The following is a 137,945-nucleotide window of genomic DNA, read 5'->3' on the forward strand; positions in this document are numbered from 1 at the left end:
CGAATTCACCTGCATTTTCATTTTGACTTACTAGGATTAAATTTGAAACTTATGATTAATCAATCTATCAAGATATCTTCGTGGATATAAATTAATGTAAACTCGAATTTTGTAATCGTTTAATATAATGCATAAAAAAATTTATTTCATAGATTAGTTATGACTTCACAAGTACATAACTTTTATAGGGTGACGAATATTATATGATGATGGGAATTTAAAAGAGCTAGCACATTTTTTTTCTTATTATCTTGGAGTATTGCTTTTGAATTTGTGTCCTTGACATTTCTTTTGAAATCTATAACGATGAAGTGTAATTTTTGCCAGCTTTTCGTTTACGAAATAATTAAATAGTAAATATAATTCTCATTTTATGTCCCTTCCAATTTATAAATATTAGATCGTGATCCATGATTCTTTTTTAACAAATTAATTAGATATCCTACTAAGTGAAATAATTAGTATATCACAATTATGAAAAGTTTTAAGAAATACTCACTAATTGCAATATATTACTTTTTTAAAAAAATAGTATATATAATGTTGGTTTTTGGTTTAATTTTTGTTGGACGTTTTTAGTTAAAATTAAACCAAATCAATTATGATGGTCTTTTCTTTCAACTCCAAATTGAATAAAATCAAATAATAAGTAGGTCTTTTTTCTGCTTTAACACTGCTTTGTTAGTTTTGTACTTTGGTATGATTGATTGATTTTCTTTGAACAACTCCTAACTTACACTACAATTTAAATATAAGGACAATATCTATGTGACGTTAAAAAAAAGATAACATTTCCTTAAATGAGACAATGATAAAAGTTTAATTTCAAGGAATTATGCATCACGATATTTAATGAATCATCAAAGAATATGGTGTAATGAATAAGATTGTTATTTTTTTAATTATAGGTTTAGAACTCGAGCTTGAGTATCAGAAAATCTTCGTTAAGAAGCGTTTTTATGCAAATAAGATATAAACATACAATACGAATCAATTAAATTTAAATACGAATATCGAATACGAATAAAAAAAAAAATTCAAACGTGTTGCTAAGTCATTGTCGATGGGCCATAAGAAAGACTCTAAGTTGTAAAAGAAATATTCAAAACTCTTTTAGCTTTGAGATTAAAAAAAAAAAGGTGCCGTCAATTTTAATAAAGAATTCACCAATGTTTCCTCAAGGATGTGGCAAGCAACTTTATAAGCTTATTTTCCTTTTTGTATATATAATTCATATCCACCCCCACCAATTGAGAAATGAAAATTATAAAGAAAAAAGCCCAAAGAAATTAACCAATATGAAAGTGCTTAAGATAATATTTTCATTTTTATAAGAAGAAAATGCAATATTTATTTTTTCATTTATTACATTTTTAGTGTATTTATTTAAATTTTCTTCATAAATATATTTGTTCTTTATTTTAGTTAAAAGGTTTTAAATTATCTTTGTATTTAATATTTATAAGTTAAACTAATGATAAATGCATAGAAAAGAAGCTGTACATGTCTGTCAAGACTCAAGAGAGAAAGGTACGAGATCTGAATCAAATGAAGTGCATCAAAGACGCAGAAAGCAAAGTGTTGATAAAAAAAATACTCACTAGAAAAGACGATAACTATAATTTTATAAATTCTTGAACCACACTTATTATACTCAATCAGCCAATATATGTTTCTATTAGTATTCAAGGAATGAAATTGTTTTAATGATCTTGTCATAAAAAATTATGAATGATTAACACTTCAATTTCTTTTATAAGTTTGAAATTTCTTAGATCTCAACATTGCAAATTCAATTGTTGATAACATTGAAAATTTTAGGCACGATCGGATTGATTCGGGTTATTCAAGTATCAAACAAAATTGTTTGTATAAAAATTTTAAATTTAAAAATCAAATCAAACTAAAAAAATTTGGATTTTTTGGGTTTTTCCAACCTTGGGTTGGTTCGGATTTTTCAAATACCAAACCAAATCATTATGTTGAATTTTTTAATTATAAATCAACCCAAACTAATAAACCTTAGATTTTTTTTTTCAGATTTTTGGATTTTTTTCGTTAAAGTTTGCATACAAACATATAATTAACTTGTGCTCCAAATATTTCTTTAGTACAACCAAAATACAATTATCTAAGGTGTTTCATAAAAAAAATAAAAAAAATATGAGATGAGTACTAATAATAAAACAATGTTCATAATAATGAAATCGTCATATAAAATAAATATTGTAAAGTCATAATGAAAAATGATCATAATTTAAAATTACTAAATCATGCTAAAATAAGTTTAGTAAGTATTAGTTACATTACTAAATATTTAAGAAAAATTAAAATTAGATTATGTATTTTAATTGTCTAAACCAATGTAAAACTAAAGAATAAATATTCAATATTATTGTCATTCTTAGTGTTGAATTTATTTTCTTCTTGCGTTAGTATTAATTTGATTTTGATTTAAGTTTTATTATGATTATCAACATTTATGAACTATAATCTGTATTGGACCATTCCGAATTCTAAGTTTTAAAATTGAAATAATATATTAAAATATAAAAACTATGAAATAGTATAAGGAATATTTTAAAATTACATCAAAGAAAATATTTTTATGCATAAAATAAAATTTTAAAATTACATGTATAACGTCGGGTTGATTTGATCTCGGATTGGTCATTTTTAGTTAAAACCAAACCAACCCAAATATAATCAGGTTTTTTTCCAATACCAAACCAATTCAAATCAAATCACTAATCAAGTTTTTATTCGATTTTCAGTTAGATTTTAAGGAATTTTTTCAAAAACAACAATATTTTAGCATTTAATAGGATCCTTAGCAATACTTTCAATATTTATTAAAAATGACAATATTTAGTTTGTTATGGGTTGATTTATGTATCTTTTTCTTTATTTAATTTAACATAATATAATATAAAAATAACAAATTAGAGAAAATTAAGGGGATATTTCAAATAAGATTAAGTTGTGAAAATCTTCATTACTTTCCTTACAAAAGATTATGAGACCTTTGAAATTAATATAAATAGGAACAAATAGAAAATTCATAAATTATGCAACGTGAGATTTTGAACAAATAAAAATATTAATAGCATACTACTTTGAATACGAATTGAGAAATGATACATATTTCTGAAGAAAAAAAAACTATAAAAACAAACTAATAGAAATTGTTCTTCTTATAAATTAAGAGTTAATTTTTCAAAAGGTCATTGAACTTTTAAAAATTATCTAATAAAGTCACTAAATTTTGTTTTGTATTAATAAAATCACTCAACTTAGATTTTTATATCAATAAAATTATCCAACTAAATTTATTATTAAAATAAATTTAACATGACAAAATTATCTTTTTATCTCATGCTAATTTCACTTTTAAAAAGCAAATTAAGCACTTGCCCGTTTCATTTCAAAACGTAAAATCAGTCATAATTCAACTTACTGTTACAAACTATTATTACAAGAAATCCATCCAACAAATTACAGTAGTTTAACTACTGTTGCAGATCATTACAGAAAGTCCGCACATTGATTGAATATTTTTTAGTAATTTAACTACTCCTAATTTTTCCTTCTAAATAATATCTTAAAAATCATGTAGTTATTTACATAGATAATAGATATTCTTTGCATAAATAAATTCATTTAGATTAATTATAATGAAGTGTTAATTTTGAGACATTTGCTTATTATTATTTATTAATAATGAACATGACGTAAGAAAATGTTTTAATTATAAATTTAGTTGGATGATTTAATTGATACGAAATATTAATTTGAGTGATTTTATTGATACAAAGTTTAATAATTTTGTAAAATAATTTTTCAAAGTTGAGTGATCTTTTTGGGTATTAATTCACAAATAAAATACATAACTAGTTCGTATACCTTTACGATCAATACAAATTAAGAAAAAAATACAGATTTATGGACTATGCAACATGAGATTTTGAATAAATAAAAATATTAAAAGCATACATAATAGTTTAAACGGAAAAGGACCTAAAATACCCTTAAAGTATTGAAAATGGTACAAAATTATCCTCCATCCACCTATTGGCTCCAAAATGCCCTTTTCATCCACCTATTGGCTACAAAATACCCTTGTCATCCACCTTTGGGTTCAAAATTGACCACTTTTTAGTTGTTTTAAAATGAAACTCTTTAAATATTTTTTAAAATACTTGACATTCAACTATTGATTATAATTTTAATTTATTAATATAATTTATAAACCAACTCACTACCCACTCATTACTAACTAAACCTCACTCAATTAATAATCCAATTTTAATATCAAAATCGTCATAAACACTACTAAAACACGATGAAATTATAGATTCCTAAAAATGACATCCAAAATTATTTGAGTCCGAATTTAAGCTCCAATTAAATTTAGGTTGAGCCGCTTATTTAGGATGAGACTTTCAATATGATTCTCTTTCAAGATTGAATTAGAAATTTATGATTAAAGGTAAAGAAGTAATACATCCCAAATTAATTCATTCATTTTTTTAAAATATAATTTTTGAAATATTTATGATTTGTTTTAAAACCTTTAATATATTATTTTGAAAAAAAGTTACCTATGGAGTAACATCACATAATAGAGACGTAAGAATAATTAAGATGAACATAGTCAGACTTTTAAGTTTATCGGTAATTTTTATTTAGCCACTTGAATATATGATAATTTACTTCTATAATTTTTAAAAACACTCAATTGGTAGTAGCTTGCATTAATAATGTGACAGATTTATTAGGAGGAATTTAATTAGTAATGGGTGGGTAATGGATTGATTTATAAATTATACTAATAAGTTAAATTATAACGAATAGTTGAGCACCACGTATTTTAAAAAATATTTAAATAGTTTAAATATAAAAACCATTAAATAAGTAGTCAATTTTGAACCAAAAGGTGGATGACAAGGGTATTTTGGACCCAATAGGTGGGTGAGAAGGGTATTTTGGAGCCAATAGGTGGATGGAGGGTAATTTTGTACCATTTTCAATACTTTGAGGGTATTTTAGGCCCTTTTTCGTAGTTTAAATACAATTGAGAAATAATACAAAATTCTAAAATAAATTACATACAAAACAAACTAATAGGAAATTGCTCTTCACCTTGGTCTTCGATCGTCATGTTTTTCGAATTCTTCTGCACCCAATTCTTTAATTATTTATTAATACTTCTTTACACTGACATTGCTATCTTGTACTTAGAATCATGAAGAAACTTAGATCCCTTTTCTTGATCCAACATTTTTGGATTAAAAATCTTCAAAAAAGTTGACTGAAAATGTAAACAAACTTGCATAAAAATTGAAAATAATGACGGAAAATTCGTAATATGAACAATGCAAAATATAAACGATGACATTGAAAACATATCAAAAGAAATTAAAAACCTAATCGAAATTACCTTTATTAGATTCAAAATTTGATGAATTAATATATATAAATGATTATTTATCAACCAAGAAAATCTTTGAATCAATGCATAAATTTTGTTGAAGAATCAAATTTTGAATAACTTTTGTTTAAAAAATGAAGAAAATCTAGAAACTTAAAAGGTGGGAATTTTTTTTAGAGAATAATCTAAAAGGGAGAAAGTGCAAAATGAGGAGAGAATATGTATTTATTTTTTATTTTAAATTTGTTATTGGTTAGAGTTTGGTCCAAAATAAAAGGAAATTCCAAAAATAATAAAATGTGAATACAAAATATTTTTAAAAATATATCATTATAATGTTTTAAATAAATATTTTAAAATGTTATAATTTTAACTAAATATATTATTATATATATTATGACTATGTAGCTAATTTTTCCTAAGATTTTATACACCCCATCCAATGGTTAGACAAAATGTGATAAAGTTTGTATTGAAAATTAGAGTGGGCTTCAGATGCTTCTATTGGTGCCCATACCCAAAAGTAGCCTAACAATGTAAGGGTCCGTTTGGATGGACTTAATAAAAGTAGTTTTAAAAAAGTACTTTTGAAAGTGCTGAAACTTATTTTTAAAATAAGCAGTTATGCGTTTGGATAAAAGTGCTAAAGTTGTTATGCCAAACGTGAAAAGGGAAAAATGGAAAAAAGAGATGTTAGGGTTATATGGGTAATTTGGAGATTGTATAAAAATATTAAGGGCAAAAAGATAAAAATGTGGTCAACTTAAAATAGCTTATAACCTAAAAAAAAAAAAAGCACACCCCTACCCCAGCTTTTAACTTTTGGCTTAAAATAAGTTTTTTTTTTAACTTAAAATAAGTTATTTTGACTATTGCCAAACAGTTAAATAAGTTAAAAACCAGCTTTTAAGTCAGTTTGACCAGCTTTTAAGCTGAGCCAAACAGGCTCTAAGTAACCTTAGTTTTCTTCCGTTGCTGGGCTTTTAATGTAGATGTCTGGAATCTGGTTCATCCCTTTGTCCTTTATTTCGTAAAGCGATCGATTGGTAGGGTGTATTTAATAAAAAATAATAATGAATATATTAGTAATATCTTATTTGATATACTTTTTTATGTTATGTAATAGTTACTCACTCTAGTGTGTATTACTAATATCATGAATTTTTAGGTAATTGTAATATCAGGATTTAATACATATACCAGCATAGTTAAATACTCAATTATACCTCGAAATTCTTTCTACTTCTTTTTCACTATAATTATAGAGGACATTTCTATAAATAAATATTTGTTAATCAGATTTTGTTTTTTTTTTGTTTTATTGTACTTATCTATTATTTTAAAAAGAAAAAAGAACAAATATACTCCCGAACTATCTTAAATGGTATGCACATATCCTTCGTCATACTTTTGAGACATTGGTGCCCCTGTCATCCATAAACTAGAGCATATATGCCCTTCACTCTAACGGAATACTAAATAGCGACACGTGACACAATCTCATTCGTCGATAAATGTCGAATCAACGGATAAGATTATGATACTTGTATCACTACAACAAAAAACAACTTTTATCGCCATAAAATATTAACACTTATAAAAAGTGCTACAGTCTTTACCGGCATTAGTTAAGTGCCATTAGAACCAATGTCGCTAGAGGTTTGAGGGACATATACAAAGAGTGACAATTACCGCTAAAAATACATATTTAATGATAATTAAGAATTAAATGCCGTTAATGATCATTTTTGTTGTAGTATGTCCGTTAGTATAAAGGGTATATATGCTCTTATTAATAGACGATAGAGGTATCAATGTCCCAAAAGTATGACGAAAATAATAACATACCATTTTCACTTTTCAATATATATATATATATATATATATATATATATATATATATATATATATATATATATATATATATATATATATATATATATATATATATATATATATATATATTAGTAATTGTTTCCCCTGTTTTATCTTCAAACATTAATGACTTATTTTACAAATCAATTTCCAAGACCTAAATTATCCATCAACTATAAGAATATTATAGTTAAATACAATATACAACTCAAATTAACTTACATTTCTTCGAGAAATCCTTTTATATATATTTATGAACTTGACTACAACTTTTTAGAAAAAAAAGTTTTAAAATAGATGTGTTTGTTTAATTTAAAACTTTTAACTGTATAAAAAAAATTACACAAACAATATCAAAATAAAATGTATCTATTCAACTTTTTTTTTTTTTTTTTTTTTTTTTTTTGTTTACAAAAAAAATCTTTTTCAAAAATATTTTTTTATAAGTAATGACAATTTTGAAAAATGTTAATAGATCAATTCATCTGTAAAAGTTGGATTTTTTCCCTTTTCCGTCCTCCTTCATTTTCTCTTCCTCTACCTTTTTTTTTTTAAAAAAAATAAAAAAATACAATATCCAATTCAGGATAAGTAAAAGGAATTTAGAACACAATAATTTTAAAAAAGATTCATTATTTTATTTACTTAAAAAGTGGCTTTGTGAACGAACCCACTAATACGAAAAGAGTGAAGCACACTATTTACTTTTTTAATCTTATTTATATTCTAAGGTATGATCTCTGATAATTTAATGTCTACTTCATATTTGTGCCATCTCTTTCGAATTGAGATGTTTATTCAATTTTGATTTGCATCCTTTTACTATTAAGGGCTAGAATAGAAAAATAATTTATAAATTTTTTAAATGATAAATAGTTTAAAATAGTTATTTTTAAAAATCATGTTACATCATTTGAGACTAAGGAAATATATCCGTACGGACATTGACTTTTGAGTGGGAGAAGGTTTGAAAACACTTACAAATTATTAATTTTAGGCCAAAGTCATATGCGGCCACTCAAACTTGTCCCGATTATTCATTTGGACACCTGAACTAGGACTTATACCTATTGAACACCTAAATTATCAAGAAATGTGCCTATTAAACACAAAACGCTGATGTGGCAAAGTAAGTGTATCTCACTGCTGCTGAGCGCGTGAATGCATTTTTTTATTTTTTTTTAAATATTTATACCTACTTTGTTGACACTTGGCATGCATTGACTAAATATATATAAAAAAATTAATTTAATTAAGCATAAATCTTTTAAATCATAAAAAAAAAAAAAAACAAAAAAAACCCACACTCATCTTCCTTCAACCCACCATTTTAAAAACTCAAATTTCTCTGCTTTTGTTATGATTTTTTTTTTCATTTTTTGTAAACAAAACGTCTGCTGCATTTTCAAGAAGAAGAAAAACTGAAACATTTGGAGTTAAAAATTGACCAATATCTGTACTTTTTTATTTTCAATAACTCCAATTGAGCAACTATCACCATTCATAAACTTATTAGAAATGCTATAAAATATTTGATATAATTTTAATTTCTCTTTGTTGTCGATTTTAAAATAATTTATCAAGGTCGATTATATTTATAAAATCGGAATAGTCGTCAAAGGAATAACATATAATGAAGAAAATGAAAAAGAAAAACATTTGGTGGATGAATTCGAAATGAGATGGGGTTAGGCATTTTTTTTTGTTATGAAGAGGAATGGTGATTATGGAACAAGAGAGAAGAAGAAGAGAAGAAGAAGAGAATAAGATGAAGAAAAAAGGGCAGTAAGTTAGAAGGGATGGGGTTAGGTGGGGGTGAGGGAGAGGGTGAGGGGAAAGATTTTTTTAATTAATTTAATTTTTTATATATTATTAAAGGAAGGAAAATATTCTTTATTTTTTAAAATTAAATTAATGGGCCCATGTGCCACGTGTCGTAGTTCTATTCGTACTTTATGTCAAGATAAAGAGTGTGCATTACACGCACAATATTTGTAAAGATAGTTGTTATTTTATGTTCAATAGATAAATATTTATTAATATTAAAGTGTCTAATAGGTAAGAGTCTCAGTTGAGGTGTCTAAATGAATTATGCGGATAACTTTAAGGGGCTATCGATGACTTAGGCCTTAAATTTATTTATTATTAAAAATCTTATTAAAAGGTTCATGCTTCTATAAAAGTTCGAGACCATTTACTACTACTTCATATGATGGATTGAACTTCTAAGTATATCTAAATTTAATTAATTAAATAAATAAATATTTTTAATAATTTAAAAACGAAACTAATAATCATTCCTCAAATTTTTAAAACATTATTCTCTTTTTGACTTTTTTATAAACAAAGTAGTGGCAACAGACAACTTATTTAATAATAATATATTATACTCTTAATAAAGAAGTTCAGTTAGAACACGAAAATTAAACTACTCTCAATTATGGCGTCGAATTCTGCATCAGCGACAGCAGGAAAGCCCATTAGATGCAAAGGTTTGCTCTTTTTCTAACATTAATTTCTTGTATGTTTTTTTTTTTCGTCGTATTAATTACATGTGAATCACGCTTGAATGTTATCCGAATGGTTTGTTGTTGGATTAAACAGCTGCAGTGTGCAGAAAAGCAGGGGAACATCTGATTATTGAAGAAATTGAGGTTGCTCCTCCTACTTCTTGGGAAGTTCGGATTAAGATTCTTTGTACTTCCTTATGTCATAGTGATGTTACCTTTGGAAATTATCAGACGTAAGTTTATCTTTAATACTTTAAATTAGACTAATTAATCTTCATAATTTACTGCTAAATTGTAGTAATTAATTTCCTCAGGGACCAGTTTCAGCGTTCCCCAGAATTCTCGGTCATGAAGCAGCTGGGTAATTAATTAGCTTAATTTCTTTATTAAAAAAATACTAATTTTGCTTTCTTTTTTAATCGAATTTTCATTTATATATATATATATATATATATATATATATATATATATATATGTATATATATACACACACACTGCTCCTCTCATTTTTATATATTATTTAAGGCTTTAAGTCATAACATACGTTACGTCGATGAATTTTAATTCAATTTCAAAAACTGACTCATAAAAGGAGTATTATTATAGTACGGTGGCTGGAAAAAAAAGCATATATTATTTTTGGTGTTTGTGGGAGCAATTTGAGTATATCGTTAATTATTTTTTACAGATAAAATATTCAATGAGTAGAAATAAGTAATTATATATTATGAATGGGCCTCGACAAATATTAGCAAATAAGTCCATTCAATACCAAATTATGTGGCTATGGTTGATAAATCGAAGTCTTTAAAGAAAAAATATGTTATCAGAAAAGCGTGACTTACATGAGAATTTTTTTGGAAATTAGTATAAAAATTTGCAGGAAAATAAGATAAGGTCTATTCCTATGCTTGTTTTATGTTTTATTATTAATAAAACACCGCTAAACACATTCTAATGGTATAAATTCACTAATATGAGTTTTTTTTTTTGTTGGTATAGTGTGGTGGAGAGTGTAGGAGAAAATGTAGAGGAAGTGAAAGAAGGTGACATAGTAATACCAGTATTTCAAAGAAACTGTGGAGAATGTAGAGATTGCAAGTGTCCAAAGGGAAATATCTGTTCAAAATTCCCTGAGGATTTTCTGTGTGGAATGCCTAGAGATGGAAGCAGTAGGTTCAAGGACAAAAATGGAGAAAAATTGTACCATACATTATGGGTTTCCAGCTTCACTGAGTATACTGTTGTTGATGTAACACATGTGGTGAAGATGAATCCTCATTTTCCAATTGATAAGGCTTCTTTACTTTCTTGTGGGGTTTCTACAGGTTTAATTTCTATCCATATTTGCTTCTAAACAAATATATCTTTTTTTTTAATACAAACACATTTACACGTGTGGCCTTTTGATCAATAAAAAGTTATGTTATATTTAAATCTTTTTTAGTAGTTTAAGCCACACTTTTTAAACGCATTATTATAAATCAAATGTATTAATCAATTTATTTTTTTTATTTTTGTAGGATTGGGAGCTGCATGGAGAGTTGCAGATATTGAAGAAGGTTCTATTGTAGCTGTATTTGGACTAGGAGCCGTGGGACTAGCGGTAACTCCATTTATATCTTGAGTCTTCACAATAAAGTTCAAAAAATAGTTATGCTTTTTCTACGTGAATTTTATTTCACTAGGAAAAAAAAATTAACGATAGATAATTTTTATATCTAAATAATATACTAATTCTATTTAAAAATAAGTTTGCAATTAATGATAAAAAAATATGTTAGCTAGTGACGGCAGTGGCGGACTCAGGATTTACATTTAGCTAGGGGGTTTGGAAAAAAAAAGTGATGTTTAAGATTTGAGGTTTGAACACTTCAAGCACTAAATCAACCTCTAATCTTATATTCAGGAGGTTTAAAATCAATACATAAACGTAAATATTCTTAATAATACCTTAAATATACAACGTAATTTTTCGCCGATGAACCGCCTCAGACTCTAGGTCCGCCAATAGCTACGGACGATACAACGACATATTAACAACGAGTAGCTAATGGTTATTTTGGGTGCATTGTTTGTTTTTAAGTATATTATAAGTAAAATTTGAGTCAAGAAGTAATCATAACTGGGATCCGTAAGGATAAAATTTTGTAAATCATAAATCAGGCATGACTCATTTTAATTGAATTGACTATCCGTTACATACATGATACATTTTATCTTGATTGTGACTGAATCTTCATTTATTTGTTTGATTTGTGTTATATCCACCAAAAGAAAAAAAAAACTAAACACCCGAGTAATTTGTTCACCTTAGCTTATTATAACATTTTAAAGTTTAGTAAATTATTGTTTTGTACGTAATAAACAATTTAATAGGTCGTACAAGGAGCTAAGTTACGTGGAGCTTCAAAAATAATAGGTGTTGATTTAAATCCAGAAAAATTTGAAATTGGTACGTATTATTACTTAAGCTTTTAAAAACATTCTTCATTTTACTTATACAAAAACTAAAATAAAAGAAGAGGATATTAATTGTTTTTGAAAATGTATTTAAATGTCTAGGGAAGAAGTTTGGACTAACAGATTTTATTAACCCTACAACATGTGGTGAGAAATCGACTAGCCAGGTTTGTTTTTTCATTGTTTAATTTGTGCTAGATAAAACAATAATTACCAATTAATTTGTGTTATTAAATTATTAATTAAGTTTAGTGATAACAGATAATAAAAGAGATGAGTGATGGTGGAGCTGACTATTGCTTTGAATGTATTGGATTGGCCTCCTTAATGCAAGAGGCTTTTACAAGTTCTCGAAAGGTTTACTTGATCCCTTCTTATTTTTAAGGGCTTAATTGATTTTATTTTATATTTGCCTTAAAAATCTATTAAATATTTATAGATTATTAATTTATAGTTCAGTAAATATACATTAAAACTCAAAACTCATAAATTTTAAAAATCATAACTCTAATTCTAAACGTCCTGATTTGAAACAGTTGATTCATGATATATATAAATTTCCACTAGTCATGTTTCTTTTCGTCAGGCTTATTTCAAGTTACAATGTTATACAAATATGTTAAAGAATGATAGATGGATGGATTCCTTGTAAGACTTGAGCAATGCTCCTTCCTTTTGAATGTGAATTAAATCTAAAATCTGATTTTATAAAATATAAATAAATGAACATACTTTTTATTAAGATGAACGAAAGAATCGAAACATTGATGTTGATTTATAATGGTAGGGTATTGGAAAGACTGTAATACTTGGAATAGAGATGCACGGCACACCGTTAAGTATTAACCCTTATGAATTGGCGGCCGGAAAAACTATTACAGGATCCATGTTTGGTGGTGTCAAAGCTAAACTTGACATTCCCATTTTTGCTAATCAATATTTAAATAATGTAAGTTTCCTTGTACTTCTTGTTATTTTATTACACCTTTTCAATTCAATAATTCTAGATTTAATTTATTGTTGTGAATATTATATACTAAAAAGGTTTAACGAACCTAGCTACCACATATATAATTCCAAAAGGATCGTGGCACTTTTAGTCACTCGATTATTATTTAATTTTTCTCATGACATTTAATCGATTAAGAATATTTTACCTTTTTGAATTAATTGAATGTGCATTTTATCTGCTTGCCGTTTGTGAGTATTCACAATTCAGAGGTGGAATCAGAATTTTCGATAAGAGGGTTTAAAATCTAAAAAAATAGATATACGAAATAGCCGAAGGCAGTGGCGGAGTCAGAAATTTCTTAAAGGGTGTCCAGAAATAACAACTTGTTATGTTAAGGGTGTCCAAAATAAGTTATTTAATCATTTCGTATATCATTTTACTTGTATATGTGTTAATTTTTTTCCGACTAATGGAGTCCAATTGGACACCATTGACATTACGTGGCTATGACACTGATCGTAGGGGGTTCGACATCTACTATTTATACCTAAAAAATTATTTTAACCATATAAAAACAATATAATTTTCCGTCGAAGGGAGTTCACGTGTGGCTCAGCCATAATGAAATAGGGATTACTTGATAATGTAAAGTTAGTTAAGGGTAGTTAAGGAATTTTAGGCAAAGTGGTTAAGTCGGTTAGAGATGAACAGTGTATATATATCACTGTTCCATTGCATTCTGTTAGCAAGCATTTTTCTCATTGTATTGAAATAAAGATTCTTCTTCTTCCTCTTCTTCTCAAGGTGCTCATCAATGGAGTTTTAGATTGAGCAATTATTCTGAATTTAACATGGTATCAGAGCCTTACACCTACAATTGTGAGGTTTATTGAAGTTGATTGTATGAACTCAAGCTTCGTCTAGCTTCATCAATGGCGACGACAAAGTTCGATCATAATCACGCACTGTTTTTGCACCCTTCCGACACCACTGGTGTTTCTATCATTCCAATGCAGCTAACAGGATCCGATAATTACTCTGTATGGAGCAGGGCTATGAAAATTCAATTGCTTGGGAAAAACAAGCTAGGAATTGTTGATGGCAGCTGGAAAAAGGAGGATTTCGGGGCTGAGTTAGGGCATCAATGGGATCGATGTAATGCAGTTGTTCAAGGATGGATTATGAGTTCTGTAACTAGGAACTACACACAGGCATTGTCTATGCAACTAGTGCAAGAGCAGTTTGGGAGGATCTCAGGGATCGTTTTGACAAGGTAAATGCATCTCGAATTTATCAACTGCATAAAGCTATAGCTATGACTGTACAAGGTAACGATTGTATTTCTACATATTTTTCTAAGCTAAGGAATTTATGGGATGAGTTTGCAAGCATTATACCACCTTCTTGTCAATGCTCTAATTCAAAGGAATTTTCTATGCATTTGGAAAGACAAAAACTAATGCAGTTCTTAATGGGTTTAAATGAGAACTATGATCAATCGCGCAGTCAGATCTTAATGATTGAATCCACTCCTAACATAAACAAGGCATATGCCATGCTTGTTGAACGAGAGAGTCAGAGGTCTATGGCATCTTCATCTTTAAATGGTGAAGGAATAGATGTGGCAGCTCTCATGGCAGGGAAGGGGTCATTTCATAAATACAACAGGGGAACAGTTCCACAAAATTACAACAAGGATTCTACATCACAGCCTACATACTATAATAAGGGGAAGAAAAATTGGGATCTGAAGTGTGATTACTGCAATATGCAAGGTCATGTGGAGAGTAATTGTTTCAGACTTCATGGATATCCACCTGATTGGAAATTCAAAAAGAAGGGAACTGAAAATACTAATAATGCCTACAATGTTCAAACTGAAGGTGCTAGTGCTAGAGGTAAGAGCATGGATTCTTCAGTTAATGAAAATCTGCAAAGAGCACCTCAATTGACTACAGATCAGCATGGACATATCATGAAGATGCTAGATGGAAATGTTTCTACTGCTAACATGGCAGGTATGGTCCAAAATCTTATGTCTACAACTACAGGTTTGAAATGGATCATAGATAGTGGAGCAACAAATCACATGATCTCTAATCTGGATTTATTACATAATGTGCATACTATTAAGACAAATCAGAATAGCAAAGTACATTTACCAAATGGAGGTGTGACTTTGGTAACTCATACTGGAGCTTGCAAAATCACAGAAGCAGAAGAGTTACATGATGTTTTGTTTGTGCCAGAGTTTCATTATAATCTTATGTCTATATCAAAGGTTACAAAAGAACTCAACTGTTTTGTGTCATTCTATCCTGGATTCTGTTTATTCCACGATCTTACAACTGGGAAACTGAAGGGGATTGGTAAAGAGAAGGATGGCCTTTATTTTCTGGTTCAACAACAAGGTTTTTCTAACTCTGGAGTTCATGACACTATTAAAAGCTTTGCTGCGCATGATGACAAGGAAAACATAATGTTGTGGCATAAAAGACTTGCACATGCTTCTATAGGATCTATAAAGAATTTGCGAGGATATACATTTGATGATTGTAAAACAGTTTTGAGTGATTGTGAAGTATGTCATCTTGCAAAACATACTAGACTTCCTTTTAATAATAGTAGTAATAGATCTACTGAGAGGTTTACTTTGCTGCATTTGGATGGATGGGGTCCCTATAATACTCCAACCTTTGATGGAAATAAGTTTTTCCTTACTATTGTTGATGATTTCTCCAGAATTGTATGGGTATTTCTATTGAAGTTCAAGAGTGATGTATTGCAGACTCTTAGACATTTCTTTAAAATGGTTGATACTCAATTCCATACATCTATTAAAGGTGTGAGGACAGATAATGGAGGGGAGTTTATTAATAATGCTCTGCAAGATCTGTTTAAAGAGTTGGGGATTATTCATTACAAGATATGTGCTCACACACCTCAACAAAATGGGGTTGCTGAGAGGAAGCACAGGCACATTCTTGAGGTTGCTCGAGCATTGAGGTTTCAAGGACATATTCCTATTCAATTTTGGGGTCATTGTATCCTTACTGCAGCTTATATAATCAACAGATTGCCTTCAACTAATCTGGAAGGAAAGTCACCTTATGAATTGTTTTTTGGGAAACAGCCTTGCATTACTCATTTACGAGCCTTTGGTTGTCTTTGTTTTGCTAGTGTACTACCTCGAGCTGATAAATTTGCCCCAAGAGCAATCAAGGCAGTGTTTATGGGTTACTCCAATGTTACCAAGGGTTATATTTGTTATGATATGCAACAATAGAGGTTTTTCATTAATAGAGATGTGGTGTTTCATGAGGACCAATTCCCATTCCAACAATTTCCACAAATATCTGATCCTTCTTCTCATATATTTTCCCATTATCCTGCAGCATCATTACATGATGAATATTTTACTGATGTTTCAATCCACTCTCCTGATTTACCTCCTAATTCTTCTCCAAGCTTACTTCATATTACTCCTGCTCCATCTCCTATAGATACTAATGCTCCAGTTTCAGTTCCTTCTGTTTCTCAACCTCTCAGAAAGTCTTCTAGACTCTCCAAACAACCACTTTGGCTGACAGACTATGTCTCCAATCATTCTGCTGGAAATGCTTTATATCCTCTTGCTGCATCTATTTCCTATGATCATCTATCTCCAACTTATCAAACATATTTACAGGCTTTTTCTGCAGTTGTTGAGCCGACCTCTTACAAGGAGGCTATTCTTGACAATAGATGGTTGGAAGCCATGCAAGCTGAACTGCAGGCTCTCCATGATAATCACACTTGGGATTTGGTACCTCTTCCCAAGGGTAAAATTCCTATTGGATGTAAGTGGATATATAAAGTCAAGCTAAAGACTAATGGTGATGTTGAGAGGTTTAAAGCTAGATTGGTTGCAAAAGGATATACTCAAAAGGAGGGGCTTGATTTTCATGAAACTTTTTCTCCAGTGGTTAAAATAGCTACTGTTCGAACTGTTCTTTCTTTGGCTGCACAATGCAATTGGTCCGTCCATCAGTTGGATGTTTATAATGCCTTCTTGCAAGGTGATCTTCATGATGAAGTATACATGCAATTGCCAGAGGGTTTTGACAGTCAGCGGGAGTCTGGACTTGTATGCAGACTTGTCAAATCCCTCTATGGACTTAAACAAGCAAGTAGACAGTGGAACTTGAAGCTAAGTGAAGCATTGTTAGAATCTGGTTTTATTCAAAGCAGTTTAGATCATTCATTATTCATTAAAAGGACAAGTTCAGACATAGTGGTGATCCTAGTGTATGTTGATGATATGTTAGTAACATGAAGCAGTCTGAGTCTCATAGAACATACAAAAGTTGTTTTGCACAAGGCATTCAAGATCAAGGATCTTGGTGAATTAAATTTTTTTCTTGGAATGGAATTCAGCAGATCAGCAAAAGGCATATTGATGAATCAGAGAAAGTATGCTTTGGAGATCATTTCAGATTTAGGATTAGGAGGAGCTAAACCAGCTTGGACTCCTCTTGAAGCCAATGTGAAACTGACAACTCAAGAATTAGATTGTGTCACAGGAGAGCAAAATGATGAACCTTTTGAAGATAGAGAATTGTATCAAAGGTTGGTGGGAAAGATGTTATATTTGACAATGACAAGGCTGGATATTGCTTATTCAGTTCAAACACTCAGCCAATTCTTACAAAATCCAAAGAAGTCACATTGGGAAGCAGCTTTGAGAGTGATGAGATACATTAAAAGAGAACCAGGACTTGGAATTTTATTGAGTAGCAAAAGCTCAAACAAACTAAGTGTGTATTGTGATGCAGACTGGGCATCATGTCCAAATACAAGAAGATCAGTATCAGGATTCATAGTTAAACATGGTGAGACATTGTTATCATGGAAATCAAAGAAGCAAAATGTAGTTTCTAGAAGCTCAGCAGAGGCTGAATATAGAAGTATGGCAAATGCAGTTTCAGAACTAGTATGGATAATTGCTTTATTAAAGGAACTGGGAAAGGAGATGGAACAACCAGCTATGGTGTATAGTGACAGTAAAGCAGCATTGCAAATAGCAGCCAACCCAGTGTTCCATGAAAGAACAAAACATATTGAAATCGATTGCCATTTTATAAGACAAAAAATTCAAGAAGGTGTTATGAAGACAGAACATGTGGGTTCTAAGGAACAACTTGCAGATATTCTAACTAAGGGACTGCCTAGATTACAACATGAATGTTTAGTAAGCAAGCTTGGTGTGCTGAATGTATTTACACCCACCAGCTTGAGGGGGAGTAATGAAATAGGGATTACTTGATAATGTAAAGTTAGTTAAGGGTAGTTAAGGAATTTTAGGCAAAGTGGTTAAGTCGGTTAGAGATGAACAGTGTATATATATCACTGTTCCATTGCATTCTGTTAGCAAGCATTTTTCTCATTGTATTGAAATAAAGATTCTTCTTCTTCCTCTTCTTCTCAAGGTGCTCATCAATGGAGTTTTAGATTGAGCAATTATTCTGAATTTAACACCACTGATTCACATAAGTTTATTTTAATTAATTACCAATTGTTTCATGGATTAAGTTTCAAATGTGTTATATATGTTACGATGGTTTTGTAGTCGTCGTGTATCAGAAGGATCAAATTTAGAATTTACTAACGAGGGACCAGAAGTATTATTATTATTATTATTATTATTATTATTATTATTATTATTCCCATGCCAAATTAATTTATAAGTAGTTGATGCTTTGTGTTTGCAATATTGGGTAGGAGTTGAACTTGGATGGATTCATAACACACGAAGTTATCTTTGAAGATATTAACAAAGCATTTGACTTACTTGAAGCTGGCAAAACGTTGCGTTGTATCATTTGGATGGGCAAATAATCCTGTTAATTTAAGCTTTCTATCTATTTGTGCTTTGGGATTTTTTTTTAAATCGATGTTCTACAAATCGCTATTATTTAATTTACTAAAAAGGAGTTAAATATTTTTGTATTTATCTCGTTTTATTTATGAGATTTGAATCTCAAAAATAGTACCTTTAATTATATTCTAGTTCTATGAATGAGACTTATGCTTGTTTGGATGGTTTTTACCTTTTTCAAATATATTTACTAAGTTCAACAACAATGTATACTTTTCTTTTTCTAAAAATATATATAAATAAATTAGGATAGATGAAGGGAAAATGAAAGAGGGAACTGTAAGGCCTGAATTGAAGTATCACTAATAAGATGAAGTTCAAATATTCAATCAACTCATTTATTATGATCCTTAACAATAATATACTTGAGATCATTAGATATAACAAACAATAATAATTTAAATATGAATGAATATATTATCACGTGCATAATTAAGAATATTATTTAGTCTTGAATTACTATTCATCTCACTATTTATATTATAATATATAATAATAATAATGAGATAAATTATTTTATATACGATGAGTTATAGTACTTTTTCTCTCTTTTAAAAACATGAAATTCACTTAACATATTAGGTGCACTTTATTTTATCAGGCCAATCACATGATCCTTCCCTAATTTAAAGTTGCCTCACACGCAGCTGTTGAATTTTCTATATATTCTACCGAGATTCCATCTTTTTTTTTTTTTTTATAAAAAAATAAAATTCCCACTATCAAACCTCATTTCATTTTCTATATAAATTTTAATTATTTAATTAGTTCAATTTTAATTTTAAAAATTAAGTGACTTTTGAGAAATGGAATAAGACAACTAATTTAAAATATTTTACCAGTTGTCTTATTTATTGAAGATGTTAGATTAGAGAATATCACAATAAAGTCATGGGCTCAAATTTTGCAGGAAAACCCATAAAATGCAAAGGTTTTCTCTTTCTCAACATTAATTTCTTAATTACATCCAATTTGGTACGTAATTAATATAGTCTAACTGTATGTTTCTTTAATTAAACAGCTGCAGTATGCAGAAAAGCAGGGGAACCTTTGATCATTGAAGAAATTGAGGTTGCTCCTCCCAGTTCTTGGGAGGTTAGGATTAAGATTCTATGCACATCCCTCTGTCAGTCTGATCTTAGTTTCTGGAAATTATCAACTGTAAGTCAACTTTTAAAAAAGCAAATTATTTTTAATTACACTAATTAATCTCTATGTTCTTCATAATTTCTTGTTAATTAATTTCCTCAGGGACCATCTTCTGCTTTCCCCAGAATTCTTGGTCATGAAGCAGCTGGGTAATTTATTTTCTCTATCTAACAAATGACTCCAAACTTTCAATTATAGTCAAACTTGTCAAATCGTGTCATTTGTTTTGATATTTTTGTTACTATAGTAAAATATTGTTATTAAAAATATATGATTTAATCAACGTAAATCCACTCAAAACAAGTCTAACAATCTCTATTAGTAAGTGAATGAATTATAAATTTGAACATATATGCATTGGCTCGTTGTAAACCTCTGATGCGGACTATTTATAAAGTTTGGGCAATCCTTCTCCATTTGAACTAATTTTTGGGGTGTGAGTTAGACCTAAGAATTAATTTAACAGGGTATCGTAGCATGACTTGTCTCACCTGATATTGGAGAACCAAAATCAAAATTGTTTACGCACCAAATGATAAGCACTGGACGTGAATGAAATGTTAAAGAATGACAAAAGTCTCACATCGATGATTTATAAGGTGGATGAACTCCTTATAAAGTTTGAACAATCCTTGAATTAAGCCTAAGACTTAATTTAACAAAAATTTTACCCCAAGTCTAAAAGTAATCCGGTAGAAAAGCGAATAGAAAAGATAGGCTATGAAAACTAATTAACCCCACCCAAGAGAGGAACGTGCCATATGAAATTAATTTATTTATTTTTTCTTCTATGGTTTAGGGTGGTGGAAAGTGTAGGGGAAAATGTAGAGGAAGTGAAAACAGGGGACATAGTGGTGCCAGTATTTAAAAGGAACTGTGGAGAATGCAGAGATTGCAAGTCTCAAAAAGGGAATGGTTGCTCTAAATTTTCAGTTGAATATCGTTGTGGGATGCCAAAGGATGGAAGCAGCAGATTCAAAGATAAAAATGGAGAAAATTTGTACCATACATTATGGGTTTCCAGCTTTACTGAGTATACTGTTGTCGATGTAACACATGTAGTGAAGATGACCCATGATTTTCCCATTGATAAGGCTTCTTTACTTTCTTGTGGGGTTTCTACAGGTTCGTTTCACTCCGTTTATTTTAAATTGAAAAAAACTGCGATTTCATAAATAAAAATTATCCTTCATAATTTGTTAATTGCAGGACTGGGAGCGGCATGGAAGGTTGCACAAGTTGAACAAGGTTCAACTGTGGCAATATTTGGTCTTGGAGCTGTGGGACTAGCGGTAACTATAGCAGAAAACTTTAATACACATCTCGAGCCATTCAAAGTTTCAATCAAACACTTCAACTCGACTAACACACATTTGTTATAATGTGTAACAGGTTGCCGAAGGAGCAAGGTTACGTGGAGCTTCAAAAATTATAGGTGTTGATTTAAATCCTGAAAAGTTTGAAATTGGTACGTATTTACTTGCTTAATAATATATACTTCATAGATCCCACCTATAAAAGACTAAAATAAAAGAAATGCTATTAATTGTTACTGAAAAATGGATTTCAAATAATGACCAGGGAAGAAGTTTGGACTAACAGATTTTATTAACCCTACAACTTGTGGTGAGAAATCTACTAGCCAGGTTTGTTTAGTTATGTATTTATTTATAGAGAACTTTCATATATAGTCATTTAAAAATAATTAATTACTCTTCATAACTATAGTATGATAATTACAATTTGTACCTACATGTTATATGGAGGAGAAAGGCGAGCGAGACTGTGGGAGAGAGGGGGGAAAAGAGTCTGAGTGACTGTGAATTGTATATGTATATTGGTCAGATAATTGTATATTATACATATGTATTTGTATATATAGCAAGAGAGATTGGGAGAGGGAGGAGAGAGGCGACCGAGACTGGGAGATAGAGGAGAGAGGTGAGCGATATCGAGAGACGGGGGAGAGAGTCGAGCGAGAGGGGCAGAGAGTGGAAGAGAGGTGAATTATATATGTATATAATTGTATATTATACATATACATTTGTATAAATGGCAAGTGAGATTGGGAGAGCAAGGAGAGAGGCGAGCGAGATTGAGAGAGGGGGAAGAGACGCGAGCGAGAGAGAGAAGAGAGTGGGAGAGGGGTGAATTGTATATGTATATAAGTTAAAAAATTGTATATCCTAGCGAATTATACATATACAAACATGACTAATTATACAAATTCGAAGTCAGGCCACGTAATTAATGTATAATGTTAATCGCGAGTGATAATTGTAGAAAATTATAGCTATGATGAGTAATTAAATAGTATAACTTTGCTTAGCAGCGTAATTTTTCCTTTATTTATTTATTTATTTATTTATTTATTCTATAAGTAATTAATTAATTTGTACTATTCAATAATTAATTGATTTAATTGTGACAGGTAATAAAAGAGCTGACTGATAATGGAGCTGACTATTGCTTTGAGTGTATTGGATTGACCCCCTTAATGCAAGATGCTTTTACCAGTTCTCGCAAGGTTCAATTTTCTTGGCGTCGCTTCAAATTATTTATTGTGTTTTTTAAATATAATTATCTCAAATGATTTATCATTTTAGAAGTTTAAGCAAAAGTCATCATTCTTTTTCTCATTATTCATCAATTAAGAGAAGACGATACATAGATAAGGTAAATATCAAATGAAGAGAGATTATATGACATAAATAAGGATAATAAAGTTGAAATCCTTCTTAACTACATAAAATATTATGTGATTTACTTACCTATAATAAATACTTGAGAACATAAACAAGCTTTTTCAAATTATAAGTGAAAAGTGTCTAATATAAACACTTTATTATGTATTCAGGTTAGAATAGACCGTACTTCAAGCATTTAACTGAAATATGTATGTTTAAAATATTGTAGGATACTGGAAAAACTATATTACTTGGGATTGAGATGCATGGTGCACCATTAAGCATTAGCCCTCTTGAGCTGGTGTTGGCTGGAAAAACCATCACAGGATCCATGTTTGGAGGTGTCAAAGCTAAAGTTGACATTCCCATATTTGCTAATCAATATTTGAATAATGTAAGTTTCCTTAATTATGGCACTTCTTTTATTATCAAAAAACTATCATATATATATATATATGTGATATCTCAATCAATATTGGATATCACTTATGAAACTTGTTTTTATACTTTACCATGAAATAATTTTCTTGATTTCTAAGAAACTTATTTTCTTAAAAAAGATATTTGCTGAAATATTCTAATTAATAAAATTTACATGGAAAATTGAAAAATATTAGTAGTATAAGGTAATATTTAATTCCATACTAGATATACATTATGACATGTGATGGTTTTGTTTTCGATATGTTGGGCAGGAATTGAACTTGGATGGATTCATCACGCATGAAGTGAACTTTGAGGATATTAACAAAGCATTTGACTTACTTGAAGCAAGGAAATCACTGCGTTGTATAATTTGGATGGACAAATGATATATATCATCCTGTTTTTATATATATAAAAATAAAACTCTTCATATACTGCAAGGGAAAATTAATAATGTATTCATGGGATATTCTACCGTACAATTACTGCATTTTTGTACAAAAATGCATTTTCCGATTTATGAAGGTTCAATACTTGCAATTTCTTATGTCATTGGGTGAATTTCCTTTTTTGAACACAATTGACGCAGGAACCCAGTTTAACCCACACCTACTGCAACCTCTGTCCTTTAGGTGAGCACTTTGTGTGCACGGCCTGCAAATTAAAAGGGATGTAAACCGCACTAGGCAAGTGCTATGTGACAAGCTCAACTCAGAAAGCATTAAGGCAGAATGCACTAGGCAAGCTCTATGCGATAGGCTCAACTCAGAAGGTATTGAATCAGAGCACTTTGTGCGCAGGAGGTAATGCAATAGGCTCAACTCAGAAGGTATTGAGGCAAAACACCTTATGCGCACCGGGTAAACCCCCACCGTATAGTGGCCTACAAACTAACAAGGATATATACGTAAATCATCACTGTGTAATAGCCTGCAAACTAAAAGGGATGTAAACCGCACTAGGAAAGTCTTATGTGATAAGCTCAACTCAGAGGGATGTAAACCAGGAGGCATTAAGGGGGGATCAATCCCGAGTCATTCGTGTATATAATCACCCTCCAAACTAATTGATCCACCCAAGGACAATATTTTTTATTTTAAAAAGTTGTTTAAATATAGTATTTGAAAAATAACCTTTTTAGACAACATTAGACTAGAATATTGAATAATATTTTCTCATATATTATTCACTTTTACAGTAACAATATCAATAGATTACTGTTCAACGGTTGCAATAATTTATTTTTTCATAATTATTTTTGTAATAATTCGTGATTTTAAAAAAAAAGCAAATGACAGAAATCACATACTTTCGAGGTAAAATTACCATTTGTCCCTTATAAATTTATAATTACAGAAATTCTTTAAAATAATATTATAATATAAGCGCTGATACATTAATCTGATGCACGAGATACATTAATTGTTAAATAAGATACATATATTTTATACATAATATTAATATAATGTATATTTTATATATGATACACTAATATGATGCGCGAGATATATTAATTTAATGCGCTGATACATTAATCTGATGCATGAAAATGAAGAATTTTAAAAAATTTATAAAACAAATAAAAAATAATGATAATAGGAGAATTTAAAGGTAAAATTTTTGTTATTTTTCCTCGGCAATTCATAAATTACTAGGGTGAGAGAGAAAAGGTCATCTAATAACCAGATTTCCATGTCAAATGAGACAAATTAGGCTGATTTGCTTTGCCCACTCATTGGGTCATACAGCCCAATAACTACAGAGACTTCAAGGCCCATGGGCTTCACCTCGAGATGTGAGCCTTTTCAAACGGCAGATCAGATGCTTCTCCATTTTCTCTCCCTATCGCTCCCATAGACTCAATACTGACGAACTGAACATTCTACCAGAAAACCTACTTTAGCTATTGTCTTGGTCTAAGTTTGGCCCATCGGCCGCCGTCGCAGCTGAATTCAGCCATGGCCGCAGTCGATACCTCTAATGTCGCATCCTTATCTGAGGTAAATACCAACTACTACTACAATTTTCATCTTTCTATTTGGTTTGCCTTTTCTTATTATAATTCATGATCTATTTTATGCTTTCTTTGTCCATAATTATTTTTTTAAAAAAAAATACTTGTGATGTTTTGAATCTGGCAATAAAGAGGATCGCACGAGCTCGATCTTCAATTTGTTTTTTTAGTTCTGTGTGAATGAAGATTTATTTATTTATTATTGAATAAAGGTGTTAGTTTTGGAGAATGAATATAAGAGCATATAAAAAAAAGATGTTATTCTCCAGTGTTGTGATTTCACTAGGAATAGTTCTGATTTAGAAGAATTTCATTTTGTTGTGAATTGCTTGAGTCGCTTTTCATCTGTTAATGGGATTTTGATTTATACGATCCGTTGATGGAATTTGAAAGGTTTAAGGAGTTAAAAATCTGTGTTAAACCAATATGTTTGAGCATATTGTCAGTTAAATTTCTATGATATGGTTGTTAATTGTTTACTTTTGCTTTGAATTTCTTCACAAAAACAAAATTTTGATCAGAAGCGATTGAATTACTATTGAAGTCAAATCTTGAACTAAAGCTTTAGTGAATACATAGGATTGTGCTTAAACTAAGTGAAGTACAACCTTATCAGCTTGTGTTCCCTGCTGCGGGGCGTCTAGCATGTTCTGGTTGTGTATAGAGGTACACATTGCTTGGTAATGTGGAATCCTCAACTGCCAGAATGCTGGACCTTCAAAAAGGACAACAAGGTGAAGTGAAACATTCTAGAGAAGAGTCCTAGTAACAAATAGCAAAAGAACCCATCTTTTATTCCCATCTTTTATCCATTTTTTCTCTCTTCTCCATCTTTTAATTTAGATTCGTAAAATGTGATTCTTCTCGCATGGTTCACTTAATGGCTCTCCCTACTAAATGCACACCTTCTTGAATTGCTTGCCCCTCGCAAGCAGCGCTTTGCATTGATCATCAGGTAGAGAAATGTGTTCTAACATCTTTTTTTCACCTATTGGGAGCTTGTATCTTCCATATTGACATGAGGATTTAATGCTACAATCACATTGTTGACTTTCTTATCTAAAATTTCTGGGCTTTATACTAGTTTTTGGATTACCATTTGCATTGAGATTTTCTTTGCCTTTGATAGAGTTTTTTCCTGCAAATGACAAATTTTGTCCTATCCATGGAATTGCAGCAATACTTACTGAAAGACCAAGAAGAGAAATCCCCAATGACCGCAAAACCGGTTGAAGAAACTGAGGTTAAGACCCCTTCAGCTGCTCCAGCTGAAGAAGTTCTTTCCAAAACTGAGGAGGCTCCAGTGGTTGAGAGCATCAAAACGGCCCCTGCACCTGAGGAAAGCAGTGAAGCTGTAACTGAATCAGCTGAAGCCTCTCCTCCTGTGGAGGCTTCCAGTGATGAAAGCAGCGAAAGTACTGAAGATGAGACCTCAGGAGATCAGGAGTCTGCTGTTGAAACCCCTGAGATTAAGGTTAGATTTAGTTAACCCTCAATCTTGACTCCATCTTACTAGCCAATAGCATATGCATTGACTGTCTTCTGTTGTTTATATCATGATTGGCAATCAGCTTGAGACAGCACCTGCTGACTTTCGCTTTCCTACTACAAATCAGTCGAGGCACTGCTTTACAAGATATGTTGAGTATCATCGGTCAGTTTTCACAGTTATTTACAATCTATTTCTCTTTTGTGTTTCTTTCTGTTTGAGTTATTTTAATCAAATAATAAAATCTCACTTATGTATCATTGGTTTGTCTTTCAGGTGCACAGCTGCAAAAGGTGAAGGTGCACCTGAGTGTGACAAGTTTGCTAAGTACTACCGATCCCTTTGCCCTGGTGAATGGGTATGTTTGTTTTAAAATTTTAGACCATATTTATATATTTTTGCTAGTATGCTAAGTAATCTTGATTTCCATGTTTTACTAAGATTTGGCAAATGTGGGATATATTACGTTGTGGACATCCACTAATGAGACTTTATTCCTGTTTAGTATTGGATGGAGTAGATTCAAAGAATAATATGGGATTGAGGGATTGAGACTGTGAATTTGAAAATGATAGAAATTATCATCACTGGGGTCATTTGGCTAATGAACAAGTAATATTGGAATTGTAATGCAGAGGATCATATGACTTTTTAGTGGAAAATGCATTATTTTTAAATGCTCAGTTCATTGTATTAAAATTAGATATATAGTGTATAAGTAGAAGTGTGTTTAGTTTTAAACTGATTAAAATTGTTTACAGCCATATCCTTGGCCTTCTTAGTAGTTTGTGTAGCAAATAATGTTACAAGAACCAGTCAGATATACTCACCTAACATGAGTACAAATTTAAATTTCAAAATAAAAAAAATATCGAAAAGGATAACGTTTACAGAAGATTGAGCAGAAAAAGGCTGCACTCTCTATCTCTTTTTTGATGCAATAAATTTTAGAAAAGGAATGACATCAGTGTAAGCTGAAGTTCTGTGAATTAACGGCAGAGCCACTGCAAACATGCAAAACCAAAGCAATACCCTAGTTAATGCAAAGCGGCCATGGTAAAGTTGATTGATGCTGTTGGTAGGGAGGGAGTTTACAAAACAAGGAAGAACACGAGAGATAATTTACTTGCGCTAAAATTGAGCAAAAGAGATGTCTTTTGTGAATTAGAGGCAACAAAACAAGTGAATTTATGGAATAAAGGATGGCATGATGTTGGCAAAATCCAAATTGGGAGCGGGCCCGCAAGGAAGGGGGAAGGAGTTGTATATCTGCTCACGTTATCTCTTTGTAAAGAGGAAAATGGATACTCTTCTGTTTTTTATATCAAAGGGAGCCAACCTGTGCCAATATCTGGGTGCATGATTGGAGATGACACTCTTGGAGATTATTTCATATAGCATGAAATGGGAACCCTACATCCGTTGGCATTTGAGTTCACTCTTACAATCTTTTTTTTAAAACTGTAGGAAAAGACTTGGGCTTGTGGATTTGAAATCCCTATGGCTATCCAAAGAGGCCCAATATGTCATCCTAGTTAAAAATTTTAGGAGGCAGTCAGGTAATATGCCAGCAAAATGACATCCACACATTCCACAATGTGGATTTATAGATTTTACCTGAAGAAGATGCTTTTGTCATATACATTCTGGAAGCTAGTGGTGAAGAGTGGGAATTAAATGATGTTAGCAGTGGTTTCTGGTGTTTGCTGTGTCTGGGGCATTGTCGTCAGCAGTTGATAGTCATGAAATTACTAGTAGAATTTGATCTGTCTTTGTTGCTGTTGTTCAGATCTAGACACAATGAAGCAGTATTTTGGTTGGTTGTTTCCACATCTTTTTCACAAAGGAAGCATCTACTACATAATGATAATCATCCCCTCTTCTGTATACTATCTTGTGGTAAACAAGCACCTTTAGTTGCCACTTGTTAGTGAAGTTAGCAATTTGTGTATCCTCCGGGGTAGTGATTGTGGTGGACATGGCTGAAATGTGCAGTATTGAAAAGCTTACAGCTATGATCTAAAGTACAAATCAAATCAGAGCCAGGATCAAATGTTTGAGTGTGGACTTCTTTTGGGTGGAGCAGAGCAAATATTTAGTGAGGCTGATACATTACTAAACTAACACATTGCCTAGTAAGGACTAGCCAAAAGAAAAACCAGCTGTGTGTATGCGTGTTTTCCAGGATACCAAATCAGTTCTTAATAGACTGTTTTAATGGCTAACATGTGATATCTTTGTAACTTGTTAACTTTCTGGTGGTGATTCTTTTTTTTATAATATTACATGCCGTTAACACTTTCATGTTGTCAGCTTCATGTGTTCTTCTTTGCTTTTTTTGCAGGTTGACAGATGGAATGAGCAGAGAGAGAATGGAACCTTCCCTGGACCATTATAAATTGCAGTACCCAAATTGTTCTCGTCCATGCTGCATCTGAATTCTCAAATGAATTGGGGGCTCCATTTTTGTTTTTAATAAAATTTGGCGTGCTTATTGGATCTAGCTCAAGCCTTCAATGAGTTTGCCGTTACAACAAAGTTATTTTGGATCATCACTTGAGTTATCCTCTTCCTAAATACAATTTATGAATCGATTTCCTGTAGTTTATCAGTGATGAATCATCTAGTGGAACCTGTTGACATTTTTATAAATGATGTGAACTGATCATTACACAAATAATTGCTTACCAAATATTTGCTCATCGAGTTTAATCATTGTCTTCCTCATTATACGAATAAGTTTATTGTTTTAACGATTGTCCAAAAATGAAAACCCGCATTTTTGAACGTGATATATGCTCGAATCAGCGTTAAGCTTTTTACAAATACTGCAGTTATCACCATTAGTACATGCACTCTGTGCTGCTCCCTTGTGACGTTAGAGAACTCTCTGAATCATTGCGTAAGTACCCTACGCGTGATTAGATTTAGTTTTTCTTTGGTACTTCCTTGACGTTTTGAGTAGGAGTAAAGAGGATAGATGTATACACCAAACGACGTAAACTTACAATAGTAAATTGATTAATGGGGTAAGTATGCATATCATATCAACTAGGTATTAGCACTGGGTCATGTAAGTTTTACTTGGGATGAAAATAACTGATCGCCCCTGAGCTTCGCCTTTATGGGCAGCAATCTTGGTTCATGCAAGGCGTTTGTTCGCCAAGTCTTCAGGCATTTGGGAATAGCAAGAACCAGAAAATTCTTGGGGTTATCCAAAATGATTAAGAATTACCAGGGTGTATCACCAGAGAGATATGTTTACATAGAGCGAAAAAACATGATGAAATTGGGGATACGGTCTGATGATACAGGTGAAAGTAAAATTTCTTAATTTGACTTGCACACGCAAACAGAATAGACAACCAAATTGGAGTGCAAACAGAAGGAACTCAAGATATAAGGACGGCAGGACTTATGAAGGCATTCCATTTCTTAATTTAAAAACCAACTAGAATCGGGGATAGCAATTGAAGCAACGAGGGCAGCTAGAAGTTTCTCACGAAGATTGTGCCACTCATTATTTTCAAATTTACTGAGGGAGAGGGAGAGAGACGACCATCATCTCTATCCAGGTATGATCATAGCTTCATTCGCTAAACCTTCAGAATCATCACTAGCATTGAGGTCTATTAAAACAAGCTCAATGTCATTTGCAAAGTTAAACCCTGACACATCCTTAATTTTACATCAATCTTCCTGAAGTGCTCTGTGAGTCCGATCTGTTGAACATGGACCATCCGTTATAGAACAGAAAGAGAGTGGTGTAGAGATCGACTAAGTATGCACATAACTAGAGTATATTGTGGGTTAAATCTATAAAATCCAAGAGATCTTCTAAAAGCCAACTCTAAGATAGTCTCCCATAACAGCCTGAATAAGATCTGATATGTTCCACTCCAGAGGTAATTCCTTAACTCTGAGTCGAAGCTACTCTGCACGTTTTTTGGCAGAAGCCATCAAATAACAGAGTTAACTCGGAGGAGCAGTTTGCACATCCAACCTAGCTGAAGAAGAGCTACTAAAGGAAAGGAAAATAAACAAGGAACCTTAGGCTATGTAACCCCAAACTCAATTCCACCAAATCCTTCCTTTTAAACTACAGGTCTCAGCAACATTCTAATGAACTCATAGTAGTGACAGATGAAGCAGAAATGCTAACCAATCTTATATAGCAAGATATTCAAAAGAAGAATCCAAAAATGACGATACAAATAAAATATCCAGTACCTAACATTCCAAGATCCACTTATCCATTTCCTCATCTCAGAAACAACAAAGATGAAAGAACTTCCTGGTTGCAGTTGCAGAATTCTTTCCATCAAGACTCAAGAGTGAAAAAGCAGGAAAACCCCTATCCCCTTAACTAGCCAAATGTACATCGGCTTTGTGCTGGCAGAGCTAGAATCCTAGAATTTCTTAAAAACAAACCAGTAAAATACAGTAGCATTTATCAAAAATCACTGTTTGCACTACGATGGCATTTAGACAACCTCCATTGCTCCGACACTTAATGTTACTGTTAAGTATCTTCACAGAAGTAAATTTTTACAGATTTCCTCCCTCAAGTAAAGGACACTATTTTCTAAGGAACTCTACTATTCTAGAAGCAGATTAAAATAAAGGTCTAACAAATTGATGTGAGGAGGAAAGAACTACATCCAACTCAAGTGTTGGTCGAGAGGCTGAGTAAATAGCTACATCCAACTGCTCTAACGGTGTCCTTTTCTGACATCCCTAGTCATACAAGGAAACCGATATGTTTGTGGCCAGATGCATGGAATTCAACCTTAATAAAACTTCTGTACATAAGCTGATCCAAGAAGGAAGTTCACTCAAAGCTAATTCATATATCCTTACATACCAACATAAATGACAGCATCAAACTAGAAGCCCTTAACACCAACTGTGATTCTGTTAACCCATGAATCACCAAACTTAACAGGCAAACATTTGAATGTGAAATAAGCAACTGTAAGATAAATATTGTTTATATCCAAATAGGAAATCACACATAACAAGATCCAAAATATTCTACTTGTAAAGACAATGAGCTGAAACTACACAAAATGAGCAATTAACAGAACTACAAGCAGAAATAAACCTAAAAAGGAAGTTTGCCTGAAAATAGTTTACTCTTTCTAGATATCAATCCCAGAAGCATTCATAGCTTCATCCATCAGCTTCCCTTGCTCAGCAATTAGATTCACCCTCCTCAAGCACAAGCGAGACTCAGCTTCCTTCAAAGATGTCGACTTTTTCTCAATCTCATTCAACTTCTCAATGCTAAGCAACCCAGAATACTCTTCAAGCCACTTCTCCAGAGCAGCAACACTTCCCCCACACGAAATCAAATTCAAATTAGGTGTAACCTCCACGGTCTTCTCCATCTTCGCACTCAGTTTCTCCTCCTTCACTACATCCAAAACCCCATCATCTTCACCTACACTGTTGTTTCGTCCCTTACTTGCAGTTTCATTCTCCACTTGAACAACTTCAACTGGAACTTTGTCAGTTTTCTCTTTACCCCAAACCTTTTGAGACAATTCATAGGCTTTTTGCTCGTGGGGCTTGGAGAAAGTCCTTTCCTTTCCCTTCTTCTCTTTCCCAGCATTGTTTTCATACTTCTTCTTCAATCTTCTTATCTTGTCTTGCAACTGGGCCTTAGACACATCTACGTGCAAAGACTTTTTGATGAAATCATGAAATGCACTCAAATCCGCAACTGGGTCGGCTTTTTTCTTCGACCTGTAATCAGTCATGCCCTTCAGGATAGCAATTTCGTCATCTTCACTCCACAATCTCTGAAACAGCTGCCTTTTAACGTCATCAGTGGGCGTTTTCGCCACTGGAGTTTCAATCTGTTTCTCTGATTTCTTCTTAGACCTCTTCGATTCCTTAGCTTCACCGTCATCCACCGGGCGTTTAGTTCCGACAACAGCAGTGGACTTCTTCGGAGAAGTGAGTTTTGAAGTAGCATCTGCTTTGGATTTAGGTTTCTTCTCAACGATAGGCGCAGCTTTTTTCGGCTCATCCATGGGTTTGGAAGCTATGGGTTTAACAACCGGGTTTGGTTTCTGTGTTTCAGGATCCGGTTCGGACTCGGAATCAGATTCCTCTTCGGTAGAAGAAGAGGAATCATCCTGAGGTTGTGGCTTCTTTGGAGCGGCAACTGGTGGTTTTTTCGGGGGTTGCTCTTGTTCAGGTTCCGATTCCGATTCTGATTCCGATCCCGATTCAGTATCAGCGTTTCCCGGCGAAGAAACTTCCATCTCCTCGCCGGATTCTTCTTCTTCTTCTTTCTCGGGACGACTCTTGGCCATTGTAGAGTGTAAGCGATTAGGGCAAAAGAGTGTAGCTGCTGCCTCCTCTTAAATAAAGTGGGGGAGGCTACTGAGAATTAAACACTTAAATTTTCAAGGTTATTCAAATTAAAATTAGTTCAAAATTTAAAAGAATACTATTCTTTCCATCCAAATCTTTTTTTATTTATTTGTTTTTTTTTTATGAATTTTCAGAACTATATTGACGAAGGAACAAGTCTATTATCCATATCTAAAAAGACAATCAAAATTAAAATTTAAAGAAATAGAAATAGAAGACATAACCCATTTCCTCTCCATAAACATATTCATTTGTTTAGGGATTTTTAATTCTCGTCATTATGGCTTTTATTATTGTTACCTAAACCCTAATCCTTAAACCCTAAACCCTTTATATGTGAACCTCTTATTTTCCAACTCTTTTATCATTTCTGCCCGACCTCTTGTTAATTTCATATTTGGTCTTCTAAATTTTATCAACATATACATGCTTATGGTAACACATTATGAATGACTCTTTATAGTGAAGTATTCTTCCCCTCATGCTTTATTTTGTTCCTTCTCTTCCATAGTTTCCATATTATAAAACTAGAAATAGCTCTATAGTATGGTTTCAAACGTTGTTTATTGTTTGTTCCCTACCAAAGCATTATAACTTTTACCAAAGGTAATAATGCGAATTTGAAATCCCTCGATCGAAACATCTTTTACAAGAGAGTATCCATTCCATTCATTTTGTTTGTCATATTTTTTTCACGATCCTTGAAATAGGGAAAACTAAGTCAATATCTTGTAAGAGTAAAATAATTACAAAATATATATTTCTTTATATTCATATCCCGCTAAATAATTACACTATATACTCTCTTACTAATTTCATTTAATTGATATCAAATCAGTATTATATATTGTATTGATATCATTAAGACTGATACTTTAGCTTAATTGGTACTAAATTAATATCATATAATGTATTGATATTATTAAGGATGATAATTTTACTTTATTAAAATAGTATATATTGTATTGGTATCATTAAGGATTTCTTGTTCAGAAATTTCTAATTAGTCAATGATACTCTTATAGTAGTGGGCAGTTTTTGAACAGGAAACCTTAATGATATCTAACATATATGTATAATCTTATAGTATCATTGATTAATGAGTAAATTCTGAACAAGAAATTTTAATGATACCACAACCATATACTTATACTCTTATAGTTACATTGACTAATGATTAATTTCTAAACAAGAAACTTCAATTATGTTAATACAATATATGATACTGATTTGTATCAAATAAGCAAAAATTATCAGCTTTAATGATACAAATACAATATATGTTACTGATTCTTATATCAGTTAAACAAAAATTATCAATCTTAATGAGTGAGGGGTGTGGACTATAGTTATTTATGAGAGAATGGATATTTCATGAGATTACTTTGAACTTGGGTATAACATTGTAATTATTATAAATTTTATGGCTCATTTATGTAATTTCCCCTTGAAAATATTCTTTCTTTGTTCCATATTAGTTGATCATTATATTAAATATAAATAGCTCGTAATAATTGATCACCTTATTAAATTAAAAAACCATAAATTATTTTTTTTCTATATTATTCTTATAGTTAATTCTTTTTGAAGTGTATTTATAAAATTCCCAAAAAGTTTTTAATTATTTGTGGTTCTTTAAGTACCATGTAAAGGGAAAAATAATCTACTAATATGAGACATTAGGAGTAGTTTCAATTATTCAAGTTTTAAGCCATGTTTTCTTTTACATGCTTATCAAGAAAATATTAACTATAAGATTATTTTATCGTTAGTTGTATTTAAAATATTTTTTTTTATCATTGATTATTTGTTTTATTTGAATAAGTGGCGTTTGTAGTTCAAAAATGATTACTACAAAGGATAAAATTAAAAAGAGTTCAGAAAAGGGCCTAAAATACCTTTGAAGTATCAAAAATGGTATAAAATTACCCTCCATCTATCTATTGGCTCCAAAATACCCTCTTCATCCACCTTTTGCCTCAAAAATATTCTTCCCATTCACCTTTGGTTCAAAATTAACCACTTATTTAATAATTTTAAATTTAAACTACTTAAATATTTTTTTAATACACGACGCTCAACTATTTGTTATAATTTAACTTATTAATATAATTTATTAATCAATCTACTATCCACCCATTACTAATTAAACCACAGTCAATTGATAAACCCGCTCCATTACTAATGCACAATAAGAAAGCTACTACAATGAGTGTTTCTAAAAATTTGAGGCGAAAATATCTATAGAAGTACATTATCATACATTCAAGTACTTAATCAAAATTATAATTCAAGTGTCTAAATAAAAATTATCGATAAACTTAAAAGTATGACTATATTCATCTTAATTATTCATTCGCCTCAATTATTTAATGTTACTTAATAGATAACTTTTTAAAAAAAGAATATAATAAAGTTTTAATATTTTTAAAAAAATAAATATTTATAAAATTATATTTAAAAGTGCATGAATTAATTCGAGAGGTGCTACTTCTTTACCTTTAATCATAAATTTCGAATTCAAGCTTGAAACAAAATCCTATTTCCTCCTAAATAAGCGACTCAACCTAAATTTAATTGATGCTTCAATGCAGAATCAATAATTTTGAATGTCATTTTCAGGAATCGATAGTTTCATCGTGCTTTAGTAGTGTTTAGGGTGATTTTGAAATTAGAAATGGTTTGTTAATTGGGTGGGGCTTAATTAGTAATTGGTGGGTAGTGACTTGGTTTATAAATAATACTAATAAATTAAATTATATCTAATAGTTGAGCGCCGAGTATTTTGAAAAATATTTAAATAGTTTAAATTTAAAACCGTTAAATAAGTAGTAAATTTTGAACTCAAAGGTGGATGACAAGTGTATTTTGGAGCCAATAGGTGGGTGAAAAGAGTATGTTGCAATACTTCAAGAGTATTTTAGGCCCTTTTTCGAAAAAAAATTCTTAAATTTTGTGAAAATAAATAATTTGAGATAATTATTACTCACTGTGTTCCCTTTTTACTTGTCCACTTTTGAATTGACACACCTATTAAGAAAATAATTAATGACATAGTGAGTTACCATTTTACCCCTATTAATTATGAAGTGGATGAAAACATTTTTCAAAGTAATTAGTCATTTAATTATGGATATAATAGGAAAAAAATTGTTCTTTCTTGATTTGTCAAAATAGATAAGTAATTAGGGACAACTATAAAGGAAAAAGTAGACAAATAATTAGGGACGGAGATAGTATAGATCACAATTTATTTTCTTTTAAGGAATAATTTGACTAAATTATACTTTGATCTCAAATTAATATTATTGCTATCTTTTTCCACACTAATTGATTGAAAGATAGGAAAAATAGTAATGTCGGTCCTCAAATAATTATCTCATTGTAATTCTGATCCTTCTATCATACAACTTAACAAATTTTACCTTCAACTAATAATTGCTAAAGTTTATACATTTGATAATAATTGTCTAAAGCAATCATATATGTTCATTCTCAGCTATCCTTTTACTTCTACCACTACTCAATTGTTATCTTTTAACTGAATATTTAATTTACTTCCATAATTATTTTATTGATGATTGGCGTCTGGCAATGTCCTAATGTACCTATTTTTACATCTTTCTTTATACAATGTCTATAATTATATAATTATTTTACCTTTTTAACTCTATGTCAATGTAGAATCTGTTAAATACTTGGGTTATTCCTGATTAAGAAAATGTTAAACATTCATTAACGTATTATAATTAAGTATTACAGGTTAAATGCACCAAGTCATGTAGTAAGGCGGTTCTGTTGACTTGTTGAATTAGGTATCAAATTAGGGTTGAAGGACGTATTAAAATAATTAACTATATGAACTATAAATTTCAAATAAGCTATTAATCAATTAAAGAACGAATAACTTATTTATCCACAAAACTTGATTGAAATACGTTTGGATTCTGTAATTGCTCATCTCGAGAGAACCCTTCTCAATAAAACTTGCTAATTAACAAGGATGTATAAGAATCGTTCGATTGAATAGTGCTTGGATAAAAAAAATATAGGTTAACGACACATGAGCACAAGCAAACCCTAGAGAATCATCCGGCATCAAATTGATATCCCCAAAACAGAAATCCACCGCAACACTGCGATTATATCGGAATGATTTCAAACAACTAGCTGAAAACATGATCAGGATGAACATTGAATGTATCTTGCAAAGAGAATACGAATAAAATGGACTATATATTGTCAAATACCCAGTAATCCACAACCATCCATATCTATTATCCTATCCAATACGACTATCCTAAAGAACAAAGAAAAAAACAGAATTGCGAAAGAGGCTTTAGCAATCTAAGCAACGACAAAGCTAGGCATTCTAAGCCCTTTCACCCCTAATCCTTCTAGCAAGCTGAATGTCCTTGGGCATGATTGTGACACGCTTGGCGTGAATAGCACACAGATTTGTATCTTCAAAAAGCCCAACAAGGTAAGCCTCAGCTGCCTCTTGCAAAGCCAACACAGCATGGCTCTGGAAACGCAAATCAGTCTTGAAGTCTTGAGCAATTTCACGAACAAGCCTCTGGAATGGCAACTTCCTGATCAAAAGCTCAGTACTCTTCTGGTACTTGCGGATTTCACGAAGAGCAACGGTTCCAGGCCTGTATCTGTGAGGCTTCTTGACTCCTCCAGTTGTTGGGGCAGATTTCCTAGCGGCCTTGGTGGCAAGTTGCTTCCTTGGAGCCTTTCCTCCAGTGGATTTACGGGCAGTTTGCTTCGTACGAGCCATCTGACTTTCTGCAAAGAACAATTATCATCGGTTAATCACAAGAAATTAACGAAATTGAGCGTAAGAAACTAAATCTCGAAACCAGTACTCCAGATTTACATCGACATACAAATTCAACACGTACAAGTCATCATAATCTCAGATCTTAAGAACAAGAAAAAGAAAAACCCCAGTATTGCCAAATTAATCCTAAGAATCCCCAAATCAAAACCCTAAGATTTCAAACTTGAAAAATAAAAAGAAATTTTCACAATTGAAACGAAGATATCATGATTGAAATTCAAAATTAAACGAATATTGAAAGCGTATAAAAGAAACAAGAACTCGAACCTTAAATTTGCTTGAACTTGAAGGCTTCTTAAAGATTGAAAATTCTGAGGGACGCTTACTTTTCGTGTTTTTGAATAAAACGTGGATTGAGATGGATTGTGTCGATGCTATTTATAGAACGTGTGAAAGCCGGGGTTGGTTAGGATTTCTTTTACCGTGTGTGTTTTTTAGGAGTACGGTTCGACGGTTGATAGTTGCTCTTTTTGTGTTTTCTGAGTATCAAATTAACGGTTGAGATCTCGAGTTTTTTTTCTGACACGATCCGCGAGGACTTGTACTCGCTTTCTGATTGGTTCTTATTGTGTCACGAGGATTGAAGGTTCATTCATTAAGTCGGTGAATTTCCTCATTGCGTTTTACAATCATCCCGATCCGGACCCTATGGACTATAATCGGGTTCTACAGCATTATTATTTTTATAATTAATTAATAATTTAGTTTGTCTTGAATATTACATAATTAATCTAGGTAACTATAGCTAATTTGACATGAATTAATAATCATGCAACTGATGGAGAAAATTTCACTCATAAAGAGTATTTGAATGGATTATGGATTATTCATTTACTGTGTACTTCTAAATAAGGGTGTTTACAGTTTGGTTAAAAATTTCGAATTTAATTGATTTTATTTGATTCTATTATTTTTGAATGTTAATAGTATTTGGTTTAATTATGATTTTATTCAAAAAAAATCTAAGTAATAATCGAATTGAACAAATTAATTATATACATATATTTTATTATTATACATACATAATTTATTATTTTTATAATCAACTTTAAAGGTATTGTATATGTTCTCATCAAAATTTATTTTTAACTTACTTGTAAAATGAAAAATATTGAAGGTGAGAACATTTATCTTATTGGTTTCATGTATATGAGTGTCTATGATCATTATTCGTCGGATTGAAAATGTCACTATATATCTCTTCATTCTAGACCAAAATATTGAATTTTGAAGCTTTATTCATCGTAAACTTAATGATCAAAAGTTGTGCAATGTCAGTCATTTTAATAATTTTTTTATTTTAAACGGATTATTATCACCTTTTCACATGTTCAAATGAATATTTTTTTCTATAGTCGAATCAATATTGATAACAAATAAACAATAAATATATATTATATTTGATTTGATTTAATGTTAATAATTAAAGTTAATTTAATTTTGATTAATAACTAATCTAATTAACCCCTGAACGCCCCTTCTCCTAAACATATGATTCATTAGATTATTCTTGATTTGAGATTCATGTGAGAATAAAAAAGATAATCCTGACATGATTATGCATGTATACAAATTTAAAATGATTTAAAATGGCAGAAGATAATTCAAATATATCATATGATTTGTTTCGTAGGTCAACAACGGTTACATTTATGGACGATACCACTTGAATGTTACGATATGTGTGTACTATATCTTAAAAATTATTCAGAGTTAAATGTTCAATTAGTGATTCATTGAATCCTACAAATAGTGTTTGTCTGTCTACATTTATATGTCCGTAAGATGTATTTTGTATAGATGAGGATAATAAGGTGGATGTATGGTTATAATGGGAAAGATAATATTAGGAAAAAAAATACTTGTAATAAAGTGGGAGTGGCGTATGTGATGGACAAAATGAGGAATGCGAGAGTGAGATAATTTAGACATGTAAAGAAGAGATGCATAGATACTCTAGTGTGAGAGGTTGATTATAAGTGTACGAGGAGACAGAGATAGATCGAAGAAATATTTGAGATAAGTGAAAAGACGTAATATGATCGAAGTTTAAGTTATCATGGACATGACCTTAAATAAGATGGTATAGAGGATACGTATCAGGAAAGAATGTTATAGGTAATGTTTTGTTGTTTTACTCAGAGTGATTGATGTTTGACATTGTATTAGTTATATTATTGTAGTTACAAAATCTATCTTGGTATGTTAGTGAGCTTCAATCATTGTACTATTTTGTTGTTACTTTCTATATTTTATTCATTGTCTTTTGGTATTTTTTTGTGCTTGAATTTGTTGCATTATTTGAGTTAATTATCTTTCAAAAACAATACATATACCTTCATGAGACAGTGATAATATTCACAATATTGTTTTTTTCCCCTTACTTTTTTTTATGATAGTAAAAAAAAACAAATAATTGTTACAAAAATGATTGAGAAAAATGAAGCCGACACAATTTAACAAATTTTATGAGCGTATTTGGATCAGTTCAGACAGTTTAACGATAAATATATATATTCTCATTTAATAAAAAGGCACGTGTTAAAAATTATTTATCGCTTACAATAAATACATCGTATTTGAACAAACTCAAAAGGGACAAATATTCAAGCCATTCCACAATATTTTTTTTTCCCTTACTTTTTTTTATGACTAGATTTTAAAAACGTGTGTTGCACGTTTGTCCCTTGTAATTACTATAAAATATATGCATACTTAAAAAAATGAATTTCATAATAGAAAATATATTTATATTGCACGCTATTTAGTATAAATATTCCTAAATTATTTAAATATAGTTACAATATGTATAAATAGTTATTCATAAAATGAAGTGAGCAAAAGAGAAAGAGTGTAACACCAAATTAGTTAATGAATTCGAAATAAAATGAAATAGAGTAGACTAAAAACAATAAAATAGCTAATTAATTCTAAAACTTTTAAATATAAAAATTAAAGAGAGATATAGTTTTAGTTTATAAGAACAGAGGAACTTCCTCAATAACTAATAAAAGTATAAACAGATCTATCTCTTTTTTATTGCATATGTGATGAACAATTACATTCATCAACAATTATTCATCAATAATTATACATTAGAACAACAAAGCGTATGCATCAACAAAAAGTAATTGTGTTGAACAATGTGTCAGTGTAATTACATCCATCAATAATCATTCATTAACAATTATACATCGAAATAACTAAGTGTATGCATTAATAAAAAGTGACTTTGAAGATAATTTTTTGGTATTTATAGTTACAAGTTTGGAATTGTAAAATTCATTTAAAAATTTATGATATACATGACGTCTATGAGAATTATATTGTTTAAAGTTGGAAATATGTAAAGTTTCTTACTAAAATCTAAATATGTGCCATATTAAGATGTATGGTAATTCAAAGGACATTTTTGTTTTTTAATGTTAAAGGATATTTTGAATATAATTTAATGTGTTTTGTTGTTACGAAACACTTCATCTACCGAACTCTATTTTAAAATAAAAAATAAATTAAACATTTCTTTAATTAATCCTACCTAGAAACATAATGGATTAATACCATATAAGTATTATTTAAGTAATATTTTATTAATTATTTCTTTCATTTAAATTAATAAAAGGGTAGAATCATAATCCTATTTTAAAGTTAAGATCTTCTCACTTATAAGAAAAATAATAATAATTTCTTGACTCGCTCTCCGCTCGTTTACCTATACCAGTCAATACACATTTTTTAAAAAAGTATAAAGATTATTAATAATATTGTTTTATGTTTAAAAATTAAAAGGAGTATATACTCCTTAAAATGAGTATAAAGAATCTATGAGATTTTTTATCCAAATACTTTTTTTCTAGATAGAATAAATGAAATAATAAGTTCTAAATTTAATCAATAAAAAACATAAAGTTGTAGAATATAAAAATATTTAGTAATACCGTTTTTCTTCTTCAACGCTTCCTCTTCTTTCGTTATTAGGGTTATTTACAAATATGAAATCACACCATGATTTTATTTTCATACAAGTAGTAAATCATTTATAAATTCTAAAAAAACACATTAAATATAATGCATGCTAATTTTTGTAGATTTAATTATGAGAAAAAACTAATTACATGAATTATTCAATTGTCTTATCCAATAACCTAGAGTGTCCACTACATGATAATCAACTTGTTATAACAAACATAATCTTTAAAAGAAGATTTGTACATCAGACATGAAAATAAAAAAAATTATTTTCTTTTCCATTGCCATTATTCAAGAAAAAGTAGTCAATTTACCTTCCTTCAACCGAAAAATTGAATGTAACAAACAATGAATTAAGTAAAAATATGCAACATTGAAATGAAAAACAATGCTTACCAAACAACAAATAAATGTCCATGACGCCGTTAACCTTCTTGAAGAATGCATCGAATGCACTGAAATGATTAAATTCTAATTCAGATATTATATTCTCCAAGAATTTACTGTCAATAAATTAACAAAACAACATACATATTCTTTCTCACACAAGTAGGTTTGTTTTACCTCATGAATGTTGAGCATACTTTTTGTCCAGATGAAAAACTCTCTAGAATTATTTATCACCTGTTACGTTAAAAACATAAATTTTCGATGAAAATAATGAAACAAAACATGTAATATTAGTTCTATCTATGTACAAATATGTCTAAAATTTATTGATCAAAAGAAACATGAAAAATTTGAAGAAAATTTTTGTGAGATAAATCAATTCACATGCTATTGTCATGAGAAGACATCAAAATAATGTATTTTGTTGGAAAAATCACGTATGTAATTTTATCGATGGAATTTTTCAAATTCTTTAACTTAAAATTAAATAAGAGATGTTTTGAAATGTTTGAACTTCATTTGTTTGAATGACTATTTATCTTTCATTATTTCTTGTTACTTTAAAGTTTATTATCTAATTATTTATTAAAAATACTTTTACATTTTAAAAATATTTAAGTGAAGGATAAAATGGTAATTCAACTTTGAGGTTAGGAGCTTCCCACTTATAATAATACTAGTTTCCGAAAACGTGCGTTGCACGTTTATCCTAAAATACTTCATACAATGTTTGTAGTGCAAATAATAAATTTAAACAATATATATATATATCAAGAATTAGCTATTATGCATGAAAAAATACTACTTTCAATCACATTTGTTACCGACCCAAAGGTATATATGTACATTTCACAAATTTCTTCAATAATTCATTTCCTCGTAAATTTAAAAAATAATGAAGTTACAGTGGTTCATCAACTTATAAGACACCATTGATTCTCTTTATCTTCATTTTTATTCTCTTCATGTTAATTTTTTTCTTTCTTTAATTTTTTTGTTAGTGAGTTGGATTCACTTATACAGAATCACATCAACTTTTTGTCTTGCAGGATATTCCATTGATTGTCATGAATGTAGTGATAAAACTAGAAGTCTTTCTTCTTGTCCTTGTGTAAAAGATTCCTTTTTTGGATAATCCAATTAAGTGTACCGTCTCAACTTCTATAAAATAATTTTTATTTAAAAATCAAACCAAAATTTTATTAAGAACATATCAACTTACACAAAAATAATTAATTGCATATAAGGAACAATGATTTATTACCTGAAAATTGATACCACTTGAAACAGTTCAATCTGTGTTGCTTCACTTACTGCATCATCACTATGAAATATTAGCGTCATTTCTTAATTGTATCTTCATAAAAAAAAGTCAAATTTAAAAAAATTATTAGTAGTTGAAATATTCAACAATTTAGATGAGTTCAAATAAAGATAAATAAAACATTGAGCATAACAAACTCATATAAAAAAAAATAAAGATAACATGATTACATGAGAAAGTATAATATATAATATAGGAAAATGGAGAATCTGCTAATAAAAGATAAAAACATTACAAATTAAGTGATCCAAGAAGTGCCATCAACTTCTTGAGGGTGTGGAAAGATTATGAAGGTGTGAATATTAATGATGAGATAGTGGAGATGTGGTATTAATACACATTATGACAAAATTACACCTAAAACTGATCAGATAGAGAAATGAAAAGTTTCTCTAATACGTTTTCGTAATAACTTAATAATTAATTATTTTTACAACTATTAATTCTCCTACATTATTTTAACAATAAGTGAATCAACTTAATTAACAATTTAAGCATATTTAATATTTAATTAATTAATTATTTTATAATATTTTAATTAAGTATAAGGCTAAAATGGTAATTAAACTTTTAAGTTTTGACCTTCATGCTTATAATAATATATGATATGATAGTTGAAAAATAAATAATTGTTACAAAAATGATTGAGAAAAATGAAGCCGACACAATTTAACAAATTTTACGAGAGTATCTGGATCAATTCAGACAGTTTAACGATAAATATATATATTTTTATTTAATAAAAAGGCATGTGTTAAAAATTATTTGTCGTTTACAATAAATATATCGTATTTGAACAAACTCGAAAAAGACAAACATATATTTAACCTTAATTACTAATGATTTCATATTCAAGCCATTCCACAGTGTTGTTTTTTTGTTCCCTTACTTTTTTTATGATAGTAAAAAATAGAACGCAAACAACTATAATTTGGAGCATAATTATCATTGGTAGTCATACTTTTCTCAATTATGATGTATAACTAATGGCTTAAAATTGTATCGGGTGATTACATTTATTGTTCCGTCGCTCAAATTTCTTGTTTTTTATTTAATTAATTTTAATATTCAATTTTATTGATTGTTCAATTCCATTAGAGATTATTCACTGCTCAAACCTAATTGTAAAACATTTAATTTTATTAAATACACTAAATTTGTAATTTAATTAATGAATGTGATATTTAGTGTATACATTGGGTGTGTATCGTTGTGATACATGTAAATACCACTCATATACACCATAGGATATATACATCATTTCGTTCTAACTATATTTTGTTGACTACATCATTATTGACTTTAGAGACATATTTTCATGTACACTTTTGATAGTACACTTTTTAAAATTTTTATTTTAATAAATATATTACAATTAACTGTTAATATCAACACATAACTCAATTAAGGCAAAATATAAAGATATATATATCGATAGTTGAATGCGTAAATAAAAATATGAAATGCATGTATGCATCACTATATTCACCACATCTGATCAATTGTATCTTGTATCAATGCATTATGCATTCATTGATATATTCCCGGTTATATAAAGCAACAATAAGTCGTAAAGAGAAAATTCGCAATATTATTGCTGTTAATTTTGGTTTCAAAGATACAAAAACATAAGTATGTTTTAAACTCATGAGTACAAGTTGATTTTTGATAGAGTTGGACAACTTCAATTGTTCATTTTAATCTTATATTTTTTTTTTTAAAAAAAAGAACATCACATTTAACTAAAATTTACATCAAATTTCCTCAAATTTGAAATATGAATTCATGATAAATTCAATCTTCTAAAACAACACCTATTTATCACTTATATCCTCAAATCTAAAAATTTAACTTAAAATTTTAGAATTTCAAAGTTTCCCTTTGCCAATTGATGAGTTCCCTTTTCAAATTTCTCATAGAACAATTCTAATCTTTATATCATAATTCCAAGTTCATATTCCAATCCTGGAATCTCAATTTCATCTATTTTCCTTCCATTGGGCTATTCCCAGATCTCTCTAAAAAAGAGAAAAAATCATTTTTAACAATAATAAAAAATGTCACAAGCAAACTCAAAAGACATCAAAAAAATTTACTTTGACATGAAATTTTTGATAAAAAATAAACGAGTGATGACATATGACAGACATAATCCAAATTTGAAACAAAAAGCATGCTTATATTTATCTTTAAACTAAAAATATTATACATATTACGATTCTATCCTGATAAACAATAGCTAATGTATATTGATACTCTTGTTTGCTTTTTCTATTCATTATCTTTTTCTTTATTAATATATTTGTTATTAAACAAAAAATCAATATATATATATAAATGAGGATCTTCAATCAGTCTATGTGGCATGCCTCAATGATGAGAAAATATATTTTTTTATTTTTTTAAAAAAAGACTTTTTAGATTAGTTCTTTTTACACAATAATATTATATATATATATATATTGCTATTAATAAATTAGTTAATGAGCATTACACCTTCTAACTCCTAACTTTACATATTCATAACTTTCAAAATATTTAATATAAAAATTATAACTCCTAAATATTACACCTATAAAAACCCACTTTGAGATATTCCATGATGGTTTTTTTTTTTTTCCTTATTCTTCATTTTTTATACCTTTGATTTGTTAATTTTTTGTCTTCTTTGATCTGATTTTTGCAGGAGAGGGATGTATAATGAAAAATGTTATATATTTTGCAGATTTTGATTTTGTGAGGTAAAATGATTTAATATGTCTAATTATCATTATCACTTTGTTCTATTGTAATTACATATATATTTGATATTATTAGGTTGGGTTGTTGATGAAACAAATCATGATTCTTTTATAGAAAAAATAATTTGTTCATTTTTTTTTCCTTCTCTTTGTAGTTTTTGAGATTTTTTTCTTAATCTTGTAGTTTCTACCGACACTGATTGTCTTTATTCACTTTGTAAATTTGAAGAATCGTATATTTTAAATATTTTTGCTTGATTAGTTAATTAATTTTATGTATGTTTGTTGGTATTATTGTATGGTTTGTTTATAGTTCTCCCGTTAAACCACTGATGTAACAAAAGTTGATTGGTTCCTTATCAGATTAATTAGTTAATTGAAAAAACGCCGATATATCTTATTTCTGGTTTCGTCTAACAATATCATCCTCCTGACTAGCTATAAAAATGTTATACAAATATATAGTAAATATAAGTAATAAAAAAAGTAATATATCATATCTCAATATAAAGTAAATAAAATACTAACTATTAAATTCAAATATTATATAGCTAAGAATCAAATAAATCGATTCCTGTTATAGTTTCGTATCTCACAATCACATAACAATGATATGGTAAAAATACATAATTTTAACGTTGCATTATTTTTTATATTATTCATATATAATTATTATTTATAGGCCAAATGTTTCACAATTTTGAGAATTTAATCAGAAAAAAATTAAATATTTTTTAATGTTATTTTAAAACATTCGTACGATTACTTTTTTTTTTTTATAATTTCAAAAAAAATTCTATTCCTTTTGACTAACTTTTTAATTCTGGGTCCCTTTTTAAATTTATTTTTAATTAATTTATCTTAATATATATCTCTCCTAAATATAAAATAAGAGAAAAAGTATATATTGTTCAAAATAATAGTAATTACTAAAAATAATGTTTATTATTAGAAGCATATTTGGAGACTTTTAATAATTTAATATTTCTAAAATGAGGTAAAAAGAAAATATGTCATATAATAAAATATATCATAAAAATGGTGGAGGATTTTACTTAAACATATTTTTGTTTATTAAAAAAATATGTCACATTTTTTTTACCTTTTTCTCTTATTTTATATATTTATTTTTAATTTAATTTTTATCATAAACTCACACCTCTTCATCTTTCAAAACCTTTATATTTAATGAATACTTATTAGTAATACCTGTAACTTCCAACTTTATACCTTCATAATCCCAAATCACTTAATGTTTAAATTTGTGACATCTTAAAATCACATCAAAAAATATTTCTAACCAAATATATTTATGTTTAATTTAATTGTCCTCTACTTTAATCTTGTAATGCAAAATCTATCGACAAAGACTTCTTTGTATAATTATTTTTACTTCTAATAAGAATGATATAAAATAAGATATATAAAAGAGAATAATTGATTTGTTTTTTTTGCCTGAAATTATAAGAGCGTAAGACAAAAACAATTCTTGAAAACATTAAAATGTATTTGTAGATACGCTTAGCGGCGGGAGATAATCAAAATTATTATGAAGTTATTTTTAAATTCTAAATAAAATATGAATCATGAAAAATATAATAAAAATTAATTAAGAGAATTCATTTAAACATTTTGCTTAAATTAATAAAAAGCTTAAGACAAGCTAACTTGATTATGTTAAGATTTGATGCTAATTGTCATTGTTTTACAAAAATATATATAAATTAGTAAAAATACTAGAGACGAACAAACTTCATTATCTTAATTACGATGTTAATTATTTATGTTTTCTTAATAGAATTAAATAAGCAAAGACTAAAAAATAAAAATTAAAAAAAGAAAAAAGGGAGACTAAAAATAACATTGAAATAAATTTTTTAAAAAAAACTTAGAATTATAGAAGAAAATTTATCAAGGAAAAAATTAATACAGATAATCATTTCAAATATACTTATTACTTAACCATTCATCCTCCATTATAATGATTCTAAAAAATTACTTAACTTTTTATCCTACACTTTAATTATAAGAAAATATTATTTATCGTTAATAATTATAAATATTCATATTATTTGTGAACAGTTTTTTTATGTTTACTTTATTCAGAAAAAATTCAAGAGTCTAATTATAAGTTTTTAGGATATATATAAGTTTTTTTTTAATCTTAACATAAAACCTTTTATCATTCATCTATAATTGTTCATTTATTACTTATTTTATTATGCATTTTAACAATAATATATTATTTTTATGTTAATTCTATATCACTAATAATTATTTTACCGAACTAAAATCATGTATCACCCATTTTCTTTCAAAGAATCAATATACAGAGAACTTTATATCTTAATATATAAATATTGAATTACTTTTTTAAGTCTTCAAATTATAGGTAGCTTATCTATTACGAATAATTTTTTATATTTCTAAGTCTGTTTTTGAATTTATTACTATTTTAATTCTTTTGATATTTTTAAAAAAATTTAAAAGACTAAAAATCTCACTTTAAATTTTTAACAAAACATTAAAGTTAACCATATTTAATTTTGAGAACTCATTCAAATGGATAATGAAGTCATAAATTCTTAATTATATTTTATAACTAACATTAAATAATAGGTACTATTCAACCAAAAAAAAGTATAGATATTTGACCGTACAAGTATTTATTTTTTGATAAAATTAATTCATGTATTGAGTTAAAATTACAAAGCTAAATGATAAAATTTATTAACTAATGTAATTGAATTTAAAAATTAAATAAAAATGAAAACTTTTAGACACCGCGCGTAGCGCGGCTAAGTTTACTAGTATAATAAATGTTGTGATTTTGACGAATAACAGCTATGTATAGTGATTTCTAAGACCCTAAGCCAGATTTTTATTAGGAATGTATAAGACACAAAATTTAAAAATAAAAATATATGAGACACAAAATCATTTTTTTTAGAGTTTTTTCTACTTATAAAATTCTTTAACTAATTTTATAATATACGAGTATTTCAACATAAAATGCTGCTCGACACAATCACATTTTTCCTTTTTTTTTCTTTCCCAGAAACCTTCTTCTCCATATCTCTTGTTATTTAAATTATTTCTTAATTAATATAATTAAGAAAGATTTCTTTAAAACTTTTTTCAATATATATATATATATATATATATATATTTTATATGGCATATCAAAATTAACAATAGAGAACCTTTTTAAAAATTATGAATTTTTTTCTTCGAAAATAATAGGATAAGTAGAATATAATTTTGAAAAAGAAGAGAAAAAAAGGATGATAAATTAGCGAAAAAAAACCAGTCACACCTTTCCCCTTACTAGAGCACATCGACGACCAACGAAGCAGACAGCCGGAGCTATGGTACTGCACTGCTGCTTCACCGGAACTACCCTCCATTCCCTCAAACTTGCTGCAATTCCTTACTTCTCCAGAACCCTAACCTCTCGTCTAACGCCTTACTATCCAAGGCCTCTGTTCCCTCTTGCCGTTAGATCCCTTTCTGCCGCCGCCGTCGTCCAAACTGCCGCCACCTCCACAGACGAGTATCAAGGTAATTTTATATTGACGTTTATTTTTTTGTTTAGTTTTGTTTTATTAGTATACTAAATTTTGCGGCGGTGAATTTAGTAGTGAAGCCTCAATGGAAAGCTGCAATTGATTTCAAGTGGATAAGAGATAATAAGGAGTCAGTTGCGGTTAATATTAAGAATAGGAACTCCAATGCCAATCTGGAGCTTGTTCTTCAGCTCTACGAGAAGTTGCTCAATGTTCAGAAGGTCAATTTTCTATCTCACTTGTTCACTCTTTTGAAGATAAAGTCTCAGCCTTTCCATATTTTGTATCTATCTTCAAAATTCATAATTTAGTTAGTTCAATTTGTTAAATTGAAAATGTAATTTAAGTCGAACTTTTAGCCAAAGGATTCTGAGCATTAGCTAATGCACTTCGCGAACACTTAACATTTGAGGGACATATATCCATATTATCTGTTTGAAAACCTTCACTAGGAGTATGATCATTTCTCTTTTGATTCTGTTATGAATGGGCCGAGACCAGTTATAGCAAAGCAGGCCAATACCATATTAAGCGGTTATGTTTGGTATCCAGGTTAATAAATAGCACATTCAAGGGAAAATAGGTTTATGGAAATTGTTAAGAAAAAAGTATGTTTCCTCTCATCTCCATTCTAAGTGTCTAAGCTTCTCATCCCCTTCTATCTATCTCTGTAATTTCTGATTTTCTTCCCCTTTGATTAACATTCTCAGTTTCGTTTTAAGGATCGTTAGCTGTTACTTGCTTGTTGTTTCCATTTCTCAATTGTATTTTGTGTTCTCAGTGATTATAATATATATCCTTGTGGTGTGGTAACTTGAGTTGTTACATTGGTGCTTTCATTGTTCATACTCCATTTAGAGAATTAATGACAAATAGAATATAAATGGAAGGGATTGTATAATAATTTTGATCAATACTTGTCTCCTTCCACTCAAGAGCATATTACCGTGCCAACCATTTAACCTTTTGATGACTTTAGCCACCATACTCTTAAAGTAACTAAGTCTTTTTGCACCAATATAAATAGGACATCCAAGATAAGTAAACGAGAAGCATTTATCTAGAAAACCAGTGCAAGATCTTAATCTATTAATTCTATAAGCACATGTTTTAGGAGCAGTGAGGAAAAGACTCATATCCTTGTTAACCAGTTGAGCGACAATCTTTCATAATCCTAATTTGTTTCATAATGAGCTCAATAGATTCACTTTAACACTCTAAAAATCACAATATCATCCGCATATGCAAGGTGAGTAATTTGAGGTCCATTCTTGTGCATGGAGAAAGGAATAAAATTATCATTTTGCAAAAGGTTATTGAGAGATCTAGAAAGTACCTCAACAGCGATAATAAACAATGAAGGAGAAATGGGATCACCTTGTTTGAGACCACGGGTTGACCTAAAAAACCCATGTCTACTACCATTTATAATCACAAAGTACCACACATCATAAATGCTTCTCCAGATTAGATCAATCCAATCATTATTAAAGCCAAACTTGTTAAGAATCTTTTTTTAAAAATGACCACAACATCCTATCATAAGTTTTAGCTATATCTAACTTTACAAAAAATTGCCACCTTTGTTAATTTTTGAGATTCCATGGATGATTTCCTCTATGAGCATAACATTGTCAGTGATTAGTCTTCCCGAAACAAAGACCGCTTTGGTTTTCAGGAACAAGATCAGTCAAGAGGGGGTTAAGGCGTTAAGCCCGTTGGACAGAATTTTGGAAACAATTTTATTGGTGTAATTGCTCAAGCTAATAGGTCTAAGATCAGCAAAACTACTAGGGGAGTCCACTTTAGGAATCAAAGCAAGAAAAGTATGAGTAAATAATTTAGTCAGACTCCTGAGCTTAAAAAAATCATGCACAAAAGCAATTATATCAGTTTTAATGATATCCCGACAAGTTTGAAAGAATTTACGATTGAAGACATCAGAGCAAGAAGAGCTGTCACTATTCATACTAAAGACAACAACTTTGATCTCAGTTTCTTCAGGTACTTTGGTCAGTATGATGTTGTCTTCATTTGGTGATCATTTCAGGAATGCAACTAATCAACCTGTTATTACCTTCTTTATTATTTAGGTTGAACTGTTAAAGCAGCTTTGCCAATAGTGTCATCTCCCTGCACCCATATTCCTCTGAGATTTTTGATTCTATGGATATGTAATCTCCTCCTCCTATTTCTAAGCACACTGTGGAAGTACTTGGTATTTTTATCGCAATCCTTAAACCAGTGTAGCTGAGTTTTCTGTCTCATCATAGTATCTTGCATATTCATCCATCTTAAGTACTCATCATAGCCTTCATTTAAATCTTTCCTACCTTGTTCAGTGTTGTAATTGATATCAATCTCTTTCAGGAGCTCCATCTTTGTCTCCCACTCTTTAACTTGAGTATTAACATCACCAATAGTGTTTTGACCCAGTGTTTTGGACGGCGAGAGGCGACAAAGGCCTGCCTCGCCATGCGGCGAGGCGAGCGGCAAGGCGCTTGCCTTTTTGTATAAAGGCGCCAATTAATACCAAAAATTAAAAATATTTAATTGCATATTTTATCCAAAATCTTAATAGTAATAACACATATTAGCAAATATTTAAATCAAAAACCAATAATAGATACTAAAAAGTCTAAAACTTTAAAGACCATATAATTCAAAATACAATAAACTAAAACGTTAAAAGTCTATTCTTCTTCAAAACTATCCAACTCTTGAATATCAAAATCCTCTACATAATTATATTGCTCTTCATCTTCTTCCTCCACGTATTCTTCATCAATTAGTGTTTGATTCCTACTTGAAGATGAACTTGTAGATGTACTTTCTACTCCTTTGCCCTTGTCAAGTGCTCTTGATCTTGAAGAAAGTCCCCTAAGATAATAGATATTCTCATCCGCTCCAATTTCCGTAGCAACACTACCCCAAGTAAGATCATCATCCTCATATACTAGTTCATCATCTTGATCTTCGGGGCATCCAACTAACCATTCATTTGAATCATCAATGTTATCCAAGCGAATAGGATCAATAAGATCACGAGCATCATAACGACGTTTCAATGTTCTATTGTACTTAATGTACACTAGATCATTGAGACGCGATAGTGTTAGCCTATTCCTCTTTTTAGAATGAATCTGTGCATAAGTTATTGACATTAGCTAATTGATATTGATAATGATATAATATGGAAATTAGGATATAAATTTTTTACTTACGTGTTCAAACACACTCCAATTTCGATCACATACGGATGAGCTACAAGTTAGGATTAATACTTTCATGGCAAACTTTTGCAAGTTTGGTGTTTCAATAACAAATAGTGACCACCATTCAACTATAATAAAATAAATTTAAAGGTTAGTGACTATAAATAAGTCAAATAATTTAAGTAAGAATGTAAGATCAACCCCACTTACCCGGTGACCTTGTGTCTCTAGCACTTTTAGCCGGACCACAACCAAATAGTCCATCCGCCATTTTGTACCTAGGAAGCTCAGCGACTAGTGAATCTTGTATTGTTGTATCATGGACCAACTTCTCAACACATGCATAATACTCGGTCCACAAAGTCTGTGCTATAGTTCCCTCTTCTTGAGCTTTATAATATAATCTTGGGTTCAAAACATGGCCTGCAGCATGCAAAGGTCGATAGAGTTGTTCTGACCACCTTGCATCAATAATTTGAAACACTTTCTCATATTGCTTCTTAACTCCATGAAAACCATCTGCAATAGCTTCTTTCGCTTTATCCAGTGATATGAAAGGCGAGCGCCTCATCGCCTTTCATCACTCAGGCGAGGCGAGATTAGAATGGCGACGTATGGCGACAGCAAAGACGCCACCTTTTTATTTAAATTTTTTAAAAATGTTTGACTTAACAATATTAGTCAAAATTAGGGCTTTTTTATACTTTTGAAATCTGTTGTTGCTCCCTCGCGACTCCCCTCGCTCTCTTCTCCCTCGCGACTTTCTTCTCCCCTCGCGACTCTCTTCTCCCTCGCGACTCTCTACTGCTGCGAGTTGTTGGCTTGCTGCTGCCTGCTGCTGTCAGCTGAAGACCTGAGGTATATTGTATACCTCTTTTTCTGTTCTTTTTCTTCATAAAAAACTATGTCTGCTGATGGCTTTTCAGTTCTGTATTTTTCCTTCCAGTCATCAGACTCATCAGTGATGAGTGATGACTGCTTTGTTTTTCTCCTATTCAGTATTCACTGCTTTCAGTGCTTACTGCCTCAGCCTTACTGCGTATTGACTATTGACTGCCTATAATTTTTTAAAAAAATTCTTTCCAGTTTCCTAATTATTTATTCCTAAATAGTGAATTGATTGAATTCAATAACCAATGGCGGAGCTAGCAAAAAGAGGGACATTGGATGGAATTATGACACTAAAGGAGCGACGAAAGATTCGGTTAATTGTAACTTTTGTGGGAGTACTTTTAGTGGTGGAATAACTCGACACAAACAACATTTAGTGGGTGGTTTCAAGAATGTTAAACAATGTACCGCTTGTCCGTTGGAGATTAGAGAAGAAGTAAGGGCTTATATGCAAAACAAGATCGCTAATAATCCCAAATTTCAAGTGAGGTAACCGGAAGAATATATTGATATTGATGATCTTGATCAAATGGATGATTATGAGGAAACGATGCCTCCCTCCAAAACTCAAAAGATATCTTCTAGTTCTAGTGGAGGTGTATCATCCACCGCACGGAATGTGACGAAAGGCCATTTGAATCTCTATTTTTCACAGAAATCAACACAAAAAAGGAGGCTTTGAAAAAGGGGGAGGAATTGATGAAACAAAGAAAATACTAAGAGAGCGTGCGGTAAGTGCTTTTGCAATTTGGATGTATGATGCGGGGCTCCCTTTTGATTGCGTCAATCACATTTGATAAATTTATTGAGGCGGTAGGACAACATGGCCCCGGAAAGAAGCCTCCTACATTCCATGAAGTTAGAGTCACTCACCTTAAAAAAGAGGTGGAGAAAGTAGAAAAAATTGTTGATGAGCATAAAGTGCAATGAACAAAGTTTGGATGTTCCATTATGATGGACAAATGGACGGCACGAAATGGTAAAATGATCATCAATATTTTGGTGAATTCTCCAATCGGTAGTGTATTTCTTGGTTCTATTGATGCTAGCAATGAATCTACCGATTCCACCAAAATGTACATGTTATTTGAAAACACTATTGCAAGATATGTTTCCGCCGCGGATGCGGAAGGCCATCCTAACAATAAGGTCTTCCCTGTCTCGGGAAAGGGTCCTCCCCTCTTCTTCCAGGGTTTGAATTTGGTCAAGGAGCTGTTGAATGCGTTGTTCCACCAGCTCCGGAAAAAACAGCAGACACATGCTCTAAAAAAGGATGAAGCGTTTGCTGACGTTCGCGCCTTTCATTTTCAACATTTAGAATTCTTTGATTAATTTGGGAAAGTCTTTCAGTGGTAGTTGGATCCATATCTCCCTTTGCTTGACTTCCTACTCCGCCTTTTTATCAGATTTCATCATACTGCTAGTCGTTGTTATTCCCCGCTAACGAGTTTAACTGAGATAAAACAGAATCAAAAGGGCTAGGAGCTCTGGCCGGTAACGAAACTAAAGCTTCACACAGGTCTTACTTCTTTTTTCCAACTTGAAAGGGGAATAAAACATGATTGCGAACTGCAGATAAACTCGTTAGCGGGGAATAACAACGACTAGCAGTACGATGAAATCTGATAAAAAGGCGGAGTAGGTAGTCAAGCAAAGGGAGATATGGATCCAGCTACCACTGAAAGACTTTCTCAAATTAATCAAAGAATTCTAAATGTTGAAAATGAAAGGCGCGAACGTCAGCAAACGCTTCATGCTTTTTTAGAGCATGTGCCTGCCGTTTTTCCGGAGCTGGTGGAACAACGCATTCAACAGCTCCTTAACCAAATTCAATCCCTGGAAGAAGAGGGGAGAACCCTTTCCCGAGACAGGGAAGACCTTATTGTTAGGATGTCCTTCCGCATCCGCGGCGGAAACATATCTTGCAATAGTGTTTTCAAATAACATGTACATTTTGGTGGAATCGGTAGATTCATTGCTAGCATCAATAGAACCAAGAAATACACTACCGATTGGAGAATTCACCAAAATATTGATGATCATTTTACCATTTCGTGCCGTCCATTTGTCCATCATAATGGAACATTCAAACTTTGTTCATTGCACTTTATGCTCATCAACAATTTTTTCTACTTTCTCCACCTCTTTTTTTTAGGTGAGTGACTCTAACTTCATGGAATGTAGGAGGCTTCATTCTGGGGCCATGTTGTCCTACCGCCTCAATAAATTTATCAAATGATTTGTGGTTGACGCAATCAAAAAAGAGCCCCGCATCATACATCCAAATTGCAAAAGCACTTACCGCACGCTCTCTTAGTATTTTCTTTCTTTCATCAATTCCTCCTCCTTTTTGTGTTGATTTCTGTGAAAAATAGTGATTCAAAGGGCCTTTCGTCACATTCCGTGCGGTGGATGATGCACCTCCACTAGAACTAGAAGATATCTTTTGAGTTTTGGAGGGAGGCATCGTTTCCTCATAATCATCCATTTGATCAAGATCATCAATATCAATATATTCTTCCGGCTACCTCACTTGAAATTTGGGATTATTAACGATCTTGTTTTGCATATAAGCCCTTACTTCTTCTCTAATCTCCAACGGACAAGCGGTACATTGTTTAACATTCTTGAAACCAACCACTAAATTTTGTTTGTGTCGAGTTATTCCACCATTAAAAGTACTCCCACAAAAGTTACAATTAACCGAATCTTTCGTCGCTCCTTTAGTGCCATAATTCCATCCAATGTCCCTCTTTTTGCTAGCTCCGCCATTGGTTATTGAATTCAATCAATTCACTGTTTAGGAATAAATAATCAGGAAATTGGAAAGAATCTTTTTTTTAAATTATAGGCAGTCAATAGTCAATACGCAGTAAGGCTGAGGCAGTAAGCACTGAAAGCAGTGAATACTGAATAGGAGAAAAACAAAGCAGTCATGACTCATCACAGATGAGTCTGATGTCTGGAAGGAAAAATACAGAACTGAAAGGCCATCAGCAGACATAGTTTTTTATGAAGAAAAAGAACAGAAAAAAGAGGTATACGATATACCTCAGGTCTTCAGCAGGCAGCAGCAAGCCAACAACTCGCAGCAGTAGAGAGTCGCGAGGGATAAGAGAGCGAGGGGCGTCGCGAGGGAGCATCAACAGAGTTCAAAAGTACAAAAAAAGCCCTAATTTTGACTAATATTGTTAAGTCAAACATTTTAAAAAAATTTAAATGAAAAGGCGGCGCCTTTGCTGTATCCATTACGTCGCCTTTCTGATCTCGCATCGCCTCAGTGATGAAAGGCGATGAGGCCTCGCCAAAGGCGATGAGGCCTCGCCAAAGGCGATGAGGCGCTCGCCTTTCATATCACTGTTTTGACCAACGACTAAGTGTTTTACCAAGCCGGTTTAGCTTAATTGCTAGAGTCCATTTAGAATTTCCCCTGACCTCCTCATTCCAGGATTTTACACAATTGTCATAAAATTAGGCCGATCCACCCAAAAGTTGAGGACTTTAAAGTATCTGATGTTGATGTTGTTCTGCTGATCATTGTGGCACTTGACTAGTAAGGTCTATGGTCAGAGCCAGACCTCGATAGGTGCCTTACACTATTGTGTTGGAACTTAAGGTTCCAATCATCATTGATTAGAACTCTATCTAGTCTCATCCGTATTTTCTTACTAGGCCTCCGGTAGTTGCACCAAGTCTATTTAGGGACTGTAAAATCAACATCATTGAGACCACATGCTTCTATACAATTGATGAAGTCCATACTCTTGCTCATTCTATGTGGTATGTCTCCTAATTTCTCATCAGGATTCATAATTACATTAGAGTCTCCACCCATACACCAAGGACCATCGACATATGTACTAGTATCCATCAGGCTGAACCAAAGATCTTCCATTTCTACTAGTGTACATTTTGCATAAACGACCGTCACAAAAGTGCCATTGTCAACGGGAGAGTCTTTAAGCTTCAGAGTCAATTATTATCTGTAATACCTTCAGTATGGTCAGTCATTCCAAAAGCACCATATTTGTCCATTAGCATTGGACATACAATGGTGGAATCCTACACAACTCTTATAACTATTGATCTTGTTCATATTACTAAATGGCTCATATATAGCAACAAAGGCCACTTTTTTTTTTTTTTTTAATTATGAAGTAGATTCATTTCAAGGAATCAAGAAGATGCAAGCTTTACAAGGATAGAACAGTTAAGCTCACAAAAAAAGGATTTGTAGCCTCTTTCTAAGCTATAGAGATAAAAAAATCCAAGAAGAGTTCTAAATTATTTCCAGGGGTCAACTTGGACCAACTAAAAAGGCTAACTAGACATCTGCCTTGCAAAAGATTTCTAGAAGTTGAAATTCCATCAAAACATATTTTGTTCCTCTCAGTCCATGAACACCAAAAGATAGCACCAGGGATCATCATTGACATACTCTTGATGGCTTTGTCAACTTCCCATGAACTCCAACTTTCAAGAGCATCCCTAACAGGGAAAGGCATGACCCAGGAAAGACCAGAAAAGCAACGGAACATATTCCAGAGGTCTGAGGTAGCTGAGTAGTGCAGCAGCAAGTGGTTGACACTTTCTGTGTGCTTGTGGCAGAAATAGCATCGGTTAGCAAGCTGGAATTTCCTTTTGGAGAGATTATGAGGCACGAGTTATCCTGTGTGAGCAATGGCCACTTTATTAATGTTGACAAGAATTTTGAGTCTGTGACATGATTTTTTTCCTCACCCCTCTAATATTCCAGAAGATTGCACTAATCATGGATTAACGAAGGTGGAGGGACACTTTGTCTTTGACTTTTCCTCTTTTACGAGGGATAGATCTCTTCTTTGTGTGTTTTCCCTTTTCTCTTTCTTTGGCTCTGCCTCTTCTGTCAGTAGAAAAAAACTTTCTTTGTCTTTGAGCAGTGTCTTGAAGCTTGTCACATATGTCTGCTCTATATTCAAAAGAGTCTTCTGATAGAGTGTGGAGTCTCCAAAGTTCCTGTATTTCTTCCTGCCTCTTGGTTCATTTCTGAATAATTGTACGATTTCACGACTTCTATCCTTGTTCGTATTGTCGATTGCTTTGGATTCCATGGAGTTCTCTTCCCTGTTCTGTTTCTTTGCAGCTTCATTGTCTATGGTATCACACTTCATATCCACACACAAGTTGATAGGCCCAACATTCTTGATTTCAGATGGGAGACTTGGAGATTGAATTTCTCTTTCCTCAACTTCTTGTTCATCAATATGCCCATTATCTTGAGGAGAGTTCCTTTCTCTGTTCAAAAGTTGTTCAATCAGTGTCATTAACAATAGTTTCCTTTGTCTGGCTATCAATTGTTTGTTCTTGTACGTGTTTTGAACTGTTCTCCTGTTCCTTTTGCTCTTCTTCACCAGTACTTCCCTTTATGTTCTTGTTCATCTGACCATCTATAGCAATTTTAGTCTTTTTGTATTTTCTCATCTTTGTAGGAGGTGCTAATGCTTTAAAGAGGACAACGTTCTCTTCTTGAGGCATTTTCTGAGTTTTATGATTGCTTTTGTTCTTTCTATTGTTTTCTTGAGTTTCCTCGATTCTCCGTTGTTCTCCTTGATTTTCTTCAGCTGACCTCGTTCTCTTCATATTGCTCTCATGTTTTTCATTGTCAACAATAGTGGTAGCCTCTTATTTATCATTTTTGTTATTCTTGTTTCCTGATTAACCTTATTTTGTACAGAACTTTCTGAATAATATTTTCACCCTTATCTTTATCACCATGATCAGTCTCGTCCTTTTTCTTGTTACCATTATTCCTTTCCTTTTGTTTTTCAACTTCCTTGATATTTTCTCTTTCCAAGATTTGACACTCTTTGACATAGTGCTGAATTTTTTGGCAGTGTTTGCAATATTTGGGAACACCCTCATATTCCGATTTTTGCACATAACCGTTAAGAGGAGCATCATCGCATTCAAGTCCAACCCAAACACTTTCCGGAAGTGGTTTAAGTTAATCTACCTCTACCCTAATTTTAGCCATATTCAACCTAGTACGCCCATTAGTGGCAGCATCCAGAGTAGGAGGAGTTCCAACAGAGTACAATAATCGTTTATATAATGCCAAGTATGTAAGTGAAAGGGTAAACCTGGTAGAAGAATCCATGCTGGAGCTATTGGTAGATCTTTTTCTGGTTTGTAAGTCAGTAGACCATTTTTGTAACCACATCTGTGCCTTATCGATCTCAGTTATGCGCTTAAACCAAACTGATTTAAAGTCCTCTTCATTTGTCAGGTCAATGAAAACATTGTAGTTGTCGAAAACACCAATTTTTGCAGAACCCTTAATTTGAATTTTTTCTTAAAATTGGGACCTGATTTGTCAATTCGGGTCGGGTTTTGTAGAACCTACACACAATTGTGTATCGACACTCATCAGCCATTACTCCATAATACTCAGAAGCTTTGAAGATCACAGCCGGCATTCCATTATGGGCGGAGTGTCGAGCTTGGACCTTTTCCCTTCCCTGTAGAATTGTAGTCGAAGGATGAGTAGGGTTTGTTGCTGGAGCAGTAATTGTACTAGCATATGGTGGTTTCTCTGAGATTCCTTCTGTCATAGCATTTACCCCTCGAAGAGGGTGATTCCCTCCTTGCGGACGCGCCAGAAGATGGAGTCCCGGAGGCTCCATCAAAGGTTGACCTTGTTAGGACGCGCTTCTATTAGCCGTTAGTGAATGTTAGAAAAGTGGAGTGAGGAGAGGATTGATTGGATATATCTTAAGCAATGAAGTCCAATAGATGTGATCTGTAAAGCTACATGTCTAGGAAAGGTGTTATAGCGTTACTTCTTGTAAATTGCATTTGTATTCCAGATATGATCCTGGACTCTGTAAAGATTCCTTCCTCCTGTCATCTTTCCCTCTCCTTCGCGTTACAGGATAATGATACATGACAAAAGGAACAGGATTTCTGCTCATTACCACTGTCTTGATTATTTCAAAGTCTTTAGGGCTTTGTGTTGCATTCTTAGAGCTTCAATTTGTTCATAGAAGTAACACATTCGCATGCTTGAATTATTTTTTGTAGAACTGGTTGTTCTCAATATTAGCTAATTGTTACTCACAGATAACAGGAGGTTGAAAAGTTACGAGCAGAGAGAAATGCAGTTGCAAACAAGATGAAAGGAAAACTAGAATCCTCAGAACGCCAGAAGCTCATTGAAGAAGGTTCATTTCTTATTTTATGAACACCTTGAAGTTTTTGGTGGCTAAATTATTCATTGTGTGAATTGTATTTTTCATCAGGAAAGAATCTGAAGGAAGAACTTGTTACTTTGGAAGAAGACCTGCTAAATCTTACAGATGAACTGCAGCAAGAAGCACAATCCATACCTAATATGACACATCCAGATGTTCCATTAGGAGGGGAAGATTCTTCAACAGTCAGGAAAATGGTACTTCTGATTTGATATACACCTGTGCAGACCACATTGTTTTGGTCTTTCTCAAGCCTCATTTACATTCCTTGTATTTCAGGTTGGTAAGCCTGCTGAGTTTAGCTTTGCTATTAAGGACCATGTCCAGCTGGGAAAAGAGCTAGATCTGTTTGATTTTGATGCTGCAGCTGAGGTATTCTTTCTCATCCAAGGTATTTGTTTTGTAACCTAGAACTAACTTAGTGGCTGTCTATATAATCAATACAATCAATTTGTTTTGAAAACCAGTTACTTCCTCACCAAGTTAACCTTTGCATACTGGACCATGTTCTTCCCAAACTCTTTCTGCTATTGAGTTATCAAACCTAATGTTGTAGCCGCTGGTAGTAAATTGTGTTTGCTGGTTGAACGTTGGTCTGCCACTACATTTTTTTAGCAGAGTGCTTGCGTCCAAAGATCACTGGACATGATTAAGTTTGTATACCATATAGGCAAATTGACCTGCTACCACTGCTTACTTTCAGAAGATGAGTTGGTTACGGGAAATCGTGATGTAGCTTGCTTATGGTTAAGTTAAATTTGCTTTTCAGGTCAGTGGGTCAAAATTCTATTACTTGAAGAATGAAGCAGTTATTTTAGAGATGGGTCTTGTAAACTGGGCAGTTTCCGAGGCCATGAAAAGAGGTTTTACACCTCTGACAACTCCTGAGATTGTAAGGTCATCTGTGGTGGAAAAATGTGGATTTCAACCCCGTGGAACGAACACTCAGGTTTATCTTTCACTAATGTTGATGCCATTTGGATGATTTTTTCCACAATCTGTGATGTGTCCTTTTCATCTTCTGTTTGTGAACATTGCCATTGTGTCTGTGGATAGGTGTTATCACTTTGCTTGAAATCAGATTGAGAGATAACCACAAGAGCCAATTAATGGTTATCTTGTATCTTTTTTGAAGAGCATAATATCTTCTCTCTTTTTTGAACTGATTTTTGATGGTGAGGCGAAGTTTTTACTCGAACCAAGTCTTGAGCTCATGGCGGCTCTACGCATAAAAAAATAAGGCCTTTGCCTTAGGCCCCCAAATTTTTGTCAAGAATAATTTGTGTTAAAGTTTTTATAGAAAAATTAAATATTTATGATAAAAAGTATAATTTTTTTAAATATAAATTATTTTATCCGCTTTAATATCTTTTGTGGAGTACTTTGTTAAAAATGAGAATTAACAGGGATAAGCGTTATAAAGTGTATTACAAATTCTTTTTTATTTCTTATTAAATTTTAGTTTCAAGCATTACTCTAAGCAAAATTAAAATGAGGTTATACCAAGTCATCAACTTTTTGAGTCAAATTCTATGGTTCTAACTCTTATCTTTATTTAATATTTATCAACTTATTACTTGTATCATTATGTTAACAATACATACAATAATTGTCTCACTTAAAGATGTTTTTCAATGTTGAGTTGATAAAATCTCACCTAAAACTAGTAACTGAAAAAAGAATATTAAGTACTAATAATTTTCATCTTAATAGTGTAATTTTTTTAAATGAATACGTATATGAAGTATATATATATTTTAGGCCGTGAATTGAAATTTCGCTTTAGGCCCCCATTACGTTGAGCCGCCCCTGCTTGAGCTACCAAGGTAACCCTGATTTTACTGAAAAAGAGTTTAATGACCTTGACATTGTTATTTGAAGCTAGAGACTTACTATCCTCCATAGTTTGGGTTTTAGCTTCATATGCAGATTTATTAATTGATAATAGAGCAAGCTCTTTACATGAATCACATTCATATTCTGAAATGCAACATGTTAGTCTTTAGTTAAATGTATAACTATGTATATTTTACTTTTCTTTTTGTTCTTCGTTATATTTGTCATTTGTTCTAGGTAGGCTTTGTGATTTTTTCACTTTTTTTTGGGGCGGGGGGAGGAGAAGCTGAAGCATATCATTCACTGAAACGAATTGGTTAAATTGATTTAGCTGATGAGTGATATTTTACTAAATGACTGGTAGGTGTACTCCATTGAAAATAGTGATCAGTGCCTGATTGGCACTGCTGAGATTCCAGTAGGCGGAATACATATGGACTCCATTCTGTCTGAGTCTTCATTACCATTGAAATATGTGGCGTTCTCGCATTGCTTCCGGACGGAGGCTGGTGCTGCAGGAGCTGCAACTAGGTTACTTTTGATTTCTTATCTTCCTGTCATTCTTTTCTTTTCTGTCTTCCTTTTAAAAAATATTTTCTTTCTTCACATTATATATGATGACATATGCTATAAAAAGATAATACATATCCACGTTTTGCAACTTTCATACTTAAACTACGGGGTATTGTATTACCCTATGATGACATATGCTATAAAAAGATAGTACATATCCACGTTTTGCAACTTTCATACTTAAACTACAGGGTATTGTATTACCCCTCAAACTACTATGTTTCCAATTTGAAACCCCCCTGGAATGCCAAGTGGCATGGAGGAGTGACTGTACTCTCTTTGTGACATGTGAGAACTAAAATTAGGCAAAAAACAGCAGCCACATTGCATTTTCCCTCCACTTTTCGAATTAATTAGTCTTTTTCCTCATTTGTTCCTTTTTCGTATTCAATTTGCTTTGTTTTTTCTTGAGCTGAAATGTGTATGCGCGAGAAATGCACACATTAACTTAGTTTCATTCAAGAGGTTTTTTCGGAGGAAACATTGTAGTACATGGGGTAAAAATGACATCCAACAATAAGTATAGAAGTTGCTAAATGTTGAATATTTCAGGTTTTATTAATTTATTAATTCATATATAAATTCCATTAGCCCACTAAATGTATTATTTACTTTAATATCTGGTTGTTCTGTGACCATTTGTGCTTTAAGTTCCTAGTTTCATTGCCGAGTGTCCATCAGAAATGGAAAATCTGCTGAAAATTATATACGTGAGCACTACACAGTCATACATTTTTTTTTCTGCATCAAGAAATTAATTACAGTGATTGGCTGCAGGGGACTTTATCGAGTTCACCAGTTCAGCAAGGTGGAAATGTTCATACTATGCCGACCAGATGAAAGCGACTCATACCATAAAGAACTCATTGAAATTGAAGAAGAGCTCTTCTCATCGCTTGGATTTCATTTCAAGTGCGAATCTTAATTTCATATATACGAGGATCAATTTATGCATGTTTGGTGAATTGGTTGATCAGTTTTGTCCACCAAACATGCAGTTGTTTTTCTTTCTCCTTTTCTTATAAGCAAAGCATACTGTGTGCAGGACACTGGACATGGCATCTGAGGATCTAGGTGCACCAGCATATCGTAAATTTGATGTGGAAGCCTGGATGCCAGGATTGGGCCGTTATGGTGAGGTAGGCAATGACACCAAGTCTATTTTTTTTTCCAGATGTACAATTGTCACATATTTAACGTGGAGCTGCACTGTCCATAATTTCTGCAACTATTGGATCGTTTGGATGAGCGGTTAAACAAAGCTAGAACAACTGAATCACTGCGCTACCTTAACTTGATTCTTTATTTCTTTTAACAATATTCTAATCTGCTATGTTCTTTGTTCAACAGATATCAAGTGCATCAAATTGTACAGATTATCAAAGCCGGCGGCTGGGAATAAGATATCGCCCCGAATCATCATCAGCAAGTCTTAAAAAGGGCAAAAATGCAGCTCCGACACAGTTCGTTCACACACTAAATGCTACAGCATGTGCAGTTCCTCGAATGATAGTTTCCTTGCTTGAGAATTTCCAGCAAGAAGATGGCTCAGTTATTATACCAGAGCCACTGAGACCATTCATGGGCGGGCTTCAGATTATTAAACCAAAACATATACAGAACTGAAACAGGAAGCACATTTAATATTAGATTCTGTATCTTTCATCATACTTTTTTCCCATCATCTTTTTCAGTAGTTTTCATGTTCAATTCGGCAGTAGATTGGACAGACGTTTAAGATGAGTTTAAGTTTATATAGAAGTTGAATATTATTCAATTTCATTTATCATCATTGGAATTTGCAGATTGGCTGTTTGCTTTGAGGTTATGGCATTCTGACATGAGGTGTTTGTTTATATATTATTTTCTACTTGGATACTAGACTTGTTTACAAAAAGATTTGAACCCATGCGCGTCTATTATTTCAGTAAAGATTGATAGCATGTTTTGTCAAGCTTTTGGAGGTTAAAAATACTTGGTTTTTAAAAAGTGAGGTGTTTGGCCAAACTTTTGAAAGAAAATAAGTGTTTATGGGAGTATAGAAAGTTGTTTTTCACAAGTTAAAAATGTAGCTTTTTCCTTAAAGCACTTCTGGAAAAAATACATTCTAGTTGTGAGTCATGCTGTATTCAATACTTGTCTTCGACCCCTTAATCTCTTGTTTTTACTTGCTGTTGATTAAATCATGAATTATCTTGAAAGATAATCTGTGGACAATAATAATCCTGTTGGGGGACAATACGTATAGAGGCTCTACATATACAACATATATTAATGTGACTGAAACATCTTATTGTAAATACAGTTCAAACTAAACAGTTCCTATCCCCTCTTGTGGGGAAAAAAAAACAAATTCTCAAACCTCTCAGTTACTAATCTGCCATTAAGCAAATTTATCTCTGTTGTGCGCGGTGCATTCACAGTGCAAAAACTGCAGCTTCCACCTTTCTACAACTTGAGTTTGGTAACATCAATTTTCCTGGGAGGATAAGTATATGCCTCATAGTTTATTACTTGTCCCAAACTGCTTAATTTTGTAACAGTAGTAATCAAGTCAACCTGAAATTAGAACAGATTTGCTGTTAAGGTTTAGCATTATGCATGCATTATCTCAACATTTTATAATCAATAATGTGTAACTAATCATGTGGACGGAAACCAAAGGGAAAGAGAGATAACGGAGAGGAAGCAATGGCACTATCTTTGTGCAAATATTAGCTCTAATACGAGTAGTTGAACTGCAATGACGGTGATGCATTCACACAAATAGAAAGCTTTATCCATAGATATTGCGAAGGTCTTTTATAAGTTTAAGTAGTAAGAATATACTAGCCTCATAATCAGTTCGAGACACTGTTTCCCTGCTCCTTTGGTACTTCTGAATCCAAGGAAGAACTTCTGGATCACTGGCGAGTAGGGCCTCTGTTGCAGCTTGATCAGGACCCAAGAATGAAGACATTACTGCTAACTGCACAGAAATTGAAAATTATAGTTAGTTACTCTTACACATTCACTATAAGTAATATTATAATGGGAAGAGAAAACATTACCAATTGATCTTGTTGGTAGATGCAAAACTACTTATTGACAACTGACAAAAGACATGCATAGAAAATATAATGCATTTGTAAATTGTCGTTCCTCCTATCTTTTCCCATTTCTAGTTTTTACATGGAAGTGATGATACTACTCGAAGAATTGTTAAAGGGATCCCAACTATGTATTCTCCAAAAGGAGATGTTACCATAACTAGGTCCAAAATGTACAAATATGTTGTTCCAAATAGTAACTACTCTTTTACCTGACGAGGGCCCAAGCCAACAGCTTTGAACTTGTCTTTCATTTCCTGCACACTTGCTTTATCCCACTGAGGCACCCTTCCCTCTGGATCAGGCTCCTGGGCATCTGACCTCCCGAATATCCTATCAAATTGGCCCCACTGTGTCCACAGAATAATACACAATCAATCCTCACCGATAACTTCCTATTTTGGAGATATATAACCTGAAGGAACTACTTAATCGAATAACCATACAGGTACTAAATGATCGACATTTCTCTTCATCTTGCTCAGTGTTTTTACAAGTGAAGTTTCACAAGTCACGATATATAATTGACCTTTCTATTGTAACTTTAAGAATCAGAAACTGAGGTTATATTGTACTGTGCAGTATTCAGATGTGGAAAGAGCATACATTAGTTTGAGCACCCTTTTGATTGCGCTGTGTTCATGGCCTCTCTCTCACGATATTTTTCTGTTATCTTGTTTTATCTTTTCAGTATGGGATCTTCAAGACATTAAGTAATAAAAAGGGGAAATCCGTGGAGTTCAAAGATAACAATGTTTCTGCACTAATCAGGGAAATCTAACCTGTCCATTAGAACCATATGCAGAGTACAACAAAGTCCCCTTCTCTACATTACCACCACATTTGCTAATTGCAGAAGCGATAAAGGTCGATTTGACTGCACTTTGTGCTGCATCAAGCAAAAGAAACGCAAGTGACAAAATTTGCCAGCTAGGTCACAAAATTAACTGAGGGAGTTGTGACATTTATAAGAATCCTAAAGTTATCTATCTAGGCTTATGATATTCATTAGTTTTTCTTATCAGTGCAATTTCAACTTGGGACTATATGTGGACACTAAATAACGCTATACTTGGAAATGCAGCAGAAAACAGGTAGCAGAGAAGAGATTGTAGAAGATAACAGTCAATGCTAAATTTTGGTAATTGTTACATTTGTGAGGCTCCATCAGACCACCTCCCATAAATTTTATAATTTAAGCAAGAACATGAATTTGTTGGTAAAACTCCTCTATGGTATATTCATATTAATGATGCTTGTTTAACAGAAGCATAAAGCTAAACATATAACAAAGCTAGCATCGATCTAAAATCACTTACCAGCAAATTGGATGAGATCTGCATATGAGATTGGTCCACCTTTGGAATCTAAATCTATAACCTTCTTTGATTCCTCCAACAAATTCAAAGCAGCATCAAGACCCTTATTTTCTGGTCTGCTGATCTCTGAGCTTCACATAGGGAATAAGGGTACAAGATAGATGAATAAAAGGCAAGGTAATATCGCAATGGTCAATCAACTTTCAGCAAAAAGTGAGATCTCATCCTATAACATGACACTTGATGCAGATAGTTAGCCAAGCTAACGAACACAGTTCATATATCCATAACATTTCCATCAAGTTTGAGTCTATGACAGTAGCAGTCCTGAAACCTAACAGAGAACTTAAATGCATTTGGATTGAATATTACATGACCAGACAATGGTGAAAGCAGGATTTTCATTGAGGGATTCATAAAGTAAAAAAAATAGATGCACGAAATTCAACATCTAGTATACATATATAAATTTTCTTTGGCAAAGAGTATTTGATGAACCCCCTTCTAGAGAGAGAATCATGATTTGTACTATATGCATTCCTACAACGACGTCAAGTTAAAACTCAATAAGAACTGTTTTAACAGTCAAATATTTGTGGATATTTAATAGATTTCTTAATATATATACAAGGTGTGAGCAAAAACTATTGGGTTTACATGAATCCATAATTAGGCCACTCCATCCTCCCCCTAGCTCCACCACTTGTGACCAGAGTCTTTTTTATCCAGTTTCAACTTAAAAAACAAGAGATACAAAAATGGTACATCTGACTTCATGGGAGTATAACACTCTATCCAAGGCAATAGGTTGATGAAAAGAAAGTACCTGAAACGTATGGATCCATTGGGACCCCCGGTTTTTGTTGCCTGCAAAATATTCCTTAATTACACAAGTCTTTTACTTTTCTCAGTCAATATAAAGGAGATAATGGTCTCTGACCTTATCATATGTTATGGCATCGTTAAGTGCTAAAGTTAGTAAGGATGGAATTATATCCGGATTTGCCTGGAAGAGAACAAAGACAAATAAGGTATAGAAAACTTTTAGAATTTGTATGTTCAACTTGAGTAATTTTAAAGATTCACCTTTATAGCATCATAAAGAGTCAGTTTGATCTTTGCTGTAAATAAAGAAAAAAGGAGCCTCAGTTCACTAAATGAAGCATGCCAGATTTGCCTGTGAGAAGAAAATGAAGACTTTCCCAAGCTTACATTGAAAATCTGACCGCTGTCTGCGTTGTATTAAATCAGCAGCATTAGCTACTTCGATGAATGCACTCGATCTTGCTATCAAGTCCTAACAGAAATTACAGCTGAAAGTAATCATCACCTTAACACTTATATTGTTAGATGAGATAACAGTCCACAATGTAAATTTGTAAAATTTATAACTGCATATACATTTGACCACAACATAAATCTGTATAGTTTATATCTACATAGACATTTGAATAGTTTTTCCAGTACTTGGTCACAATAACTTTATCTCTAGACATTTTCCATCTATCTCTTAGACTACTCTGGAGGCCTCACTACTTTGAGTTTATCTGCATGTATACTTTCTTTTTTCTTTCAAAAGATAACTTGTACTAAAATGAGTGAGTCTTATGAAAAAAGGTGCTGGAGATGTTTGTGCCTCCTTGAATTCTGAAAATAGAGAAAACTAATGTAGTTACCTTCAGTCAGAGAAAGAAAGTGTAGACATATATAACCTGTTAGTACTAATAATTACTCACTCCGTCCTAATTCATATGATGTAGTTTGAATTTTTCTGATGCAGGGTTGAGAGAGCGAATGATCTTACAGCCTTTGACAGTAATCATGTTTTACATAATTTGGATCTTTAATAGGATGTATATAAGCACAGACCCTATATAGTAGTGAACATTATTTTTCAGCACTAAGTTGGTTTTTCATTGGAAATTAGACATTTTTACTCACTGTTAGATTGCACTATATGACAACATGTTGAAGTTCAACTAATTTCTTCTGTTGACAGTTATTGTTAACATGTTAAACACAATTGATGTGTTCAAGAAACACATTGGATAATCAATACACTGCACTGTTGAAGTTTAACTCATTCCTTCAACAAAGCAATCCTGCTTAAATGGAAATAAGGGACTCACCATGCCTACTGCTGCTCCAACAGATTGAAGAATATCACGTCTATGAAAGCGATCTTCATTATTAAGCTCTGATCCAAACTTACAACAAATCATACCCTGCATTGCTCACAAACAAAAAAAGAAAATAAAAAACAGTCAATACCACTTCGGAGAGAAAAATAAATTCACTTAATACAATGGGGGTTGATTTCTTAGATGACCACTCAATTAATAGTTCTGATCTCAGAAAGTGATCTTTCTTCTTGATTTCAATTTTCTTCAACACAACAACAATAAAAAAAATTACTTCCTAAGATAATAACTGTGACCATCTAAGAAATCAACTCGTACAATGGGCAGCATTCAGCCCAACCTCACAACTTCCCAACCATTCCATGACTTGTACTAACCAAAGAACTCATAAAGTTACAATCTTTATTATGTTAGTGGCAAGAAAAACAAATGTAAGTGATCATGATAGAATAGCCTGCAAGTAAAGATTTTTAAAAAACCCAATAGCATAAATTTTAAGAAAACATGAGTAAAGCTTCAGCATTTTAAAGAAGTAAGAAAATAGACAAAGAAAAGAGAGAGGATTACAGGTTGAGGAGGTTGTCTTGAGGCATTGGTAATGTAAGATGGTGAAGGAATGAATGAAACCAAAGAGGGAAGTGTTGAAGCAAAAGAGACCATTCCTTCTGTGTTGCTATTAATTTCAAGATTCTGTGTGTGCAGCACAGGGGAGAAGAAATTGAAAGATAAAAATGGTTGGAAGAGAGGATAGTGATGAGTGAGTGGGGCCTTCAAAATCTTTAGTTGTGTGTTGAAGACAATTGTGTTATCCTATCCAAACAAATGCCCTTTTGCTGCCTTGCTGGTATTTGGGATCCATTTCTTTGTGTGTTGTAAAAGAAACAAGTAAAACATTTTTTTTCACTTCATTTGAAAATCAATGTCATGCCATGAAAATTTTAATTCAACTCAAAGTTAGATTTCAAATTTTTAAAAATAATGTCTTCTTTAACTTCATCTTCATAATTTAAAAAAAAAAATACTTTCTTCTTTTCTTTATAAAAATTTTCTAATAAAATAAAAAATATTTAATTTCTATTACCAAACACCTACTAAAATAAAAACTCTGAAAAACATCAATTTATAGTATGCTTGGACATTTTTTTTTTTTTTTTTGAACAACAGCCACCTCTTTTTTTTTTTTCTGGTCTCTCTCAAATTCACTATTGATATCTTCATCTGTCTTTGTTCGTCTTCTCTGCAGGCTTGATCTTCAGGTCAGTATTATATCTCTTTGCTCTATTTACTTTTTTTTTGTGTGTGTGTGTTCGGAGTATTTGATTTAAACCTAGGGTTAGAATCTGGTAATATATGTATTTTCCAATTTGTATTCATAGTAATTGAACCTAACTTCCTATAGCGTTCTTGCGATATATCGAAGGTACAGGGGTTCAATTTAGTTAGTTGTTATCTTGCATTCAATTACTTCACATGGAATGTTTTGAGCTCTATGCATTCAATTTGGTTTCGTTGAACAAAGGAAATCCTAATACAATTTTGTTATTATTTAGTACTAATCCACTACGCCGGACAATTCATGATGAATCCTTGTAATACAGATGTTGCTGTTGTTGCTATATAAACCGTTTGACATTGATCAAGCTCATTTATGTATCATTTGCTATTGATGGTTATATGATTTGATTTGTTGGAGCTGCACCATCCTAAGCAGATTATATTATTAGGTTTTGGTTGTGAGCGTTCTGTTTAGATAAATTATCTAGGATTGATTCTTGATGTAATGACATCAGAAAGTAGTACATTCTACATAGAAATTTATTGCTCAATTTGTATTTTCATGTGAGTCATATTGGTAAATATCAGTTTCAGAGTGCATACAGATCTTTGTTGTTTCTGGCTACATTTTGATCTTTATACCGTTCTATAGTAGCATAAAGAGGAAACAAAAACGTCTTTCATTTACTTCATTTTCTTAGCTAAAAGACTGGAAATTTTACAATATTGTTAATCTTCTTTGCTTCATGATTCACAACTCTAAGCATTAGTTATATGATATAGTTGTTACAAATTACCAACTTCTTACTACATCTGAATGTTTCTCAAAACACTTCTTATTTTGATAAATATGAGATATTTAAGCTTTGCAAGTTGCTCAAAAGAGTTTGGTTACTCTGTGTTTTACCTGGCTGAATTTCATTTGTGATTGGTATATGATTCGGGAAATTTAGGAATCTTATGGCGGATAGGGCTTATGAAAGGCACTCAGCTGACTACTTATGTCTGTGTATGCTAAAAAGGGTATTTCAAGTTTGTATCCTCCAGTTTGTGCAACGCCTATGTTTGTTGAACTTGAGTCTGTGGTTGTGGGTAGCCCTAAGACACTTAGAGATTATGAAGAATGAAAAGAAGTGGAGGAGGGACAGAAGGTAGGGTCTATACTCTATTGTTGGTAGTAGAGAGGCCTGACGTCTAAGTGAAACATATACCTTAAAGATGACTGAACCTAATACTGAAAGTTTTCAAACAATTGCAGCCTCACCTATTCTTCAAAATAAAACTTGCAATTGCTCCATAAGGAGGTGGATAGTTTAATACAAGAGCAGCATACTTATATTGTGGATCTTGGAACAAACAGTCAGGAAGACAAATAAAGCAAGCTGGCAAGACCAATTAAAACATGTTGCTTGTGAACTGATATAGTCTTGCATTTCTTTTTCTCCTATAAAAATTATTATTTACTCCCATAAGAGAAACATATTATACTTCAAATAGTCCGAGAAAAGTGGAGTTGTGGGACAATTGGTGTAGAACCAATGAATGTACATGCTTCATGTGCTGAGTTCATTACCCCAGTCAGTGGAAATGCAATCTGCTTATATAAACAGATATATAGATATTCTAATTTGTTAATATTAGTTGCTTCATATTCACTTTGTTGCTGCGGCTTCATATATTGTATTTTGGCCACAAAGTAACACAAAAATTTAAAAGGAAAAATAAAGACTATTGCTTTGATGGTAAACTGGAGTAATATTTATAATAGCTGCACAAATCTAACTACTAGGTCCTATACGTGCAGGGAATACGAGCAAATAGTTAGTGATTTGAGACGGATAGTTGAAATATTGATGACTTCTCATGTGGAATCAGTCAAACCTAAGGTTCAGTCCTTCTTAGCAAGCCATAAGATATTAATAGGTCTAAATCAAAAAGGTAACTACAATGTTAAATGAAGAAACAGTTTAGAGTATTTGCGTACACCTTATAGTTATTCTTATCCAACAATATATCAAAAGATATTAGGATATAAAAGACAAAACCTTCACACTTTTTTCCACAATGTCTAGAGTTGAGAGTGGTATATATGTCAAAGTGATAATTTAGGATATTGATTCGGGATCCAAAATAAGCAAATAATATTCTGGAGATCCTCTGTAATGAGGAATTGCAAAACAGTTTGAGTCCATGCTGCCTTGGTACACACAAGGCATTCCTTTTTGTTAGAACTACTTTACTTAAGAGATATATCACATAATCAAAAAGGTAATATAGGAACCCTATTTCGAAGGAGTCCTACTGTGAATGCTGGGTAAAAGATTTTGTTAACAATAGCAGGGCCAACTTGGACGTATACAAGAGTATACCAAAAAAGAGAAACCTCCAATAGGCACCCAATTCTTTATACAAACAGGAATTCATGGGTGCACCCAAAAAAAATTAAGGGATCGGAGAGTACTCAAATGAGCAAAGCTCATCTCCACCCCTTCAAAAGCTCCCCTACTTCTCTCCCTCCAAATGGCCCACATTAAAACTAGAGGAGTAACATTCCAATCCTTGCGTCTTCTTCTCCTAGCTCACGGATTTTGGCATTACCCAAGTAACACCAAACCATCTAAAGATATCCTCCCATGACCTTGTAGCTAATTTGCAATGTGTGGTCCACATCCTCACCCACCTCCATTCAAAGGAAACAGTAGCTCGTAAATACAACCTTTTGTTTCTTAAGATTCTCTGCTAGCAAAATCGCCCCTCTAGTAGCTAAGCGTAGAAGCACACGTTTCTGGGCATCTTAGGAATCCAGGCCGAGGCATGTGGAAAACTAATTCTGCCCTGACCAGAAGCTTCTCATCGAATGACTTAACTGAGAGCCAATTGTTATTTCCAACTCCAACTCCAACTCCCATCATCGGGTCTGTTAATCAGCTGGAAGACCTTCAACGTTACAAGTTAAAAAAAAGTTTCAGTGGGATATAGTGTATTCAGTTGATTGTATACAAAGATATATTATTACAATACATGTTCGTATGCATTTGATTTCCAGGACTATCTACATAATATGGTTTTTAGTTTTTAGGAGTTCAAGAAATTTGCTACTTCATCAAAAGTGTTTTTTTGGGATCCGATGCGGACACAGATCAGATTCAGATGTGTCACATAATGCATGTTATTCTAGTTTATGTGTTGTTTTCAGCATTTCTATAGATTATTCTAACCAACAGTTAACACATTATTAGCAGCATACAGTTACTTTGCTTTTATTTTCAGATATACTAGATCATATGCACTGTCCTTGTGGAAGTAAAAGTTAATATTCAAACTGTTTCCTCTATTTCTTCAAGTAATGATGTTGCAAAAGTTCTATTTCAATTTACTCTAAATTAGAACTTCAAAATAGTTTTAACTATATCAGTTGGCCATCTGATAATCACCACCTCCTGTTAGCATGTGTATAAAATGAAGCTCTCTGAAAGAGTGAGAAGTTAATCATGTATTTTACTATATTGGTTATTTCTAGTATGCTAATGCAGAGTTGAGTGTATACGTTGTGTGAGAATATTTAAACCAACTTTTTGGCGCTCTAAAAGAAATGGTTATGGTGATACAGCAACCACTACCTTTACCATAATAATCAGGTTTTGAGACCTGTGACTTAGTGCCAAAATAGTTCCTTGCTTCCGGTATGATTGCACGGAAGCAGATGAGCCGCACAATCACTTGTTGAGTGCCTCTGCTGGTAAGAGCTGTTGTAATCTGGCTTTTGCTTTTGTGTACTTGAACTTCTAAAACTAATTAAGATTTAGAACACTGTGATACACATGTTTATCTGGCAATATTCATTTTCAAAACAGAAAACTATGATAAAATAGCAATTATCTACATGCTTGATTTTTGTTAATTTATATGGATTTTTCTTAACGAAATCGGTAAGAATATCTCAATCATGCCCCTCAATTGGTAACACTACTTAGTGATTGTTGAGTGCTGGTAATTTTGCTACTTTTATGTCTTTCATTCCCTTGTAATGGACTTCATAGATCTTTTTATTCTTCTTGTTTGTTAGCTTTCTGACTGGATTAATTACTTTTGCAGGAAATTGTGGATACCTTACCATACGACAAAACTGTTGATTTTCTGAGGTTTCTCATAGAACTCTACCAACTCACGGATATCAAGAAACTTGAAAAGCAAAGAGGCATAGAGAAAGCCTTGCTTTGAAGTGTTTAACGTGGATTAAACCCTAAAACTTTGACGTCCTCATTTTTTAAAGATATAAAAAGGGAGATTTCGCACACCATTCAGAAACAATGGCTTCGTTTGGACCTCTTAAGCAGGCTATCTTTGATAGACAAACAAGAAAACAGCAATACCAAGATCACATACGAGGCCTGAATGCTTATGATCGCCACAAGAAATTCCTCAATGATTATGTTAGATTTTATGGAAGAGAGAGATCCACACAAGAAAAGTTGCCTGTTAAAACAGATCAGGATACTCTTAAAGAGGGATACCGATTCATACGAACTGAGGAAGATGATATGAATCCATCATGGGAGCAAAGGCTGGTGAAGCGCTACTATGACAAGCTTTTCAAAGAATATTGTATAGCTGATATGACACACTATAAGAGTGGCAAGATTGGTCTGAGATGGAGGACTGAAAAGGAAGTGACATCTGGGAAAGGGCATTTTGTCTGTGGTAACAAACACTGCAATGAGAGAGACGGTCTAGCAAGCTACGAGGTGAATTTTTCATATGTTGAAGCAGAAGAAAACAAACAAGCCCTGGTGAAATTGGTAGCCTGTGAGAGATGTGCAGAAAAGCTTCTTTACAAAAAGAGGAAAGAGAAGGATCAATCTAGAGAGGACCTGAAAGATAAGCATCGAAGGAGAAGGGGAAGATCTGCGAGTGATGATGAACATAAGGATGATTATTACGAACGAAGGAGAAGGGGAAGATCTGTGAGTGATGATGAAAATAAGGATGATAATTACGAACGAAGGAAGAGGGAAAGATCTGTAAGTGATGATGATACTAAAGGTGATAATTACAAACGAAGAAAAGGAAGGAGTAGAGGGTCAAAGGCTCCAACTTCATCTGATAATCAAGATAATGAGAATATGGATGAGTATCTGGAGGGAATGTTTCCTTGACAGGAGACTACTGATGTTTTTGTAGAGATTTTGAAGTCTTCATTAAATTTGTTTAGATTGCAACTAGGTATTTTTGTCTGGACAACGGAGAGGAAAATTGGTAGGAAAAGCACAAGTAATTTCCTATTTTTGAAAGGCTAGACTGGTTAAGAAATACATGAAGGAACCTGGAAACGCTGGAAGTCGGGAGCTCAAGTATTCTATTGAGTTGTCTCTTCCATGTAAAAGCAAGAAGTGTAGCAAGTGATGTTTCTACTTAGTTTTCAACAGTTTTTGTTAATGAGTAGCTCCTCGGAATGTAAATATATGATCCATGTACACTTATGTTGGTTATGAAGTTTACTTCTTTGGCTAAATGGATGTTTCATCTCCAATCTTGTAGATCAATTTAACGCACAATGGCACAAGTTCATTGAAAACGTGAGCCTGTATAGTTGTGTGATTTTAGTAGGCAGTGAAATTGATGAATTCGTATTGCTTTCCATAGTTTGCTGTTTGTCAAGTACCCACTGGGCTTCATTAGTAATCAAAAAGGATGAAAATGAACTTCACTTTGGTATTTGTGAAAATAGTTATTCACTTAAATATGCACTGGTATTTAACTGTTTCAATCATGTGTTTCAACTCTTAAGTAACTGTATTTAAGCCAAAAGTAGCAGTCATGCATATTTAAGTGAATAACTATTCACAAATACCAAAGTGAAGTTCATTTTGATCCTTTTCAATCATCTGTTTCACTCTTTTAAGTACGTGTATTAAGCCAAAATAGCAGTCATAAATTGCTCAATTCCAAGTACCATGGATGAGTTAAATTGATTAGCTTTCATTTGTTGAGAATGTCAAGAATAAACAGATACACCCAAAAAAGAAGGAAATAAAGAGCTAAAAGTAAATAAGAAAACAGATATGCCCATAATGAGACCCTCCATCTGTACAAGTGTGACATTTTATACTCTTAATTTTGACTTGATCAACTTCCCCCTCATGGAAAGTCTCATCTCAATCAAACTCCTCTCTCTGGAGACACCTATTTTTTCAACCATCTACATCTATAAAGTCACTTGGAACAATCTCTTCTCATTGTATATGTACATTTCGCATGCTAATCAGCTCGTTGCCTGCTCCAGCGTCAATAAAATAAGACTGAAACAGCAGCACTAATGCAATACATGGATCTTGTGTTATCATCTTAACTACCTGATACTTTGAGAATTATTCATGTATGACGATTCCTTTCGACATAAACAGTCTGGTAGAGGATTTACATAGAATGCCTCCTCTGAACGAAACCTATCCGTCCCCTTTGTACCTGAAATTGGCCCTTTCCTCTTTCTTGGCGATCCTTGCCTGCACAATCAAAAATAATTAAATAAAATAGATCAGATACCATTGTATTGGTTCTTGGCAGAAGTTCTCATATCTTCAATCTAATGACCATAAGAAAAATGAGTTTATGCAATGCAGATGGAACAACATACTTGAACCGAGATCCAAGAGGCACTCTAAAATTGTAAAGAGCAAACAATACTCAAAAATTGTAATTTCAGTTTTCATCTCTAAAAATGGCAGCGAAAAAGATATCACTTATTACTGGCCAGGGCCAGGAAAAAACTTCTACATCCAGTTGCAACCCTTTCCCAAACACACAACAAAGAATACATCATCAGACTCCAGAAAGATAGGACAAGAATAATTGCAAGCAGATAACTGTTAGAATTCATAAAGTAATATAACCACTAAATCGGCAGGACCATCATCAGCACCTTGATTATATTTCACAAACAGAAAATATATCTACATTTGACATACCGCCTCCTGTGGGTTTCAATAATGCGATTGGACAGATTTTTCCCTTCTTTCATCGTACCCTGGTCAATCTTGTCAAAAAGCCGGACAAGTGTTCTCCTGGTGATTACAAGGAAAGTATTAGCAGGAGATGTTATAATCCTCCAAGCAGACTAAATACTAAGTGGGAACTAAAAGATACTGAATATATCATGTGTACAAAGGAGGTCTTGCCTATCAGGAGATATTGTTTTCCTATGCCCCAGAAATCGACGATGCCCCTCAACTGCTCTTGCCATATTTCCCGAGTACGTAGGAATGAATATGTCACTCTCAACAGACACGATATAGTCTAGGGCAGCCAATTGAGATGCATGATTGACAAATGGCTCAAGCTCCTCAATAGAAGCCAACTTTTCCTGCAAGAAAGATGCAAATCACTCTTTAATAAGCAGAGACTATCACATAGTTCAGAAGTACTTTGTATTGCGATTATATGGCTTCGATGGAAATCTGCTTCATACATACAGGATCGAGAACAGAAGGAACACGCCTTGGCAGATTGAAATCACGAAATTGATATTCAATTAAACTTCAAAAGCGAAAAAAGATGAATAAACAATTGGTTCATGCCAATATTGATGCTGCAGATTCAGCACCTGAACAGACTAACCAAATAAGTTCTCTTTGGGATCTCAAAAAGCATCAAACAAGAAGATGGACTCCCTGACTGAAAAACAATGAATTTAATTTGGTCCGGATAGCTGAAGTTTTTTAGAGATTTTGCTCATCTCAATGGGGACACCACAATTGCCATTTCAAATATTGACAGAGCTTGAAATGGATATCCAAGTGACCCCGATTTCTTTATGACAGATTCCAGTTAAAATTTTACGAATCTTTCAAAAGATCCAAAATAAATCCTATTATCTTTTCCCTGTTCTATTCTATTCACTTGCTGATGAGCACAAATTGTTTTTGCATAACACAAAAACAAAGATCCACACATACTGATACTGCTATAAAGAATGACTATATCAACATATATCAAAACTTGTGGATGCCTTTATTCTAATTCACTCTAAGGAAATGTTCAGATTATTATGCTGACTGGACCAACTTAAGTTGTACTAGCTATGTTTTTCAAATGCATATACAGACATTGAGGCCAAGAATTGAGCACATCGAGTTTTTGAATTAGTTTCATGTGATCCCCCCACTAGTCTACGTGGAACTATTTTATCTTTTATTTTAGTTTAATTTGAATGTAAATAATTCTAGAGTTGTGTACTAAATGGACTTGACTCAATGCACTTACGTTAAGTCTTGGTTATTGTTTTCATCATCATGTTTAGGTTATTGAGACACTATTGCTTGTTTAAACATATTAAGTCTTGCCTTGAGATTGATGAACGAGTTCATCAGGTTCTGGGTCATGTGCCCAATTTTGGGTGTTTTTTTTTTATCAATTCGGGTGGTGATATGATGTGTTTGATAGCACCCACAATAAAATTATTTCAAACGTGTTGAACTATCTACAGGCTCATTTCAAATTCTTCAATTTTTGACCACTTATAAGAACTTTTAAGTTCATGGGCATGGACATTCATAAAATCCACTAGAAGTTACATAGACAATCATGTGAGGTATCTAACTAACAAAAATCATCCAAGACATTTTAAGCAACAATGCAAGGAAGGTTTGCATACCTTATTCATTAACAAGGGGTAGCGCAACAACAGATCAGACATATGGGAATCACCCCCATATATCTCTCCAGCAGCAATATATATAGGAGTGTTTGATGGAAATCCAAGACCGGAAAGGAATAGTCCAACTTCTCTTGGAGTTAATGGACAATAGCCTTTACTTCTCTGTTCTACAGGATCAATTTCTTTCACCTTCCACCATGTAGTGTTTTCCCTACAAATGGTCAAGATAATGAAAAGACCATCATCAGATTACAAATTCAAACAATCTAGTCAATGGCATGCTACTAATTCAAATAAAAGTATGGAGAAGACATTTCTAAAAGCTTGGTGGATGTGACAGGGGAAGGGCTCCAATTCAGGCCAATCACTACACATAGAAACAAATAAGCACCAACATCATAGATTTCTTTTTAGAAGAAATGTACCAATCAGTATTGCATCCAGAGATCCTTTTCTTCGTGAATGTTCCTTTTTCTTTTAACAAACTTATTAAAATTGGTGATTTTAAAGTTCGTAAACTATACAATTAAACCCCACAGGAACCAAAATAGGAGACCAGTGAGCTAGGCATTTCACACGTGTCTAATAATCAAGCAAAATGAAAGCATATGGTTGATGTTCAACCTGTTAAAAAGTGTTCTTGCTTCTTAGCAGACAAACTTTTGTTTGAAGAGGTCAGATATTACCCAACAATTAATCACAAGCACATGCTCTGGCTATCAAATAACCATACGTCATAACAATCTACCTAATTGCCTTCAGTTCCTCAGCTTCCTCTGGGGATAGATCATGTGTGCATCCACTAAAAGCAAGCATGTCCTTTTCAAATCGCAAATGTAAAGCAATATAGGGGCCATATGATCTCATCCGATCAACCAACATCTGTACATAGAAGTTGAATCAATGAAATAGATCAGGCAAAGTAACACTTGAAAATGATTTTGAACTAAGCATCAATAAGTGGTGACCTTTCCCATTGCTTCAATCTTGGGAGCAAATCGAAGGGCTTCATAACAAGCTCGACAACGCAGCTTCTGAATATCAGGAGGCAGGTTATTATTCGCCAATCTTGAATCAGACTTGGCGGCTCGAATGATCTAAAGAGATTAGATGGCATAAATTAATTACAAATGGACATTATTGCTAGCTTGGTACACAGATTAGTTTTATGTACCTGGTATTCATCCCACAGTCGTGCAATCTCTTCCTCATAGTAATCCACACCAGACCAACTCCTAAAATGTTTGACTGCTTTAGTTGCAGATGCCAGTTCCTTCGGTAGCTTTTTGACAACATTTACATCGTTTTTCAAAGAAATAATAAAATGGTCTTCATCAAAGACATCGGAGAAGTTGCTGCAATTCAGGCATAGAAGAGTAAATTTTACCAGTTCATGCAGCAAGTATAATACACTCAATCCTTAAGGATGAAAAGGATGTTAATCCCCTTGCAACTAACAGTTCAAAATGAGCATGAAACCACAAAAAGAAATTGCTCACTAAAAGAAATTACGCACCTAGAGTCCTGCCAAAATGAGCGCTTATCAAGCTCAGGGATCACAAGGGTAGCATTTATGATACGAGCAACAGCAACCATGTCACATATCTGCAACATAACAATCTTTTCCTTCAACAGAAAGCCACCAAACAATGACAAGTAGATGCTTTATGCGTACATTGTGTGAACTATACACAGATGACATAGTTTTCATGAATCGACAATTAAAAAAAATATTCATTTAGGACCAATCACCTTATAAAAAAATGAACTAACATGTATACTGGTTTAGGGGAGATGAATTCTCTTCTAGATCATTTGAAATGTAAACCAAATGCTAGAAATAAGGGACACAAGACATATCCATTGAAGAAACTCATACTGAGTTAGAGTATGAGTAATTAAAGATGCATATTTGACATAACAGACTTCCACTCATCCTCCTCCCACCAAAACACAACTTCATTTTCTCAGAGTAAAAGTAATGCCTGGTGATAGATGGCTTGGGTTATGATCACCAGTCATCAGTTATTCCCAAAAAAAAAAAAAAGAAAAAAAAAAAAGAAGAAGATAACTCGCACTAAACTTTTTGAATAATTTCTTTCCTTCAAAAGAACAAATCCTAACTTTTAATAATTAGTAAAGGATTAATTCCAAAGCGTATGTTTTAGTGATTTGAATCTTTGAATAAAGAGAGACCTCAACAGTCTGAAACATACTTCAAATTTAGTATATTGTCCAACAACATAAATATTCCAGTGGAGCATGATACTGAAAGGAAAAAAGGAAATAATAATCCTGAAATTTAAGAGAAACAGACATCGTTTATATGTGAAAAGGAAAAGAGATGCGAAGAATACAGACCCCAGCTCTCATCTGATTGAGCCCACCATTGGCATGAACCAGCAAGTACCCTCGAGACTCTGGAGGAGCTGGAGTTAAATTGCAAATAAAGATAAGCAACATAGAAAAATTCATATACATTTGATTCAAGAAAGCACAAAGCTACTCTATAATATTGGATTGTATGGGAACAAGGAATTGCTTACGTGTATATAATGGACTTGCAGCAACACAAGGAACATGGTCGCGATTTGGGGGTGGTTTCCACAACTTTTCCAAACTCCCATTCCGACTTGCAACATCTAACTGTCAAATCTAAAGAAGTGAACATGAAATATGCATAACTACATATTTACATAGTCCTATGTCGAATGTCTACAAACATATGTTAAATCATACCAGACCAAACACTAATGTCATCATGAACTCAATTTACTTAAAGAAAGAATATCTTTTTCCCTAACCCCACAAAGTGACATTACACAGGGTAAGCTGTTGAAAGATAAATCGAAATATACTTTTTTGAGGGAGTATAAAACCTTTCGAGCAGCGAGAGGAGCCTTTGGTAAATGGGGCGGCGCAAGTTCTTGAATCCAGCTTCTTTCTCTACTCAGCTTTTGGGATGAAAATTCATGTTGCTATAACAATAAAACACCCCACATCAGTACCTAAACCTCGAATGACAACCATAACCGCAAAGAAATGTCAAAATGAAAGAAATACTGAAAAAGTATTTTCAACATCAATCATCACCAGAATACAGGATAAGTTTGACAAAAAACAGAAAATTAATGATACTATTGAATTTCTAGTTAGCATTGATAGTTAACAGCTTATTTTAGATCAACAAATAAACCCACTTGAAATCCCTTATCTATCTTTTGAGAAATGACATAGCCCTAGTTTCTAGCTTAGCTCATAATTTCACCCGGTTTTAGCCTTCCCTGCATTAATGTTTCTTCAAGTTCAGTTAAGTTCCGTTTACAGATGGCATCAATTAATCAACAATTTAGTCAAATAAACCTAAAAAATACAAATTTTATCAGACCCAATACTATAGAAATTACACCTCAACACCAACTCAGCTGATTTCAGGTATATGAATCTTCAATATCAATTTCGTTCTATGTGACACCGTTTCCATTAGTAAAAGAACGAAAGTCATAACGAGCAAAAATAGAGAAAACCCAATATAGTTCAAGAAATGTACCGTGGGAAGTTTATCAGGCAACTTGGTAACTTCTGAAGCAGGAAATTGGATATGAACATATAGAAGAGCCATAAGGGCTATTGCAGTGATGGCAAAAGTTAACATCTTGCGCACAATAGACACTTTTCTCCATCTTTTCTTCTGCATCTTCAACAACAACACCCTTTTCTTTCAAGAACCCACAAAACACACACAAAATCTCAGACACCCTTTTGATATGAATGGCTGATTTTGATTCTTTGTTGCGTGGAATTCGTAACTGTGTTTGATTCTTGAAAGTTGAAATCTCTGAGCTTGGTGGGGGTTAAGCTTTTGGTTTTTTTAATGGCATTTATATGCAGTAATTAGTTTCCATTATTTTTCATAGTTGGGGGGTCTGGGTACTAAGAATTTGAGTAAGAATAGAGTAATCGGGATTGTGCTGGACCGATAAATACTTTTTTATTTCTAATAAAATTTTGAATTTATGAATTTATTTTAATTAAAAAGTACTATGTTTAATATGTTGATACAAATCTAAATTTAGTCAAAATTTAATATATATAGCTAAAGAATACGAATAAAAAATTAAAAAAGAAAAAGAAGAATGAGAATAATGGACCAATTAGACAACTAAAATGAGACACAAAGTAAAAAAGGTGAAAACAGGATTAGTAGATCCTCTTTGTAACCTAATTATTCGTATTTATTCATCGCTAATAAATCAAACACTTTAAATTTCAAAATCCTAATTCCGTATTTAGTAGGAGTTTGACCTGGCATAATATCACTTTAATTATTATAAATCATTTAAATGTAAAGAAATAAAAGGAGTAATATTTAAAAATAGATATTTATTTATTAAGTTGAGTGAACAAATAAAAATAAATGAGGAATAGTAACAATACTAATACTAAAATTGAATCAACTCTAAGAAAATCAAAATCCAATTTTAATTTTTAAGAAATTATTAAATAAGGAAATGCGTAAAATTAATTTATTTTCCTTCCAATGTAAATAATTCATGATTAGCAAGCTGTTAAACTTGAAAATTTTACAATAAATATAAGAAATAAACGTGCCAAATTTAAGGATAAATTTCCTAACAAAATCTTGATAGAATCTTGGCTATACTTAGATCCGGAAATGTAGAAATTAACATACATGAAATGTAACAGTCGTTGAATTAATAATGATAATATTTTACACAATTCACTATATGCGCGAGTGAGATCATATTAATAATTTATGAATATGAAATTCTATTACATAATTAGATTAGTTATATATTACCGTTTTAATAGATAAAAATTTATTGATTCTAAGAATCATGTTAAATCAACTCATGATATTCACAATCTATTTGTTAAAAATCTCATTTAAATTTTCATTTATTTCATTTATTTTTCTTTTACGTCTAAATAAAATTAAAATGCTTAAAGCCAAATTACAATAAGAGTCATTAAATATGAAGACACGCACACTATATTAATCATAATTTAGTGTTGCTCGTTTTTGTCTTTGACTTTCTATAAGTATTTTTTAAATTAGCCTCCCTCAAATGGTAATAAAATATTCGAAAATAAAAACGAATATTTAAGGGCTAGCAGAATAAAAACAGATCTCAAGATGACCTAAGCTATTAGTTGCATTTAATTTAATATCCATCTTAGTAATTGTCATGTTGTATGCCTTAGAATACGTCTATGTTTTCACAAGATAAATTGGCATTATCCTTTTCTATATTATGTCCAACAAGGAACCTATATATACATATACATATAAAATCCACTTGTAATGGAACTATGTAAGAAGTTATTTTACTAGCTCCTATAAGAAGTAAGAATCTTAAAAATATTTTGTATGAAATAATATACAAGTTGTTAAGTCTTTCCAAAATATAGATACATTATTATTATAGAAGTTATATAGTGACCAAAAACACTGAAAATCTTAGAACTAATAGCAAATATAATTATAAGCATTAGCTATATATCAAAGTTATTTCATTCTCATACATACGTAATGATCTACGTGAATCATTATCAATAACTAAAATTTATATAAAAAAAGCAATAACGTAGATTTATCGTTGTGGTGTATATATATGATCTTATTGAAATAACTATCTTTTTTTTTCATTTTATTATGCGCAAAATGTGAAGTCCAAAAGCAATATATGAACTAAGCATGGGAAACCTATAGGCTATATGCACTAGACTTTCTATTTGTTTTCACATATGCTTGTAATGATTTTTGTATAATGGTATGGACCATTTATCAATTTTAATATCTATATATCTAATGTCATCAAAGTTGGACCGTTATTAATAATAATAAAAACAATCGTTTACATACTTGCAAAAAATTTCTCCTTTATTTGTAAGAAAAACCACTAATGCCTCTAAATTTGTGTAAGTATCTGTACTCACTATTACGTTTCATATCAATTCCAAATATGGACTCAACTTTAGCTATAGCTATAACAGCCTAAAAACTTTTTTTTTTCGGTGCATATTACTATTTTTAATTTAAGGAGTACGTGTTTTGTAAAAGTCTTATTTTATAGTGCAAATTAACTAGAAGCAAAGTAGCCGTTTTTAGACATATATTGAACTCACATCTATTATGTGAATCGAACATTATTTATTATAAGAAAAAAAAGTGGTATTACATAATTGCATCTTTTCACTAGAGAGATTACCAAAGAGCAAGCAAAAAATAAACTTCTTTGCATTCTTTACTTCACCTATTCTCTTTGAGTTCCCGTGAGTACTCATGAGCCCTCTTTTTTAAAATAAATAAATAAATACTTTATACCTTTTTATCTACAAGACGTCAATGCTTGAGTGACCTTGTTGTGGAAATAAAATTATTTGTATTTTGCGTTTATATTAAATAATTAATGTTACGTTCATGATGGAGGAGGACCAACGAGGTTAGGGGTTGAGAGGAAGGACTAATAAGCTTTTAGGCTAATAAATTTTCGAAGAAGGTTTAGACGAATTTTACATTAAAATGTAAAGGAAATTGTGAAACACTTTATAAAAAAAATGAAATTTAAAAGATATTATTGATAATCTAGAAAAATACGAATATGAAGCAAAATCATACTTTCTCATTTTCTATTTACACTTTGTAGCTCCAAAATTATGCCGAAGCACATGTATAGTCGTGTCTCGCACTCTCAAACATAGAGAAGCACACTAAATTTATTGATCGTATTTTTTTTAAAAAAATTCATGTAATATTAAAATTATTTTATGTGTATCTCAATTAATTTAATAAATTTACTTGTTATTTTCTACGTATTAAATTATAGATAATTATTCTCTGAGCTTGGTGGGGGTTAAGCTCTTGACTTTTTTAATTGCGTTTGTATGCAGTAATAATTAGTTTCCATTATTATTTATAGTTGCGGGTTTGGGTACTAACTCTAGCAATACTAGTCCCATATCCAAAGGAAAAAAAAAAGGGAGAAGAAAGGACAGAAAACACCACAAAACTTTAATAGTAATACATATTCGGAAAGTGTAAATTAAAATTTGGCCAAAAAATTAAAAAAATTATATTTTTTTCTATTTTAAAATAAGTAATTTTTTTTCTTTTTGTAGTTAAAAATATTAAAAGTTAAAAGTGTAAAAATATTATTTAAAAAAAAGGTGAAATAACATAAAAAAAATAATCCCTCTGTTAAAAAGGATGCTTTAACTTAAAACAGAGTTTAAGAAAAGAAATATGATTTTTTAATCTTGTGATTTAAATTAAAGTTATATCAAATGTACCAAAATATACTTTAATCTTGTGGTCTTAAACATGTCACGTAGAAAATTAAAATTAAAATATTATCAAAAAAGAAAAAAATTTCTAAAAAGAAAATAGAATCATTCATTTTCATTTTAGCTAATTTCCTATATATAATACTTCCCTCAATAGTGCCAGTATAAGTGAACTACGTGACTCCCATTATTACGGAAGAAATTTAATTCGACATATGGTACTCATTTATGTCTTTAAGTTTTAACAAATCTTGAAATTAGTACAGAACATAAAGTAATAAGACTAATTACAAGGAAATGACAAGCATTACAAGGGAATATAATTAGCACCACGTTGTGATATTGTTTGGTTTTTTTCTTCATAAGAATTTTGAAGCAACAATAAAGTTATCTTTGTGTGATCTATAGTGTACGATCTGTGAAAGTAGTTACTAATCATTAATGTTTGAATTGGATAAACAGTCTATATTACACTCCCTAAAATACGACCCTTCTTTAAATCAAGCTAACACGAAATACTTTATATACCAATATACTATTTACCATCTGCGTTAGACTTTGTTCTCATAGTTAACATAAACTTTGAATACTTTAATTTCGTTAAATGACATTGATTTAATAAAGCACCAATAAATTTATATATTGATAATTTAGTTTGTGTCTTGCATTTTGTTTTGATAATTTATACTCCTATATACTGATCAGAGTTAGTTTCTATATACAGTAATAAATACACAATAAAAACCCACTAGGCACAAGTCATTGCTCACGTAAGGACTTTGGGGATAATATGGCACATCATATTGTCATTAAATTTTACTAGTATGGTAAAGTCATAAAATTACTTGTCAAATTAAGTTTTATTCGTAAATTACGTTTTGAAAGCTAGCTCAATTTTTATTTTTTTGTCCAAAATCCAAATCTTATAATTAAAAAGCTCATGATTTTCCTTACGCTTCAATCCGGATATTCTTTATTCGATGTTTCACTTCATACCATATGGAGTGCGACATTCAAGGACGGGGCATATATTCACAACCCCTACATGGTCCAAGGCCCCACACACACCGGACCTAACATACTTGACTTTGATATCATATAATAAATTTAATTTGAGTTAATTAACTCGCTTTTAAAAAAAATAACTTAAAGGATTTTAAATTATCTAAATATTATAAGGAGCCCAAAATTAATTCTCATCTTCATCCAATAATATAACATCATTTTCAACAACAGTATCCTTTGTTTCATCAAAAATCAATTATCTACGTATTGTAGCTAGATGTTACATTTCAAATAAATAATACATCATAAACAAGTTTTTAACATTTAATAATTAAGGAGAAATAGATAGATAATTAAGGAAAATAATAATCAAAATACAAATAGAAGATTTACTCTAAAGGTGGGTAAGGGGCAAAACTCAAAAGCATATTGTCTGACTAAATTGTGAAGAAAAGAACAAATGCACATGGGGAAATTAAGACCCTTGTCTAAGATCTCTTCTACTTATTTCACTTCCATGAGAGATTCATTAAGTACTGTCTTAAATTTCATGTGATCAGTGTGTGTAACAATTTAATTTGCCTCAAATTCAGCTACTTAATTTAAGGCACAAGCAATCAAATTAAGTTCGTTTTCTCAATTAAATGATGTACATATTGTAATTTGTAAGTACATATAATAAAAATTTAACTAAATATTATTTTCACGGTTTATTTTTACTTATTCACTATATTTCTTATCGATATTGATCTCTAGGTATAATATCGATCTCGTTAATTATGTGTCTAGACTTGTATAATTTTAAAATGTGTTACTAAAATCTAAAATTTATGCCTTCAAAATTTAAATACCATACCTATCTTCCATGTTTTGCCAATATACATGTTATTTGTCTAAAGTACTGTAGTTGCTAAGAACACTAAAATATTATACTCCCTCGGTTCTATTTTATGTGACACCATTTGACCCGATACGGAGTTTAAGAAATAAATGAAGACTTTGAATTGTTTACCAAATTGTCCTTCAAAAGTGAACTCACTTTTCTCTCTCCTCATAAATGTATTAGAGTATTCCCTCCGTTTAAAAAAGAATGTCCCTATTTTCTTTTTAGTTTGTTTCAAGAAGAATGGCCCATTTTCTTTTTTTGGTAAAACTTAAACTTTAACTTTCCACGTGGCATGTTTAAAATCACAAGATTAAAGAGGATTTTGGTACATTTGACATAACTTTAATTTAGAACCACAAGATTAAAAAGTTCTCTTTCTTTTCTTAAACTCCGTTCCAAGTCAAACTTGACCATTCTTTTTGAAACGGAGGGAGTAATAATTAAAATTAAGTGGAACCAACAAGGATAAAAGAGGAATTGTACCTTTAAATACTTGTCATATAAAAAAATGTGACATTTTTTTTGGGACTGAACCAAAAAAAAAAAAATGATGTCACACGAGACGGAGGAAGTACCTAATTGCATACGAATTTTAATACTAGGAACAATATGTTACTAAAATATTATTTTTACAAACAAAAAAGAAAAACTAAAAAATACTACCTACCTAGAATGTTGAACTACTAGTAAAAGGTCAATGAAACCTCTACCGTGACATTCCATTGATCGTTGAAACGTAATAAAAACTTCTAAACTCTACCAACTATTTTGTAATGGATATTACTGGTGCTATTCTTGTAATGGGTTATTAAACATTTGATCTGACCCATATAGATTATTGTGTAATCGCGAGTCTTTGCTTCATCCCTAAATAAAGATCTCGAATTTCAAATTTTGAATATGAAGAAAATTTTATTGAGAGAGTTACTCTCGAGTGGACCTTGCAATGCGCGATTAGTTAGGGCTCCAATATGGAATTCGAACGAATAAAAAATTGAGAAGTCTTTGTTATGCAAGTTGTTTTATTATACGTAATGAATTACGTTATTTTAATTGTCGTGGGGAGGAAAAATGAACGCCATGGGCTAAAATTAGTAATAAAAAAAGATTGATATACACATTATTCGTGTGTTGCCAAGTTTATCGAAGAATATGACATACAATATTATTTTCTTAGAGTAATAATTAAAATTTTTAAATATTTGTAAGAAGCAAATAAAATCAACATTAAACATATTTGGATAGAGACAAATCAATATACAAATTTTCTAGGTCCCAACCACGATACATATTTGTGTGTTAAAGAAAGAAATTAAGATTTTTATTTAGTTATTTTCCAAATATAAAGAGTAATTATCCCCAATTAATTCAAAAGTTAAAAGTCAATTACAAATTAGACAATTACTCATGAAGTATCTATTGACTTGGCTAAAGGTAATATTTTCCAAGTCATATATGACTTGGTAAAATTATAAGATAATTAAGTGGAATAGAAATTGGGGAACAAACTGAGTCAAAAAACATGTTAATTATTACATACAATCTTTATATAAATAGCGAGATTTACTATTTACTTTTTTTTTTAATCGATATACATAAATTATATATTGATTATATATAATAATACTCATAGTATATATGGATTATAAATATATTACATCCTTCTAATATTTTTTAGACAATTATTTACATTAATTCTTCATTCCTAAGGACAAAAGAGAAAGAGAACCCTTCTTCATTTTTTTCTTAATTGACATCATTAGTGCTTATTTGTGGAATAACACTAAATTAAAATCTCCAATTGACCTAACTAGGAAAAGCACCAAAATTGAAAAATAATGCGATAGCACCAAATGGAACTTTCTATTGAGTGATGACAATTTATTTTGAACAAATGCGAAGTTAAAATTTTAACTTTATAAATTCTGAATTTGATATAGACGATTTCAAATATTAATAAGATTTATATCTGTACGTGTTAATAAACTTATTTAACACAAATATATTATTTGAACAAAAATTATTGAGTTCTATTAAATCATACTCGAACTTCTAGCTTAGCCTCTGATTGTGGGTGAGTAGTTTATTCTTTTTCCACTAAAAACTTTCACAATATTGGATTGACTTATCCAAAAGAAAACAAAAAATTCCATATTGGATTTGCTTAGATGAGATGTCTTTTTCACTCTCTAATGGTTGAGAATTAGTTGACTTACACCAAAATATGGAACCAATCCTTTTATTTCTGCTGGACCATAAATATATAAATAAATCTAATAATTGTATTTATTTAGGCTGCTAAATATAAGTTTCTTTGTCTAGGTTGATTAGGTATAAACAAACAACATTATCAAGTAACTATACAATGAAAGAAAGAAATAATAATGTCATTTTTCTGAGAATTGTTAGGCAGGTTAATCACTTAACATAACCATATGATTAAATTACTATCCAAGATTTATTAAATAGGAAATATTTTAAGTGTGTCATAAAACAAAATCTGTCTAAATTATTTTGCTATCTATTAGTAAATAACATTTTAATCTGAAACAGTAAAAATTTGGTCCTAAATTTATCATTTGGGCCATTACAAAACTTAAAGAGTAGGCATTCACAAAGAGGACCCATTTTGAGGCTACTATTTAAATGATGTCCAAGTTTTGAAACTTAAGCCCACTCTGTTAAGGACACAAAAAATAAAGAGTGGCCTAACAAGCTTTACGATAATGACAAAAATTAAACACCAACGATTTTAAAAATGATTTAGTTCCTATAAAATTTATGTCGTTTTAAAACCTATAAAATTATACCTTAATTCCTACAAAACATTTGCCCGAAAAAACATTTTTTTTTGTAAAATTATGCCTTGTGAATTAGATATTACACAACTTATGTTAGATAAGGTAACAGTTCTTTGAATTTATGTTTTTCGAATTAGATAGTTTACATAATTTATGTTTTACAAGACAAAGGTTTCATAAACCTTGATCTTTCAAAGTTAATTCATAGTCAAAAGATACTTTGACCCACAAATTTTTGTTAAAAAGGAAGAAGAAATAAGAACAAAAAATAAAAGTAATAATTTAAAAGACAAAAATTTAAACATTCAATTAGACAAAAGGTTAGATAGGCCTTGAATGACCCAGCCCATTACTTTTCCCAGAAAGAAATAAGAGCAGGGGCAGGGCCCAAAACAGGTAATTGCATGTTCTTACAACTAACAATTAATATAAAAATATGTATCTTCCATAAATTAATAATTTAATTACAATTAACAATATATATTATTACGTTAATTTTTAATTAGCTCAGGTTAAAATGATTCAAATAAGTGTAAGTGTATAAAAAACAAGTAGTATTGACAAAATATACACTTATTATTGAGTTATTAAAGGAACTTAAAAAATACTGTTTGATGTGATTTATTCAATTATAATAAAGTTTAAAGGTGATAATTAAACTCATGACTATATACTTTGAGGATATTTCTAGTTAATGACCTGGAGTCTTCTGAGTAAGTTTCATCATAATTATATTCCAAAGAAAACACATTTTTCTAACTTGTCCCATCAATGAAAAGTTGAATTGAATTAGTCTAATTGTAGACTAATATGAGGCCCAATTAGAACAAGATACTCAGTCAACTATACAAATCTAGTTTTTTCACTTAGTTACATTCAAAGTCTCCTTTTGTGATGTGTTGAGTGATTCATTTGAATCCATGCGTAACGGAGTCAAAATTTTAAATAATAAATATAAATTTAGATTAAAGTTATTGAATTTTATCGAACTGTATTTATTACGGTGACTTCTTCCTGTCCACAAAACCACCCCCAGCTCCCTTTTTTTAAATTAATACATTAATAAAGCCATTGTATGAGCTGGCACAATTGTAATATTTTCAATGTAAATAAATCTTTTTTATGGAAAATATAGTGTAAATGTCGACCAAAAAAAATGGGGGTGGACCAAACTTGGCCATACCTAAGTAGTTGGCATGGCGATTATGGTCCTTTTTCTTTGGACATAAGATAAAAGTAAAGTAAAAGAGACAAAGGAAGAAGACTATAAGCTAAAGTACGTGTTTGACAGTGACGAAGTCAGAAAATTTGAATAAATTATTTAAGAAAAATAACACAATTTAAATTTAGAACAAGAGAAATTAAAAAAAATTATATTATACACATTTGATTTTTTATACAATGTAATTTTTATCTAGTAATTAAAAAGGTAGCTACATACGTAACGTTCTTAACATGACACAAGATCAGAAAGCAAATTTGCCAACTATAAACCTGACCTATTTGTTTCTTTATGTTCCCATTTAGTTTTTGTATATAGGAGGATAATTCTATAAAATTAAAATATAAGATTAATTATATAATATACTTTAATTTAATACATTTTCTCAACAGACATATTATATATATTCAAACGTGTAAAAATATTAAGTATGAAACTAAGCAACTTTACTGCGCACTCAAATTCTTTAATCTTCTGTTCAGTACTACTATATAATATTCAACTTTTAATAAATTAAAAATGTAGAGGAATTGCTGAGAACTTTACAGTAGCTAGGGTTCATAATATCTCTCTCTTAGCTGTCATAGAAAATGTTAAAACTTTTGATTACTTTTAAATTTACAAGAAAAAGTAATATATATAAGTGATGAAAAAAAGGAAAAATAAAAAATTAACTTTCTTGTCAACTAACCCATTCAGATGATTTATTTAAATAGTGTTAGCTTTTTTATATTCTATTACGCTAACAATATTTTATATGCTACGATGTTTCTTTTATTTTATTTTAATTATCATAATTTTTACTCTTATATTTTTCTCCCTTCATTTCTAAAAAATAATTTCGCATGATCTATCGAAAATAAGCTCTAATTAGGTATGTGTCCCACCTTAAAATTCACTATTTCCTATTGAAATTTGGATTTTTTTTATTGAATTGATGAGAAAAGGAAAAACAGTAGTGTTTTCAGATGGAAAAATTAGAAAGCTTTCCAGTAGTATCTCAATGAGAATTTGTTTTTCGTTCTGTATTTTTCTAGTGAACTGGTTCATGAGAAATGAGTAGAAAAATTATTTTTTATAACATAAGCTTCTCACTTATTTGTGGTGGGAGAAAATCTCTATTTTTAGACCCAACCCTATGTCTTAATTTTATTTGCGATATTATACTAAATATGTTATCGTTATTGTCCGGTGGTAATTTTTATGTTAGATGAAGTTTCTTGGAGATATCTTTTTGACACATTCACCAGCATGATAACAGCCTAGCAACAGTACATACAAGCTAAGTTTGGACTTTGGTGTTACGTGAGGAATATTTTGTCTCATCATTAATCTCATATATAACAAAAATTTATTCTACTAATTAACTGCTCTGAACTGCATAACAACAAATGCATAAGATCTTTAAAATGATCTGGCTAATTAATTTTTGGGTTAAGTACAATGATTTGCCAGTTTGTTTTTTTTTTAATTTTTCTACTGCCACTTGCATGTGTCTAGCTAGCTAGCTCCACTGTGTACTGTAATTTAGAGGTGGCATAATTAGTGGATTAATTAAATTCTTAATTATAAAAAGGACACGTCTCGTAATTAATATTTATTTTTCTACAATTAAAATAAATATTGGAGTCGATTTCGAATAACTAGATGCATGAATTGAGTAGTTTAAGAGGTCAAATTGCCCCAACATACATGCATTGATATCGAAAACAAATTACGTAAATATCTGCAGCTGTACTTTATGGGCTCGAGATAGAAATTAAAAAAAAAAAAGGTTAATGGAGAAGTTTAGTTTTGTGATTTTTTCTAATTTTTTTTTTTTTTTTTTGTGTGAGATTTTTATTTTTATACGAGATTTAAAAAGTTATTTATTTTATTTAGTTTGTAAGTGACCTTATCAATTCACTACATCAAAAATTATCTTTAGCGATAATTAATTAATAATTGTCTCTATATATATACTTTTAGCGACAATTGACACTCTTTGTATATGTCCGTAAAGGCTTTAGCAACACTGAATCTAATGATATTTAACTAATATCGATAAATACTTTAGCACTCTTTAATAATGTGTCTATTTATTAGCGCTTTTATTAAACCATACCGCTATTTGTATCAAAACTCCAGTGTAGACGTAGCTCAATGAGGATTAAAAAAATAGGTGTACTAGCTAGCTAGTTGTTCGATGACTTTAGTACAAGAGATTTTTGAAATAAATAATTTCTCATATGGATAGTCTATATTATACGGTAGTGAATGCATGTTGGTCTGTTAAAGTCTAATAAAAAAATATATTATAAGACAATGTTGTGAAAATGCAAATGCTAGAATGAATGTTTTGGTTACACTCCCTTCGTTTCTTTTTACTTGTCCATTTTTTTTATAGTTGTTCCTAATTATTTGTCCATTTTGACAAATTAAGAAAGGATAATTTTTTTACCTATTATACCCTCAATTAAACAACTTATTACTTTGAAAAATGCAGAATTTTTCATCCACTTCATAATTAGTAGGGATAAAATGGTAAATTCAGTACGTCATTAATTATTTTTCTTAATAGATATGTCAATTCAAAAGTGGAGTAGTAAAAAAAGACGAAGAAAATATTAAACTAAATAAATATTAAAAATGATTATATTCATAAAAGGTTTAGTGTAGCTAGTACACATTAAGGATAAAATGTGAGAAGATCGTTGAGGATGATATGGACATGTACTTTATCAATCTATCGAGGCATCGATTAAACTATGGTACTAAGTGAAGGTTCTGAAAATTGGAGATGAGATAGTCAATAGACCTAAAAAATTACATAGAAGGAAATGGTCTTTAAGAGACTTGGAATTGTGTTGTATCCATATCAATATAGACAAAACTAAAGATAAGATTTAATGAAATATAGAAAATAATCTATATAGCTAGGAAACTGCTTTTAACATGCTTTCTACTTTTATTACCTATTATTAATGATGATAACGTGCTTAAATATCAAAAGTATTTAGCCGACTCCAATTTATTTGATACGACCAAGACATAGTTGTTGTAATATAGTTTCTCACATGATCACTTGTACATCAAAATCATTTCTCTTTTGCTTTGTAAATACATGAACAAGAAACATTTCGTTTTGATGAAAAATAACCATTTTTTTTCATTTAATTGGTGAGGTTACAAATATATAATCGTAGCATTATAAATGAGAAATGAAAATTGTTGTATACTGATCAAAAGTGATTGCTTTTTTCTTTTTTTACAAGCACACCAATGAATTCCAATAGTATCATACATATGTATACTTCATATATCTTTTTCTTAATTTTGTTTAATTAACAATCTACCTAGCTAAACTAAACTAAAATAAAATACAACAGATCTCATAAAAAAAAATTAAATGTAAAACACATCATGCTGCACTAATTCTAAATCTTGTTATTACCCTTTCTCTCATTGTTCTTGAATGTGTCAATACTTCATCCTTTCTATTTCTCTTAGGATTTAATAATTTTGACAAAAATCCTTCTTTTTTCTTCTTCTTCTTCCCAATACTATTATCTTCCAATAGAATTCCACCTTCTTTTCTTCTCATAATCAAAGCCAATGATCTACTCTTCATGAGCACATTAGTGTTTGGAGATGAACACGAAGACACGTCTGAAGACGACGACAAAGAAGATAGAGAAGAAGAAGAAGAAGAACAACATGAAGAAGTAAGAGTTGTTGTGTTACTTGTTGATGTTTTTGAAAGCAAAGAGAGTTTTTCACTAAGACAGACAGAACAAACCCCGGGATTTTGCTTGTGCTTAGGGTGCTTCTTGCAAAATATAATAGACTTGGATTTTGATTTGCTTTTGTTGATTTGCATTTGATGATCTCTAAAGTTCTTGAAAAATCTCCTTCTATTATTTTCCATGATTTTTTTGGTAGATGTTCTTGGAAATGAAGGGGGTGTGTGGGGTATTTATAATAATTTGTTTAATACAAATGAGAAAGGTTGGCAAATGAGGTTTCTATGATATTTCATGTGAGGTTCGTAATGAGGTTCATTAAAATGACTTTTTTTTTATTTTTTTTTGAAAAGTCTGGTTCATGGCCCAATATGCACGGCTGGAAAATTTGTGACAAGTTGAAAATTAGGAAAATGTGTTAAAAGAAAAGTGTTTAATTTTCGAATTCATTTCATTAACCATTAATATACGCCCTTCTATATACGTATACTAACATGTCATAACTGATTAAATTACCATGCAATTACACAGACAAAGTTAAAAGTTTTACATAACGAATTTTGAATTTTATAACAATAATTTCAAGTGTTAATAATTGTATTCTAAACTTACTCTAAATAAATTTAAGAAACTTATTTTTATATATATTTGAGCAAAAGTTATTAGATGCTCGTTAACACCACCTCAGACAATCTGAAAAATTCTATATACCATCTTTATATAACTTGAATTCACAATATAATATTTTATTAAATTAGTTAAAAGATTATTAGGAATAATTATTTGAATATTAATTAGTAACTTAAAAAATAAAAAAAAAATATTGTTATTATTATTAGAATACAATTTAGATAGATAATAGTAAAAAATTATATTATTATAAACTCCGAATGAATATAAACCACCAAAAATTGAATCATCGAGTCAAATCGAGAATCTCAATACTCGATGATTCAATACCCAATTCTTACAACGAGTATACAACTTTGTAAGTAAATCCATAACTGACGGGGGATATTGCTGAGTCGGTGACTAAAAGACATAAATCCATGTAGCTTTCTTACGTGGGACAAGCGTGGAAATTGACTCTCTTAATTCTACTTTGATTTTAGTTATATTTAATTAATACTGCTATAGTACTAGTAATAAACTATGTTTATTTTTGCGTTAAGTTAGACGATTATCCTTCTTGTACGACCACAAGAACACACTACCAAAATTCCTCAACTTGTATTTTTATTTTCATTTCATAATTACTAACATGAAATATGATTTTTTTTTTCATTTTTCTTTTGTTATTGTTATTGTTATCATTTTCTGTTTTAAAAATATTTTAGAATTCAAATTGTCTAATCATCAATTACTTATTTAGTTTAAAAAAGAACGACCTCTTTCTCTTTTAGTTTATTTAAAAGTCTAACTAGAAAATTCTTTGTGAAACGGAGAAGTACTATTTAATAGGCCAGATATGATTCAAGATTTTAAATCCATTGGTTACAAAAAAAAAAAATTCATTCTCACTCTTGTTATTAGCAAATTATCTCTACTTTAACCTTGTCATTTACATAGCTCCCCGTATGAAATGGATGAACTCCACGTGATGTCCAAATTTGCAAGTGCCTTTGTCTATATTTCAAGAAAATATATACATTGAGGATTTCAGATTAAATTCATTCTGTAGAGTTATTTTCAATAAAATAATACATTGGTGTAAATGGAATATTTGTAAAAGAAGAGCACAAGGCAGTTAGTGCACCTACCATATCACGCCTTGTATCTTTTTTGTAGAAAAGGTTGTGCCTTTAAGTATCTTATTTGATGTAATCTAATCAGCAATGATACTTTTGTTTAAACTTTAAAGCTTTGAAGCTGCAAAAATTATTCCTCCTACTACTGCCAGTTATTCCAACATACTGATATTATTCCCATCCTAACAACCTCGCCGTTTTCTGGTCCAAGGGGGGTATTCAACCAAAATAGTTTAATCAACATAGAGAATGTAGCTACAAAGGCATCAAACAAGAGTGATCATGTCACCCATGACATGTTCAGATGAAAAAGATGAGTACCTAAAAAGGAAAAAGACAACTTTTTTATCCCAACAAAAGTAGACGTTGTAGAGGTGTGCAAGAATGGATCAAACAAGTCGTTGATTTCATGTAAAGCTAGAAAATGAACATAGAGAAAACCTAAATATCCTTGAAGAGGGGGAGAAGTGTTCATCGTTTTTCTCCTTTCTTTCTTATTTTGCTGATTTGTTTGCCTCCGTACTTGCACTTGTTGTTCCTATTGGGCATTGGGATACATATGGCTTCAGCTGAAAAAGAAAAGAGAAAAGAGAGGAATTATTCAATAACGAGGTTTTATAAACTTCCACACAAACAAAGTAAATGAAAAAGTCACACAAGTTTCATAAACATTCTCTACGATCTAGTGAACACTAACTTTTTCTAACACTAGATAGAGTGACTAGTTTCTTTTCCCTAAAATTATACACTGTTTTTTCTTAATGGAATTCTGTATATTCAACGATAATTTCCAGAGAAGCTGAGACGAGGAGCACTATCTTGGAAAATAGTGGAAAGTGAACTCCCTCCAATATTGAATGCTAAGAGGAGAAAAAACAGCAGCACCACAGAACACAAGAAAGTGTAATCCATTTTGGGGTATGCTGAAAAGTCCAAGCCCTAATCCATGGGCTAGAAATTGCTAGTTCTGACCTACCTCTAGCACTATTTGTTTCAAATTTCAAAAGACTTGGGAGGACAAGATCAAAATGATGGAATTACCCAAAGAATGTATAATATTCGATACTTTTTGGACAAAAAGAAAGTGAATGGATGTAAAGACAAATCAGAAGAAGTTGGTGATCTAAGCAAGTGCTGGCCGTTGGGCCTAACGGAAATCACAAGTGACAATGTATTTCCTGGAAAGGACTGGAAGTTATATACACAACTTTCTTTTGATAAATAAAAAAGAGTTCACTAATAATACACCAAGATAGTGTTATCTTGACAGAAAGTGTCTTGTAAAAGTTATGAAACTGGCAACCTCTAGCTGACCAATGTATTTAGCATTTATATCATTATCTACTCTTTAAGGCTGTTGGCTCATCTAAGATACGCCAAAAGAATAAAGGTAGAATGAATGAAATAGAACAGCTGTTACTTTATAACCCGATTCCCTATTGACTATAATCTAGCTACAAATTTATATACTTTTCTTACTCATTGCATGGATAGAAATACAGTTGGAAGTGAGTGATTTCGGTTACTGTGAACAATAGAAATTATAATTAGTAAATACATCTATATCATATCTACCCTGTAAGGCTTTTAAGCTCATCCAAGATGCATCATGGAAAAAGAATAAAGGTAGGAACCAGTGAAATAACAAATCTATTGCTTTGATAACCAGATTCCATATTGACTACAATCAAGTTTTAACTTCATATACTTTTCTTAATTATCTCTTGGATAGAAATAAAGCTGAAAATGAGTGATTCCAGTATTGTGTGAACAACAGAAATGATAATTAGTTTTTATACATGACTGATCTTTTATATACTGGTTTGTATAATATCACTTAAGACCTTTTGTGCAGAAACAAGATAATTGCTTCTCCAAAATTTAAAAAATAAAAAAAGGAAGAAAAACTAGAAGAGTAATGAACAAATTGCAATATACACGTCCAGCATAACATAAAGGATTGTTTACACACAGATATTCTACACAAGATGTTTTGAGGATAGGAGGAGTTTAGTACAGAATATTAAGCTAAAATGCATTTTGCTTTTCTGTTTTTGGTGCACTATAAACTGTAATTCTAGTGACAGTGAATCAATCCCAGATGTCCTAGACACCACTTAGGATAGGTTTCATATCTGGTATATTCTGTACCTACTCCATTTGAAAATGGTTTTTCAGTACACCTAAGTACTAGTTTTAATACAAAGTTACCTTACTCCAAAAAAAAAAGATATTCTACACAATTCCATCTCATCGCCATAAACAGAACAAGCTGCAAGAATTAGGATATCACCCATCCAAAAGTTCGAGACTATGAGACATAAGAACTCCTAAGTGTCCTAAGAAGAAACACAGTTTGTGGCACATGTCAGTAGAATGTAGCAGTACTTACAGAAGTTGTTATCCTTCAGAATATATATTTATGCTACACAACAACCTTTAACCTTTCTCTCTTCCACATTTTTTTTGAAACTAAAAAAAATATATGGGAGAGAGAAAGGTAAAAGAACAAAAGGTGAGTAAGTTTCTACATGACATCTTATAGATTATGAAAGACACGATAAAACTAGATTTTGAGCCTGATCGAAACATTTGTTTAATATAGCAAGTATTTGGGAAAACTACTGATAGAACTTTTTTTTTCATTGGCAAAGGCAGATCCTGATCCCCGCAAAGTAGGGGTAAGGTCTGCGAGCGCACACACCCCCTTCCCATTTAAGACCCTATTTGTGGGATCACACTAGGTATGCTATTGTTGATGTAAAGGCAGATTATAATCCCGGAGCAGGAGGTACAGTCAGTGTATTCGGAGTGTTAGCTGGGTTGGGAGAAAATACACTGCGTAAATGCTTACCCGCACCGAGTGTTTACACCAAACCAATAAATGCAAGACGCATGTCTTTCACATACATATATAACACTTAACCAAGGTTAATGTATTTTCCCATAATTGTTAACCGTATAAGATTAACTTTATTTGTTTGATGTAAACACCCAATGCGGATAAACTTTTACCAATACACCGACCCGTTGCTCCAAAAATGATTGGCGCTCTGCCCCTACTTGTGGGCTGCACTTTTAAGACCTATTACAACTCTTAGGAGTAGTTTGGTATATAACAAGTTAACTCGGAATAATAATATGGAGATTAAATAATACAGGATTATTCAGTGGGTATACTTCTATTGTTGGATTTTTGGTTCATTAGAATAAAAATGGGATATTGGGAGGTGCAGTCTGTGTATTCAGAGTGTTAGTTGGGTTGGGAGAAAACCCAGTGGTAGATACTTACCTGCACCAAGTGCTTACACCAAATCGATAAATGCAAGACACATGTCTTTCACATACATATTTAACACTTAACCATGGTCAAGTGATATGTATTTTCTCTTAAATGTGAACTGATAAGGTTAACTTTATTGGTTTAATGTAAACATTCGACGTGGATAAATTTTTACCAATACACTGCACCCATTGCTCCCTGCAAGCATAGATTTTTCACTGGAGAAATCCTTCCATTTTGTTATGTTTGGAAGGTCTCTTGATACATGTATAGACTTAGCACCAGCTTGTTGTTGGGAAATTTCTCCTTTCAATATACTAGCTACTTACATTGTCCAAAAAAAAAGTACTATTATCATTATCATAAACAGCCTTTTCAAACTATAAACTATTTTAAGCTAGGTGGTCTGATAGCCAATTACTAATTTAAGAAAGCATTGGAACAAAATATAATTAATAGAATTCAGGCCTAGTTACGAAAGAGTTAAGAGGAATCCGACTTGTTGGACCCCAAAAATTTGAATAAGACTTGAAGTCCATTGAAGGGATATAGGACTTATGTACAAACCTATTCTAGTTGGTTCTGCAAGATTCTGTACATCTGGGCAAGCATTGAATTATAAGAAATAAGGGGAAAGAAATGCACATTGGACCCACTTTGCTTCAGTTTCCTAGATCTTTTATTTGTCAAGAACTACTTAACTATAGATGATCAAATCCAAAAGCAAGACATCCTAAGAACATATGAACACGGAGGCAACTGCTTTCAAAAACTAAAATCAGAGATTCCCTCCTTAAGGCTTACACAAGGGTGAGAATGGGATGAGGAGGAAAGCGGTTTGTTTGCTCTCTTTCTGTCTGCTTGATTTCCCTTGCAGAAGAAAGAATCTTGGAATGGCAAAAAGGATAAAGAGACCAAAAGAATACAATCAACTTGCTAAGTTCTAGAACGTAAAACGGGCTAAAGGCCAGAGGTGGAAACACGGGTAAAAAAAGAATGAAAGCATATGGCCTCTTTTAATTTTAGCAAATTATTTACAAAAAACTCCGAACATGTTTGGATTGGCTTAAAAGTTGGTCAAACCTACTTGTAAGTCCTTAGTTTTTTAGAGTGTTTGGCAAGGTTAAAAGTAACTTAAAATAAGTTCAAAATGACTTGAAAAAGTTAAAAACCAAAAGTAGGACAAAAGCTACTTCTTTATTTTTTGACTTAAAAAAGCTACTTTTTTATTTTTTGACTTAAAAAAGCTACTTTTTTAAAAGCCAATCCAAACGGGCTCTCACTCTTGATCAGTGTTATCAAAAGTGAAACGCGCAAAAAAGCTACAAGGTTCTTCCTTTGGGCTTTAAGCAAAAAGAGTGTGGCCTCTAATGAAAAAAGGCACAAATGGAGAAAAACTTCAGATATGTCTGCCTCGTCGAAGGTTAATAATCAAAAGCACGAAATAACAAGTATATGGACTAAAATTTTGGAAGAAAATATGATGAAGTGAAATATAAGCTGTTTAGTGTCACATCTTCAGGATTACACTCATTGACAAGGTAAAGTACGTCTTCGAGACAAAGCACCCATAAAGCTAGGTGAACCGCTCAACATGTAGTAAGACTCAATTTATGGCTTAAGTGCACCTTTGACAAAAATACTCTTTGTGAATGTAAATGGGAACGTGAATTCAAATATCAAGCTGAAAGGCTGGAAGATGAGCAATTGAAAGTAAATTGATCAGAGAAAATATGATTAGTCAAGAGTTCAGTCAATGTTAAGTACCTTGAAGTCGGTCAAATCTGGAACTACGTAGTTAGGCAGCTTCTCTTGCACAATAACATAACCACCTGGAACAAGAAAGAACGATCTAATATTAGAAATAAACTTAGATGTGTGTGTGTTTCTATGTGACTTAATTGTTGATTCTTTTGACGCTGGAATATTTAGCTTTCAAAGAGAAGGAATTCGGTAATTCTACTTCTTTATCCTGGGTAAATTATGAACTTAGACAAGCATGGTCTGGGCCAAGCGAACAAGAAATATAAAGCCCCTAAGCTGTAGCCTAATAACTTGTCAGATGTTGATACTACAACCACATAATCCTTTTTCATAAAGCTATAGAAACCTGTTTCAAACAGGGAGAAAAGACGAAAGAATAGCACTCCTAGTTCACAATACTTGAATAGAGATTTCAAACCTTTGCGAGTGTGAAAACCAGTAGGCTTGCAATTTTTTCCCTTGTAGAAGCCCCGAGGAACCTTTTTTGTGGTAAGAATATCAAGAGATGAAGTACGCTTTCTTCTGAAAGATCTCCCTAAACCTAATAACAGTCCCAGCGGCATTATATAGTCTTCCAACTAAAGAATTGTGCCTAGAGACAACATAATACAAAGAAAAAATGATATTATATATTTGCATAAGATCAAGATTTAATCTTTGAAGTTATAAGCAACTTTTGCTTTTTAACCCTTAATTACTGGTTTTTCTAAATTTATCTTTTTATTGGAAAAAAATTGACATTATATCTTTGCATATGATCAAGATTTAACTTGAAGTCATGATCAACATTAACTTTTTAACCCATTATCACCGTCACGGCAATCTATTTCTCCAATTATCACGCCCAATATCATGCGGCAAAGATAATTAGCATGTCACGAGGAAATATGGGAACAAGGCAAATCCAGAGGCAATGCCAGGAATTTTAACAAAGGGATTAAAAAAAAATTCAAATACCTAGAATCTTCTCTTTTGTTAAGGGTATAAATTTGTTTTTTCCCTATTTATACCATATATTTTCGGATGAAAGGGATATAATTGAACCCCCTTACTTATCTTTAGCTCCGTCAGTGGGCAAATCCCTGGTGCTAAACACACAGCTAAGGAAAAACCCCTCTTCATCTCCTTACACTATTCTACACTTAAGATTGAACCTTATTACAGACTCCTGTCATTTATAAATAGTATTTGCACATTTGAATATGAATTACAAATCTACAAGTTTACTCAAGTCTAATTTGTTCCTTTGTTCAATTCTAATAGAACTAATTTTAACTATTTAGCATCCTTCAAACAATACTATGAACATAGCTATATTTTGCACATTACAGAGACCCCATACATTGAGCTTTCTAAGTTAGATTTCTTACTTTAAAAGAAAAATACATAAACCTAAAGGCACAGTATAGAATTTCACGAAAAATAAAATGCATTGTGAGAAAAAAATCCAGATATTTCTTGCTTACAAAACACTATATATATCAATAATCAGCCATTATTTTAAGCTCTACAGTATATAAATTAGAATTCAAGTAAAAAAAAATTACCAGTATCTGCTCAAGAGTATGCTTGCCCAGTTGGTAAGGCTGGGCATTTGGTCGGTTTGGTTTTTCTGTTTTCGGTTTAACCAATTTTAATTAATAGTGGCCTATGGCCTGTGGCATCTGAATAATTTTAGTAAATCGAAAAAAAAAAAAAAACTTCAGATTTGGTCATATTCTTTTACATGTACCAACACATCAGAGGTATAAAAACGTACTGTATACTAACCAACTCACTGATCAGTCCCTGTCCCTAACTAACAGACTGAATAGACAGAACTTCCATGGTAGAGGATACTAACAACTGACTAACAATAAGGAGAGCCATAATGATATTGTTTCACATGTACAAGTACCCTCAGTTTATACTACAATCAAGCAGCTAAAGTGTTAACTGACTTAATTCCCCTATAACGAATTAACTATATGTTGTTACATACTAACATTTACAGGATATGACAATTACAACTTACAAGTACATCCCTCAATACTGACTACTCATCTCATATTTGAAATGAATATAACATATATAAAGATTTGTGAATTTAAGGCTTAAGACGCGATGAGCAGTGGCCAATGAGCACTGACCTTGGACTTTCGAGTCGCGAGCACTCGGCGAGGAGCCAGGAGCAGCGGCTGGCCTGAGACTTAAAGAGACAACGGACGACGAGCTGAGAGATGAAAGACGAGCTGCAGCGTAAGTCGTAACTGAGACGAGACCTGACGAGTGCTGAGAGATGAGAGTTGAAGTGGTCTGTGTTAGGTTTCTGATTGGAATATGGGCCTAATTTGAATATGGGTTCTGGGTTATGGGCTGAAAGAATAAGGAAATAGCCGTGTAGGATTAATTACGGAAATCCCACCTTTTAGTTTATTTATTATCATTATCACCCTATAAGTTTTTACTAATTTTCAATATTTATCATTTTCGTGCATCACATGAATGTATCTCGCACATTACATTAATGTATCTCGAGCATCACATTAATGTATCTCGAGCATCACATCAATGTATCTCGTGCATTAGATTAGTATATCATGTATAAAATGTACCTCGCGTATCATATTAGTGTATCTCGTGCATCACACTAACGTATCAGTGGTTACATTGTTGTATCAGTTTTGAAGGATTTTTGTAATTATAAACATTTAACTGATAAATTGTAATTTTACCTTTAAAGTATGTGATTTCTGTAATATGCCCATGATGATATTTTGGTTTTTTCGGTTAACCAAATTCGTTAGCTAAAAACCGAATCGTAAACTAAAATATTGAAAATTGAAACCGAACTAATCGGGAACCTAAATTTTTTTAAAAAAACCGACTCAATAGGTTTTTTCGATTTTAACTATATCACGTGCAGGCTTACTAGTTGGAATAACCGAGAAGACAACAATTATTGGGTTTTAATAGTGTGGGCTATAGAGAGAAAAAAGCCCAAAAAATGGGAATGTCACATGTTTTGAGTGGATGAAATGGACCTAGTAGAGAGGCCCAACAGAAAGAAAACATTTTTACTTGGGCCGTTGAGGCCTTGTACATAAACTATCATGTGTGACGGCATAGTAACTATTTTGTGTTTTAAAAATTTTTAAATTTTTTGCGCAGAAACTCCTCAATTTTTTTTTTTTTGGGAGGACGCCAAATTATAAAAAGAAGTTTTTAAAATGTGCTTGAATCATGTTGTTAAGGGGTCGTTTTGTAGCTACAGTTAATGTAGGAATTAGTTACGAGGGAATCTATATATCATTTTATGCAGGTATTAATTATACAAAGATCTATCATGTATTAAATTATACATATATTCTCTTAAATTTTAAGTTACGCGGATTTTCAAGTTGCAAATCAAATACTATATAAATCTTACATCGAATTTAATATCTACATAACTCACTTCTAAAAACAAATATCAAACGACCCCTAAATCTATCAAACTTAAACTTTAGCATGATTCGAATCCCTAAATTTAAATTACGCCTGGTCATGAATACATGCCACCAACAAAATGCACCTCAAATCCAAACGTAAAATTTAAATTGGAATGCAAACAAACAAGAAAAGATAAAAGTATTTTCTTTTGAATAACTCAGTTCACATTGCATAGATTTTATTATTGACTTTAGTACATGTGAATTTAGAAGAAAACGTCAACATCGACCTCGATCTACTTCATATACTTAAAAGTAAAGATTTTATTATATTTGTGTTCTTTTGCCTTCATGAAACACATGTTTCACGCTGAAAATCAATTGAATGTCAGTTTGACCATAACATAAAAAATTAAGAAATGAACAAAAATATACACATTTTAAATTAACAATAAATAAGAAGTTTGCTAGAAGTTTCACATGACTAATGCACAATAAAACAAAAGAATATGAGTGATCATTCATCAATAACTTTAACCTATAATGATCTAAAGGGTTGTTGGGTTTGAAAACAAAGTTATGCAAAAATTATTAATATAAAATAATATATAGATTCCTCAAACAAAATTAAGTAATAGGACATTTAATTATATTATCAATAACCCAATTATCTCTAAATGCAGATTGTTAATGAGTCTGGTCAATTCAATCGTGAAGCACAACTTTAGAGAGCAAAACAGAATTATTAACCTGCATGTTTTGATAAATTCAATATATTTTGATATTTTATTCGATATTTGACATCGATGCTTCTTACGTAGACATTATAGAAATTATGTTTAGTAAACTTTAAAGGATTGTAATACTAATGACTACATAATAAACTATTTTAAACTAATGGATATGTCACATCACTGCTCAAGCATTATAAATTTCGGTTTGTATATTTATTATAATGTACGCTGCGCGAAAAAAAATAAGTTAGACAAATTGAAAACAACGTGTGTTGCTTTGTTTACCGTTCTAAGGAATAAATTGTCAGAAATATACATAACATATACACACAAATAAATATTTTAACTTTGAGAGTGTATATATAAACGTTTTTAACTTGGTATTCATCAACAATAACTAAACACTCCAACTCATTCTTATTGAGACTCGTGAACACTTGATATTGATGTGGGACATGAATTTAAAAAGTGTCTAGATATTTTTTAAAAAAAATAAAATTGAAGATCATAAATTAAAATATTTAAATGTACACGTTCAAAATTAAAATGCTTATTTATTTATTAGTAGAAAACAAATTTGAATGTCTGTTACGTTAATATGTTATGGCAATACAAAAAAGTGAATCATTGTCAAGAGCATTAGTCAAAAAGAGATAAATTCTGGCAAAGTATGCCTTTTCAAATTAAATTACACAGAAATTCTAATGAAATCAGAGCAGGGAGAAAATAAAAGAGAAAACTGTTGAGTGCTTTTTGAAAAATGGAACAATAAAGGTTATATTGTATTATGATATTCTGGTCTTTAATTTCTTCCACACTATTAAATCATTGATGGAGCCAGAAGGAAAATTATAATTTGGCAAATTCGAAAAGCTATTTTTTTTCATTCTAAAGTCGTTTGATTATGAATAAGTTATTTTGAAATTATTTATTTCGTGTTAAGTTATTCCATCATATATATATACATGACATAGTTTATCATATCATTAAGATAAATTGATGAATTAAATAATTTAAAAATAACCTAATTTCTCTAACTAAACACAAAATAAGATAATCATATATTTTATTCCAATATTATTATTCCTTATACCTTGTATAAAACGATTCCTTACTGTAGTAATTAGTTAACAAAGAAAGCCCTTTCTACGATACATATATCAGTTGGTTAAGTATTAAATCGAGAGAAATAATAAATAAAGTTAAATTAGTTTATTTATTCTGTAGTTACTATTTTTATTGAGTATGCAAAACATGACACGTAAATGAACTTCTCTCATTTTTTTAATCACAAAATAAAATGATGTGCAGAATCGGTTCCTTCATTTTCCTAGTAATTCTTGCTTCTATCTAATAATTGTTTTACTATATAAGCTCAATTGATTAAGCAAGGATATTCATATCATGTGAATTAGGCTTTTTGCAAGTATAATTGTTTATTAGAATCTCTCTCTTAAAATTAAAAAAAAAAATTGTTTAAAACTTACGTGAACGTTGCATGAATATATGACTTTACTTTAGACGAGAATTTATATGTGATAGATAATAGATTAGACAAACTGTTGCTAATTAAGTCCAAATTTCAACTACTTTTAAGACTTAAGTACGTGCAATTGTTATACAAAATTTTAGAACTCGATGTTAGGTTACGGTAATGACTAATAATGAACTCTTGACAATCCAGCTCTTAAAAAAAAAAAAGAACTAATGGATCGAACTTATATGGCGTACCTGATCGTTTAAATCAGATCTCGCAACTTAGTTAAAAGACTGACAAATAAGAAATTTCACTTGGTGAAGCAAGGTAATTTATCTGAACTCATCTCAATAAAAATTACATTGCATATTTAATTATTATATAGGATGAATTATTATTAATTTAACATAAAATTAAATTAAATTTTACCTCTAAGCAATTCAGTTATTTATTTTTTTAAAATTGAGTTGAGAAAAGATAAATAATAAAAATTTAATAATTAATTAATTAAGTTACTAAAATTTCGAAACACGAATAATGAATTTGAAATTATATATTTAAAAATTTATCAAAATAACGAAGTCGTTTGGAATGGTATTAGGATTCCGTCCAAAATGTTTAAGTGAAGGGTAAAGTCTTGATGGGTAGTGGGCCTATTTTTCGAGTGACCACCGACCGCCGCTTTAGTCTGTCTTTTTCCCACTGAAACTGGAAGCCATGAAAATGACGGCCTTTGATTTTTGTCCACCCAATGTTAAAAGAGAAAAAAAAAAAAAATCACTTCCTTCTACTTTTACAAATTGCTCTTTTGGTTTCCTTACTTTTCCTTTCATGGACCAAATTACTTTTAAATTGAAGGTAATTACCATACTAGTACTACTTATCATACAATAAATGTTTTTTCTATTTGAATATATGCCTTTATTATTCTTAGAGGATTGACTCAGATTTTGTTAAATTAGATATTACGTCTAATTCACATTTCAAAAGCTAGTTTAAAAGGAAAATGATTATTCAAATTTGATAAAAAGTTCACTCATCTCATTAACCACAAATATAAGACTTTTGTCATTCTTTAACATTACACCTCATGCTCAGTGCTTAGCATCTGGTGCATGAACAATTTTGATTTTAGGGGCCATAGCATTGGATGATATAGGTCTAATACCATATTAAAGTGTGTGACCATCTCATTTAAAATTTTAAGTTATTGGAGAGAACACACTTTTATTAATTAATTATTTAGAGAGGCACACTTTTATTATTTAATTATATTCTCAACAGATTTACACTTTCACAATAGAATTCGTTCTTTGTTTTGAATTTGAATTTAAACATTGCACTCACCATTAATCGACAGACGACGAAAGTGTATGAATATTTCATCTAAAAATTCAAATATTATCTGTTTTGATATTATGTCAAAAAACTATTTAAAAAACCACTTTTATTAGTTAACGGTCCTTCAACGACTTATTTTACGAGCTACTTACTTAAAAAGATATTCCAATTATTATTGAGATGGAGTGCCACCTTCCAAAAACAATTAGAATCATAACCACAAAATCTTCTACGAAACAAGTTGGACCAAAAAATTACTCTAATTCAAGGTGATCAAAGAGTTGAATTATATTTCATTGCTCATTATATTATCTGTCTTTTCCCCATTACTTTTCTTACTCATCTATAATTTAACAGCAATTAAACAGAAGAACATTTTCAATATTAAGGAATAAAAATTAAAAGAGAAAAGGGAGAGAAATCAAAGTTTGCATTAAAATATTGGAAAATTCCTAAATTTACATTGAAGTTGAATTCCTAAAAATTAAATATAATTTCAATTTTTATTCATAATCAAACACAATTTTAATTCTTACCATTTTCAAAAAATTAATATAATCACATTATGATGACCCTTTTATTATGTGACATCAAAAAATCCAAGAGACTTTTTGAGTATAAATATTGTTCAGTTTATAGTGTTCCTAACTCCATTTATTAATTTGTGTGGGGAGAAAAAACATCAACCTTTTCAAAGGCAATAAGCTAATGTATAAGCTAAGTCTTATAGCTTTTCATCAACTTGATTGTATGTGTCATGGTCTACTTCTTACCCACCACATGGGGTTTGATAGGCACCCAACAGCCATGCACCAACCCTATTTTAAATATATTAATAAATTAAAACTGAGTTTTAAGTGTTTCATTAAATTATGAGTGTACTATATTTTTATGTATCGGGTCATCTTTATTAGTAAGATTATAAATATCATATTTTAAAGAATTTTACTTGTAGATATCAAGTTATCTAAATGATTTTTTTCTTCCAAGTTACCAAAATAACTTATATAAATTTTGAGACACAAATAACTTAGTCTTTAATCAGTTATCGTACTAATAAAGGTTTTTCTCATCATAAACTAATAAAAAATTTATGTTATAGAATATAGTTTTCCCACTGAATCAACTTACTGGGAAAATGCATGACGCGAAATAAATTTTCACTGAAAATAGCGGAGAACTTCTTAATTTTTTAATATGAAAATTCTTTCTCGCTAATTCAAATAAACCCCTTAAAATTTAGAGTTTAAAGTCTAAAGGGTACAAAATATTAATAACAATTCTAAAACGGTATATAATTATTATAAACCAGTTGAGAAAAACCTAATCCCTAAATTCCCTGGTTTTATCAAAATGTGATCACATCATATGTAGTCAATTTTTGTTGTACAATAGATGGGATGTATAAATGAAAACTTGGCGTATAGTGAAGTCATTTTCTGGAAGATAGTGACTAAAGCAGAAGCACCAATGCTTATAATTCCAAGTAAAAGTCACCATCTCACACATGGGTGCCCAAATGACTACGTAGCCTATGCAACCAAAAGTGACTACATGACATGATCATGCAAAACAAACTTTTCTATTTTATAGACATATTGGCCCCCAACCATACACATTGATGTGTATATTTATTCACATAACACTGTTAATTTAATCTTATCCTATTCCCCTCTTCGGCAACACTTTTATATGCACGGTTGATCACTCTAACTTGCAATTTTTCTTTCAGAAAGGCACTCAATTTACAATTGTTCTTTTTAAATAATCAACATGTACAAATAACTAGTTGCGAGAACTTACGCTATTGAACAGACTAAAATATCGCTAGGTTCTTTTTAACCTAATGCTTGTGAATAATGGATTTGAACCCACAATATAAAATTTAAATTCTGAGTTTATCTTTGTGATCAATTCCTTTCTTCTTTATTTTTACTTTTTTAATCTCTTTATTTAAAAAAATAACATCTATAGACTTATATTGTAATGCCTATGACTAAGGTTGTAAAATAAAAACACAAATAGCTTCTTGATGCTTCAAATACTTAGGCTACATGTTATTTAAAATTGATGAAAATTACTAACTTATATAAAAGCTAATTTCTATGGTCACTAAAATACCAATAAAGATTTGGTGCTTGATCAACAGAGTAGATATTGCAAGAATCCTCTGTTGTAAAACCATTTTGCTCCTCAATTCTTCCAACAGCTTGTTGTTGCTGCTGATTATTACTATTATTATTATCATTATTATTATTATAAGCTCTCATTGATGATGATGTAGAATTACTTGCCCTTGGATCCATTAACTGTGTGTATGTTGATGAAGATAGTGACAAATGATCCAGGGAATTACTGTAAGACGACACTTTAGGCATTAATTGTTGATAATTGAGTGTTGAAATGTTGTAATTTTCTTCATTCATCACTCCACTTGAATCACTATCTGATGATCCATCTTTTGAATCCACAAAATCTGATGAATTCTTCAACTTATTCAGAATTTCTTGTGGCCTTTGAAATACAGGGGACAATAATGTTTCCTCTCCTAGCTTCTCTTTCAGCCCTTTTAACTGCAATTTAGATAAATAACCATATCAGCAAAAACATGATTTCGTCCACTTTTACTTGTCCAGTTTAGTATAGTGGACAAGTAAAAATAGACGGAGGGAGGGAGTATTAGATATAAGGAAATGTGGAAGAGTTATAATTACCTCAGTAATCAATCCTTCTTTTTCTTGTTCAACTTTGGTGTAATTATGTTGAAGAGCTTCGTAATTGGACTTGAGAATGTTATAATCTCTTTCTAATTGCTTGGTCTTCCAACGGGCACGGCGATTTTGGAACCAAATTGCAATTTGTCTTGGTTGCAGGCCTAATTCTTGTGCAATTTTAACTTTTCTATCAGGATCAAGTTTATTATCAACCTCGAAAATTTTCTCCAGTGCTTGAACTTGATCCACTCTTAACCTCCTTTTCTTCCCTGTTCCACATCCACTTTCTTCTATCCCATCTTCATCTTCCAATCCATCCAACATTGCCTGAAATTCATTGCTATATCCCAAATTCTCTGTATTTTTCTCTGCACACACAAAAAATGTAAAGAAAATAATGATCAGTCAGTCAGTCCTATTACAACTTCATTGGACTTTATCTGTTAGCTTCATATTTTTCAATTTGTTATCCTATTTTCTTATAAGATTCGAGGATTTATAGAAAACAGTTCTTTCATTGCTCAAGCTAAAGATAAGTTCTGCACACATTCATGCCTTAATGAATAATTTATATGTAGAATTATGAATAAATATTTTATTGTTTGAACTAAAGTTATTGAATTTTATGAAATTTGTAGGTTTAAGGCGGGCTTTGAGAGCCTCGGCCCTAAACTAGAGAAGGGAAAAAAAGCGAATTTAACTTATATATACCGATACCGTAATAATTACCTTCAGTTGGATAAAGCAATTTGCCAGAAGAATCTGAGAAACTGAACCTCTTCATGATGATAAGATTAGTTTATCTCCTTAATTCTTTGGTTTGACAAAAAAACAGAATTGACAGGACTGGAGAATTTGTAATGTGAAAATTGAAATTGTTGAAAGGAATTATACAAAAACACCAAATATTTGTATAGTGATGTTTTAGAATAGCAAAATAATACAAGAAAATTAAAAGATGTGGATATGAATAAAAGGGGTAAACTCAATAGCAATAGAGAAAAAAAAAATACAAATTAAAGGGACTTGCTTTTCATCATTAACCAATCAATCAATCTATTAAAATAAATAGGAAGAAGCAGAGAAGAAGAAACTAAGAAAGAGAAAAGAGAAGACTCTGTATGAGAGAAAAATAAAAGAGTTTATATGGGTTTTTTTTTTTTGCCTTTTCAAAGGTATGGACTAACAGTAATTTTATATATGCTGCCCAGCTATATATCTTCTTTTAATGATGTGAAATGACTTTTTATAATTTGACAATTACTACTACTCCTACTACTACTTTTTTTTTTCCACAATTATTTTTTTATATATTATTTCTTTTGATTTTTATGTCTTTCAACTGTGAAATTTGAATCCAATTGTCCAGTTGGCTCCAGAAAGTCCAACTGCATGCTAGTTTTTTCAGATCTAATTTTAGAACAAGACAATCAACAAATTGTTTTGCAACACACATAAATTTGCTATTTTAATATTTCTATTTGCATGAGAACCTTAATTGGTGCATTTGATTTTAGACTTCTGTTAAGCTGAAGGAAGCTTTGGAGTAACGATAGAATATAATATATAGCTTATAGATTATAATTTTGAGTTATGATAACAATTACTACTAATATTAGTATTATGATAATTTGTCAATATAACATTCTACATCGTGAGTAAACAAGAAATATTTGATCCACCATATTGTTTTGGTTATTGTTTCATGATTTGAAAGTTTGTCCAGTACTGGTGAACTTCAGTTAGTATAAGATAAAAGAATAAACTTCATTCATCAATTGGGCACAAGAATAGATAACTAGAAGTTTTAAATTTATTTATGACGTTATCATATATAGGCAAAATGCACACAAATTCTGTGATCTGCAATTTTCTATGACAGTGTCCACAACGAACCACCCATGTATAATCCAACCTAGATAAGCATATACTAATATTATACTAATAGAATCACGGAATTTACTCGTCTTATAGAATGACGCAATTAAAATTTTTATTACGATATAATTATATGCTTGAAAAAGACTTGGGACGAATTTCTTGATTCTACTCGACTTTACGTTATATGGGGATGTATTATTCGTATAATATTAATGTGTTTTAACATGTGATAGTAGATAACTAATTATTTTATTTATTTAGATTATACTAAAACACTTATTGGAGACAATTACTTACATTTGTTCTTTAATTAGTTACCTAATAATATAAATATATTTTTACCGTATCAGCATACAAAATAAAATTCAAGAATTGTACATAGTAGTGGATCCAGTACATAAGTTTATGGGTTGTCTGTTGCTGAAAAGTTATATATAATATGTATATATGGAAATCGATTCAGACCTTACGATTTTTAGCATTAAACCTATTGTATTTTTAAAATGCGAGTTTAATTTACACCTTATTTTTGTACTTTTAGTAGTTTTATTCCTTACCTATAAATTTATGATCCTACTCAAAAGTACTTATTAGGTTTAGGGTTTAGATAAACCTACGAGATCGTAATGTTACATTCACCTCAACATAGAAAAGTTAAATATTACATTCATATCTATACACTAAAAAATCTTACCTAGTCGAGTATTGATTCAACTTAACTCAATAATCTTGTTTAAATAATATATTTATTTTAAAAATCCATTAAATATATATACATATTAATAAGGTTTATTAAAAGAGAAAATTTCAAAATAGCAAACATAACAAATACAATAAGAATCTATAGCTATAATTTCGATAATTGTGCTTGATCGCTATAATTCCGTTTTCTACGTATATTTTTGTCCGTTAGTATATTTCGCTTGCGAATATACAAATGGGGTAAGTATTTACAAATTATATAATTATATTTTCATAAATTTTTCAGAACTCTGTTTGTATATTTCGCTTGTCAATATACAGATAGAGTAACTTATTATGAATTTTTCATACACTGTATGCAAATAGCTAGAGAAAGCATATACAAAAATCTGATTTATATAATCAAACTATAGCTACAATTTAGAATATTTTTATAACTATAACATTTTTTTTGATTTTTCATTCGATGTCCGGTACACACATTGAAGCCCAACTAACTACGAGTTAGAATATTCCTTACTAATAACTATAACATTTTTTTTTTGGTTTCTTATTCGATGGCCGGTACACACATTGGAGCCCGACTAAACCCAGATTCACAGTAGAAAGCCCCACATTGTAAGGTAAAATGTTTCGATCTCTTAATGAATAATAAAGAAATACTTATGACTCTATCATAACCCTTCTTGGTAATAGCTATAACATTTAATATGATATGAAATCAACGTAAAATTAAAAGCGTGAGTTCGAGTGACAGAGAGGTGGGGGTGGATGGCAGAAAAGGTCCAGGCTGTAGGCATGGGAAAGGCAGAGGAGTGAGTGGCTATCGAGCAGAATTAGCAACGTAGCAAACCTTTCTGCCAAAATTTGATTTTCTGATCAACCAAACCTTCTCACGTGGTGTGTTACCTTTGTTTCCGACCCTGCAATTTATCACATGCATTTCCCCCTAATTTATTTATTTCCCACTCTTTTTTTGTTATTTTCCAACATTCCTCATTTTTATTTTCAATCCTCATTTTGTTCTATGCCACTTATTTATAGTAAATAAAATAATATTAGTACTACAATATAACGTATTGTTGCGTCACAATTGGTACAAAAAAATTTACTATGATTTATTACTTATAAGTACCATGTTGTTAATCCATCCATTTCTATCTATGATTTTTTTGAGTGGTGATGTATTAATTAAACAATAGATTAGCAGAAAGTGTTTCAGGATTAAATCTTATATTTACGTGTAAAACACAGTACCATAGTCTAAATTCTAAATCCGACATAATTATTGAACAACATAATTTTAAATTCTAAATCCGACATAATTTTTAAACAACATAATTCTTAGTAAAAAATAATTAATCTTGAAAATAAAATGATCACAATGTTCCTGAATGGATGGGGTTGGACTATTTAATTAATCATTCATTTTTATACCACATGGTTGAAATAATTGTTGGTGTATGGAAAATTAATTATTTCAGCTTTTCAGATATACATGTAATTGAAGTTATCATTTATGTATTAAAAAGTGATCATTTTAGTCCAAAAATTTGTTAAGTTTAACCAGACACTCAATATGTACGCCTGCCATCCGCTTGTGCACCTTCACCAATAGAATATACATACAATTTTCTTGTTTTTCTTACAACACAGTTATCGTTCAGATCGAAAGATAAATTAACGTTTCATTAAATATTAATGTGCATTAGGATCGTAAGCAGTGACGGAGCTAAAATTTTCATAGAGAATATCTAAAAAAGTGAATAAAAATAAAAATTGTTGCTAGTGAAATTCAAACACAAGTGAACACCCTAAGTATCGATCGACTCTTTCAAGGCATCTATAATCACTGAGCTACAACACTTTATTCTAGTAAGATTGTTCACAACATATTATTTACTCACTTCACATATTATTTTATTTATATACACAATATTATTTTTTAACAAAAGATGTTTAATTGAACACCTGATCATGACATTATTACGCCTCTAGTAGTAAGATTTTTTTGTTATCGTGCATTGAATATGCTATTGAATTAAGATAGTAGGAAAATTTTAGGGTAGCGTACGTAGGTAGGTAAATTTTGGCATGGTCGTAAAGAATAGAATGGGTCCAATAAGAGGACAGAGGAGGCACCTAACAATTGACCACTAACTTGCTCAGAAGGCACCATCATGTATATTTTTGTGCCCCCACCCTATTTTGGAATCACTTCTACTGCTACAACTTTCACTTTATTCAACTATCTACTATGTAATTAGACGAGATTGTGGATACATCTTGACTTCTCTTCATCCTTCAATTCTTGTACGTTTAGCTAATAGTAATAATAGAATAGCACTAGGACGATACGAGACTGATAAGTACTCTTTCATTCTGAATCAAAGATTTTAGGTTTAAGTCTGCCTGAGTATAAAATTGTCTTTCGTCTCTGTTAGGGAGCGCATTTTGTTGAGTTTTATTTGTCCTGATTTCTTATCATAAATATGTTTTTCTTATAGTAAAATATTTTAATATTTTGACTAGTCCTTTTCTTGTACGAAAAGGTTTAAGATTCTATATATATAGTTTTGTTCCTTCTAACTTAATCAGTATTCATAATGTAGTCCTTTTCTTCCGCATTACACCTAATTATTTTCGATTTTAACACATTTACCCTGACTTCCGGATGTGAATGCTAATTTAGTAGAATTTTAATGCGAGCACTGAATATTAGGTGGAAAACTAAAAAATAAATTAAAATAGAGAAAAGGGTCAAAATTACCCCCTCAACTTTGTTTTATTGATTGACTTACCCTTAACTTTAAAAGCAAATTATTTTACCCCTGTCGTCAATAAACATAACAAATATACCCCTCCTTTGATGGATATTTAGCCAAGAACACTGGAAAAACGGGGAAGAAGATAGGAAATGGGTCAATTTATTATGAGTTTTGTTTAGTTTAACGGGTTGGGTTGTTGTTTGGGTTAAAAAAGAAATTAGATAATTTCAACTAAAATTAGGTAATTTCAATTGATTTGGGAATTTTCGTCAAAGAAGAGGTATATTTGTTAAGTTTATTGACGGCAAGGGTAAAAATAACTTGCATTTAACGATAAGGTTAAAGTCAACCAATAAAACAAAGTTGAGGGATAATTTTGACCCTTTTCTCATTAAAATAAGTACTATTTTAAGTTTTATATACCGTCAGTACAAATATATCTTTTTTGAATGGTGAGATCATTCGAACGATATTCACGGAGAAAATTTCTTAAAATATGAAATTTAAAATCTTAAAAATAAGATATGTTATCTATTACTATAGCAAATGAAAATAATCTAATACAGTGTAAAAACTATCCAAATCGATAATGTGTATACTTTAATTTGTTATTTAAACTCGTAATATTTTACTAATTTCGTCTCTTCCATTTCTTTTTAAACTAAATTTATACACAACATATTATACACTAATACTCGCATAGATATAATATGTACATATGGAAAAGGAAAACGAGTTCATTAACTCTATTGTGCATTACACATGAATAAAAAGTTCTCCACGAAAATTTAACCGTTCGTCCATATATAATTTTGGTTAATTTCAGAAATTAGATTGCGTATAAAAAAAAGTAAATCTTTTTTTCTTAAATTCTGTGTTAGATTTAATGATGTCACAAAATTAAGATGAAAGAAATACTATTTATATTCGAAGCTTGCTCGTACAAAATTACTGATCCTTTGATATATTGATTACTGAACGGTCATAATATTATGTATACTTAAATGGTTGTACAATAATAATAATAAAAAAGAATGATAAAACAAATTAACAAAATTGAGAGACAAACAATTTTGGCTTTTTTAAAAAAGTCAATGAGAATGACTTTTGCGCCTCATTCAAAGAAATTTTGACAATTAAGTAATATGATCGAATAAAATGACATTGATTTGAAACTATAAATTATTTTCAAAAGATTTTATATTTTAAAAATATAATGTACACTTTTTAATTTTTATATACACAGAGTGAAATTATAAAATTATAGTAAAACTGAGAATCATATCAGTATTGAAAATACGTAATTAACAGTTAAAAATAGAGGTATAAAATTAAAGTAAGAAATAGCTAGTAAATAATTTCCTTTTTGAGTACAAGTGTTCTTTTCTCTTTTTATTCTTTTACTATTTTAGTCAATTTTATTAAGAGATATCAAAAAGTGTTTATTTTTTACCGAACCTAATTTCGAACCTACCCTTAAACCTAAGGAGTCATTTTTGTTAATCGAATAAATCATTAATTTTATTGGACACAATATGTAGAAATAAAATTTGAGTACCCAAGATGGATGGATTTTGACAACACAATAATCATATGTCATAGTCTTTGCCTAACTAAACTTTTAGCAAAGTAATAGTAAAAAAATTGAAGGCTTAGTTGGATGATTTTAAAGGTTAATGAGAAGATAGATACAATGCATCAACCATTTTTAGCAAAAGATGCAGTTTTCACCAAATGTTCCCCTTTTGTTAGAAGCATATATATAATTATCTTAACTAAATGGAGAAGTAATTAATTCATATTCAATAATTGTGACCATGCATGATAGCTACCATTGTTGACTTTTTATAATAGAAGCAGGTTTGGTGATATTTAACCAGACAAACAGAAAGATAAATGTGGTGGTCCTCCATTCATTTAAATAATCCAAACTATTAACAAAAGAAAAGGGGAAATGAAAGTGTGAGAGGTTAAAGTGTTTATTTTGAATAATTTTCTTTTGATAAAAATATAGAGAATTTTCACGTACAGTCACTCAATAGGTATATTTTGTTAATTACAACTCGTAGGTACGTGTTATATGGAGGAAAGTAGCGAACGACATTGGGAGAAAGAGAAGAAAGGCAACTGAGAGAGGGCGCGCAGAGTGTGGAGAGAGGCAATTTATATATGTATATATGTCGAATTGTGTATGTATATCTGTCCAAATAATTGCATATATATGTAACTGGTATACATATGTATTTGCATACCCGACGAGAAAGATCGGAAGAGGAAGGAGCGAGGCGAGCAAGAGAGAAGAGAGTGGAGAGAGGTGAACTGTTATTGTATATATGTAATTATTAACGTATATGTATCAATTAATGTATTTGTACATATGCATACAATATGACTTCGTATACAACTGATACGAGTTAAAACATTTGTATTTGTATATCCAATCTCTCTCTCTCTCTTTATACAAACATAAATTATACATTGTATTTGTATAACTCGTGTCTGTATAAAGTGCGCGAGAGAGAGGGGGTCAAAAGAGAATTGGGTAGGTTAAGATTTGTATAATTAAAAGTGTATATGATTTGTATGTCCCGTCTCTCTCGCTTTATTCAAACACAAACACAACTTATACATTTGTGTTTGTATAAAGTGAGAGAAGAATTGAGAAGGGAGAGTAGAGAGGTGAAGGAGAAAAAAAGGAGAGTGGCGAGCGATATTCCAAAGAGAGGAGAGAAAGGCGAGAGAGAATGTAATTATAGCTACAAATAAGTTTCAGATTGTAGTTAATGCAAACTATATTTACATTAGCTAATTAACTAGTATATGTTTTTTTAATTGCATAATTTTTCCTTAAAAATAATAATGACTTAACGAGGAAATATCAACACTTAATCAAAGGACAAAGACTATTCTCTGCCTAAATTCTTTTATATTGTTTCATTTGGTACCTAGCTGGGTCTATGGACACGAAAAGAAAAAAAGAGAGAAGAGAACTTATGTATTGTTTATTTATTTAGAATATTATTTAGGAATGTGAAACAGACGGATAACATTAAATAGTTTGGGCAGGTGAAAATAGGCTAAATTAGTAAGTGGATTATTAACATGCATTAAGCTTACTTGGACTCAAATCGGCTACGTTAAAATGAGTTAGAAATCGAGTCATAACACAATTCGTTCAACTATTACTATGTTTAATTTGCTTGTTGTTGTTTTTTAATAATTTGTTTCAATATTTATTAATAAATCAATAAATTATTATGATTAGCTATAATCTATCAAACAAAATATGCTTTTTAGGAAAATACTTTTACAATGTTTCACATGGTCATTTTTGCTACACATTAGCCCAACTCTTAGATGGTTTTTAACACATTATTTGTGTCTTGTGAATTGTTTTGTAGTTATTTTTGTATGTAATGTTATGTTATAGCTTGTGTCTTAGGGTGTGGGTTATGAAGTTCTTGAGACATAATATTCTGAAACTAAAGTTATACCTTGTAAGACATAACTATTGCATTGTAAATTTTGTCTTATAAGATATAATTTGCGCATTGTGAATTTAGTCTGGTAAAACATAATTCATGGATTATAAATTTCTCAAAGGAATAATATTTTGAAATTGAACTTATATCTTATGAAATATGTCCTGTAAATTTTATTTGAAAATGAACCTATACCAAGAATATTTTTGATATTTTAATCCACGTGGTAAATATATTTTTGACTCAATATGACTTGAGCCCAACCAACAAATCAGTGAGATCTAACCAACCAAAATGGACAATACATACAATAAGCTTGGAGTGACGTGTTGTTTTTAATTATTTGGTATAATACTTAATTAGTGAACCTCAAATAAATTTACATTTAGGTTATTTAGGACACGAATTTACATGTTTGACATGTTCCACATAGAAATTAGATTTTGACCTAAACTTCATGTTGGGTAAAATATCACTTATCATATTAAAGTTTTTTTTTCAAAAACTTCATGCCTTTTGTTTTCTGTATTAACAAACTGGTTGACTAAAAATGAGTCCGTTGAATTATGAGTGTTCAAAGTACAATGCACTTAATTAATCTTGAAAATACATAACATTGATTATTGATAGTGTACGATTTATCAATATAGATTGTGATGCAATAGTATATTAGTACTGAGACTATTTCATTCTTGATCGAGGTCTCAGATTCAAGCTTTGAATATAGAGGAAATCATGTTAGGAGTAACTCCTACAATGCGTAATCTGAATTTTATCAAAATTCTAGTATGAACACCGAACACCAAGTGAGAAAAAAGAAAAAAATAATCATCCATACAACTTATAATTTAAGTTGTATTTAATGCTAATCCTAGACTCCTAGCTAGTAGCTATGGAGTAGGGAAGATAGATTTAGTCTCAAAATTATTTTTACTAATCTTTGTAAGAAAAAAAAACTAATTGGTGCCATTGGTCGCAATTATTAATTAAGCTTAACATTAAAGGAATAAGACATACTTGCACGTAATATCAAAAAAAAGAAAAGTTGACTAATGATGTAGAAAGAAAGGGATGTTTTGTCATTAATATTGCTTTTTTTTTTAATTAGCACATAATCTGGCGTTTTCGTAACATATTAAAAATAATCAGACGGGTTAATATATAAATCGCGTGATCATAAATTCGAAAAAGTAAGTTATTTTCTGATATTTGGTCATCAAAAAAATATTATTTTCTGAAGTAAGTTATTTTCTGATATTTGGTCATCAAAAAAATATTATTTTATGGAATAGATTCTCACGAAAAGAGAGTTATTTTGATATTTTATTCATATATATAATATATTTATATTTTCCTTCACAATTATTTCACACAGTTTTTAATTTGGCATAACCATAGACCATATATTAAGGCATTAATTTCTATTCTCCAATGATTGTACTATCAAACTATGTTACACTTACGAGTGGACGGTAATTATACTTTCCTCCATCCGGTATTGTTTGTCATGATTTCTATTTTTAGAGTCTAATTATAAAAATTTTGACTAACATTTTAAGATATAAATTTTCATCATATTAATATGCAAAAAGCTGTAATTTTTAGTACTTTTTATATAGTTTTAGAATATCTAATTTTTTGTTTAAAATATCGAATTAATGTGATCCAATTTACCTTTGAAAATTAGTCAAATTGACTTTCGATAAGCACAACATGACAAACAAATTCGGACGGAGGGAGTATATTGTTTCATAATGTATTATATTATATTGTATTATATCATATTATATTTTTATAATGAATATAATTACTAAAAGAAAATTATGAATTATATGGAGATTTTCCTGGGATTAGTATGAAAACTTGCAAGAAACTTATTATTCTGCAAATTTTCATACTAATTTCTAGGAAAATTCTCATGTAATTCATAGTTTTCTTGTAGTGTGTTTGGATTTATTTGTATTTTTTCCGTCATTACATAATGTCTTACATCATAATTTGAATGATAAACTAATTACAAAAAAAATAGGGTACTATGAAAAGATAGGATAAAATTAAAATATAATTATTAAATAATAAGTAAAGACAAAATAAGAAAAAAATATTAGATAACGATGTAATCATACCAAATTAGTTACATAAAATGGGTCTTTTTCGTCGTTACTTAACAATTAATTTAAACAATACGGCACAATAAAACTTTATGTAATTAACAATTAATTAAAATAAATATTATATCTAAACTAACAATGCAATACAAAAGGTAACAACCACCCAAACAAGGTGTAAGTCTTAATGCTATAATACAAATTACCATATAAGTCTTAATGCTATAATACAAATTACCATATACCGTTTTTTTAAAAACCCCAAGACGATTATGTGTTTTTGCTTAAAATTGAGGGTACTTTAGTCATATCCTAACATGTGATTACTAGAAATGTCATGTCTACAAGACCACAATAATATTAAAAAAAAATCACTGTGAAGTGATTAAAGTTACTTTTATTCTATTGGTAATTTTTTTTAAAAAAGAACAATTACCATAGCTCTAGCTCCACTGTTATTTTATCAATTTTGTAATGTATATTCTTTAATTCATACAGTACTCTTTTTTGTTCTCAAAAGAGCTAAATGTACAAAAAATAATGAAGATTTGATGTGATATCATGATGTTACATAAGCTAGTACTCTAGTAGTATTATTTACGAACGGACAAATTTAAAAGAGTTCTTTGGGTATATCCTCTTCTTTCTTTTTTTTGGTTAATTTTCAATTTTTTTACGATATTTTAATTATTACAATTTATTCAGATATAGATTCAAATTTAAATATTTTAATCTTAATAGAAACAAATAGGTAGCTCGCTTGATAAATTCAAATAAAAGTTTCAATTTTATAACCACCTTATCTAGATCAACTTTTGTTTCAAGAACTTTATACTAACACTTTTCCACACTCCAATTCCTATTACAAGTTAACAAAGTAAACTTCGTATAGATTGTGATACCCAAAAAAAGGTTAGAAACATGTTAGCCAATTGCACTTCTTTTCTATTTTTTCTTTTTCTTTGCTTACTTTGAGTGCACTAAAGTAATTACTTGGCATCATGTCTCTAAAGTTCATTTTAAAGAAATTTTTGTATGGTTGGATAACACATTAAGCAAAAATTTTGAACTTCACTTTTTCTTTCTTTTATTTCTTTACAACTAATCACAGCCATAACTTTTTTTTTTTTTTTTGGCTTTCGTTCTTTTGTTTTGTTGAGTGCGGTACAAAGCTCTAGGTCGAAAAGTCACGAGACAGAATATTTTCCTTGGACTTTGCCCAATTACTTCAACACTTTGTTATCTTAAATAAGCTTTTACTATTTCCTTTGGACTCCTAAGAAAAGACGATTTCAGAATTTAAATGTTATGAATTCTTTGTCGTGATCACAATCTCAGCACATATATATTGTAGATCCACCCATTCGTTGAGACGGAAAAAAATATATAAGAATTTAATTTAATAATGGAGGAAATAGAAAAAATAAAAATTATGATAGCTAGGAAATTATTTCCTTAGACAGAGCAGAGCTCAATACAAAATTTTCTGGGACAAAAAATAAATACATGTCACTCTTTCAGTGGGAAGAATGAGACCTAGTTAGCAAAAAATCGACACTTCGTGTCACTCTTTACAAAATTTTCTTGAATGACTGTCCTCCTGTAGCAGCATGTTATAGCACAAAATACACGCTGCTCTTATCGTCAAGTCTGTATAAATATGTTCTTCAACTCCTATGTTAAAAAATATGTTTATAATTACTGTTTCACTTCCTGATTTTGTGTATCTTCTACTTTATCGGAGAGCGATGAAAATGGAGCACAGCAAGAAGAAATGTCAATCCCAGCAACCTCCATGGCATTGCAGACCCATTCAGGAACATCACCTTGGGGGAACTACAGGTCAAATTTAACGTCACCACGATTTGCACTAACAAATATTTGTATCAGTAATTTAATTAAATGCATGCATAATAGACCAGCAAACAAACAGGCAAAGGTAGGAGAATTTTCAAGTGATTAATGGCTTAAAGACGTGGTCAACAAGTAATATTGTAATACGATGCAATACACAATGAAATCATTGTCTGAGCGAAATTATTCATTACCATTTTCTGCAGAAATTGACAGACAAATCTGCAAAATTAAACAAATATGTCAAATGATAAGGTAAAAAGAAGCAAAATGGATGAGAGAGCGGAAAATGAGAATGAGATAGTGATTCATCTTAAAATGCAAGAAAAGTGATGGTGTAAAGGAAGCTTATATTAGTGAGGGCCGAGGGGTAAAATCTATAAGTGAACATACTCTGGAAACCATCCTTCAACAATTGACGAGTGCAAATCTCTGCTAAGCTGCATAATTTGAATGGCTCAAAGTCATGGCTGAGCTAATAAACAACTGAAAGTATCTCTAAAAACCTGAGTGTTTGGTACCTTCATCATATAGTGTAGGTTGTGATATGACAGAAGTTGAGATCCCATGGCATCTTTAGTGACAAGGCAATGTATGTAAGCCCTCGTATACGTTTTACAAACCTGTCAGGAGATGACTGATATTTCAAACATCGTAGAAGTTGGAAATAAGACCATCAGTAGTCGATTATCATCTATTTCACTTTACCATGCAGTCACATGTGGGATCAATAGGACGCAAATCATCTTCCATTGCCTTGTGTTTGAGTTTTAGAACTCCCTGCATCATGACAGAATAAGAGAATTCATACAGAATGGTGGATGATATTTTCATCATAAATTGTTTGAGTTTGGTTTTCAGTGCTCAAGATTATGAAACATTGCGAAGAAAATTTGTGAACAGATTTGAGGAAAAAACACTTAAATCAACAATAGAAAGATAAAATCAGATGATATATTAGAGGAAACCAGATTTTCTCAAAACATAGTAAAGTTATCAAATCATTGAACTACCAGTCTCCATGAACACTTTATAGAAGGTAGTCAAAAATAATTTTATCACATGGAAGGAGGGAAGGAGGAGTAGCATATGTTCACAAATTCAACTAAATGGAGTTTACTAAAAAGGAAATTTTGAGCAGCTCAGAATTATTTAACTACTACTAGATTACTAGACCCACGACATGCTTATCATCTCTCCCTCTCAGTGTTTACAGGTCAGACAAGATTTCTATATAGATCAAGAATACACAAAACATTGGTGTTGGGGGTTAGAATATTAGTGGTTATAGATTTCTTACATGCAATCTGAGAATCAGTATTAGATTAGTTTCAAAAGATTGCCATTGTGTGATCTCCAAAACCAATTAAGTGATGAACATACAGAGGTAGTGGGCTGAGAAAATTACCTCAGGTACTAGAGCTGTGCCAAAACGAGCGGTACGAGTAGGATAGACACAATCATACATGTCAGCACCTAAAGCACTGCAAACCAAAATGTCTAGTGGGTAACCTACGCCCTGGAGCACAGCAGTCAAGCTATCAGAAGCCAGAAGGCATCACATATAAAACTAGAGAATTTAAAAACAGAGGCATCAAGTTATATCTACCAAGGAACATCTTAAGAGTGACATTTACCATTACATATCGTGGTTTATGCTCAGGTAGTGCAGCAGTACACTGAGCCACGACACGCCAAAATGAGTCTTTATCTTCACCGCCTGCAAGACCACCAATAGCATAGCTGTCACACAAGTAAATTCAGTCATTCACTCTGTTGATTGTTGAACCTTCTTCTAGTTTGGTTTGTCGGGTAAGCTACTTTTGAGTTTTATACACGTTAAGGTTTTCCACATACAAGGTGATAAACATTTTTGATAAAGTGTACATATTCAGAACTACAAACATACCCAGGCAAATTGCGTTCAACTAAACCTCTGACACATATATCCCTGATAACAAGAAATAAAAATAACAAAGTTTGTCAAATGAGGATATATTTATGTAAACAATAAAAGCAATCACGGAAGCAACAAGATGTCACAATGTAGGTCACCTTAATACTGGATCTAAACCACCTTGCACTATGCCAAATAGATTCTGTTCATGTGGTCTCTTATGAGCTGCCAATGACAAACAAAAGCAGAAAAACACACAATTGAGAATCTGGTAGTAGTACATCAGCAATTTTAGCTAAGAAACTCTAATTTTAACACTAGAAAGAGAAATTCACAAGCAAACTTTGGGAAACAGTTACTTGAAAAGAAAAACTTCAAAGCATCCAAGTTCCACCGAGAACATTACTCAAGTATCTGTCAATAGTGTCTACAGGACTTAACCCTTGTTAAGTACTGCTAGTTGATTGCATAGCATGACTAGTGGGGCATAATATTTTAGGACTACTTTACATTCAATAATAATCTCATCCAACTCTACCGCCTAACTTATCACATCTACCATAAAAATGAGCCAATTCCGTCCTTTCATCATCAAAGTGTGCCAAATTAACCAAAAGCTAAAAGTTCAATTGTTTTCGAATTCCTCTCTTTCCTAAGATTTCCATTCTCAAAATACCTCCCACCTTCCCGGCAAAAACTAAAAACATCAGAATAAGAAGTAGAGAAAATTCCTACACTACAGCTGGTCGTAACCCGATTCTGTAGAGATTATTTTTTGCCGACTGAATGTGATTAATGATGAATTTAAGCAAGATAAATAACCACATTGAAATGTACAGCCTCTTCATCATATTACCTGCTATGCACCTATCTATCCAACGAAGAGTTCGATACATAGCCTCTTCAATTCTTGGACCTGTGATAGTAGTTTTCACGACATCATCGAGAGCCATAATAATATCTGCACCAATTCTGTTCTGTAATGTGTTGGACAAGTCAGCAAGATAAGAAAAATCAGTTGTAAAGGGCATCTCAAGAGACATAAAGTGATCTCAGGCTGATGAAAAAATATGATTCAACTAATCAGCACTATTATTGGGAGTAGATGATATAGAAGCAACGGCTCGGATACAACTTTTGTCAGCTAAACAGATGTTATGCAGCCAGAGTACACACTAGTAAATGCAGTACAAGAAGTGGAAACAGCATCACATAATATAATTAACTTGTCCAATTACAAATGATCAACCCAAGTGTACATCGTACGTAAAGCCTATCAGACCAAAAAAGAATAAGCAGGGAACACAGGACTACCAATCATTGGCACTCACGCCAGAGCAGTCACCAGAAAAATGTCATGCTCTATAACTATAAATAGAAATCCAGTCGATCATGCTACACAATGTATATATATAATCACAGGGATTAGAATATGGCCTTCAAAGATATTTTGGAGAAGTCAAGCTATCCTGAAAGTGGCTTGATTTGTTTGCATGCCAGAGACATGTTTAACTCAACAAAACTCACAGAGAAGGGGCTTTAGCTTGAGCAACAGATGCTACTGGTGTAACAATTTGTGTGAGACATCACATCCATTTTGTTGTTGCAGTTTCAGCTGGCAGGTATGGAACTTGTTTTTGAATCTTTTTGACGTGCCGTGGACTATGCCAAAGACAGTGAATAGATGTTAGAAAGCCAGCACAAGCATAGGCTGAAAAGGGTGTTTGAGCCTTTTGTAGCACAGCTCTGTATTCATTCTATGGAGCACTTGGATGGAATACAAACGTACATATTTCAAGGGAAATTTTTATTCTGCTCATGGAGGAAATTTTTTGTGTCTAGAACATTTGGACTTAGTGGTGTAAGGAATCTCTGTGAATTATATGGATTTTGTTATGGACTTGGTTGACTCCTTATTTTGTTAAAAAGGAGTAGCAACAATGTTTCCAAAGATTCCAACAGTTTATAGATCTCAGTGCTTGCATATACAGTTGAGAAACATTGAGATGCAGCATGAAGTTAAGCATCTAACTGTCAAAAGTCTAATTAAGCATCTGTAACCAAGAGGGTATTCCTGGCTCGAGTTGAATCTGCTTGTACAGAACCCGGGGGGTGTGGAGAATAGAAGCAAACACATATTGACACAATTTTGCAAGGACTAACCTATCATGTGTGTGAATATTGCACCAGTTAGGAATTGTTATACGTTCTGTTTGCTTGGAGTATGAGATACAAATATAGTATAGTACAAGACCTATAAATAACAGAACATCTACATCCCCAAAATGTACTTACTTGTATCTGTATAGACTCTTCAGGTGTAAGGAGCATTGGCTTTCCATCCACCGGTGACTGCAAAAAGGAAGTGGGATTTAAACCGATTGAAACAAAAGAAATAAGGATATGAAAAAAAAAATGAGAAAGTAGAAAGGGAATACCTGAAACGTGACACCCTTCTCAGTGATATCAGCCAAATGCAACAAGGAGACCTACAATCAGAAAGATTTTAAGCTCATTTCACATTTAGTGCTCTTCAAAGCAACCAATTTTTTACATTGTCAAACAATACATCATATAGAACAAAGAAGTTCATGTACATTCATAAGACGCTACTCAACCTGTTATGCACACTTTTGAAGACATGCATGAAATCCATAATAATAATGGTGAAACAATATGGCACAAAGGCGTATAGGCTTCCTGATAAACATGTATTTAGTACATCCTAAATAAAGATGGTTATAGATTTTCGAATAAAAAAATCCCATGTGAACATTAAGCGGAAGAGTGATAAACTACCATTTGAAAGCCCCCAGAGTCCGTAAGTAGTGCCCTCGGCCAATTCATGAACTTATGAAGACCCCCTAACTCATCAATGAGCTCAGAGGTAGGACGTAGTGCCAAATGGTATGTGTTTCCGAGGATTATTTGGCAACCAATATCCTCAAGCTGGTGGGTGGTTAAACCCTTTATAGTACCTGTGAATATGAAAAGTCCAAATGGGTGACAATGAGAAAAAGTGCATATCATCAACAAATCCAATATTAGTTTCTGTTTTTACAAGTATGAAGAGCATTAAAAAGTAGGGATAATTGTACACAATAGCAAACTAATAATCTAAAATAAATGGAGTAGCTACTGTTTGATTTAATTGTGCCCCATAGCAAACGTTTGTCAGTCGCCTCTCTCCCTAAACTCTCGCTCGGCACTCTACCATTCTCACTCGCCACTATCCCTCTGCTCGCCTCTCTCGCTTTATAGAACAGAAGTATATAAATTGTGTTTCTGTTTTATATAAAGCGAGAGAAAATTGTATATACACATGCAAAAACATATATCTTCGTGCTATACACTTAATTATACAATATACAAACATTTTACTTCGATTCAATTATATACAAATGCAAATTTTATACAGATATTGCAGCGAAATAGGCCAGCGAATTATACAATTGCAGTGAAATACAATTTTCGCTCGCTTTATACAACAAAAGTGTATAAATTGTGTTTCTGTTTTGTTTAAAGCGAGAGAAAATTGTATATACACATGCAAAAACATATATCTTCTTCCTATACACTTATAATTATACAATATACAAATATTTTACTTCGATTCAATTGTATACAAATGCAAATTTCATACAGATATTGCAGCGAAATAGGCCAGCGATTATACAATTGCAGCGAAATAGGCCAGGGAATTATACAATTGCAGAGAAATAGACCAGCGAATTATACAATTGCAGCGAAACGGGCCAGCGAATTATACAATTGCAGCGAAATAGGCCAGTGAATCATACAATTGTATATGTATAGCGAATTATACATTTATATGTTTGCTATGGAGCGCAATTATGCAAACTTTACTATAACATACAAATATGATTTTTTTTGTTTGCTATATGTGAAAGTTGCCCTAAAAAGTACTCTCATAAAAAAGAGTTCCAAATAGAGCCAATATTGTGCAGAATACAATGTATAGTGCTCTAAGTTGTGGATATAATCAACTGATACTTTTGATTGAAACAAAAAAACAAAATATGATATTAACAACAATAGAAGATAAGAGACAGAAATTCACAAGGTTCGACCAACTCCTAACATACTCTTACCTTGAGTGCCAACAGGCATGAAAAGAGGTGTCTGGCACTCATAGTGAGGGAGTATAAGCTGAGCTGCACGAGCACGATTAAATCTCCCAAGGATCTGGCATCGGAAATACATAGGCACAGTTAGTGGGATAACAAACAAACAAACAAACAAAAGTTATAAAAAAGATTAAAAACTTAGGGAGACTAGTTACATTGCTATGTCATATCAGCTGCAATATTCTGTAAAATGCCATCAAGATGTCCCTAAATTAATTGGAAATGGAAAAGAGACTAGCCTTTCCAGACAAAATTTAGCGGAGCTTATTATTTTGCCAAAAAATTGCAACTTAAAATTCTCAATCCTAAGTTGATGGCACACGCTCTTTTGATGAGTAAAGTTGATCCAATATAACATATTAAAAAATCTATTACATTACACTAGAAGCGTAATAATGTTCGAGAACTATGCCTCAATCCCAAACTACATTGAGGTCAGCTATATGAACCCTCAACATCCATCCTCATTTCAACACTCAAAAATTTGTTATTTTAAGACACATTACAATTTATCAATATTCAACAATCCAATATCATAAGTGCCAGCTTCTATTTATATGAAACGCCAGAAATCTCTGTAGTAAATTAAAATAATGTCAAATATGCTCACCTCAAAACGAAGTGCCATTAACGCCACTACCTTCCACCAGGTCAGTATCAACAATTAACTGAAACCGCCAAAAACAAATAAATAGTTAAGCTCATAAAAGTAAAATTTTAACTCATACACACAAATTTTTAATTAACAATGTCACTAAAAAAAAGTGCATTGTAGTTCATGAGGATTAAGAAGTAACAAACGAACCATACTTACACTTTTTGCTAGAAAATTAATGATTCTATTAGCTTATGCCCTAACGTCTAATACAATACATTTTGTACACAAATAATGCATACATGAAGGGTACTGAATATTCAGATAAGCTTACAGAAAATGGTGAATTAATCGGCGGCGGCGGCAAGGAGAATCAGAACACCAGCGTGCCCTAAATTAAGTAGCAGTGTGAGGTACGTGAAAGGGGCGGCCAAAATAAATTTTTCCTTATATAGCATAATATTTAAATTTGTCTGACCAAAGTCGACACAATTTGAAGTTTCTGCGCGTTTCGGATTTGTCAAACTCTAAAAAAAGAATGAGTGTCCATACTGTCAAAACTTACTTATTTTGAAAAGAAACAAAAAAAAAAAAGAAAAGAGGTTTGTATTTGAGTAATTTATGAGGTTTTTCTTTTTATATTTGAGAAGTAAATTGTGTTTAATTAATATATTTGGATGTTAAATTCTGATAAAAGACAAATATCTAGATATACTTATGACTAAAATATTTAATTATAAATTTAAAAAAGAAAACACTCTATTCAAAATCATAATAATATTTAATTTTATAATGAAAGTATTTATATAAAATACAATTTGTTCGTAAAATCATAATGAAATTTTGTTATGAATAATATAAGCTCACTTCAACAACATATGTATAAACAATTTAAAATTATTTTATCAAACATCTAAAGAGTGTGAGTTAATAAAAAATAATAATAGTAAGAATAAATTATACTTATCTCCAATCGACGATTTAGGTTACCTTTAAGTAAACTTGAATTCTTAAACCCTCAAAATCTACAATTAAGCAGTTTAAGTTATAATTTGACCTTCATCAAAATCTAATATTGTTATTCATTAATATCTAGTATATATATTACTCTCGTCCTTCAACTTTACTAATTTTGTGATCTATAATTATAATTTTCAATTTTCAATTTTAATGTAAAAAAAATGAATTATTTTGAGCGATGTTCTCACAAATAACAATTTTTATTGTTGTTGAAGAATCTTTTATGTTCTTAATGAAAATTTAATTTTTTAAAAAATATATATATAATAAATAATGTTAATAATTTAAAGCGAACTCAATAAAAAATAATGATTTTGAAAATAAAATGTCATCTAGTCTTATCAAATATCTTTGAATTTGCAAAAATAAAGTAATTTTCTCTATTTTCATCGTATCTTGTATGGTATTTATTTTACCAAAGTGGTATGCTTATTATTTTTGGGTCTAAATGCATCTAAAAACACAGTGCCCATGTGAACGGTTTGTGATCTTTTTTAGACTCTTCGACTCATAATTTTGTTATTGTGATATGATTATCTCCGTGTCTAAAATGATTTTTTTAACAATCTTCTAATAAAATTTTTTATAATATTTTATTAAAATATCAAAATAATAAATAATTTATTATGTTAAAAATAGAACTTCAAAGAACGACTTATATATATATATATATATATATATATATATATATATATATATATATATATATATATATATATATATATATATATATATATATATATATATATATATATATATATTCAATGCATTGTTTAATGAAAAGTTATAAAAATATTTTATTGTAACCTCCAAAACAAAACAAAATAAAATATTACATTCTTTATAATAGTCTGAGCATTTTTTTTCTTTTGACTAGCTATGTCAATGAAAAGAATATGAAAAAGCTATATACGTGTAAATAATATTTAACTTTGGAACTTTACTTCATGTTTTTCTGAAAATTATCTACTCATAATGTCTAATATATTATGATCGGAAGGAATTGAACACATCAAAAATTATTTTCTATTACATTCTTTGATTAATTTATAACTCAATAAAATTAATGGCCTTAAATAATTTTTAGTAAAAAATGTTAAATAAATAAGCCAAAGGATATACGTACTTATTGTCTTTTTAGTGTGGTATTCTTAGATAAACACACAAGTCTTTAATTAATCTCACATGATTTTTATAAAACTAAGAATTAGTTTTAGCTAAAGATGTTCGCAATGTCTTTGCAATATATCGCCTTTGATATTATTATAAAATATTTATTATTAATATGTTTTTGAGTTATTTAGTTTAAAATTTTAAAATATTTTTTATAAAGAGATTGATATTTAGAGTTGTGGATATCGATTGGCTCATCCTATATAAACTAATTCATACATGCTTTGAAATTTTATAGGTCAGCGCGATCACATAATTATGTGTGCTACAGCCTACTCTCTTTTCTTAAATTAAAGTATTTTTTTTATAATAATTTTAATTAAATTATAATTTTAAAATGTTATCATTAATATCAACAAGACAATAATACATGGTGTTAATGTTATTGCGATAAAATTATCTTTATAATATCTATTAAGTTTGATTTTAAGTAAAAATATAAATAGCTAAATAGAAATATTAATCTAATTGTTTTCAGAAGATTATAATAAAACACAAAACTATGACAATATTCCATAGGTTATGATCTATGTAGTGATGTCCTAGAAATTTTAGGGAGTTTTTATTTATGTAGTACATATTTTATAAACATAATTTGTATTGAAATTGTAATATTTCAAACTTTAAATAGTTTTGAGTTTAGACTCTTATTATTTTTAATACTCTATTTTATTTTTAATTTTTAATTAACTTTTATTTGGCCTGTGATCCTATCCATATTTCTCAAACCTCACAAATCAGCAGACTTATTCAGGCTGGCTAAAAAACTCTTTTCTTAAATGAGCTTCAAAAATTGTAGCTCAACCCTATGAAAGCATAGGTTAGGCCAGGCCAGGCCAGTCGAATATTGACAACTCTATCGATATTTAATTATTAATATAAGATTTGAGATTTTTTATATATATACACACACATTTTTTTAACTTAAAGTAAAATAATAAAATTTATGTTCAAAATTTTGTTGAGCCTAAAACAAATATTTTTCTTTCCTCACCCTCGAGCCACTTTTGAATAAACCAATATTTTTCAAAGAATGTCAATTCCCAAAACAACATTCTAAAGCAAGCACAACAATGCACAAGTTTGTGATGCTTGCAATTTAAAACCCAAGCAGCTGTAGTATTTGACAAAAAGTTTAAGATATGTCGTTGTTATGTTGGTGTAAGAAACTTTCATAAAGCAAATGTGGCAAAATAATTTCACAAACTCTTGAGCAAAAAAGAGACAAAAGTTATTATGTTCGATAAATTGGCGCACTCTAAAGGACTAAAAGTATTGTATGTATTTTAGGATTGAAGAGGTTATACATGTTAGTTGGATGAGAAGGGAGAAAACGATAAGACACGATGAGATTTCGCTAAAACTTTAAAAAACACCGCCAATGCAAATGTGTAGTGATTGAGTAAGTTGATTAATGCTATTTTTAAGATGACTAAAATGACCGGCAAATGAAGGTAAAGTACAAGGATTCAATTTCACAAGAACAAGGGGATATTTAAAACTATAGGAATTATATGAGCATTAAATTGCTAAGACTTAATGGTAAAGATAAGGGTGAAGAGTCCAATTTCAAGAATCAAATCTATATTTATGTTGGATTAATCAACTATTAAAGTCATCCATCTTGTCTGTAAACTAGTGAAGAAACGTTAAAAAAAAAAAAAAAACCTACACATGGTGTTCAATGATCTTACAATGGCCCTATGAAAAAAGTACAGGGAGATGACATAGATTTTGAAGAGACAATACCCGGATTAGAACAGTGAGAGGTGACACAAAACACTTTTCAATTGAGGTGGGGGTTATATCAAGACCATTTGTGAGCCCTTTCTTATTTGTCTTGGTGATAAATGAGCTGACCTAGTCTATTATAGATGAGGTTTCATGGTGTGTGTTATATGCAAATGACATAATATTGATTGATGAGATATATGACATAGTTAATGATAGGTTGGAGGTTTGGATATACACTCTTGCATGAGTGATGGTCAGACCGTCCTTGTTGTAGGGATGAAGTGTTGATCAGTCAAAACTCAAATATTCAGAAGATGCATTCTTCAGAGATAAGGATATTGAGATGGATGTTGTGAGCATATTATAAGTGACACGATAAGAAATGAGATTATCCGAAAAAATGTGGGAGTAATTAACCTATGTGAAAGGCAAGTTGAGGAAAGTGACATTGAGATGACTTGACATGTGTAGACAAGGATGCCGACATCCAATAAGGAAGCGCCTAAGGCTTATTGTGGGGGTACACGAAGGACTATGGGTAGATCAGAGAAGTATGGGTGATCAAACAAGCTATGATACACTTAAGCTGATGGGTTTTGCATATATTCTAATTTTTAGATTGAGTTTTATAAAATTTCACTAAATATGTTATTGTATATCGTTATTATTTAATGTTTGTTGACCAAACACCTTTACTAAAAATAATAATATTTGTTTAGAAAAGAAGTCTTCTATATTTTAAAAACTTAGTTAAAAATTTGTTACGAGGATAACCTTCTTAGAATTATTTTGATTACATCTTTAATCTGTTTGA

General features: G+C 31.2%; 12 protein-coding genes across 15 annotated transcripts; 5 read left to right on the plus strand and 7 right to left on the minus strand.

Annotated features, from left to right (window-relative positions):
• The first annotated feature begins 9,731 nt into the window (after positions 1-9,731).
• LOC101244075 (alcohol dehydrogenase-like 1) lies at positions 9,732-19,308 on the plus strand. Its single transcript, XM_004238484.5, is given in 11 exon segments — positions 9,732-9,798; positions 9,911-10,030; positions 10,033-10,049; positions 10,131-10,177; positions 10,819-11,144; positions 11,340-11,422; positions 12,196-12,271; positions 12,382-12,446; positions 12,541-12,636; positions 13,067-13,228; positions 18,992-19,308. Coding segments are annotated over 11 exon segments (1,161 nt in total). The 5' UTR covers positions 9,732-9,746; the 3' UTR covers positions 19,109-19,308.
• A 542-nt stretch (positions 19,309-19,850) lies between these two features.
• LOC101244369 (alcohol dehydrogenase-like 1) lies at positions 19,851-23,957 on the plus strand. Its single transcript, XM_069296465.1, has 10 exons — positions 19,851-20,079; positions 20,170-20,309; positions 20,400-20,446; positions 21,097-21,422; positions 21,507-21,589; positions 21,690-21,765; positions 21,879-21,943; positions 22,729-22,824; positions 23,214-23,378; positions 23,680-23,957. The coding sequence occupies exons 1-10, from the start codon at positions 20,040-20,042 to the stop codon at positions 23,794-23,796; spliced, it is 1,155 nt and encodes a 384-aa protein (XP_069152566.1). The 5' UTR covers positions 19,851-20,039; the 3' UTR covers positions 23,797-23,957.
• A 1,133-nt stretch (positions 23,958-25,090) lies between these two features.
• Positions 25,091-29,625, plus strand: LOC101262715 (cytochrome c oxidase subunit 6b-1). The gene is made up of 5 exons (XM_004237890.5): positions 25,091-25,410; positions 26,602-26,898; positions 26,996-27,078; positions 27,190-27,271; positions 29,258-29,625. Exons 1-5 carry the CDS (start codon positions 25,369-25,371, stop codon positions 29,309-29,311), a joined length of 558 nt encoding a protein of 185 aa, XP_004237938.2. The 5' UTR covers positions 25,091-25,368; the 3' UTR covers positions 29,312-29,625.
• A 2,263-nt stretch (positions 29,626-31,888) lies between these two features.
• On the minus strand, positions 31,889-33,423 carry LOC101263019 (GLABROUS1 enhancer-binding protein-like). The gene has a single exon (XM_004237891.5). It carries the CDS (start codon positions 33,234-33,236, stop codon positions 32,055-32,057), a length of 1,182 nt encoding a protein of 393 aa, XP_004237939.2. The 5' UTR covers positions 33,237-33,423; the 3' UTR covers positions 31,889-32,054.
• A 4,091-nt stretch (positions 33,424-37,514) lies between these two features.
• On the minus strand, positions 37,515-38,767 carry LOC101263309 (histone H3.3). Its single transcript, XM_004237892.5, has 2 exons — positions 38,411-38,767; positions 37,515-38,088 (listed from the first exon to the last, which is right to left on the minus strand). The coding sequence occupies exon 2, from the start codon at positions 38,078-38,080 to the stop codon at positions 37,670-37,672; it is 411 nt and encodes a 136-aa protein (XP_004237940.1). The 5' UTR covers positions 38,081-38,088; positions 38,411-38,767; the 3' UTR covers positions 37,515-37,669.
• Positions 38,768-49,584: 10,817 nt separating this feature from the next.
• Positions 49,585-65,831, plus strand: LOC101263605 (serine--tRNA ligase, chloroplastic/mitochondrial). Of its 2 annotated transcripts, none has more exons than XM_004237893.4 (10): positions 49,585-50,128; positions 50,206-50,354; positions 61,345-61,438; positions 61,517-61,665; positions 61,748-61,840; positions 62,238-62,417; positions 63,669-63,835; positions 64,655-64,789; positions 64,923-65,016; positions 65,228-65,831. In XM_004237893.4, exons 1-10 carry the CDS (start codon positions 49,936-49,938, stop codon positions 65,501-65,503), a joined length of 1,530 nt encoding a protein of 509 aa, XP_004237941.2. In that variant the 5' UTR covers positions 49,585-49,935; the 3' UTR covers positions 65,504-65,831. The 2 variants fall into 2 exon arrangements, with proteins under 2 accessions (XP_004237941.2, XP_019069177.2); XM_019213632.3 differs by having other exon boundaries at positions 49,842-50,128; positions 61,338-61,438.
• A 291-nt stretch (positions 65,832-66,122) lies between these two features.
• On the minus strand, positions 66,123-71,272 carry LOC101263901 (thylakoid lumenal 29 kDa protein, chloroplastic-like). Its single transcript, XM_004237894.5, has 11 exons — positions 70,994-71,272; positions 70,415-70,510; positions 69,498-69,582; positions 69,372-69,406; positions 69,226-69,291; positions 69,112-69,152; positions 68,286-68,416; positions 67,749-67,855; positions 67,179-67,316; positions 66,711-66,845; positions 66,123-66,436 (listed from the first exon to the last, which is right to left on the minus strand). Exons 1-11 carry the CDS (start codon positions 71,084-71,086, stop codon positions 66,326-66,328), a joined length of 1,038 nt encoding a protein of 345 aa, XP_004237942.2. The 5' UTR covers positions 71,087-71,272; the 3' UTR covers positions 66,123-66,325.
• Positions 71,266-77,213, plus strand: LOC101264211 (uncharacterized). Of its 2 annotated transcripts, XM_069296466.1 has the most exons (3): positions 71,582-71,682; positions 75,312-75,440; positions 75,797-77,213. In XM_069296466.1, the coding sequence occupies exon 3, from the start codon at positions 76,012-76,014 to the stop codon at positions 76,855-76,857; it is 846 nt and encodes a 281-aa protein (XP_069152567.1). In that variant the 5' UTR covers positions 71,582-71,682; positions 75,312-75,440; positions 75,797-76,011; the 3' UTR covers positions 76,858-77,213. The 2 variants fall into 2 exon arrangements, with proteins under 2 accessions (XP_004237943.2, XP_069152567.1); XM_004237895.5 differs by lacking the exon at positions 75,312-75,440 and having other exon boundaries at positions 71,266-71,682.
• A 447-nt stretch (positions 77,214-77,660) lies between these two features.
• LOC101264514 (O-fucosyltransferase 7) lies at positions 77,661-84,476 on the minus strand. The gene is made up of 12 exons (XM_004237896.5): positions 83,905-84,476; positions 83,234-83,332; positions 82,901-83,000; positions 82,716-82,783; positions 81,871-81,959; positions 81,529-81,709; positions 81,323-81,451; positions 81,103-81,236; positions 80,352-80,565; positions 78,877-79,061; positions 78,667-78,762; positions 77,661-78,204 (listed from the first exon to the last, which is right to left on the minus strand). Exons 1-12 carry the CDS (start codon positions 84,049-84,051, stop codon positions 78,051-78,053), a joined length of 1,596 nt encoding a protein of 531 aa, XP_004237944.2. The 5' UTR covers positions 84,052-84,476; the 3' UTR covers positions 77,661-78,050.
• A 12,222-nt stretch (positions 84,477-96,698) lies between these two features.
• LOC101264817 (uncharacterized) lies at positions 96,699-106,465 on the minus strand. Of its 2 annotated transcripts, none has more exons than XM_004237898.5 (4): positions 106,223-106,465; positions 104,512-104,685; positions 104,097-104,161; positions 96,699-99,615 (listed from the first exon to the last, which is right to left on the minus strand). In XM_004237898.5, exons 2-4 carry the CDS (start codon positions 104,654-104,656, stop codon positions 99,541-99,543), a joined length of 285 nt encoding a protein of 94 aa, XP_004237946.1. In that variant the 5' UTR covers positions 104,657-104,685; positions 106,223-106,465; the 3' UTR covers positions 96,699-99,540. The 2 variants fall into 2 exon arrangements, with proteins under 2 accessions (XP_004237946.1, XP_069152568.1); XM_069296467.1 differs by having other exon boundaries at positions 99,533-103,216; positions 106,223-106,413.
• A 6,499-nt stretch (positions 106,466-112,964) lies between these two features.
• On the minus strand, positions 112,965-114,920 carry h52 (homeodomain protein). The gene is given in 3 exon segments (NM_001247642.2): positions 112,965-113,628; positions 113,770-114,137; positions 114,499-114,920. Coding segments are annotated over 3 exon segments (900 nt in total). The 5' UTR covers positions 114,554-114,920; the 3' UTR covers positions 112,965-113,151.
• An 11,171-nt stretch (positions 114,921-126,091) lies between these two features.
• LOC101265329 (uncharacterized) lies at positions 126,092-133,729 on the minus strand. Its single transcript, XM_004237899.5, has 16 exons — positions 133,539-133,729; positions 133,220-133,277; positions 132,574-132,667; positions 131,261-131,439; positions 130,900-130,950; positions 130,757-130,813; positions 129,318-129,438; positions 128,620-128,686; positions 128,474-128,515; positions 128,202-128,307; positions 127,973-128,083; positions 127,273-127,344; positions 127,086-127,187; positions 126,958-127,004; positions 126,759-126,786; positions 126,092-126,546 (listed from the first exon to the last, which is right to left on the minus strand). Exons 2-16 carry the CDS (start codon positions 133,235-133,237, stop codon positions 126,409-126,411), a joined length of 1,233 nt encoding a protein of 410 aa, XP_004237947.2. The 5' UTR covers positions 133,238-133,277; positions 133,539-133,729; the 3' UTR covers positions 126,092-126,408.
• Positions 133,730-137,945: the final 4,216 nt, after the last annotated feature.

This window comes from Solanum lycopersicum, chromosome 4 (assembly GCF_036512215.1).
Source record: "Solanum lycopersicum chromosome 4, SLM_r2.1".
NCBI lineage: Eukaryota > Viridiplantae > Streptophyta > Magnoliopsida > Solanales > Solanaceae > Solanum > Solanum lycopersicum.

Bases quoted from the DNA above. Each gene is read 5' to 3' on its own strand.
- LOC101244369 (XM_069296465.1), top strand. From the start codon at position 20,040: ATGGGCTCAAATTTTGCAGGAAAACCCATAAAATGCAAAG. The intron at 21,423-21,506 runs GTTCGTTTCACT...TGTTAATTGCAG, and splicing joins TTCTTGTGGGGTTTCTACAG to GACTGGGAGCGGCATGGAAG. The intron at 23,379-23,679 runs GTAAGTTTCCTT...TATGTTGGGCAG, and splicing joins CTAATCAATATTTGAATAAT to GAATTGAACTTGGATGGATT.
- LOC101262715 (XM_004237890.5), top strand. From the start codon at position 25,369: ATGGCCGCAGTCGATACCTCTAATGTCGCATCCTTATCTGAG. The intron at 25,411-26,601 runs GTAAATACCAAC...ATGGAATTGCAG, and splicing joins ATGTCGCATCCTTATCTGAG to CAATACTTACTGAAAGACCA. The intron at 26,899-26,995 runs GTTAGATTTAGT...ATTGGCAATCAG, and splicing joins TTGAAACCCCTGAGATTAAG to CTTGAGACAGCACCTGCTGA.
- LOC101263019 (XM_004237891.5), bottom strand. From the start codon at position 33,236: ATGGCCAAGAGTCGTCCCGAGAAAGAAGAAGAAGAAGAATCCGGCGAG.
- LOC101263309 (XM_004237892.5), bottom strand. From the start codon at position 38,080: ATGGCTCGTACGAAGCAAACTGCCCGTAAATCCACTGGAGGAAAGGCT.
- LOC101263605 (XM_004237893.4), top strand. From the start codon at position 49,936: ATGGTACTGCACTGCTGCTTCACCGGAACTACCCTCCATTCCCTCAAA. The intron at 61,439-61,516 runs GTTCATTTCTTA...ATTTTTCATCAG, and splicing joins CCAGAAGCTCATTGAAGAAG to GAAAGAATCTGAAGGAAGAA. The intron at 65,017-65,227 runs GTAGGCAATGAC...TTTGTTCAACAG, and splicing joins GATTGGGCCGTTATGGTGAG to ATATCAAGTGCATCAAATTG.
- LOC101263901 (XM_004237894.5), bottom strand. From the start codon at position 71,086: ATGGTCTCTTTTGCTTCAACACTTCCCTCTTTGGTTTCATTCATTCCT. The intron at 67,317-67,748 runs GTTAGATTTCCC...CTGTGGACACAG, and splicing joins CATATGGTTCTAATGGACAG to TGGGGCCAATTTGATAGGAT. The intron at 66,437-66,710 runs GCTAGTATATTC...TTCTAATTTCAG, and splicing joins TGTCTCGAACTGATTATGAG to GTTGACTTGATTACTACTGT.
- LOC101264211 (XM_004237895.5), top strand. From the start codon at position 76,012: ATGGCTTCGTTTGGACCTCTTAAGCAGGCTATCTTTGATAGACAAACA.
- LOC101264514 (XM_004237896.5), bottom strand. From the start codon at position 84,051: ATGCAGAAGAAAAGATGGAGAAAAGTGTCTATTGTGCGCAAGATGTTA. The intron at 81,710-81,870 runs GTGCGTAATTTC...CCTGAATTGCAG, and splicing joins TCATTTTGGCAGGACTCTAG to CAACTTCTCCGATGTCTTTG. The intron at 81,237-81,322 runs GTCACCACTTAT...TTCTATGTACAG, and splicing joins AGATTGAAGCAATGGGAAAG to ATGTTGGTTGATCGGATGAG.
- LOC101264817 (XM_069296467.1), bottom strand. From the start codon at position 104,656: ATGCCGCTGGGACTGTTATTAGGTTTAGGGAGATCTTTCAGAAGAAAG. The intron at 104,162-104,511 runs GTTTGAAATCTC...TTCTTGTTCCAG, and splicing joins TGGTTTTCACACTCGCAAAG to GTGGTTATGTTATTGTGCAA. The intron at 103,217-104,096 runs GTACTTAACATT...TGCCATTCCAAG, and splicing joins CAGATTTGACCGACTTCAAG to ATTCTTTCTTCTGCAAGGGA.
- LOC101265329 (XM_004237899.5), bottom strand. The intron at 128,687-129,317 runs GTAATATGATGA...TGTCATTGGCAG, and splicing joins GATAGATAGGTGCATAGCAG to CTCATAAGAGACCACATGAA. The intron at 127,005-127,085 runs GTACCAAACACT...CAAATTATGCAG, and splicing joins ACCTACACTATATGATGAAG to CTTAGCAGAGATTTGCACTC.